We start from the raw sequence: 144,179 nt of genomic DNA, 5'->3' as shown, positions 1-144,179 counted from the left end.
AATAATAATGAGTAACATGGAAACATACACATTGCCATATGTAAGATAGATAGCCAATGGGAATTTGCCTTATGACTCAGGGAAAGCAAACCGGGGTCTGTAACAACCTAGAGGGACGGGATGGGGTGGGAGGTGGGAGGGAGGTTCAGGAGGGAAAGAACATGCTGATTCCTGTTGATCTATGGCAGAAACCAATATTGTACATGTTGTACAATATTTACAATATTGTAAAACAATTATCCTTCTGTTAAAAAGAAATAAATTTCACAAAAGCAAAAACAAAATAATAAGTCCAGATTTCTTTTTTATGTTCTCAGCAAGAGGATGGACCTTAAACAAGCCAGTCTATGTTTTCCAGAAGGAGAAACCCCATCTAAGTCCCTGAAGTCAATTATTTGAATACTTCTTCACCAAAAAATCAACCAAATGACCAGTTTCCTAATTTATCTTTTACCAAATGCCTGTGTTTCTTTAAAATATTTATAAAGCTTTATATTAGATAAGATAATATTAATACTTTAAATTATCATTAGAAGCTCTGGACAATGTTAGATGTTGATGAGTTTTCATTCTTTTTTTCATAACAGTTTTTAAAGGAATGTTGAGTTTGTCTCCCCCTGAACTCCATGATGAAAAGAGCCAAGGCAGAGGTAAGGATCCTCTACTAGAAAAAAGAAGGAGAGTCAGTCTGAGCTCTATTTCAGCTGTCTATTCTTGAGAGTGAGGAGACTAAGGAGCAGAGGGCCAGGGAGGGGACGGGGACAGGGAGAGTTTGGAGGTCTAAGGAGGTTAGAGTCTGGCTTCCCACAGTCTCTCATTGGAGGACTGTATACTTCTGACAACTTTATAAAAAATTTAAAAGAAAAAGTTCTTGGTTAATAGATGTATTTGGTTAATAGATGCATTTGGTTAATTTGACAAATTAGCATTTAGCAGATTGATCCTCAGGCGGAGTAGCCATTTGCAATTATTGGTATCAATTAGGGTGCAGGATACTATAAACAGACTCCAAGATACAGGAGATTAATAAGATTGAAATGGATATTTCTTTCATTTAACACTCTGAGCCCAATGTTGATAGAATAGCTCCTTGATATTTAGAAGCCAGGCTTTGCCATCCCAAGGTTTTGGCCTAGTGTAAATGGTCATAGAAGGGCCAAATTATAATCACGGTATTCATATCACAGTGGGGAGGACAAAGCTGGGATAAAGGAGAGCACATTTATCTATTATAGGGACATGGAGTAATAGTTGCATGTATCACTTCTGCTCTAACATCCCCCTGACCAGTACTTGGTCATATGGCCACAGCTAGGTCCATGGGAAGCTGAGAAATGTAGTTTCCTTTCTCAGTGGCCATGGTCCAGTTAAATGCAAAGATGTTTTGAGTAGAGAAGAGGGGAAATTGTTATTGGAGACACTATGCAGTCTTTGTTACTTTTTACCAAGAGCAATATTTGTACAACTTGGTTCATATTAATGTTTATTCATTATTTTGGTAAGACTTTATTGACAGCCTGCGCTGAGGGACACAAATACATAGAGCCCATGCCTTAAAGTACTTACGGTTGGTATGTGAAAATAGCTGTAAAAAAGTCAGTGTAAAACAGTGTCTTAAGTTAGGGCTCCTGGGAAATACACTCCTAGGTGGAGTTAGCTGGGGAGTGAGTGCACTGGTCGGTCTCTGTGGGGAAGTGGGGGAAGAGAATCGAGCAGTGAAAGGAGTTGAACTGTTATGTCCTCCCAGGAGCTGAGGAGCAGGAATGGACTTCAGAATCATTTCATGTTGAAGCAAGAGGTGCTTTGTATCCTATTTTTATTGACTCATCCTGGATTTGAGCTGGCCTAGGCAAATTTCACTGGGGCATTCAGCTGAGACTCAGCATCTCAGTTCTAAAGTGGGGATCCGGACACCACACATTACAGCGGGGTACACAGTATTATGACTCAGTGATGGAACTGAGTTAGGGTACCATGAAGAATGAAAAGGCACATGTGTGCATGTGTGTGTATGTACATGTGTCTGTCAGTGAAAGTTTTCATAGAAGAGATGATGCGGGGAATGCCTTCCAAGATCGAGGTTTATCAGGTGGAATAGAAGCAATGGCATTCTAGGCAGATAGAGACACATAAACAAAGACAGGCACTTTTAAGGAAGTGTCTGTCACTCATGTGGCTGGGAGTATAGGTTTTAAGAGGAAGAGAGGAGGAGAAGGATGGTGAGGTGATGACAGAGGATGAAGCTGCAGAAGTAGTGGCAACTAGATTAGGGTTGGCTGTGGTATGCTCAGCAGTTTGCATTTTATTCTAACAGCAATGCAGGCTTTTAAACAGAGAAGTAGTTGTGTCTCATGAAGTTGTGTTAGTCACAGTCATGTCTGACTCTTTGTGACCCCATGGGCTGTAGCCCACCAGGCTCCTCTGTTCATGGAATTCTCCAGGCAAGAATACTGGAGTGCGTTGCCATGCCCTTCTCCAGGGGATCTTCCCAACCCAGGAATCAAACCCAGGTCTCCTGCATTGCAGGTGGATTCTTTACTGTCTGATCCACTAGGGATGCCATTTAAGCAGGGGAGTCTCAATCAAATTGATTTTAGAAAGATTACCCAGGCTCCTGGATGAATTGGAAGGCAGCAAGAACAGAGGCAAAGAGTTAAGTTAGACACATTTACAGTAGCCTGAGTCCTTTTCTCTAAATTTTGGGCATCTTGAAAGCAGGGACTATGATTTTATATATATATATACATATATATATATATACACACACACACACACACACACATCATACATGCATATTTCAAGATATATGTCCTTCCTGCTTTCAAGATATATATCCTTCCTTGTGTGTGTGTGAAATAGCTTCATTATTTTATATGCTTAAAAGTAGTAAAACTGCAATGGAAAATTCTTTAATTCAGATGTTCATTGTTTGGACTGATTTCCCCATAACACATTACCAGCTTTTTAATTTGCAGATTTTTATTCTAGATGAGGTCAGAGGAGGAGCAAATATAGAGAAGAGAACTCACACTTGCTGTTTTTCTTTGGAGGAAGGATAGGGCCTTCTCTCTAACAATTCTTCTGAACAGCCTAATTCCTGTTGCAGGGTATTCTACTTGCCTTCTCCCCACCGTTTCTGTGTTAACTTAGGGAACTGGTGTGCTTTGTTAGGAGGCTAAAATAGATGGTAAATTCAATTTGCCTAACCATTCAGGGCATTTAATAAATAGAGGTTGGTCAATGCAGTGGTTAACTAAATTTTTTAGTTTTTATTATTTTTATGGGAATTATAAACATTCCTACTTCCCTTTTCTGAGTTCACATTACACTGTGATTACCTGTTATTTCTCTCTCTGTTGCCAGTTATAAGCCCTTCTTGGACACGATTCTTGTCAATATTGTTTGCCCAATGTTTTCTCAGTGACACCTCAGGCAGTGTATCATCTACTTGCTGGACTCTATAAATATAAGAGAAATAAAAGTATGAATTCTCCAGAAAACCTAGTAATAATAGAAAATGTTTGTGTGGATCTTACCTATGTGCCAGGAGCTGAGCTAAGTATTTTAAGTAGATCACTTACTTTCAGCTTCAAAATAAGTCTTTAACACAGCCTATTCAGGTCAGTTCGGTTGCTCAGTTGTGTGCGACTCTTTGCAACCATGGACTACAGCACGCCAGGCTTCCCTGTCCATCACCAACTCCCAGAGCTTGTTCAAACTAAGGTCTATTGAGTTGGTGATGCCATCCAACCATCTCGTCCTCTGTCGCCCCCTGCTCCTGCCTTCAGTTTTTCCCAGCATCAGGCGCTTTTCCAATGAGTCAGTTCTTCGCATCAGGCGTACAGTTTTAATGTACAACCAGGGAAGATAAGGTATTGAGAGGTCTGATAACTTGCTCCAAAGTCACACAACGTAATAAACAGTGGGGCTCAGAATTAAAACCTGCAATCTCTGTCTGGGGCCCCATGGGTCTCATGCTGTTCAGCCCTATTTCATGAGTTGCTTTTCTGGTGTTTATATTTCTGATGTTTAGACCCTCTTTGTTCAGTGCTATTTCTAGGTTGCTGAACTTTCTTCTAAAAGGGAGGATATTTTCTCGTATACTCAGCATTGTTTTCTTTTCTTTTTTTTTTTGTCAGCATTGTTTTCTTAAGGATAAGTCAAATTTCTCAACTCTGACATGGTGCAATTTTCTTTATATTCATCGCTTTTTATTACCTTTTAGAATTTTGACCTTCTTGAAATTTTTTCAATTGCTGGTGGTGAACCCTTTCTTCACCATCATCAATTTACTAGTGTTTTAAAGTTCCCTGGTCCTTTGTAAGCTCCTTTCTAGGGGTTGAAGTTAAAAAAAAACACATCCTCATAGTACATACACATTCCATCATTGTATATATAACATTCTGAGTTCATAACTGTGTTAGACCGTGAGTGCCTTGAGGGAGTGGATGTCATGCTGATGTCTCTCCAGGGATGAGTGTCTAATAAATAGTGGGTGACAACCAGTGTTTGGTTATCGAACGGAAGAACGAGTGCTGCTTTTGGAGGTGTAAGTTCTTTGGGTCCCCATCTAGATTGCAGATCTTCTATCCCAGAACTTACTTGATATCTGATATGACAATGAATTGGAAGAATTGCTAAGGTAGACTATGAATAGTTTTATTCTGTGACTACTCATAGGTGATACTCTTGATTTCCTCAAAACAGTAATTCATTCTCCTGATGCTTGGAATATATGACATTAAATGTTTGTTTGGACACATTATTGGTTAAGTATTGTTATATAGGCTCAGCTTCAAAATCAATGAATTTTCTGTAACTCAGGGAGAGACACAGATCTCAAACTACACAACCACATTATCGTCTTCAAAGAGGCTGATCACTATCATGAGCAGTCTGATCATGATAATGAAATTTTTTTTTAAGACTTGAGTTCATTTGACATGGAAGACAAGAATTAACGGTTATTTCATTGATTTTATGTGACTGTTGTTCAGCCTGTATGTTCTCTAGGCCAGCAATTTGATTTCAACATTTCATCTGGCTCAGTTGGCTCTAGCATTGGGACTGATTTTCAGATAAGAAGCCCAGAGAATCTCCCTACAATTTTTTGCATTTCTCAAAACAACAGAAAATTCAAGGAATGAACTTCTTTCTATGGATAATGAAGAAATAATGGTTGGATAGTTACTCTTTGGCTTTTGACAAAGAAGTGCAACTGGAGTAAAGTTTATGTGTGAAAGCCGATTAGGAAAAGGAGCCTCTGGCCTGCCTGTGTCACCCTGGCTGGAGGCAGCCAGGTTCAGTGTGGGTCCTGTAGGCCTCTACAACTCCTGGCTGTCTTGTCTGAGCCTTTCAAATTTAGGACTGAAGAGCTGACCCATTGTTATGAAATAATCTGTTGCTGTCACCATGCTGCATTGTTATTTTAAAAAACTCTCAAACTTTAATAAAAGACTCCTTTCTTCGATTTCTTCAAAGGACTGGGGGAAGCCTCTGACTCGAATCTCTTCTTGGGTTATTTCATTCATGCCCATGGCTTTAAAATCATCTATACTATGACTCATCACTCTTCCTTGATCTCCAAACTTGTATATCCACTACCTACCCTCCTAATGACCCACTTGGATGTTTGTTGGAGTGAATGGGTAGTTGGAGATGAAGATCAATTACATTTTGAACATGAGAAATATAATATTTCTATTAGATGTCAAATAAAGGTTGCAGAGGTAGCAAAGTGAAAAAAAGTCCAAGATGTCCAACGTTTGATGGTCAATAGTGGAAGGGCCAACAAAGGAGACTGCAGAGACATCCAGAGAGATAGGAAGAACACCAGGAATTGGAGCATCACAAAACCAAGTGAAGACTGTGCTTTAAGAAAGTAGTCACCTTTCATACTCTGCCAGGAGCCAGGGCAAGGTGAAAACTAGAGAAGTGATCCTTGTACTTGACAGCATGGAAGTATTTACATTGTTGTACTTGACAGGGGGGGTGGTGGTGGTGGTTTGGTTGCCAAGTTGTGTCTGAGTCTTTGCAATCCCACGGACTGTAGCCTGCTAGGTTCCTCTGTCCATGGGATTTTCCAGGCAAGAATACTGGAGTGGGTTGCTATTTCCTTCTCCAGGGGATCATCCCAACCCAGGGATCGAATGTGGGTCTCCTGCTTGGCAGGCAAATTCTTTACCACTGAGCCACCTGAGAGGCCTCAGCACAGGGGTAATACAGTGAGACTGACAAACAATTTCAGGGTTGTGGGAGGACAGAAGCAGGACTGAAGTGGATTCTATCATGAATTCTCAAATCAGTAAAGCAAATAGCAAATACTTTATGCTGTGCAGTTTCAGTTTGTTAAATGATAACAAAGTTTCTTCATAAAAGCATATATGTTTGCATAGATGGAAGGGGATGTGGATCAACATAAACCATGTTATTAACATTTGTGACCTTACATAAGACATCCTTAGACCATTGCATTTCTTTACGAGAAACAGTGAATAAACATATTTATTTAATTAAAAATTAATAAAAATGTTGAAAAGAAAAGGGGATGGGGGATAACAAAGTGGTGACCGGGTACTCAGACTTTTTGCTAAGCATTGTTGTGAAGCAGAGCAAGGATGTGGGACTGTAGCTGGGGATGGGTGAGGTCCCGGAAGGAAGACCTTAGAGCATGTCCAAATGCTTCAGGATGATTGAATAGAGATGGTGAGATTGAAAACGCAGAATGGGGATAACTGCAGAATAAGGTTTGGGGAAGATGCCTGTGTCTTAATCTCCTAGTTGAAAAATTATCACAGGAAACTGAAGACAATTCCAGACCTTGCTTGGTGGGGTCATCGTCCCTATGTGCCACAGTATTTCAGTGACGGAGAGGCGAGGGCTTTGAGGTGAGCTGAGAGAGGACAGCTATGCTTTCCTCCTTCCTCCTCCAATGGCTCTCACGCATCCCTCAGTCCAGACATGTGACTGTGGTAACGCCTTTAGTCTTTCACATACTTGAATGTTACCACATTTCCCTCAACCCCATATTTCAATTCCATACTTCTGTTTTCTCCTGTCTACTTTCTTTATACTGTAAATCTGTTTGTATGACTAAGTAGGTTTTACAAGCTTGCATGGGTGATTTGTATACTTTTGTTTGCTTTTATTGGAACTTTTCTGTTAAGATATTCTGTTATGAGGAATCTTTATAAATCCTTGGGGGCTAGGAAATTTCTCATTAATAATGTGTATCATTCTTTTTGTCTCTCATCTCTTATATAGAAATGGGTGGGAGAGTTCTTTCTGGTGACTCTTTACCCAAGAGAAGGAACCATTATGAGAGTTCTTGAGCAAGAGAACAGAATGAGAAAGGTCTTATTCACTACTTGAACAACTTTCAGGCTGTGACATACCCTAACCCCCACTTACATACTTGATAAGCAGGCATTGATTCTTTAAAAAATAGATTAATAATTTGAACAACATGTTTTAAAAAAACATTTGCTGCTTTAAATTAGCAAAGGCAGTATAGCAAGAATGCTACATCATTAAGTGACATTTCAGCTATTATTTTTATGATGCCTATTCTGGTTAGGGATACTGGCCAAGGCTATGTTAACTTCTTTCACACTCTATATATGTTAAAAGATCTTTCCACACATTGATAGAAATATTACAAATCTATGCCACTAAGAGGAAAATTGTAAAAAATTGGGAGCTATTTTATCTGGAAAAAGAAGAATAAATGCGACATGCTTGATATCTTAAAAACATTGGAAAAACTCTTGCTTATAATAGGAATAAACTTATTTTGCACGGCCACTGTGTGGAAGTTACAGAGAATCAGATTACAGCTCAATCCAAGAACAAATTCTCTCACAGTTGAGAAGTGTTCAAAATCTTCCTGGAAGTCTTTAGGTCATGTCATTGGAGACCTTTGAATATGGAATGGTAGAAGGTGCTGGGAGGAGTATAATTCAAGAGGACTAAGAACAGGCTTTGTGGTTAACCTAGAAAATTAAAAATGCTATTTGTTAACTTTTTTTGGTTACAAAGAATTGTGTAGACTTTGCAGATATGGGAACCCAAAGACGAAAATACAAATCATCTTAATATAATCTGAGTACATGAAGATAAGAATCAGTAATGTTTTGATCTGTAGGGCATCCCTATGTGGCTGTTCAGGTTACTTCCTGCTTAAAAGGGGCCTAAAAAATGAGAACTAGTGAGGCCCAAGGGTGTGAATTTGCAAAGTTGCGGTAATGACTGTGTACTGTTTTGTAGGTTACTTTTCTCTTGTGCCACTTTGCAAACATTTCTCACATGGTCATGGGATTTTTAAGGTCAGTGTAGTAAACACAGTTTCGGTACACAGTGTGAATATACTGTAATTTCTTTAAGAAAATAGCCTTTTGCATGCACTGAAGTTTGTGATGTTGCACTCTTAAAATGTGATCTCGGCATTGTGCATATTTTGGACTTCTTTCTAATGATAAATTCTCTGAAGTGGCTCTGATATATCAAGGTAAATATTTATAAGGCTTTTGATCCATATTAGGTGATCTGTAACATTCTTCTAAATCCTGAGATTCTGTTAGGAAAGTTAACTTGTCAAAAGTTTACATAGCTAATTATAAGCAGATTTACTTTTAATTGTATTATCCACTATCATGTGGCTTGTTTTAATTTTCCTTGAATACAAAATTCAAAACAAAGGAAGTGTGTTTAATCTTGTTGCTACTCTTGAGATAAAATGGGGAAATTATTAACTGATGTATTTTATGTTCAGTGATTTTTTCTCCCCGTTCTTCTCCTTATTTTCACCCCTCTCTGACTGCATATAAATTCTGCCTTGTGAGTTTATTGAGTGTGGAGGCCAGTTTCTACACATACTTATTTTGTATCTAAAAATATGTCTAAGTTATTGCCATTTTAAGACAATAATTTGATAGGCTATTTTGCTCTTGAATTTTCTATGTAGGCCATCATATCATTTACAGATATTGTTTTTTCTTCCTTCCCAATATCTATATCTATTTATCTCCTCTTATGCATTGGCTAGGTTATTGGAGTAATGGCAAATAGTAGGCATCAGAGTGAGAATCCTTATTTTATTAGTAATTTTAGTGCCAATACCTTTAGCACTATCAGGCTTCAGAGCCGTGTTTTCTAAACTGTGTAGGTGTGTACCCTAGTTCCCAGTGGGGAGAACAAAGGGTTCAGTAGTCTAAGAAGCTTGGGAAACATCACAGCAAATTCCATTCCAGAGGAGTCACGGAACAAACATGTTAACATATTAAAGCCCTGAGAAATGCCCCAGTATAAAAGAAACCCGTTTAATTTGCTTAATAGCTAAACAAACCAACTTATTTGTTCTGCAAAAGATGTTTTTCTAAACATACCTGGGCACATCTCCTCCCTTAATAACAGTTTAAGCATCTCTGCTCTCTTGTTTCACTTTTGAGTCTTGTGTCTGCTGGTGGTTTCTGAGAAATATTTTTTATCCGGTAAAGGATGTTGAATGTTTCTATTTAAACTCAGGAATAGCTTTACATTTTATCAAAACCTTTTCTACTTTTATTGAAATGATCAATGTTTTTTCTGTATCTCTTAAAAATAATACCTTGTTTTCACGTGAAATCACTCTTGCACATAATTTAGAGGTCAAGATGTTAGGTTTGTGGTCACTACATACCATGCAGTGTATATGTTTATGTCTGTGTTCCAGTCCCCCTAATAGCTGTGTGAAGCTGACAAATTACTTTGCCTGTCTCTGCTTCTTTGATTATAGAAAGAAGTAAGATTGTAGTCAGTCACCTAACAAGGTGCTCAAAACAATGCCTGGAAAGTGCTAACTGCTAACAATTCCTCTTGCTTATGTTGAATATTAATAATGGTAGCTGTTGAAGGCCTGGTGACTTTTAGGATAGTACAAATTTGACAGATTTTTGTTTTATTTTTTAGAATTAGCTCTCGTAGGTCATCTGCCTCCTCAGGATGATTTTGATAATTTATTATTATTTTTTTAAGAGTGTCACCTATTTTATCTAGATTTTCAAATTTCACCTGTATCTGTGACTATATTGGCTTTCTTTTGCTAATTTTGCATATCTTTTGTTCTTTCCCTTTTTTATTTTTATTCAGACTTGCTAAATCTTTGTCTTATTTGTGCTAGAAAAGGTTTTTAATGCCATTTCACAATTTCTGGAACTATTACATTTCTAGTTTATTAATTCCTGCTTCTATCTCAACAGAGTCCTTCTTTTGACTGCCTTTTGGCTTACTTACTTATTCTTTCACTAGCTCCTTTAGAAGAATACTGAAATAACCTGTTTGATATTTCCTATTTTCTAATGTTTGTATTTAGAGTTATATTATTTTTATTCCGTACTCCTTGATTTCATCTTAAAGTTTCAATGTGTTATCATTGCCTTTCCCTTTAAAAATTCTATAATTTCAGAATCAATTTCTATTTAGCCCAAGTTATTTGGAGGAAGATTTTTAAAGTCACAGATGATTAGCTGGATGGTGGGAGGATGGAGGATACCTGCTAGTAATAACTGCTTTTATAGCAGTGTGGTTAGTGAGGCACACTGTAATATTCTTACTTTTTGGAATTTATTATGATTTCTTTTATGGTTTACTGTATTATTAATTTTAAAGATAATTCCACAATATCTGAAAAGAATGAGTATTTTATTGGGTACAACATTCTACATGTTAATAAATCAAGCTTGTCAAGTTATTCTAATTTTCTGTTATTTTATTTAGTTTTTCTCTCCTCGATCTAATAAATATTTCCAAGGTCACAGTTTTTTTGTTCAGAATTCTATTTTTTTCTAGTAATGGCTAAGAGATTTACTTTTTAAATTCTATACTCAATATTATAAGCTAGAAATCTAAAACCTTTTGATTCTCTTTCTTTTGGGGATAATTTTGTAAAAATTATTTTTTAAGCATGTAGCACTTTCTTTATATCTGTGGAATTAAAAAATCTCACCAGAAAATGTCTAGGTATACTCCCTGACATTAAAGAATCAAGCCCTTGTTGGGGAAGGATTTTTCTCTTATGTTTTCAAACTGGCAGTTGAAAGAGTGTGTGTGCAAATCTTGAAGACTTTTGTGTGTTTGGGAAACTGCAACTGGGCTTGTGTGCTTGGAAATGTGTGCGCTTGGGGAAGAATGATGGAAGATGCCAGTTGGGAAGTAGACAGGGCTTGGATTATGCAGAGTTTTTAGAGGAGAGAGGTTGGCTTTCGTTTAAGCATATTTGAAAGTTGTTGGTGCCCGTTAGGCAAGTTGGTGGCATTAATTAGGTTTATATTAAAAAAAAAACTATTCTGGAAGTGGTATTATGGAACATTAGAGGTAGACAAAGTGGAATCAGGAGCCTAGGAAGAAGGCTGTTGTAGTGTTTCAGGTGAGGTTTAGAGTGTGGCTTGGGCTAGGTTGTGGAGAGAAGGAGAGGGAATGAATAGATGGAGTCAGGATTTATAGTGGAAGTAGGACCAATTAAATTTACCAACAGATTAGGTAAAAGGGATTGGGGAATTAGAGGAATTAGGGAAACAGACTTTCAGATTATTCAGTTGGTGGACAGGAGGTACAGAGTTACAGTGGAGTTTTAGAGACACTTAAATTAACCCACCCTTCTTTTTCTTCATCCTTCTTTCATTCTGCAAACATTTGCAGAAAACCTTGTGTACCAAGGACTGGGGTTCCAAAGATGACTGAGATCCCTTGCCAGTTCTCAGCTGAGTCCCAGAATTACCCTTGATCTGGTGAGCATAATCTCATGGGCATGCTGTTCATGAAATGATGTGAGCATGACAATAGAGCTGTGCTAGAGCTTTTGTTGTGAGTGGCTCTCCAGCATCAGGAGACGCTCAATTGCTCTTCAACTGACTGATAAAGTCTGGCAGCATCTCCCAGTCAAGGAAGATGACAAGTTTTGGCTGTTCAACAACATTCTTTTCATATATAGGAACCATATTCTCTGACCTATTTGGGAATTACAAATATTCTTGGAAAATAATCCAACATATTGAATTGATAAGAGTCTGAAATCTAAATCAAGGTAGAACAATACAGTTGCTGTAGTCCACTAACAATATTTACATAAATATATAATTATATAGTAAATTAGTATATATTCAGGTAATTTAAATTAATGAATATAATTTAACTAATTTTAAAATAAATAAATATAATTATATATAACAGGAGCATAGCATATTCCATTTATATATTTTATATATATATATATATATATGTGGATTGCTCTACTTTGATTTAGAGTTTAGATTCTTATCAATTTTATATTGAATTCTTTTCTGAAAATATTTGTTATTTTCAAATATGTGTCAGAGAACATGTGCTATTCATAATGATAATAATATTCTTATTAACATAAATACTGATGTATATGTAAATATATGTATATATATATATAATTCCTAACTGTTAAGTGGAATTGAATACACATGTACTGTATATTACAGATACTATTTGTAAGTACACATAGAGAATTTTCTAGTTTGTCAGTCCTGTCGTAAATCACTTGTAGAGAATTTGGGAAGCAATGCAGTATAAAAACCAAGCATGAATCTTAAGAATTTGGCTGAAGTTTACCCATGGAAAATCTTATGATAAAATTAAATCATCTGGAAGAACACTAGAGCAATGCAAGGAAAAGTATAAAAATTTACAGGTTTATTTAATAAAAGAACTTTATGATTTTGATTGGTGTAGAAGAAAGGACACATTATAGTGTGATAATTCCTGGAACAACTTAGTCCTGAAGGAAATTCTACTCAAGAACATAGGAATGGATATAAAACACTCAGTTTTACACCGCTTAAAATCCACGTTGGAAAGTGAAGACATAAGAATCATTTACTCTTAACAATGTGTTACTACATATTTTATAACTGTTTGACCTGTAAAGTCATATGCCAGACCTTCCAGACATATATACCTAATATATGTGATTTTCAAGTAATCAGATGATAAAAGAGAAAAATGGATAAAGAGTATTGAAACCTTAACCTTTCACAGTTTTAAAAGTGCCTGGAAAATAAACTAGACTTGAGTATTTCAAAATGAGTTTATAATAGCCTTGCAAATATCTCTTTCCACTGTCCCACATACTAATATCAGCAGATCCTATCTAGATCACACACAGTGCTGACGGTTTGGTCCATCACTTTATCAAGGTAGCAGCCAAGTGGGCTCAGCTAGTTGAGAACAGACAAGTCTCATACTTGGTGTTACCTCACCATTATCTTAAGTACATAAGAAGTGATGAGCGAATATTTGAGGAGTTTATTAGCATTTCATTCCTCTATTATAAATACCAGATTTTGAACACAAAATCTAGTTTTTCACCTATTCAAAAATTGCTTCTGGGTTAGGTAAACATCTAAGAATTTTTTGTGTGATTTAACTCTTATACATTAAATGAATGAATCAGTGAATATCAAAATCTGTACTTTATCTTGTGCTATGTATGTACCTTGCCATATTGAATAGCAGTTAAGAGCACAGGCTTAAGAATTACAGTGACCTGGGTTCAAATCCCAACTCGAGCACTTAGTAGCTGTGTGACCTTGGACAAATTACTTCATGTGTAAAATGAGAATAACAAGAGTACCTATTCCATAAGGCTGTTGAGCGAATAAAATGAGTTAATGCATGTAAAACAACACTCTTTGAAAGACATCTTTACACATGTTGTTCTTCCTTCTCACTACATTCACTCTTACACCAACTCTAATCTGGCTTCTATAAACCCCATCACCCCACTGAAACTTCTTTTGTTAAATTCATTAATGATCTCCATGTTGTATTTATTGCTTTTTCTTTGTTTCTCTTATGCTGAACATCCTAGTAGCCTTCCTCTTTTATTTATTTTTATTTCTCCCAAGATTATTTCACTCTTACCTAAGTTTTAAACATTGTCTACATGCCAACAATGTCCAAGTGTGACCACAGGAGAAATGCTTGCAATGTGGTACAAGAGAAAAGTAACATAGAACAGTACACAGTGTGTTCCCAGCTTTGCAGATTCACACACTTTGGGCCCCACTCTCTCCCTTTGCTAGACACCTTTGAGCAAAAAGTAACCCAAGAGTCATATAGGGATTCCCTGCAGATCACAGTATTACTGAGATTTATCTCTACATACTAAGATTTATAAATTATATAAACATAAAGGTGAGATCTGATGACCTTTTTTGGAGACCTGACTTTATAACTCACTTTCCAAACATTCTTATAATACAGTACAAATCCAAATTATAGAATTTGGTATTTGATATATGTTTATTAAATATATAGTATATTTGTTGTTTAATTTCTAAGTCATGTTTGACTCTTTTGCAATACCATGGACTGTGGCCCACCAGGCTCCTCTGTCCATGGGATTTCCCAGGTAAGAATACTGGAGTGGGTTGCCATTTCCTTCTCCAGGGGATCCTCCCAACCCAGGGACTGGACCTGCATATCTTGTATTGGCAGGCAGATTTTTTACCACTGAGCCTTAAGCTATGTACTCTAAACTGTATACTGTATACTATATTGAGCTTCTCTGATAGCTTAGTTGGTAAAGAATCTGCCTACAATGCAGGAGATCCCGGTTCAATTCCTGGGTCAGAAAGATCCACTGGAGAAGGGATAGGTTACCCACTCTAGTATTCTTGGGCTTCCCTCATGGCTCAGCTGGTAAAGAATCTGCCTGCAATGCAGGAGACCTGGGTTTGATCCCTGGGTTGGGAAGATCCCCTGGAAAAGGGAAAGGCTACCCACTCCAGTATTCTTGCCTGGAGAATTCCATGGACTGTATAGTCCAAGGGGTCGCAAAGAGTTGAACATGACTGAGCGACTTTTACTTTCTTTCATTTTCACATATACTATATATTGGGCTTCCCAGGGATTTCTTGGTAAGGAATCTGCACCTGCAAGAGATGTGGGTTTGATCCCTCAGTTGGAAGATCTCTTGGAGAAGGAAATGGCAACCCATTCCACTACTCTTGCCTGGGAAATCCCATGGACAGAGAAGTCAGGTGGGCTACAGTCCATAGGATTGCAGAGTTGGACACGACTGAAGCGACTTATCTTGCATGCATGTGTAGTATTTAATATAGCATTTAGTTGGTTTTGTTGTCAAAGTCACCATGTATTTCCACTTTCTTAAGCATCACTTCTTAGGAATTTATTTGGCCTCCTGGTAGCATTTGTCATAGTTGATTACTTTTCTGTCCTTTACCTTTACTTGTTTTCTTTACTTTTGCCCCACAGAATATCACACCTATCTGATTTGCCTTCCACCTACCTGCTACTTCTTAGTCTTTTTTTGCTGTTCCTTTGTCATCAGCCTGAACTCAACTAAGAGTCCTCCTCTTCTTTCTTCTATCTACAGTTGCTCCTTTAGTGATCTCATTCAGTCTCCTATTTTAAAAAATCATCTATAGGTAAATATTGATAATTCCCAAATTTACATCTTCCGCTTGATCTCCAAGCTTATGTGCACAATTGCCTGCTCAACATATCTACTTGTAGTTCTAACAGGCACCTAAAACTTACCACATCTGCAGCTGAATTCCTATCTACCTCATCAAACCATCTCTACACCTGTTCTTACTCTTCTCAGCTATTAGGAACCTCATCCTTTTTGTTGCTTTGGCCAAGATCTGGGAGGCATCTTGACTCTTCTTTACACTCCATGTCCAATCCATCAGTGAATCTTATTGACTTTACCCTCAAAATATGTTCACCCTCTTCTCACATTTTCACAACCTGGTCCAAGCCACCATCATATCCTTTGTGGGTTAGTCTGGTTACCTCCAAACTGGGGGCCTGAAGTATGAGAGGAACTTGACGGAATCACAGTAAGAACAGCCATGCCAGTGGGAACAGCTAGTGCCAGGACCCAGGTCTCTTCCCATTAGAATGAAAGGTTTCCAAGGGAAGGGATTTTGGTGTTTTGTTCACTGCTATGTCCTCAGAGGACTTCCCCGGTGGCTCAGCAGTAAAGAATCTGCCTGTCGTACAGGAGATGCAGGAGACATGGGTTCTATCCCTGGATCAGGAATATCCCCTGGAGGAGGGCCTGGTACCTGACTCCACTGTTCTTGTCTGGAGAATCCCATGGACAGAGGAGCCTGGCAGCCTACAGTCCATGGGGTCGCAAAGAGTCAGGCACGACTGACTGACTAACACACACACATGCATGCACGCACACATACACACATCCTCAAAGTGTCATGAAATGCCTTCAAAATTATTTGTGAAGTTAATAAATTTTTACTGTTAATGATGTCTCATAACAGGGAGCCTATGGATTTCTGTTGTACAACTTCTCATATAAAAATTGTGAAATTTTTTTATTATTACTTGCAAAATTATGAAAATTTTGCAAGTAATAATTGTTTTTGTCCACCGTTACTCCTCTCTGCCTTGACAATCTTATTCTTTTTTATTCTACCTTCTAGTTGTGCTTTATATTTTTAAGATCTTTCCACAACTATGTTTATTCACTTCAAAAAGGGAAGGAGAGGGAAGTAGCAGGGTGATATTTTGTGATTCAATTATTTTTGCAATTTGATATTTTATTAAGTGTGCATATTAACATTTGTAATATTCATTAAAACATAATAGAAAAAATTATAGAAATTTATTTCTACGAACACCCTTTTTCTTCATGAACATTAATCTTGCTATTTCTTGAGAAATATTATCTAATCCTGAATATGCATTCTTATTTTGAAATTTTTTGAACTTCTACTTAAAAAATAATAAGAGAAATATACTGCAATTAGCTGAAAGTCTAAGACTACATTGAGAGTGTGCATGCTAAGTTACTTCAGTCATGTCTGACTCTTTGGGACCCACTGGACTGCAGCCCACCAGGCTCCTCTATCCATGTGGTTCTCCAGGCAAGAATACTGGATTGGGTTGTCGTGCCCTCCTCCAGGCGATCTTCCCAACACAGGGAACGAATCTGCATCTCTTATGTCTCCAGCACTTGCCCGAGGGAAGTGCCAAATTTTGGGAAGCCCAAAATTCCATTAGCCATTGATAAACTGTGTTTTTTAAACAGCAAAAATGAAAATCTAATTTCAGTAGTACATATTTTCAGATTTTCCTCTGATAAACAATGAAAAATGTCTATTTTTCAAATGGAAAATTTTGACTCTTCCCTTCTTTAATGAAGGAAGTGATACTAAGACCCAAGCATTTATTTGGAAGTTTCTTTGCAGTCCGTTCAGAGAAGCTTAACACTCACTTCTCCCTTAAAGGACTTCCCAGGTGGCACTAGAGGTAAAGAACTTGGCTGCCAATGCTGGAGACATAAGATGAGGGTCTGATCCCTGTGTTGGGAAGATCCCCTGGAGAAGGGCATGACAACCCATTCCCGTATTGCCTGGAGAACCACATGGACAGAGGAGACTGGCAGGCTGCAGTCCAGTGGGTTACAAAAAGTCAGACCTGACTATTCGACTAACATTTTCACTTTCTCCTCTAAAGGCACTGCAAGTGGGGAGAACAGGATCATTCAGTGCCAGACTTTTGCCCTGCCAGGCCTCAGCTGCTGTTGTTCAGTTGCTCAGTAGTGTCTGACTCTTTGCGACCCCATGGATTGTAGCACTCCAGGCTTTCCTGTCCTTCACCATCTCCTGGAGCTTGCTCAAACTCATGTCCATTGAGTCTGTGATGCCATCCAACCATCTCATCCTCTGTCATCCCCTTCTCCTCCTGCCCTCAATCTTTCCCAGTATCAGGGTCTTTTCAAATGAGTCAGCTCTTCACATCAGGTGGCCAAAGTATTGGAGTTTCAGCCTCAGCATCAGTCCTTCCAATGAGTGTTCAGGACTGGTTTCCTTCTGGATTGACTGGTATTTGTACTCCTTGTACTCTCCTTGCAGTCCAAGGGACTCTGAAGAGTCTTCTCCAACACCACAATTCAAAAACATCAATTCTTCGGTGCTCAGTCCTCTTTATGGTTCAATTTTCACATCCATCCATGATTACTGGAAAAACTAAAGCTTTGACTAGACAGACCATTGTTGGGAAAATGATATCTCTGCTTTTTAATATGCTGTCTAGGTTGGTCATAGCTTTTCCTCCAAGGAGCAAGTGTCTTTTAATTTCATTGTTGTAATCACCATCTTGTAGTGATTTTGGAAATAAAATCTGTCACTGTTTCCATTGTTTCCCCATCTATTGGACATGGAGTGATGGGACCAGATGCCATGATCTTAGTTTTTTGAATATTGAGTTTTAAGCCAGCTGTTTCACTCTCCTCTTTCACTTTCAAGAGGTGCTTTAGTTCTTCTTCACTTGTGGTGTCATCTGCATATATGAGATTATTGATATTTCTGGCAATCTTCATTCCAGCTTGCGCTTCATCCAACCCTGCATTTCACATGATGTACGCTACATATAAGTTTAATAAATAGGGTGACAATATACAACCTTGACACACTCCTTTCCCAATTTTGAACCTGTCTGTTTTTCCATGTTTAGTTCTAACTCTTGATTCTTAATCTGCATACAAGTTTCTCAGACACCAGGTAAGGTGGTCTAAAATTCCCATCTCTTGAAGAATTTTCCGCAGTTTATTGTGATCCACAAAGTCAAAGGCTTTAGCATAGTCAGTGATGCAAAAGTAGATTTTTTCTGGAATTCTCTAGCTTTTTCTATGATCTAACAGATGTTGGCAATTTGACCTCTAGTTCCTCTGCATTTTCTAAATCCAACTTGAACATCTGGAAATTCTTGGTTAATGTACTACTGAAGGAGGAGGATTTTGAACATGACCTTGCTAGAATGTGAAATGAGTGCAATTGTGCTGTAGTTTGAATGTTCTTTGGAATTGCCTTTCTTGGGATTTGAATGGAAACTGATCTTTTCCAGTCCTGTGGCCACTGCTGAGTTTTCCAAATTTGCTGGCATATTGAGTACAGCGCTTTCACAGCATCATCTTTTAGGACTTGAAATAGCTCAGCTGGAATTCTATCTTGTTCATAGTGATGCTTCCTAAGGCCCATTTGACTTCACATTCCAGGATGTCTGGCTCTAGGTGAGTGATCACAACAACATCATGGTTATCCAGGTCATTAAGATTTTTTAATATCATTCTTCTGTATATTCTTGCCACCTTTTCTTAATATCTTCTGCTTCTGTTAGGTTCAAACCATTTCTGTCCTTTATTGTGCCCATCTTTGCATAAAATGTACCCTTGGTATCTCTAATTTTCTTGAAGATTTCTCTAGTCTTTCCCGTTCTATTGTTTTCCTCTATTTCTTTGCATTGATCTCTGAGGAAGGCTTTCTTATCTCTCAATGCTATCCTTTGGAACGCTGCATTCAGTTGGGTATATCTTTCCTTTTCTGCTTTGCCTTTTGCTTCTTTTCTCTTCTCAGCTATTTGTAAGGCCTCCTCAGACAACCATTTTGCCTTATTTCATTCCTTTTTCTTGGGGATGGTTTTGATCACTGCCTCCTGTACAATGTTACAAACCTCTGCCCATCATTCTTCAGGCATCCTATCTATCAGATCTAATCCCTTGAATCTATTTGTCACTTCCACTGTATAATTGTAAGGGATTTGACTTAGGTCATACCTAAGGCCTAGTGGTTTTCCCTACTTTCTTCAATTTGAGTCTGAATTTGGCAATAAGGAGTTCATGATCTGAGCCACAGCCAGCTCCTAGTCTTGTTTTTACTGACTGTGTAGAGTTTCTCCATCTTTAGCTGCAAAGAATATAATCAGTTTGATTTTGGTATTGAAATCTGGTGATGTTCATGTGTAGAGTGATCTCTTGTGTTGCTGGAAAATGCTATTTGCTATGACCAGTGCATTCTTTTGGCAAAACTCTGTTAGCCTTTGCCCTGCTTCATTTTTTATTCCAAGGCCAAACTTGCCTGTTACTCCAGATAGCTCTTAACTTCCTAATTTTGCATTCCAGTTCCTTTTGCTGAAAAGGACATCTTTTTTTTGGTGTTAGTTCTAGAAGATCTTGTAGGTCTTCATAGAGCCGTTCAACTTCAGCTTCTTTAGCATCACTGTTTGGGGCATAGACTTGGATTACTGTGGTATTGAATAGTTTGCCTTGGAAATGAACAGAGATAGTTCTGTCATCTTTGAGTTTGCAGCCAAGTACTGCATTTCGGACTCTCTTGTTGACTATGAGGGCTACTCCATTTCTTCTAAGAGATTCTTGGCCACCGTAGTAGATGTAATGGTCATCTGAATTAAATTCTCCCATTCCAGTCCATTTTAGTTCACTGATTCCTAAAATGTTGATGTTCACTCTTGCCATCTCCTGTTTGACTACTTCCAATTTGCCTTGATTCATTGACCTAACATTTCAGGTTCCAGTATTGCTTTTTACAGCATCAGACTTTTCTTTCACCACAACTGGGCATTGTGTCTGCTTTGGCTTAGCCTTTTTGTTCCTTTTGGAACTGTTTGTTTGCTCTTCTCCAGTAGCATTTTTGGCCCCTACTGACCTGGGGAGTTGGTCTTTCTGTGTCATATCTTTGTGCCTTTTCATACTGTTCATGGGGTTCTCAAGGCAAGAATGCTGAAGTGGTTTGCTTTTCCCTCCTCCAGTGGACCACATTTTGTCAGACCTCTCCACTGTGACCCGCCCATCTTGGGTGGCCCTGCATGGCATGGCTCATAGTTTACAGCAAGTGCTGTAAACAGCCTGAAATAGGAGGATCTTCCCAAATAGTCTTTGGACCTCTACTTTCTGCCCCCTTGAATCACTCCATCTACTTTCCTGAGTTTTCTAGAAATGCTGGTGAAATGGTAGACATTATTTTTCATAGTAACGCTAAACCTTTCTTTTCTGGAAAATGTTCAGAGAATCTAGGTCTTAGTTTTTATAAAATCATCTTGGACCTCATAAAAATACCAAGGATGAATTTTTAGAGCTAAGAATCACAAAATCTGTCTTCAGTGCTTATCGAGAGAAAATACTATTGGGCACAGTAGTAGTTTCACAGTTAAGGTTGTTATTGCTCCAGTAATTATAAGTCTGTTCCTAAATTGTTATTTAGTTTTAAAAAAGTGCATTCATTTAGGCAGTTGGTTCTTACTTCTTATTTGTAGCTGGTTATTTTAGCTTGTACCAGCTTCAGCCTACCTCTACCCTGCTACATACATATACATATGCAAATTCTATTTTTGCATTTAAATACCGGGAACCATTAGGAGAGAGAAAATGGTGTCAAGTTATAAATACAGCTTTTTGTGTAATTTTATAATGACATGATTTTAAGAATTGATCTATACAATTTAACTTTTATTTTTAGCTCAAATATTCATTCTAATACTTAAAAAATCCTCTCTGAACTATTTTAAAACTTTATTTTTACCTTCTAATGGTGTTTAAGAGTTCTTACTTTTTAATTAAGTTTTTATTAGACTCTAAAGGAAAGACACTTTAAATAAGCATTCATTAAATTAGAAAAGATCATATTATGTTAGAAAGATAGCAGCATCACTTGTTATTGGATATCCTCTTAACCCCTTCATATATGTATTTTTAAGAAAAGTTATTTGTTTTGTATTATTAATATTGATAAGCACATGCATTTACAACTGAGCTTTTCTCAGAGGGATTCTTCTCACTGCTTGATTTTCATGAGTCTGAGAAGCCCTTGCTTTGTCTTTGAAATAGCCTTAAGAATTGAGGCTATGTGATAAGGAAATACTACCGGTAACATTTTTCAAGTGGTTCATATAGTTGTCACTACATATTATTCATCAATAGTTTCGATCAGAGTAATAATAAAGTTTTCTTGAGCGTTTCCTATAATGTGTGAAATTTATTTGCTCCTTGTAACAACCCTATAAGGTAGTTATAAGTGATATAAAGCATTTAGCAACCTATAAGGCTTGGTTTCTGGCCCACTGGAATGAATTTGGGGTACACAGCTGGATCAGGGTTGTCAGATTCCTGCTATTCAGAGCATTAGATTTTCAATGTTTAAATTTAATGTTTACAATATAGAGGTCACACAGAGGGTGAGGCCTGGGTGGAGGCTGTGTGAGTGGGCACTGTGATGCTTGAGATGGCAGCAGGTTATCTACTGGCATGGAAGCATTTCAGTGTTTTAAGGAGCCAGATCTCCCATCCTGGTGCATGGTGAAGAATATTAGTACTAACGGTGGCACTGTTATTACCCCCGCTTTGCAGGAAATCAAGGCACAGAGGGATCAAGTACCTCACTGAAGGTGCTAACTAATGCATGATGCAGATGGAGGTGAAACAGGGATGTTGGCGCCAGGACCTGTGCTCTTGGTGTGTGATACCGCTTCAGAGAGATGTGTGCTGCTTGTCCTTTTTTTAAGTTTAAAATTTCGTTTTATTTATTTATTTTTAAAATTGAAGTATGGTTGATTTACAGAGTTGTATTAGTTTCAAGTGTACAGCAGAGTGATTCAGTTACACACACACACACACACGCACACACACACACATATGCATGTACACACACACACACATGCATGTATATGTTTTCTTTTTCAGTTTTTTTTCCATTATGGGCTATTCTATGTGTATAGAATGTAGATCCCTGTGCTATAGAGTAGGACCTTGTTTATTTTATATATACCAGTTTGTATCTGCTCATTCCAGACTCCTAATTTGTCCCTTCCCCACCTCCTTCCCTAATTGGTAACCATAAGTTTTCTAAGTCTGTGAGTCTGTTTCTGTTTGGTAAGTAAGTTCAATTGTATCATTTTTTAGATTCTACATATAAGTGATATCATATGATATTTATCTTCCTCTGTCTTACTTAATATGATAATCTCTAAATCCATCCATTTTGCTGCAGATGGCATTATTTCATTCTTTGTTATGGTTGAGTAATATTTGATTGTACGTATATACCACATCTTTATCTGCTCAACATTTGATGAACATTTAGGTTGCTTCCGTGTCTTGGCTAATATAAATAGTGCTTGCTATGAATATGTATCTTTTTGAATTAGACATTTACTCTTTTCCAGATGTTTGCCCAGGAGTGGAATTGCTAGGTCATATGGTAACTCTATTTTCAATTTTTTAAGGAACTTCCATACTATTTTCCATAGTGGCTGCACCAATTTATATTACCACCAACAGTGTAAGAGGGTTCCCTTTTTTCCGCACACTCGCCAGCATTTATTATTTGTAGACTTTTTGTTGATGGTCATTCTGATTGGTATGAGGTGATACCTCACTGTAGTTTTGGTTTGCATTTCTCTAATATTTAGTGTTCTGCTTATCTTAAACTTCAATGAATGGTATAGGGGTTGAGTGGAAGGGAGACAAATGCACTCTAAAATGAATATCAAGCTGCTTGATCCTCTATCACAAATGATATCTATAAGAAATTTGGTTGTGAAATGAACTTCAGAAACCATGAAGGAGAAAACTGCAATAGAATGTGTCTGGTATATATTTTTTTTAGTTTTCAAAAGTATGGAAAACAATGTAAGTCCATTTTAACTTGGAAATAGGTTGATTTAAAAAGAAATGAAAAGAATCTATTAAAGTGTTCAATTAAATTGTGAAGTGAGAAATGTTGCAAATATATAAAGTATATGAAGTATAAATATATTATAAATATACATTTTATATACTAAATCATGAAAATTGTAATGTGAGAAAATATTATGAACTCATAAGGTACTGCATATCTTAAAATGGATAAAAACATGCAGTAATTGTGCTCTAAGTTTCGCTAGATCCTTTAATTCTTACTCTTCCTGACCGTATGTTATTTTAGCCTGGATCCCTTGTTGGTTTTATTAAGGAGGATGAGAGCATGGCTGCGTGTGTAGGGTTAAAATCTGAGTGAGCATGAAGCAGTGTTTTAGCTTGTGGACTCATCAGTTATAAGAGGACAAGATCGTGTCCCATGTCTAGTACAGCATTTAGTTGGTGGGTGCTCTGGGCAGATGAGTCTACCTTTCAGGGCACAGGCAATGTACAAATTCTTCAGTGAGAAAGCTCCATTCTTACATATTGCCTTTTCCTCTTTTTTTTTTTTTTGGCTTTTCCTCTTTTGATCACTTCAGTTTCTGTAGAACAAAATGACTGTAATAATATATTCCAGTTTCATTTTAGCATCTTTGCTGTGGGGTTAGTCAGCAAGGTTTGATTCAGAGTGTGGACTCTGGATCATTACTGCCTGAGTTTGTCCCTCAGTCTACCACCTACTAACTTTGAAACCCTGGGCACATTCCTTATCCTTATTCTGGACACATTCTTTATCCTCTTTGTATGTTACCTCATCTCCAAAATTGGGATAATAAGAGTACCTGCCTCATAGTACTGTCCTGAGAATAAAATGTGTTAGTGAGGTTAATACAAATAAAGTACTTAAGCAAATTCTTGGAAGCGTAGAAAATGCTCAAAAATGTTGATTACTTCCGAAAGTCAAAGCATTCTGGTGACCACCTAAAGTTTACTTATGAAAACCAGCATGAAAACAGACAATAGTAAGAATCTGCAAAGAGTGTGATACTTTGTGAGAACTGTTACTAGATGTCTGGTGAGAGACTGAGGGAAATAAAAGAGAGGGCTCCCATTGATTGAGATCTAGTCATCTTGTTAACTGCGGAGCAGAAGGTCAGAACGGAGGAGCAAAATGGGGGCCTGGTTTACTGTGCTCTTGATGATCAGCACTGTGCTTCATTACTCATTTCGTGGGGAGAATAAGACAGTGGTCCTGCCTAATGAGGAGATCAAATGAGCCACTGGAACACAGTCATCAGACTTAGTCAAACATTAGTTAATTTTAATGAGTTTTTTTCACTGATTTTTTTTTTTTGAATGTCAAGTGTATGTTGCAACAGAGCAGTATTGGAGCCATTCTCATCATCATACATTTGAATGCACTCACCAACCACACCTCTCCCTGACAGAGTTATCCATTACACCTTTCCCGCTCTCCCCCACAGAGTGAAAAGCTTCTTATGTTAGTTTTGCCATAATTACCTGAGAATTTTGGACAAGTCTGCAGTGTCTTGTGGGACTTGTTTCTCCATCTTTAAAATGAGGAGTTACATTCAAGCTTCTCTAATTGAACTTTCCAGTCTACTGTTATTATAAGATGGGTATAGTTATTCAATCAAATTTGGAGAGAACTAGAGTTATCAGTTACTTCCTTGCTGGGCAGTTAGGCAAGCTACCTAGACTCCTGGAACTTTAGTTTCTTTATCTGTGCAGTGAGGAACAGGATAGTATTTGTAGCGAGGATTCAGTGATATAGTCTGTGTGAATTACTGGGAACAATGTCTGGCTGAATGGCAGGTGCTCAATAGTATCAGATATTGCCATTATTTACAGCAAAGTTCAGACTCTTTTATTGACTATGAGGGGGCAGGTCAAGAAGCAACAGTTAGAACTCGACATGGAATAACAGACTGGTTCCAAATTGGGAAAGGAGTACGTAAAGCCTGTATATTGTCACCCTGCTTATTTAACTTCTATGCAGAGTACATCATGTGAAAATGCTGGACTGTATGGAGCACAAGCTGGAATCAAGATCGCCAGAAGAAATATCAATAACCCCAGATACCCGTATGACACCACCCTTATGGCAGAAAGCGAAGATGATGAAAGTGAAAGAGGAGAGTGAAAAAGTTGGCTTAAAACTCAACATTCAAAAAACTAAGATCATGGCATCCAGTCCCATCAGTTCATGGAAAATAGATGGGGAATCAATGGAAACAGTAAGACACTATTTTTTTTTTTTGGCTCCAAAATCACTGCAGATGGTACTGCAACCATGAAATTAAAAGATGCTTGCTCCTTGAAAGAAAAGCTATGACTAACCTAGACAGCATAGTAAAAAAGCAGAGACATTACTTTGCCAACAAAGGTCCATCTAGTCAAAGCTATAGTTTTTCCCGTAGTCATGTATGAATGTGAGAGTTGGACTATATAGAAAGCTGAGCACCAAAGAATTGATGCTTTTGAACTGTAGTGTTGGAGAAGACTCTTGAGAGTCCCTTGGACTGCAAGGAGATCCAAACAGTCCATCCTAAAGGAAATCAGTCCTGAATATTCATTGAAAGGACTGATGCTGAGGCTGAAACTCCAATACTTGGCCACTTAGTGTGAAGGACTGACTCATTGGAAAAGACCCTGATGCTGGGAAAGATTGAAGGTAGGAGGAGAAGGGGATGACAGAGGATGAGATGGCTGGATAGCATCACAGACTCAATGGACATGAGTTTGAGCAAGCTGCAGGAATTGGTGATGGACAGGGAAGCTTGGCATGTTGCAGTCCATCGCGTTGCAAAGAGTCGGACACAACTGAGTGGCTGAACTGAGCTGAAGAGCAAAGTTGGCAGTACATTTAGAAATCATCAAATTAATTCCATGCCACTGTTATTTATATAAAACAGTACACTTCAGTTCAGTTCAGTTCAGACGTCCAAACTCAGTATCCATAGGCTTCTGTCAAGGTATCAGCAGGGAGGCTCTGATGGAAGGATCCATCTCTTTCTCTTTTTCAACTTTTAGAAGCCACCCTCATTTCTTGACTTGTGGGCAGGAAAAATAGCCAAGGTGATTAAGGTGAGAGGCAGAGGACGATTAGAGAAGTAGTTTTCAGGCTATTTATGTAAGCCTTTGTAGAGTCTACTGTTAGGAAGAGGAAACCATTAACATCTGGTCTGTTAAGTTAAATAGGGGATAACTGTAGACATACAGACATTGTCTAAATTAGTTTCAAAATACCAGTTTGGGAGAGTGAAATCAATCAACCAATGATGTATGTGAGAAAAAAGTTTTCCATTGCTTTTGAGTGTAAATATATAATGACTGTACTTGAAATCAACTGAGTTTAGCAGATACCACTGCCTCTTTTAATTTTATAAATATTTGCTTATTTTAAGGTCAAGCTTTTAATTCTGATGAAGTAATTTCTTCTAAAATTTTTTCTTCTTCTGGCATATAGTCTTACACTTTTGCAATATATTATGCACATATACTATATTATGTGTAAAACATATATATAAACATATATATAAAACATATATTATGCACTTTTGGTATAGTCTCTGTCTGGATTTATATTGTCAAGGCTGTATATTGTCACCCTGCTTATTTAACTTATTTGCAGAGCACATCATGAGAAATACTGGACTGAATGAAGCACAGGCTAGAATCAAGATTGCCAGGAGAAATGTCAATAACCTCAGATTTGCAGATGACACCACACTCATGGCAGAAAGCGAACAAGAACTAAAGAGCCTCTTGATGCAAGTGAAGGAGGAGAGTGAAAAAGTTGACTTAAAGCTCAACATTCAGAAAACTAAGATCATGGCATCTGTTCCTATCACTTCATGAAAAATAGATGGGGAAACAATGAAAACAGTGAGAGACTTTATTTTTTTGGGCTCCAAAATCACTGCAGATGGTGACTGCAGCCATGAAATTAAAAGACGCTTGCTCCTTGGAAGAAAAGTTATGACCAACCTAGATAGCATATTTTTTTTTCCATTAATACAGCACACAGTATTACTTTATTTCATTTGTTAAGTTATTTTGTTATTGTTATAAAGTACAAAGTACAATAGACAGCATATTTAAAAGCAGAGACATTACTTTGCCAACAAATGTCCATCTAGTCAAAGCTATGGTTTTTCCAGTATGGATGTGAGAGTTGGACTATAAAGAAAACTGAGTGCTGAAGAATTGATGCTTTTGAACTGTAGTGTTGGAGAAGACTCTTGAGAGTCCCTTGGACAGCAAGATCCAAACAGTCCATCCTAAAGGAAATCAGTCCTGAATATTCTTTGGAAGGACTGATGTTGAAGCCAAAACTCCAATACTTTGGCCACCTGATGTGAAGAACAGACTCATTTGAAAAGTGCTGGGAAAGACTGAAGGTGGGAGGAGAAGGGGATGACAGAGGATGAGATGGTTGGATGGCATCACCAACTCAATGGACATGAGTTTGAGTAAGCTCTGGGAGTTGGTGGGGGACAGGGAAGCCTGGCGTGCTGCAGTTCATAGGGTTGCAAAGAGTCGGACATGATTGAGTGACTGTACTGAACTGAACTGAACTGATGTCTGAATTTAATGTATCTGAAACTGGTAGAATCTATATATGAGGCAGAGGTAATTAAATTTCAGTTAGATGTGTCAGCCTCAGGCCTTCCTGACCAAACAGCCTAGACTGACCACTTGAGGAGCTTTCTTGGCAAGTTGAAGGCACAATGACACAGTGATGGCCAGTCTAGTCCTGGACCAGTGGTTCGTTTCATATTCCAAGCTCCTTCAGGCTTTCAGTGGCAGCATGGCTTACCCAGTGTGTTTTCTATACCACACCCTGATGTAGTTAAATTCTGAGATAACATGCAGATGTGATGTGGATTATGAACTCAACTTCTCTTTCTTCTTCAAGTTATAGTTGGGTGGTGACTATCATGCCAGTTTTATCAAAGGTCTTTTGCCCACTTAAGTTTTAGCTTTAACTGGGTGGCAAACTCACTCCAGAAAGCCTAAAATCATTGCATCCAGAACTTTGTTCAAGCTAAAGAAATAAACGTTTGTTGAATAAATGTGTAAGCCAGTGGTAGAATTAGCAGGGTGTGTCTGTCCTTGCTAGAATCTTCTCTAGCAGATTCCTGGGCCTGTTCTGATGGAGCTATCAGTGGACTCAGATCACAAGCCAAGGGGAACTGGAGTAGATTTTCCCATGGAGTATGTGGGATGAGTCCTAGGCACTTGCATGTCCAGTGAGCTGATTTCCACTAATCCCACTACATTCACCTAGTCTTTACAAATGGCTTTCCCCTTAGTATTTTAATTCTGTCCTCTAGTTCCCTGTGTGACTCATATTCTGTATGGAGTGCTATCCAGATGCTGGTGCCCTGACCTCCCACCTGGTATATGGAATGGTTGTTCTCATGTAGAGGTCAAAGAGTAGGATTAGGATTTTGTATTAGGTTCTGCAGAGAAAGAGAGCCACTAGGCTCTATGTGTGTGTGTGTATACATTGAACACCTGAATAGAACAAAAAGGCAGGCCTCCCCAAGTGAGAGGGGATTCCCCAGCTGTCTACCTTTGGACTCGAACTGGAGCATGGTTCTGTTGAGTCTCTGCCTGTGGGCTGAATACTCATGTAGTATATTAAGTATACATATGTCATACATATTTTATATATGATGTATATTTGAATATGAGTGTCATATATATTTGTAATGTATATGTGCACATACACATATGCACACAAGCACACACGTACCTTATTTATTCTGTTTTTCTGGAGAACTAATCCAGAATCCTAGGGCTTCCCAGGTGGCTAAGTGGTGAATAATCCACCTGTAATACAGGAGATGCGGGTTTGATCCCTGGGTCAGGAAAATCCCCTTGAGGAGGAAATGGCAACTCACTCCAGGATTTTTGCCTGGGAAATCCCATGGACAGAGGAGCCTGGCAGTCTACAGTCCATGGGGTTGCAAAAGAGTTGAACATGACTGAGAGACTAAACATCAACATAGAATCCTAAAGACTATTCTAGCCCTGCCATTTCTCTTTTTCTGTCTCCCTTGCCTCTTGTTCTCCAGTGTGTAGATGAAGCATCTGAAGATTAGAAGGGTCCAGTGACTTGTCTAAGATAATCAGCAAATTGATGACTAAGTTGGCATGTTGAGCCATTGTTGGAGTAGGGAGAGAGGGGGCATCACAAATGGCTAATATGTTGACCCACTGGATACTTGGGATTGTTAAAAAGAACAGAAATATCAGGAGAATGTTCACATTTTGAGACAAAGTTCCAGCCTCATTCAGTTGTGCTTAGACCATCAGCTGTGATGGAGATGCAGAAGGTGTTCACTGTGTAGGAGAAATGTTCTGGAAAGGGAGACATTTCTGTCTGATGATTGTCCTGTTGAGAATAAAGATTTATTCTCAATTATGATGATGTGCAAAGACAAACTCCCAACATGTGTGGAGAAACTAAGTTTCTGTTTGTCAAGGACACCGCGTTCTGACAGCAGTGTTTTCCCTCTGGTTAGTGATAACTGGTTCTGGCAGACACTTTCACAAAATGAGAGCCTCTTACTGTTGGAGAAGTCACATCTGAGAGCCAAGATTTTTTTGAACTAAAAAAAATTTATGACCATGTGGAGCTTTCAACTTTCAGTTTGATTTAAAAAAATTTTATAATAGGAGGGGAAACAACATCAACCATATTACCCTAAGTTCTAACTGGCTTTTAGAAAAATGAGACTTGATGCCTCAGCTTTGCCTGGGTAGGAAGCAAGTTGTGGAGAAGATGGCTAATGAGTTGCACAATTCCATCTGAGAACGATTTTTTCCTCTCAATTTTTTTCTGTTTTGTGTGTTGGATAATTTGAGAGTATTTTTCGTTTTTATTTATTCAGCCTATAATTTTGATCTCCACTTCACAATGTCTAGATGAGACACAGTCTAAATGTCTAGAGAGATACAGTTACTGAGACAAGGGAAAATAAAAGTGTATGTGGTGGTTCAATACACTATAATGATCATCAACAAAGGAATTATGCTGAGTTTTAGGGAAATACAAAAATACAGAGGACACAGCCTCGCTGTCAGTTTAGCAGGTAGAGAGTTTTTAGTACCATAAGGGAAAATTGTTATAGAAATTTATTCATTCACTTACCAAATGTTTATTGATTGTATGTTGTAACCTAGAGGAACCCAGAAAACTGGGATCCAGTGTTTGATGTGTGGAAACTGAGAAAGAAATGTAAAAAGTAGGGGCAAAGTACACTTAAAAATACTGCAACATAAATTTTTTCCCTTTGGTCTCTCTCTGGACTTGTCATGGTGTTGTTTATTTGCTACTTGATGTTCTAAAGAAATAGAAATTAAAATGTTAGACTACTAGGATGAATTTTCTTGTTCCTTTCTATATTGTGCAATGCCAATTCAAATGCAAATATCACATTTCACTTGGGTGTGGAGTCACCAAAATTACACAATTTCTATTTTGTGGCTTGTCCTTCAAGGCTGCCTTGAGCTGGTCAGAGACAAACTCAAGACAGAATGAGAAAGACTTGGAAGGAAGAAGAGAAAATTCCCCAGACTGGAGCTTTTTGAGGGGCCCTTGGGGCACAGGGGCCAATACAAAACCCTCACAGATACTCAAGTGTCTCTGAGGTGTGTGTGAATTTGCTTGAGCCTGATGGCTACTGGGTTCCTTCTCCCATCAAACTAGGGACCCATGTGCAGTGTCCGTAGGGGGCTTGGGCCAGGGGGGTTGAACCAGGTGGCTCCCTATTTCCATGGGCCTACGGCTTTAGTTCATAGTAGATGGGAGACCCCTAAGGAAATGGCAACCCACTCCAGTATTCTTGCCTGGAAAATCTCATGGACAGAGGAGCCTGATGGGCTGCAGTCCATGGGGTCACAAGGGTTGGACACGATTGAGCCATTGAGCATGTGAAGATCTTAAACCTCTGTGCCCAGATGTGCTCAGTAGCTGGATGAGGGGGTGAGAAGCCTGCCCTGCCCGGGCCCAGATAAGCTCACCTGGAGTGGGAGTGTAGCAGCCACGCTTGGCCCCGAGATGCCTTATCTCCACCCTACCCAAGTTCATGGCCAGGCCCCTTCCTTGGTGAAGAGTGACCCTTGTGCCCACCCTACTCAATCTCATGGCCAGGCCCCTTCCTCGGTGAAGAATGGCAGCAGTTACCATGTGAGGGTGTCGATGGAGGCTGGCTGAGGTCTGGGGCAGGGGACTGGGTGGCCAAGAACCCATCCCAGGGAAGCCCATCCCGGGGATGTGGGTGTGTACCGGATTTGGAGGTCTCAACTGGGGGTGCAGGCTCCATTGTCTCATTGGACTTCACTTAAATACACAATTCAAAGCTAAAGTGATTGAGAAATTTCAAGATGGCACTGGCTGCATGGTGAAGCAGGCAGTCCTACTTGAGTTCAGCTTTTGGATATTTTTTTTACACCCCTGAGACGGCTCCATCTTTCAGAGAAAGCAATTTCTCCTTTGTGCCAAGTTGGGGGAAAAGTGAATCTATCAATATTTTCTTCTTCCAGCAAGGGACTCATTTTTAATGTTTCTTTTTAAGGGGGATTTTCTTTACTTTGGCAAGGATGGTCTCATGATCTTTTGATGTGGTTTCAGATTTGCTCTGGGTTTGGATGTGGGTGTTTTGAAATTTCACTGAAGTAAAATCCATGAGAAAATTGTAGACAAGTATTGAATACAGATAAAGAATCAAGATGACCCCTGATAACCACTTAGCCACAAAAGGACATTCTGTGACAGCTGCCAATACTGGGAAACCTTGCATGTTAGACCACAGCGTGCAAGGGTGTCTTAGCTGCCAGTGAGGCAGCTGGGCTAGGAGTTAGGATCAAGAAGTTGGGCAGACCAGGTACTGAATTCACTCTGTGTTAAGCAGTTTAACTCCTTAATCTTTCTGTGCCTCAATTACCTCTCTGCAAAGTGAAGGTCATAGTTTTGCCTTTTCTAAATAGAGTTCTTGGAAAAATTAATTTAATATATATGTAAAACATTTATCATTGAGACACAGTCAGACCTCCATATATGTAAATCCTATATCTTTTCATATGCAAGCATGCAGAAAAAAGTGAAGGTGGCAGTTTCTTTGCAAAACAGTCTTCCTTTGTGGCCCCTGTCTGTGGTCCCCAGTGCCTTCAGGAGTTTCTGTGATGCTGTGTCTGGTCCATTCTCTTCCCTGGTGCAAACTTGTCCTTGTCACTTCACTTTTGTCAAACACTGTATGTCTTGTGTCTCACCTGCTCAGGGGTCACTTAAAGATAATAGGGTACTGGGTGGATTAAATTTGCTTCTTAGTTGGATCCTAGATATCTATATGAAATATTGAAGTCAGATAAGACAGGAAGAAAAATATGAAGAGGGCTAGTTGAATCCTGGAAAAGGATGAAGATGAAATGGAATGAAGAGGGAAAAAAACAGGGGGTCATGAACAAGAACTAGCACGCCAGTCTAGATTTTTAAGCTCCTTGAGGGCAGAAACAGCGGCTACCTGATCCCTGCATTTCAAAATTTGTTAGCGTAACACGTTGCTCACTTTGAGTCTAGTACATGTGTAGAATAAATAGTGAATGGTGATAGGCACCCAGAGCTCCATGGGAGTAGCCAATAGCAGGGTCCAGGCTAATGGGGAGATGTGGGGATGGATAGGAGATTTAAGAGGATCTGCACTGGCCCCCACCCCTGAATGAAGCAGAAATTGCTGAGTATTTTATGGTTTGATCTGCACCTCCCTTTCAGCATAGGTGTGTAATCTTGGGCAAAGAATTTATTTTTTTTCTGGGCTTCAGCTTCCTCATCTCTCCTCTGTGCAATGAGGATAGAATAACCACCTGGTGGCATTGATGTGTACACTTAAAGAACCCATCACAGTGCTTGGCAAAGGGCAGAAAATCAATACATTTCTCTTCTGCTTCCTTCCAAGTTTTCCCTTCTTTTCACCACATAGATTTTCCATTTTGCCTGTCTTGAAGAGTTAACAAAAGCATAAGTGCTGGAACAGTGGCATTGTGGGTCTTGGATCTTGTGAAAGAATGTAGATGGATTATTGCAAAACTTCTTGTACCAAAAGGAAAACAATACAGGCATCTGCCCTTCTGGTGGTAGGCTTAGCAGCAACAAACTGTGCATAAAGGACGGCACTTTATGTCCTAGTAAACCCAGAAGCCATATGAAGAGTTGGTGAGAGTATGGGTTTTTGGTCAGATAGATGTGGTTTTGTCACATGTATTTGCCACTCTAATCAGGCAAGTTACTTCTTTGTGCTCAGATTTCCACTTCTGAAGTATGTCCCCTTCATTCATTCATTCTTTCCTGAGCACCTCCACAGCATGTGCAAAGTGCTGGATATACAATGGCAATGACAGACGTGCAGTTAGCATGATGTACAGAAAGCACACTAATTTTTGAACATTGGAGTCTGAATAGGGATCAGGCAATGTGTGAGGGATTGAAGGAAGATTACTAAAGATAGTGGTGGCAGAAGGCCAAGGGACAGGTTGTAGGAACTGAGGATGTCAGTGTGACTGGGCAAAGAGTTTTAGGGCTGAGGAAGGAGAGTTAAGCCTCATGGCAGAAGTAGGAACATAGATTAAGAAGAGTCTTGAAAACCACCTTAAAAAATTCAGTTTGTCCTAAGGGTAACAATAGCACTCCCCAAATAGTACTTTCCAGGGGAACCAGAGTCCAGTGGAACCCAATGAGTATAGTAGTTCTGTCAAGGAATAATTATTTTCCCATGCATATATGAAAACTTGGTCTATGAGAGATTCATGAGGAAGGGAGGATGTACAAATCTGTAAAGGCTGCCATTACAAAGTATCACAAATGGGGTGACTTAAACAACTGAAATGGCTCACAGCTCTGGAGGCTGGAAGTCCAAGATGAAGCTGTTGGCAGCATTGATTTGTTCTGAGGGCTGTGAGGGAAGCCCCTGTTCTAGGCCTCTTTCCATGGCAGGTATTGTAACTGGGCCATCTTCACGTTCACGTGGTGTTCTCTTTGTACGTGTCTCTGTCTCTGAATCTCCCTCTTTTATAAGGATACCACTCGGATTGAATGGGACTCATCCTGATGGCCTCATTTTAACCTGGTTACCTCTGTAAAGGCCTTATCCCCAAATAAGGTCACTTTCTGAGGTGCTGGGGGTTAGGGCTTCAATATATGAATTTTAAAGGTCACAATGCAACCCATAATAGTGAGATTATTTACCAATGGCACCACAAATATTGGTTATCTGTATAGAGGAACTCCCTGGATTCCTACTTCACAAATACTCAAAAATAATTATCTGTAGGATTAAAGACTTAAATGTGGATGGCACAAATGTTAAAATGTTTAGAAAATATATAGTAGAATATCTTATAATCCAGGTTCTGGAAAGGCTTTTAAAATGTGACAGAAAAGATGCTAAAGTACAGCATAAAAGATGAGATTTAAGATCTTGAAATTTGATCACATTAAGTTAAGCACTGTGTAAAACAATGCTAGCAAAGAAAGGAGAGTAGGGAAAATGAAGAGGCAAGCTGTGATTTAGAAAAAGATGTTGTCTCTACAACTGATAGAGAATTAGTATCTAGAACACATAAAGAATTAATAAAAAGACAACAAATCCAATAAAAATTTGGACAAAAGAGACAAACAGATATTTCACAGAAAAAGAGACAGGAATGCAAAGAGAAATATAATTTAGGTCCCATTGTGATATTATTTTACAACCATCTGGTTGGTAATAATTAAAGAGATAGACAATTCCAAGTGTTGTCACAAATACGAAAGAAAACTCCTAGGCACAGCCTTATCTTGGAAAGTTGGACATTCTCAAACTCTGTGACCCAGTGATTTCATTCTAGGTATATGTCCTAGAGAAACTCCTACACAAAGTGATAAATACAAGATTATTCATAGTAGATTATTTTCTAAGAACAGAAAACTGGAAATAATCCTAATAACCATTAACAGGATGATATTTTAAAAATTTGGATACCCAAATTTTTATGACTGTAGAATTTTGTAAATGAATAACTCCTATTGCATACAACAATATCTGTGAATCTTATAAATCTTGTGTTAAAAAAACAAGTTATAGGAGGTTAAGTTACAAAACAAGGAAAATTAAATAATACATTGGTTCATATGCATATTTATGTAATAAAACAATACAATGCAAGAGAATGATGACAAACATACAATTCAGGATAGTGGTTATCTCCATTATCTCTGGGGGAGGGATACAGAAGAATGAAATGGAGACAGAAACATGAAGATAGATGTAACAATGTTAGTAATGTTTTTGTATAGCCTTTGCAATGGATTGAATGACTCTTTCCCCCTACATTCCCCAAAATAAATTTGAAATCCAAACCCCCAGTGTCTTAGAATGTGACTGTATTAGGAAATAGTGTTGTTGCAGATGTAATTGATTATGATCAGGTCGTACAGGAGTAGGGTGGGTCCCAAATCCAATATGACTGGTCTCCTTATAAAAAGATGACCATGTGAGGACAAAGAGAGAGAATGGCATGTGAAGATGAAAGTGGGGATTGGAGTGATGCATCTAAAATCCAGGAATGATAAAGACTGCCAGCAAATCATCAGAAGCCATGCCAGGGATATGAAACAGATTCTCCCTCACAGCCCCTAGGAGGAACTAACCCTGCCAACACCTTGATTTTGGATTTCTAAACTCCAGACTGCAAGATACGTTTCTGTTTTTTAAGCCACCCAGTCTGTAGTACTTTGTAACAGCAGCCCTAGGAAATCCACATAGTCCTTAAATTAGATAGTAGGTACATGGGTGTTTATTTTATATAATAATTCACAACTTACAAATGCATTACATATGTTACTTTTGGTGCTTCAAAGAGTTACATAATAATTTTTTTTAAAAAAGAAGTTGTTATTTTAATTACTGCCAAACTGGGACATAGTTTCTAGCATGAATGTCAATGGTAAATTCCAGAAAAGTTTTCCTAGACAGTTTTATTAAAACTATAAAAATCAACTTCCAACACGCCTTTTAATTTTTATGGAGTTTTTACTCTGTCCTCAGTGTCATTGAGTCCCGGTTTCTCTGACTTTAATTAGAATGTGCACACTTCTCTGAGCATAGTGTTCTGCATCTAATCCTGAATGAACGTGACTGCCAAGCCCACACCTGTCATGTTATCTCCTGTCGACAGGCTGACATCAGCTTTGGCTCCATTAAAGGGAAGCCACCAAATCACATGAAGGTTTTAGACATAGGCGCCACAAAAGTAAGTGCCCTCCCTCACTTCAATGCCACACCAGAGCAGGGGCTTGGATGCTTTGTCCACACAGCTGTATTTCTGCCTCTTAGAAACAGTGTGTGATGCAAAATAGACACTCAAGAAATTTGTTGAATGAATGTGTAAGTTGAGTTTTACGTGCGTCTGCTTCTCAGCAGTAATGATACCAACTACTGTTTTTCAGAAGAATTTTGTCAACCACCCCCCTTCCCACCTGCCCCCTCACCATCTCTCACCCCCTTCACCCACCAACTAATTTTTGATCTGTTTGTTTCTCTCATCTGCTGATTTGCCAGCACTTCTTCCTCACACTGGGGCTTCCCTGGTGGCTCAGCAGTAAAGAATCCGCCTGCCATGCAGGCGCCGCAGGAGACGTGGGTTCCATCCCTTGGTCTGGAAGATGCCCTGGAAAAGGGTATGGCAACCCACTCCAGTATTCTTGCCTGGAGAATCCCACGGACAGAGGAGCCTGGTGGGCTATTAGACAGAGTCACAAAGAGTCGAACACGACTAAAGTGACTTAGCAATTCCTTATGTAAGCAGTCAGAGGCTGCCACTGGGAACTTTGAATAGGGATCAGATTTGGGTGCAATAAGGCCAGATATGTATTTTTTTCTTTTAAGAGTCGTCAGTTAATTATTTACTCTTCCATATTAGTTAGTACCTTCTCTACTGATACTAATATACTCTATCTTGAGAAGAGATGTAGGTTCTTTAGAATCTTTTATTAAGATTCAGGTGAAATGTTTCTTGATTAAGGAATGGATTCTAAAAATAGAACTCCAAGAATACATGCAAAGTAGACACTTTTTTTTCAAAGTAGGTACTTTAAAAAAATAGGATTTATCTAGCACTTTGAAAAATAAATTAATAATGTTTTAAATATACGTAATAAACATTATGACTTGAAATGGCATTCATGAGAATTTTCTGTTTTTCACTCAGCAAATTAAGTAGCTGTTGTTAGTGAGCTGTGCCAGTGAAAGATGGGGACTTTTCAAGATCTTGAAGTGTGATCCTAGAATGTTGGTTGTACCACCGATGAATTCAAACAATGTTAGTAAGTGACCAGGAGGATAGTCCTAGGTGAGGATGGAGAGATGAATAAGACCTTTGCAGAAATGCAGTTCAGTGGGAGAGGCGTAAGTAAATAGATAATTGTATCCAATGTGATCAAGTGATATTAATCACTAAAGGATAGAATAGTGCTCTGTGTGATTCACATTTTCCATGTGGTTTATTACATAGTTGTTTTTTGGACACTGGTCATTCAGACATACTATTCTCTACTAACTAGAATATTTGATTAACCAGATTTTTCAAGTGACTCTACCTGAGTAATACTTTATTTTACAAGCTATGATCATATCATTAAAAAAAAACCTCAGTGTCTACCATAGTGAAAAACTGCAATAAAAAAAAACTGCAATCATTCTTCTCTATAGTTAATGGCTAATTTATTTATCTCACTGTAGCATTTTATGGTCCTTTTTAATTTCCAGGAGTTTAGAGGCCCCTTCTGATTTTAGAACAGAGAAAAGAGGGTTTATTTCCATGTGGCATTGGTTTTTCACATAAGTTGTGGCAATATTTTACTGACAAAAAGAGCAAAGATCAGTAATACGTTTCCATAAACTATGAAGATGACATAAAGTTAATAGGTACAGATCAAAACAATATAAGCAAAAAACGGTTACAACATTAAAATGACTCGAATTACAATTCCTAATGGAATAGTGGATATTTCTTTACTTGATTATGAAACGATTTCAGCAAAATTTATTAGTTTCTTTGAGTAAACACACCACTAGAAATTCTCTCACCATTGGGCTTTTAAAATCACTAAAATGTTACTGCTTTATCTGCATGTGTCCTGCGAGAATACGCCTCACCCTTCCCCTCTCACCTTCTTTAGAAAGCTAGAAACAGTCCAGTCCTCTAAGGGACAGCGAAGCCTAAGGCAGCGACTTCCCACTGACGACACGTGGCCCGAATGTTTTTCACTTCTTGGGGATATCGGCCCCTAAGCCCACCATCTCAAATGCACCATCTCTTTCTTTGTACCTGGCTTATTCTTTTTAAGCTGGATTTGGGATGAACAGTCGGCAAACTACAATCTGACAGTTTCAATACGCTCTCACGACTGCTGTCTGCACGCTTTCCTCGGCTCTCCTGATTCCTATTTTACAGCCATAGAGATGGCGCCTTTAGCTGGAGAAGGAGTTTAAAACAAAACTTTGCCCTAAGTGGTCGGGCAGCTAAGAGGGCCGTAGTGATGCTGAGGAGGGGGGCTGTAGCATCTGAGCACGGTGCTGAAGTTTCTCCGCGTCCGGCTCAAGGCGAAAGGGGCGGGGAGGAAGGGGCGGAGGTCAACCGCGCCCTCCTCCCCGCCCAGGCGGCGAGCGCCGCTAGGTGCTAAAGGACCCAGCGAGCCGCGCGCAGCGGGCAGGTTCCGCGCTGGCTGAGCGCGTGGGCGGACGCGCGGCGAGAGCGAGTCCGGGCCGGAGCCGTGGCGCGGGCGCGGCGCTGCGCTCAGGCGGCATCGGCGAAGCAGAGAGGGGCGCGGGATGGCCCACGGGCCGGCGCGCCCTTCTGCTCCGCCTAGAGCCCTGCCCGCAGCCGGGGATGCCAAGGTCACCACCCCTCTAGCGGCTAGATTCCCACGCGTTGGTCTCCGGATGCTCAGGCCGGCTGAGGTTTAGCCACCGCACTCTCGGACGCCCGGGGCGGCGACAGGCAGCCGCACCCGAGGGTACCTGAGCCTGCGCTGGCCAACACGTTTGGAACAGATGCCCCCAGCTGGGGATACAGTCGCAGAGAAAAGACCGACCCGTCCGGATTCTGAGGTGCGCGACTGGGACCTGGGAGAAAGGGTCTAAGAGGAGGGAAACGGGTGAAGGAAAATATCCCCTTTCACCCCTCGCTTCCCTGCCCGCGACACTTCGACCCCCACATCCGGATCACCGCAGGTCTTTGGCGCCCCGGGGGTGGGAGGGAGACCGGCCCTCTGGCGTTTGAGCAATCGCAGAAAGTTTCAGCCAGTTAAGAGGTTTGGGAAGGATGTTGCAAGCAGAGGCCTGGGGGCGTTGGGGTAGCAGCGGGCGAAAGTAGCGCTGTGAGTAAGACTCGGAGGAGGCGGCCGCCCTGCGGGCAGACCGGGGCGGCCCCGCTTGGGCCGGTCCCAGGAAAGGCTGGCTTCGGAATTCCTAACCTCCGGGAAAGCTGTTGGGGAAACGCCGGCTGAAAGAGCTCGGGGCGGGGTGGCGGCGGGGGTGGGCAGAGAGGGTCTGTGACTCAGGTCTCAGCTTACTAGTGAAAGAGCTGTGTATTAGCCGCTCAGTCGTGTCCGACTCTGCGACCTTACGGGGTGTTGCCCGCCAGGCTCCTCCGTCCACGTGATTTTCCAGGCAAGAATACTGGAGTGGGTTGCCATGTCCTTCTCCAGGGCATCTTCCTGACCCAGGGTTCAAACCCAGATCTCCTGCATTGCAGGCAGACTCTTTACCGTCTGAGCTACCAAGGAAGCCTTAGGGAAAGAGCTACAAATGAATAACTCGCCTTGGATATTGCTGCCCTGAAGCTGTAACTTAAGATCAGCAGCATCTAGAAAGAAGTGCCCACAGTGAGGGTGGTCGTCTCCCTTGCTGTCACCCACCTGCATTTCTGCACAGGTGGTAGCCTTCCATGGGTCACTGAGGTGTGTGGTTTGCTGTTATTTGAGCTAAATCACATCGTTTTAGCTCGAATTCAGAACTTATTCAGAGAAGCCCATGCAGCGTCAGTGCGCTTGCGGCTCCACCCTGCACCCTTCCAAAATTTGGGGATGATGATTTTTGTCTGCCTGACAAACAGACATAGTTCCCAAAGGAATAATCTACACTTTTGGGGCAAAGCTCATCAGAGGAAAAAGCAAAAAGTATAAACCGTCACTTAGTTATTAGAATAGACTATCATACTTTTAAAAACTCAGTTGGTTTTAAATCTAGTCTTGTTAAGTGAGTTGGTAAATCTGAAGTTTTAGGGTGTCAGTGAAGTGTCAGGAGGAGATTTTGGAGGTGCTCATTGGCAGAGTAGACACAGAAGTTAACCAAGAGGTCTCAGTTCTGGTAGCTTCTTTACCTTGAAAATGAGATGTGGAACCCCAGGCAGATGTGTGTTGTTTTCAGCATGATGCAACCTGGCTCCTGATAGGCTGGATAAATCTGATTCCCACCATAGGGTGCTGGGATGCCAGATGAGCAGTTTTCCAGGGCTCATGATTTCTCTGTCTTTATGCTACAGATCTCTGGACTGCAAGCCTAAACTCTTGAGAGGGAGATGACTTGAGTGGCCGGCTCTTATCTCCACAACAATGTCCACAAACAGTTCTATAGAGTCAGTGTCTCCTGCATCTGAGCTCCTTTCAAATACAACTTGCCAACTGGAAGAAGACCTTTCAATATCTTTTTCAATAATCTTCATGACAGTGGGAATCTTATCGAACAGCCTTGCCATTGCTATTCTCATGAAGGCATACCAGAGATTTAGACAGAAGTACAAGTCATCGTTTTTGCTTTTGGCTAGTGCTCTAGTGATCACAGATTTCTTTGGGCACCTCATCAATGGAACTATAGCGGTCTTTGTGTATGCTTCTGATAAAGACTGGATCTACTTTGACAAGTCAAATATCCTTTGCAGTATTTTTGGTATCTGCATGGTGTTCTCTGGTCTGTGCCCACTTTTTTTAGGCAGTCTGATGGCCATTGAGCGATGTATTGGAGTCACCAAACCAATATTTCACTCTACAAAAATTACAACCAAACATGTTAAAATGATGTTGAGTGGGGTGTGCTTTTTTGCTATTTTTGTAGCTTTGCTGCCCATCCTTGGGCATCGTGACTATAAAATTCAAGCTTCGAGGACCTGGTGTTTCTACAAAACAGATCAAATCAAAGACTGGGAAGATAGGTTTTATCTTTTACTTTTTGCTTTTCTGGGGCTCCTAGCCCTGGGTGTTTCATTTGTTTGCAATGCCATCACGGGAATTTCACTTTTGAAAGTTAAATTTAGAAGTCAGCAGCACAGACAAGGCAGGTCTCATCACTTTGAAATGGTCATCCAGCTTCTGGGTATAATGTGTGTTTCCTGCATTTGTTGGAGTCCGTTTCTGGTAAGGATCTATGGTTTTGACAATTTTTTGCTTTTTCAGTTAATCCATATTCAATACAAGGTTTGTTGTCTTTTTCAAAGATGTTAGTCTTGATGGGCAATGCTGTTTCATCTTTTGAGTGCTGGAATTTACTCCTATTCAGAACTTATTTTAGTTCTCATCTCTGGCTTAGAATTAAGCTAACTATGACACATGGTTATTTTCCCACAAGCCTGGAAATAAAAGAAATATTCTCACTAAACAATTCTAACCATAGTGTTACCTATTGCAGTGTGGTATAAAGTAATTTTTGCAGAAATGACAGTTTTAATATACTGAATATGATTAGTTTCTAAAATGTGAAAAAATGACTATAAAACAATATTGGAATGGACTCCAGTACATCTTGATAGAAAGTCACATGGGCTTGTGATTTATAGATTGGCTTCTTCCAACACACAATGACCAGGTCTCAGTTTGCAAAGGGAAGTGATGAGTTGAGATAGTTGGATAGTACAGGTGACCTCAATGGGTAGATCAGGTAAAGAAACCTCTAGTTTATTAACCGAGGATGATAGTAATGCAGGGAGGGATATGAGAGCCAAGGAATCTTCTCTTATCATTTCATTGCCTCTTTTTCCAGCAGCTATATTTAACATCTTGGTATTTTTATTTGGAAATGAAGGCTAAGGTTAAAGAATTAGCAACAAACATAAATCATTTATATGACTTTCTAAATAGAAGACAAAAAATACTTGTGATTGATAAGTATGGCCATAACTCTCTGCAACTGTTTATAATGGAAAAGGTGATAACACACAATGAAAGAGAAAACATCCTTGTGTATGTAGCTACTGATGGCAGTAAAGATTATTTCCATTCCTTTTTCTGTTTACCAAGGGGGAAACAGATTGGTATTTAAAGCTAGTAATACAGCTGATACTCAGGTAGAGGTAAGGCAAAAGTGTTAAGACAAAGGTAGCCATAACACAAAGGTCATGGTTGGTTGTACCTTGCATAGTGATATGCAAGTGCTTGTTCTTGCTTGTTTTAATGCAGTTTTTCTAGGCCCCTGTGGGTTCATTGTCTAAGAATTGTGGCCAGTAGAGCTTTAATAAACAATCCTGATGGTCCTGGTGAACAGAAGTCTTGAGAGTTACTGCTGCAGATAGATCCTATGGTAGTCAATTTTATTCTGCAAAAGGATTTCTTGCTTTTAAAATATTTCTTAATTTCTATACCTCTTATTTCCTTACAATTTGAATTTAGCTACTGGAATTGTATCATTTAAGTATTTTTTACACAGTATTCTGGAATTGGTCTGGGGTGCCCAATCTAGCGGAGGATAGGCTACATCTGTCAATGGCAAATCAACATGTCGAAGCTTGCTTCTTGTTAATTTAGGAGGCCTTAGGTGAACCCAACTTGGGGTCTCATCTGAGCTCATAGTTTAGTTGTTTGAATGTGAATAGCTGAGAAAAGTTCTGTCAACACTTGGAATCCCTTCAGTGTTCATTCTTGGAGAGTTTAATTTATGCTACTTGACAAGGGGAATTCCCTTAGAATAATTCTCCTTTTCTTTTAAACTTGAAATAAAGTAGCTTTTTAAAATAAAAAGTGAGTCTGAGTAAAAAATGACTGATTTGAGGGTTGGAAAGGGAATGCTAAGAAAGGGAGAAAAGAGGTAGCTGAAAATATTTAAAGAAAATGTAAAAATGAAGCTCTGGAGAAAGCCTGAAAACCATGAAGTAGTGAACTTAATGAGACACAGGTAACCCTGGGCTAATCACTGGTGTTTTGGTTTTGGCTTTTTTTTTTCAAGTCACCCTTAAAATTCTACTTAGTTTCGGCTTTTGACTTTGAGAAATAGGAGTTTTAGGTTAACTACTGTCAGGCAATAGAAGGTAAGAAAGTTTCATCCTCACCAGGAATATTTTGAATTTATGTTTTTCTCTAATTTCTTTTCCTGAAGTTTTGCTTTTCTTTACTGCTAAAATAGATATTACAATTTAGTTAATATCTTGAATATATATCCTAGTGGAAATATAATTTTATATTTATAAAACATTTTCTGAGGTCTGTGTTCTATTTAACTGTGAATTATTGCTACACTTATGACCCCAATGCATCAATACTTCTAAAGTGCTTTTTAGTGTGAAAAATTGTTTCTGCATCAGATGGGTAGTAGGTCTACCACAGATAGCCCATGCTGAATTGATGTTTTAAGTTGTTTCAAGCATTCTTTGCATTCCTAGTTTCTTTCTCTTGTGAAGTCTTGGGTCTTCATGGCAAGTTCTGGTTAAAGGATTTATAAATTGTGACTTATAACAAGTGCCTTACTTGTTTTGTTAAGGCCCTCAGACAGTTCTAAATGGAACCTGAATGAAAAACCCTAGCTTGGGAATGCCGAAATAACACCCAACACTGATTTCCCTATAGAACCATTTTCCCTTTATCCTCTGAATGCCCAGGAGGAACTGCACAGGTGTTAATGACTGAGCCATCATTCTGCACCCTACATTTTAGAAGCTTCTAAATGTTTAAAACATCTCTCTGAAACTGAGCTTCTAAATTCCTGCAGATGCACTATAACTGTGACATCTTCCAGGTCAATGCCCTACTCTACACTGTGCCTTCTCTCATCCTGATAAGAATGAAATGTTGAATTTGAACGAACATCTGCAGACGGTCTTTGACCTGTGTTCACTGTCATTTTTCAAGCCTCAAACTGGAATAAGGGTACCGGTGCATGCATAAACTGAAAGGAGGAAGTGAGTAATTCAGATGCTGGTGTCTGGGATTGGCAGGATTTACTGCATCAGAACTTATCAATAGCTTTGGCATAATGTCTAAAACTTTTAAAACTTGTGGCTGATGAAAAAGGGGATACTGTATTAATTCTGATGATTGAGTTTAATACAAAGGTAAGATGATCATGATGTTTGTTAGAAATCTCTTTTAGTAGATTTTATTTTTCTTGAGTAGTTGTAGGTTTACAGAAAAATGAGTAGAAAGCATAGAATTCACATACCTCCTCATGTCTCCATCCATTCACACCCATTAATCCTTACTATAAACATCTTGCATTGATGTAGTTCATTTGTTACAATGGATGAGCCAATATGAGTACATTATAAAGTCTGCAGTTTATATTAGGGTTCTCCTTGTGCTGTACGGCATGTGGGTTTTAACAAATGTATGTTGATATGTGTCCACCATCACAGTATCATACAGAATAGTTTCACTGCCCTAAAAATTCCCTATTTTTTTCCCCACAAAAGGAGGAATATATGTGTATGTGTGTGTCTGTATATGCTTATTTTCAGGAATTGATACTTAGAAACATAATCATAATGTTAGCTTAAAGTATAACTTGTTAATGTCTGTAAAAATTTTCAATATCTGAATTTTATAGTTTTAAACACTGTTAATTCATATAAATTCATTTAATTACAATCCCAACTGAAAAACACAGGGAAATGCAATAGGTACTGACTAACTTACAATTCCACTTAGCAACAAGTTAATACAAAAATCTTTGAGAGTCAAATGGCCGTTATAAAATTGTCTTGCATGCATCTTAGGTGAACCACTTTTTCCTAATAAATAAACCTTGAAGATATTTTTCTGATGTTTCTAGAGTGATGTGGAAAAAGAAGACACTTACCAGCACTTCTAAGTAACATTTCCTTAATATTCTTTACTTTTGCCTTTCTTCAGGTAGTGAGTCTTTTTAACATTCCATTTCTAGACTATGTAATCCTAAAAAGAACTTATTATTATTCCTATACTTATTTCACTAGTTTGGCAGAGCAATAAATACTTGTTGACTGGTTGACTGTAACTTAAGTAGTATGAATGTCAAGAGATGGGAAATGATTTACCAGAATGTGGGTTCTGAGTTCTGTAGGTAAGTTAATTAAGCAGATATTGAAACCAAATGGTAATTTTTAATCTGTTCCGTAAGTGAGCAACTGTCGAGTTATGATACAGTTCAACTTTAGCAGTCTTTTACTGGAAGGATCAGTTTGAATTGGAAAGTATATGAAGAGCAAAATGATAACTTATATAGGTGAATTTACCCAAGAAGTGTGTTTTGTTTCATACATAGAGTTTGATTTTAATTTTTCTAAGGTTTTTACTCCTCTGCTAGTATTTCTAGTCATGTAGTTAAACATTTGGTCACTAAGATGTTTGTCAGATAGAAATCAAATAACTGAATGGTTAATTGAATTCTACTGAATTGCTAAAGGTATTGGCGTCATAAAGACCAGATCTTACAGGGCTAGTGGCAAATGGTGGAATAACACAACAGAATAGAACATTTTGACTACTAGTAAGATTGCTTTCTTTGAGAGGCTGGCCCTCATTATCATGTGTAAAAACTGTATAATGACAATCTGTGTATGTGTCCTCTCCACCTGGCTCTACAGCAAAAAGATGGTGAATGGATGTACATTTACATATTTCAAATGAAAATGTGGAAATGTATAAATATTTGCAGACATAATGTGTACCTGTTTGAATTACTTCCCAAACTAAAAAAGTTAATTAACCAATCCATCATTGGATCTCACTGTACCAAATAAAGGACTTTGAATGAGCTTCATTTTAAAATTAAAAACAAACTGGATTGTTTTATAACTTTATGTCAGATCTTTTTGGCTATTCTTGCATTGCTACTAATTTAGAGGTGATATTGTTGATAATTGTTTTAGCTGGTTTCCCTTGTGAAGTGGGAGTGCTCCCTGGTTTAGATTGTGGAAGCTGCAATGATGATGTTTGGAGAAAGGACTGATAATACTTGGGTTCTACTTTTATGAAATTCTTTTAAAAATTATTTATTTATTATTTTTGACTGCACTAGATCTTTGTTGCTACATGCAAGCTTTCTCTAGTGGTGGTGAGCAGGAGCTACTCTCTAGTTGCGGTGTGTGGGCTTCTCATGTGGTGGCTTCTCTTGTTGCAGAGCTTGGGCTCCAGAGCGCAGGCTCAGTACTTATGGCTCACAGGCTTAGTTGCCTCTCAGCATGTGGAATCTTCCAGGACTGGGGATCTAACCCACATACCCTGCACTGGCAGGTGGATTCTTGACCGCTGGACCACCAGGGAAACCCCACTTTTATGAAATTCTTAAACAACTCAGACACAACTCAAAATTCATATCCAGAAGATAAGGCACATTTTAGAGATAGTTAAATGTAGTTTCTATGATGGGTCTTCAGGCTGCTCTTGTGTTTGGGTGGACATGAAGTATGTGGTGTGAAGTCAGTGACAGGAGCTGGCAGAGGAACAGTTCCACTGGACAGGACATCTGGGAACACATCCCGAGCCTGAAGCCTTGGTGTTCTCTTGCCAGGAGTACTCTCCTCCTGACTTCCATGTGGCTCTTCCCTGACTCCTCTCTTAAATACCATATTGTCTAACCAGGCTGTCTTAGAAAGTAACCCTTCTCTTCTCTATTCCATGCCTCTGCTTTATTTACTCTCATAGCATTTAGCAGTATCAGATAATATGGGATACACTTATCTGCTTACTTGGTGGTTGTTGGCTTCTGACTCTAGCATGTAAGCTCCTTGAAGGAAGGAACCTTGTTTATTGCTGTGTCCTCAATTCTAAGACCAATGGCTGGCACAGAGTTGGGCCCAATAAGTATTTTCTAAATGAATCTAATGTAAATAAGCGCTCAGTGGGTAGTGGTTCTCATTTCCACTTTGGACTCAGTCTGCTGATGGGGTCAGGACTTGATTGGTTGGCCTTGGGTATACTTCAAAACTGTGGATTGGGATTTGGATTGGAGAGATCTAAGAGGTGAAAGTGTGTTCAGAGGTTTCCCAGGAGTATTAGAATTGCATCCTGGAGAATCCTGAACATTCTATAATTTGAGTCTGGTGCTAGAATTTAGGAATTTCATCAGCAATCTGAAAGAAGTTCGTAGATAAGCTGGGATTGATATTATTTTGTTATGTTGTTTACATGTCAGTTTCCTCTGTTAGTCTCAATGGTTCTTGGCGTTTAAGAGCTATTTGCTGGCTTATGTTTTAGTTTCTACAAGTAGGTCATAACCAATGTTTATTGAATGAATGAATGAAAAGGAACCAGGTATCAAATGTGAATTATCAATGGCAAAGAGAAAAAGCTAGGTGATACAACTTCTTCAAAGTTACTTTTGCCCCATTATTATCTTTAGCACTGCCTTCTTCTCTACGTGCAGAACTTTTTTCTCCAAGATGTGTTTTTTATTGGTGTTTTATCTTTGAGGGGATTATTTCAGGACACAGGAGGAGAAAATTTCTTTGAGTAAGACCTACAGACACTGGTCGTACATTGTCATAAATTAAAGCTCCATAGTAAATGTTGAAATTTCCCTATAAAATGAGTTTGCTTACCTCAAGCCTTTGCTAGCTGATTGAGTGAATATATGGCTCAATTTGTATTGCTAATCAGACTAAAAGACTGAGTAGGTCTTATATTCACAGAGGATTAATTCTCAGAAAATCCCAACAGCCTTGTCTAGTAGACACTGGTATTCCACTTGGATCCCCTATGGGGTGAGTTTTCCCCTCAGGGAAATTACCCTCAGCCAAAGGGCGCTGCCTTGTCTGTGGTTGTGCCCCTTCTCTTTGGTCGTTCTGTGGACAGTGATGGGTGGGTGTGGGGACCTAAAGCACACCCTTGCCTCCTGTGGGACATTTCTGAAGGGTCCTGTGCCCTTCAGAACTTGTAACTGCATTCCAGCTCTGTGCCTCCTTCTGCCAAATCCTGCTTTCCTCATCGCCTCACACCCTTCAGAAAAATTTCTGCATGTAGATCACTGTCTCAAAGTCTGTTTCCCACAGAATCTGGCTTAGGACCCTCTTCTAGAAGTCCATTTATTCACACATTATCTCAATATAAAGTATATTACACATAGCTTTACAGTGTGATTTGGTAAATCTATTGAGCTGTCTATAGGCCTTTGGAATTGAACTCATATTTGAGTATAACATCTCCCTTCATGGAAATGAATGGTGTAAAATTGGACCAGCAAAAGTCAATCTAATTAAAAAAAAGACACTGCTGGATTGAGAATTTACACAAAAGTCTGTTGATTTAGTTGTGCTTGGTGGTCTGTAATACTTTGGTATTTTAAGTTTATTTACTCTTGCCAAAGCATGATTTCCTGTTTTTTAAGGAGAAAGACATAAAAATGCCCAGAGATGTCATAGACATTGAGACGGCACTTACAAAACATTACTTGAATGCTTCAAGTGTAAATGAATCAGACACATGTGGATTAAATTTATACCATCATGGATCTGAAAGTCTTCTGCCTTAATGTGCTTTGGAGTTTTAAGTTAAGCCCCAAAACATTTGAAGCACAATTCAAGATGTTGATGTGCCCCGAATCTCTTTGGGTTGCCAGTTTTAATTTTATTTGCTTAGTCTTATTCTTACAGGAGGTGTATAAAAGGCATTTCATTTATATTTGCTTTGGAAGGCAGTCATAGCCGCACCAGATTTTACCAGGTCTATCAATGTCATTTAACTGTGTTCAGAGAGAATTTCATTCAATAGGAGAAATTTGCCTTTTGATATTTTCAAATATTACCTTTCAAAGTTTGGGTAAATTTGTCAGTGCTGGGTGTCAGGATGGTGATGCCACAGAGGAGTTGGTACAATTGTGGTTTTATCCAGAGGTGGGGAGGTGGTGGTTTTTCTCACTCCTGCTAAGCTATTGAACCCCCAAATTAAATTCAGACAGTGAAATGCCAAAGTGAAGTGTGGCTAGGTGTGATGGCAGAGGAGACAGAGACAATTGGATTATGTAAAAGGTATCATTTTAGATTTTAGTCAGTCAGTTCAGTTCAGTTGCTCAGTTGTGTCTGACTCTTTGTGACCCCATGGACTGCAGCATGCCAGGCTTCCCTGTCCATCCCCATCTCCCAGAGCTTGCGCAAACTCATGTCCATCAAGTCGGTGATGCCATCCAACCATCTCATCTTCTGTCATCCCCTTCTCCTCTTGCCCTCAATCTTTCCCAACATCAGGGTCTTTTCCAATGCATCAGTTCTTCCCATCAGGTGGCCAAAGTATTGGAATTTCAGCTTCAGCATCAGTCCTTCCAATGATTATTCAGGACTGATTTCCTTTAGAATTGAATGGTTGGATCTCTCTGCAGTCCAAGGGACTCTCAAGAGTCTTCTCCATCACTACAGTTCAAAAGCATCAATTCTTCAGCACTCAGCTTTCTTTATAGTCCAACTCTCACATCCATACATGACTATTGGAAATACCATAGCTTTGACCAGACGGACCTTTGTTGGCAAAGTAATTGTCTCTGCTTTTTAATATGCTATCTAGGTTGGTCGTAGCTTTTCTTCTAAGGAACATGCATCTTTTAATTTCATGGCTGCAGTCACCATCTGCAGTGATTTTGGAGCCCCCAAAATAAAGTCATAAAGTCTCTCATTGTTTCCATTATTTCCCCATCTATTTTCCATGAAGTGGTGGGACCAGATGCCATGATCTTAGTTTTCTGAATGTTGAGTTTTAAGCCAACTTTTTCACTCTCCTCTTTCACTTTCATCAAGAGGCTTTTTAGTTCCTCTTCACTTTCTGCTATAAGGGTGGTGTCATCTGCATATCTGAGGTTATTGATATTTCTCCCGGCAATCTTGATTCCAGCTTGTGCTTTGTCCAGCCTGGCATTTCACATGATGTACTCTGCATATAAGTTAAATGATCAAGGTGACAATATACAGCCTTGACATACTTCTTTCCCAGTTGGGAACCAGTCTATTGTTCCATGATTTTAGACTTTGGTGCATAATCCCCAGTCAAATCTTCCTTTTAGAATACTCTAGTTACTTAAGCATAGGCCAGGTCCCAACCCCACCACCTCTTAGCTGTGACCTGTAGTTACTCTAAGCCAATGTTGTACATCTGTGAACTGATTATGATAATAGTAGTTACTGACAAGTACTGTCAGTAGGTATGATCTGCCCTGCTTTCAATCGCATAACATGGTGATTGGCACATAGTATGCTCAACACAATCTCCAAATCCTCAAAAATCTTTTGCTGTCATTACCACACACCATCTCAATTAGAAATAATCGTCTGTGTTTAGTTCAGATGTTTTCCATGTTTCCTCTGTTGAGAAGGTTTGGTTACATTAGAAAGGAACAGAGGGAGCTCATAGCTACAGATAATGTTCCTGGACAATTTCACCCAACAGTTCAGATTATTGTGCCTCATTTCACTGCCTTACCAGAAGTAAAGATGTTTCATGCTAATCTTTCCCATCTTATATGAATTCAAATTTTTATTATTATAGTATAATTTATTAGATATTGACTTATGCATTATTGGTCAGTGCTAAAATTAGCAAAAAATTATTGAGCCTGTTACATATAAGGCACTAATCTTGGGGCTGTGACTGATTCCAGGAGGTAAAAGATTAAGCTCTTTCCTTGAAGAGCTTATAACTTAGTTGGAGTAAAAGATACACCCTAAGAATTAAAATACTAGGTCTTGGAGAGTCATTATCATGTAGTGGTTAAGAGTCTGGGTTCAAGTCCTATTTCTTCCACTTTCTATGTGTCCTTAACCACTCTGCCTCAGTTTCTTCATATGTAAAATAGAATAATAGTATCACTTCATTGAGTTGTTTTTGAGGACTAAGTAAATTAATAGATGTGAGTTAAAATAATTGGGCTTCTCTGGTGACTCCACGGTAAAATAATCCTCCTGCAAAGCAAGTTACATGGGTCAATTAATGTGCATTAAATGTGCAATTAAATGTGCATTAATTTTTTAAAACACCATCCTTGTAGAGAAGGGGGACAAAAGGAAGCAAATGTAGAAAAATATGGGAAACCTATTGAAAATGTGTCCATTTCCCCAGTACCCCTCGACTCCCGCATCCTGCAACACAAAATTAGTGCAGCTCACGTTTTCATCAAAATTCCACTGTAACTCAAAAAGCAATATGGCTGGAAGTCTCCTGGTCCCTTAATGGGAGTGTAGTTTCTATAGATATTAAATAAAATCTCTAAATTAAATTTGCCTTTATATATTCTTTTAAAATATAGAAGCCACGGGCCCCAGGCAGCCGCCCTCCAAGGCCTCCAGTGTCGGTAATGTGACAGTCTACTTTTGGTTCAAGTAGAACCTGGGTCGGGAAGATCCTCTGGAGAAGGAAATGGCAACCCACTCCACTATGCTTCCCTGGCAAATACCATGGACAGAAGAGCCTGTTGGGCTACAGTCCATGGGGTCGCAAGAGTTGGACACGACTTATCAACTAAACCACCACCGAGTTAATATAGTGCCTGACAGAATAAATACCATGTGCTTCAGTTACTATGGTGTTATCATTTTTGTTGCTGTTACTGTTAAATATTAATGCTGCCGACCAGTGAAAGCCAACAAAAGATCATTTGTCAACAAGATGATCAAAGGCACTTTTTAATTAGTTGCTAAATGAATATGAGTGCTACAGCAGGAAGCTGTTACCCCCAAATTGGTGGTCCACAAGGAATTATTTGTTTATTTATTTGACAAATGTTTATTGAGCACTACCAGGTGCCAGGCAGTATTCTAAATGCAGAATAACAATCTCTGTGATCTAATTGGTAGTGATATCTATGGCCTTAATTAATAGTACTTATAGAAAAGGAAAATGGAGGACATATATAGAAAATTGAGATAAGATATTTGATTATACTTTATGTTAGAATAAAATAGCAGATACAATAGCAGGTGCAGTCAAGTTTGGACTCCCTCACTATCCCTCTGCTGTATTTAAAATGGATAACCAAATAAATGCTTTTGCATGGGGAAAAAAAAAAAAAAAACTGGCAAAAAAGAATAGCAGGTATTCTGGTATGAATGTAGTGGATGAGACTGTTTTGGTAACTTATAAATATCTATAGCACATCATTTACAAAGAAAAATTACTGGAAAAACTGTGATCCAAAGTCAAGTGATGTAAATTGTAATGTAAAACCAGGAGAAAAGAGATAATAATGTATATAATTACTAGAGATATAAAAGTGTACAAATAAACTCTCTAATATTTGGAACAGGCTTGAACAAGATTAGAGAACAGCGGTTTGTAATAAATTAATATTAAAAGCTAGATGATTTTTCAAGTAAAATATGACTAGCAGAAAAATTGAATCAGATAATAAAAATTTAATGATTCAAATTAGTATTTTTAGATTATCTTTTGAGAAGGAAAGTGACTCAGGATATAGAAGAGAAATAAATGTTGGTGAAAGCATTACAAAAGCAATTAACTCTTTCCAAGAAGTTAGGTTAGGAAAATGTTAGCAAGGACTTAAAAGCAAGTTGCTGTGAACATTAATAAATATAAATGAAGGAAATTAAATCATTTATGCTTCAATCTACTTGTTAACTTATTCGCTGATTTATTCTTTCAGCAGCTTTTTGTTGAGCAAGAGGCTGGGTATCTCTCTAGGTGAAGAGTAAAGCGTGGAGATAAAGACATGACCTGGGAAAATATTCCTGAGCCAAATTCTAGAAATCATGCTTTCTCGCTCCTTCAGTTTACCTGTGAGCTTTGTACTTGCTCCTCCAATCTCTCTTATGTACATCCTACTTTTCCTTCTCTTTCTTTGTTTGATATAACATAAATATAACTATATGTATTTTTCTGGCCCTGCCTGGGAGCACAGCAGAGAGTTAATTGCTTTAGCAATAGTGGAGGACCCTCTGGGACCAAAGGTGCATTAGTATTAAATAGCAGCAGCTGGTAAAGAATCCTCCTGCAATGCGGGAGACCTGGGTTTGATCCCTGGGTTGGGAAGATCCTCTGGAGAAGGGAAAGGTTACCCACTCGAATATTCTGGCCTGGAGAATTCCATGGACTGTATAGTCCATGGGGTCACAAAGAGTCAGACATGACTGAGTGACTTTCACTTCCAGCAGCAGCAACAGTAATTGTTATTGTTATTACTATGGTTGCATCTTTCCTTATTTTGCTTCGTGCATTTATGTTCATGACGGAGGACCAGAAAACAAGGAAAATAAAAACCATATGAATGACAGAGAGACAGAATATGGGATGGGGAGAGGAGCAGGGACGAGGCAGTGAAGGCAGCAGAAAACTGGCTTATTGGGTGTGAGGGTGGACAGATGCTCTCCTGTCATAGAAACTCCACTGGAAAGAAAAGACCTCCCTTTATTTCCATGGGCATCTTCTCCTTATTGAGGAATATTGACTTTCATGTGTTATATTCTCTCAAGCTACTCTGAAAAGGGCAAGGTTTTCCTCAACCATAAAATTTTATTGTAAGAAAGTAAAGTACAAATTAAAATTTAAAAACGTCGTTTAAATCTCATTACCCAGAGATAAACACTGTTAGTATACTGGGTGCATCCCTTTACTCATCAGAAACAGACTACATCCTAGTTAAGTGCCTTGATTAACAGAGTGAGCTTTTTTCTTATGTTGTTGGGCATTATCTCCTTTCTTTTGTGAAGGTATGGTTATCTGTAAATGATTTTCAGGAAGTCTTTGGATGACAAAGATTAGATAATGCTAATATGTAAAAATAATTATAAAATCAGTTACAAAAGTAGTTGTTTTTTTCATGTAAATCGTTAGCTTTTTAATTTAGTATTTTCATTATAAGTAGTGAATGAGTCAATAATTTTTTTGTAGTTACTGCTTTCTGTTTCATGTTAAGAAATACTTTCTCTGGCTAAGATGATGTTGGTATTCATTTCTCCTATCACTTTTGCCTTTTAATTTTTTTGTCTTTTTTTTAAAATACATTTAAAACTTATGTTTATTTAATTTACAAGTTAATAGCATGACATTTTTTTCATTTTGAATGGTTAGCTTGTTATCCCAAATCATTTATTAAATCATCTTTCTGCAACTGTTTTAAATTTTTACCTTTATTATATATGAAATTCTTAAATGTGTTTGAATCTTTCTATACCCTTTATTTCATCTTATTGACCTAACTTTAACTTTTCTTCACATTTTATTTACACTTGTGTTCAGTTTATCAATTACAGTATAAGAGTATTTCCTTTCATGATCATAGTCATGTTTTGAATAATAATTTTGTAGTTTCTTCGTAACAGTGCTTCACATCATTTTTATCCTAAGATTTTAAAATGTTTCCCTATCATCATAATAAAATCTTTTTATTTTATTATTTTATTTTTCATATCATTATATAAGAAAGCATTGATACATTTATTTTTTATTTTTACTGTGACAGTATTCATATAGTATAAAATTCACTATTTTGACTTTAAAAGATGCAATTCAGTGACATTTAGTACATTCACAGTATTCTGCAACCATTATCCCTGTCTTGTCCAGAGAATTTTAATTTCCCTCTAAAAAACACCCCAGTGCCCACTAAGCAATCATTTTCCCATTCCCCACTTTTTGTGATCCCTGGCAACCACTACTCTCTCTTCCGTCTTTATGAACCTGCCTATTCTTGCTACTTTACGTAATTGGAAGCTTATACCTTTAGTATCTGGCTTCTTTCACTTACCATAACTTTTTCACAGTTCTTCCATGTAACGGTATGTATCAATACATTATTCCATTTTTTGGTTGAATAATATTCATTCAGATAAATGGACCACATTTTGTTTATCAGTTCATTAGCTTATGGACATTTGGATTGTTTCCGTCTTATGGTTGTTGGGAATAGAGCTGCTATGAACATTTGTGTACAAATTTTTGTTTAAACGTTTATTTTCAGTTCATTAGAGTTTATACTTAGGAGTGGAATTGCTAGGTCATGTGGTAATTCTATGTTTTAAGTTTTTGAGGAACCACTAAACTCTTTTCCACATGGTGGACCATTTTACTTTCCTGTCAACAATGTATGAGGGTTCTAGTACCTCCACATTTTTGCCAACACTTATTTTATTAAAACATTTTGTATTATATATTATGTCTAGTTGATGTGGTAAGTCGTTTCTAGTTTTGATTTGCATTTCCTTAAAGGCTAATGAAGGGCTTCCTGGGTAGCATAATGCGGGAGGCCTGGGTTCAGTCCCTGGGTTGGGAAGATCCCCTGGAGAAGGGAATGGCTACCCACCTCAGCATTCTTGCTGGAGAATTCCATGGACAGAGGAGTCTGGTGGGCGACAGTCCATGGGGTCACAAAGAGTTGGACACATCAGAGTGACTAACACACACAAAGACTAATGATGTTGAGCACTTTTTTCATGTGCATGTTGGTATTTGCATATATTTTTGTTGGAGAGGTCTTTCATGCATGTTTTTATGTTTATAAAAGTCTTATTGGTCCATAATTTTTATTTGTTTTATTCTTTTGCTTTTAATACTAGAATTATGTTAGTTTTGAACAAGAGTAGGAAAATTTTTTTCTGTGTTCTGGAATAATTGAAATAACTTGGATATCAGCTGTTTTGTGATGATATGGAATCATTTCAATATTATTTTCTTAAAGTTTTAGTTTTTTTCTGTCTATTGGTTTGAGGTTCATACTTTTTTTGATCCAATATTGGTACATTTTAGTATAATTTAATCAATTTTTGAGAGTATATAAATTTTAGTAACAAATTTTTGTTTTGAGAATTTGCTTATTAAGATTCTTCTCTACTAATATATATATTATATATATATACAAATATGGATATATACATTTATAAATGTGTTTATTTAATGAATATTTTGTATTAAATTTGAAATTTTTCTTTTTAAGTTAGTCTTCACAGAGGATTGTTTAATAGTTTAAAAATGTCTTATATCAACTTATAAATCTTATTGTTTTCAAGTTAGTTAAGCTCTTATTATCAGATTTTATAAATATCCATGGGCATTTGAAAAGAATATATACTGTTTTTTAAGTTACAAAGTTCAATATACAGCTATTCAATCAAATTATTATAGAATCTTATTTTCTTAAGTCTCTTTCTAATTGCTCTGTCAAATAATATGTATGAGAACTTAGATTTCATTATATTTGTGTTTTGTTTGTATTTCTAATGGTTTTCACTGGATTTCAAAGATTTAGATTTCAATGTAATGTCATCAGGGGTTAATTCATGTCTGTTATATATTTGTTTAAATTATTCCTTTTATAAATATAAAGCAATCTTCCCTCTCCCTTTAAAAACATTTTGCTTTAAATTCTTTATCTTATATTGAAGGTGAGCTTTATTAGTGCAATGACAGCAATAGACTTTTTGACTATTTTGGATTTTGTTTGTGCATTTACTATTATTGGAATAGTCTAAGAATCTTTTCATGCCATTCTTATTAATGGAATATAGCATCATCATAACATTCAAGCAGAATAAGAAGACGTTTTCTTTCTCTTTCTGTCATGCCTCCAATAACTCTTGGTTGGGTGCTAGGATTCTGATATTGAAAAAGATACAACATGGGGAGTAAATTTTCGTGTTTTCTGTGGTCCTTAGTCTGGTGGATACTTTAGTTCTGCTAATTTGGGGAGTATGAAGTTAAATCAGAAGGGGAGCAGGTCAGTGAAGGGAAGAGCATGGCTAATTTCCAGTGTAGAAAGTAGGTCAGTTCTGCCTGATCCCACGAATTTGCTGCAGGCCACAGTGGACCTTGGGTCTTTCCTGGAGGCTCAGATGGTAAAGAATCAACCTGTCAAGTGGGACACCCAGATTCGATCCCTGGGTTGGGAAGGTCTGCTGGAGAACGGAATAGCTACCCACTCCGGTATTCCCGCCTGGAGAATTCCATGGACAGAGGAGCCTAGCGAGCTACAGTCCATGGGGTTGCAAAGAGCCGGACATGACTTAGCAACTGAACAACGTAAAGAATTGCAGTTTTCAGTCAAAAACAAACAAACCAAAAAACTAGGCAGTTTAAAATGCATGACATTTAGAGGAGATCTTTGCCTTTTTAGTACATCTCTCTCAGCTCGTAGCAGGCTGATGTGTGATTATGGATGCCAGAACTACTTGCTAAAATCTCTCCTGAGTGGTAGAGAAGACAGTAGTCTGTCTGTCGAGGTGTAATTTCCATTGTGTGCTACTGACCTTCTCCTGATTGCCCGCTTTAGGTCTGTCTAAGATAAATGGCAGGAATGCAAAAGCTACTCTGCTTATTTCTATGGTTTTATATTGATGTGGATTTCATGGTTGATTTAGCAAGCCATTTTATGTTTGGCTGTTAAGATGAATGAATAACCTGGTTTACCTGTATCGGTGTCCTTGTCTTGAATATCTGCTTTGAGTATGAATTGATTTAAGCTTAACCATGGCATTGGTGTCACCTTTCTCTTGGACTTCTTGCTTTGTTTTACCTAGCTGCTGAAAACTCAAATACACATCAGTTCAAATCGCCCAGAGATTATTTATATGCTAAACAGGATAATGTGACAAGCAAACAAGCAATTGAAATTCATGCATCAAAGTGATTTCTGAAGGATGCCCTGTATATTCATGTCCTCAGCAAAGTAATAGAACCTAATGAGTCCTGAGGGGTTTCTTGGTCCAATGCCCCATCACCCCTCCCCCACAGCCAAAATAGAAATGTTTCAGTTTGAAGGATGAAGGTCTGTATTTTGGAATTAGCCTCATTTTTCCTGTCCACGAAGGCCATTGAGATCTGTGGGAAACAAGAGCCTTCTTTGAGGTGGGTAGAGGGAGAGTTCGGTCTTAGGCCTCCCTGTTCAGAGACAGACCTATCCCCCAGCTTGAGGAGGGGAGGGAGAAATTAATGTGCTAGCATGACTTTAAGAATAGGTGAGTATGCTTTTATAATTAAAATCAACTTTCTCCAGGGGATCTTCCCTACCCAGGGATTAAACCTAGGTCTCCCACATTGTAGGCAGATTCTTTACCAGCTGAGCCACAAGGGAAGCCCAGCAATACTGGAGTGGGTAGCCTATCCCTTCTTTAGCGGATCTTCCTGACCCAGGAATCGAACCCGGTCTCCTGCATTGCAAGCGGGTTGTATATCAACTGAGCTATCAGGGAAGCCCAAAATCAGAATGCTCATATACAAATGTTGATTAAGTAATGTAATTTTCCTTCCAAAATTTATTAAAGAAAATCTGAATTTCATAACTAAAACGTCCAAATTGCATGGTTTAGCATGAAGTATAATCAAATGTATATGTGGCTGTTGGCTAAAGATCATCTCTCTAGGAGAATATGTTGTTATAACATGTTACACTGATGCAAATCTGATTTTCTTTTTATTAGAGAATTACAGTTCTGGAAGTCTTGGTTTGTTTTTTATATCTGTAATAATTTTCTTCATGACCTATTCTGATTATTATAGCCCATATTTATCTCTCTTCCTATGGGGAAAGTATAGCATCAAATTTCTATATAGTTGTAAATTTGCACTACTTGTCTTATAACTGTCTAATCTCGCAAACAAACAAGGAGCCCCTGATGACATAGTCAAGGCCATATTTTTCTACTTTATTTATCCTGCTGTGCATGGTACACTACTTACAGAGGTTCAAGGAAGATGCAGCTCATCTCTTAGAATCTTTTCATCACAAATGAAATTAGTGAATGAAACAGCATCCTTATAATGGTGGTTATTAAATTCATATGATGTCACATCAGGATTTTGTTTTTAAATGTTAGTTTTGAAGTGAAAGTGTTAGTCGCTCAGTCGTGTCTGACTCTTTGTGACCCTATGGACTATAGCCAGCCAGGCTCTCCTGTCTGTGATTTTCTAGGCAAGACTACTGGAGTGGGTTGCCATTTCCTTCTCCATGAAATATAACTAGAAACTGTAATTGTTGTGATCATTTTAAATGTAAAGCTTTTGCCTAGAAATTTTGTTTTGTAATATAAAAATTAATTAATTAAAACTCTTCACGTATAGCTCCTGACATATGCCAGACAACACTCTTAGCACTTTACAAATGTTTGTTGCTGTTGTTGAGCCAGTAAGTCGTGTCTGACTCTTTGCAACCCCGTGGACTGCAGCACGCCAGGCTCCTCTGTCCTCCACTATCTCCTAGAGTTTGCTCAGATTTGTGATCATTGAGTTGGTGATACTTTCTAACCATCCCATCCTCTGCCACCCCCTTCTCCTTTTGCTTTCAATGTTTCCCAGAATTAGGGTCTTTTCCAGTAGTCGGTTCTTCGCATCAGGTGGCCAAAGTATTGGAGCTTCAGCTTCAGTCCTTCCAATGAATATTCAGGGTTAATTTCTTTTAGGATTGACTAGTTTGATCTTCCTGTAGGCCAAAGGACTCTCAAGAGTCTTCTCCAGCATCACAATTCGAAAGCATCAATTCTTCAGCGCTCAGCCTTCTTTATGGTCCAACTCTCACATCCATACATGACCATTGAGAAAAAACCATAGCTTTGACTATATGGACCTTTGTTGGCAAAGTGGTGTCTTTACTTTTTAATATGCTATCTAGTTTTGTCATCACTTTCCTTCCAAGGAGCAAGTGTCTTTTAATTTCATGGCAGTAGCCATTACAGATGTTAGTGCGCTGAATCCCTATTACCTTTTCAGTTATATATTTCTTCATACAAGGAGACTATAATTCTCTATGTTCAGAAGGTTTCCCCAAAGAATCCAGTCATATAAGACTGGATGTTATTTGCATGTAGCATCATGAGCAGTTGTAACATCACTGGCCATATGTTACAATGCAAATTTTAGTTAAAATATCTTCAGAAAGTCAAGATTCACAGATAAGAGCTCTGACATGAAGACAGCTGAAAGACACTGAGCAGGTTGTGATTTGTAGAAAAAGGTGAACAGGACTAAAAGGAGGATTATTTTTGTACTCCACTCTTATCCTGACATGGTCCTGACTGGGAGTAAGTCTTTGAACAAGTATGCTAACAAGTCTGCCTTCAATAATTGGAAAAAAGAATTTGCTTCTCTTCTCCCTTCCAGAGCACTGACTATGTCCTTAGTCTTCTAGCTTTTTCTGCTGTCCTTAACCTAAATGTGTCCTCATTTATCTGGGTAAATTTAAAATAATAATGACAGCTCTGTTAGTTGGTATTAAATATCAAAAGTAGCCTAGATAATGTACAGATTTTTTTTTTTTTCACCCATTGAGAAGTGTTTTTCTCTGTTCTTCCAGCATTGAAAGTTGAAATCAGAGGAGACTGTCCTTGTTGAATGTTTGGAGGGACCAGTGAGGCTTGATTAAAACCAGAGGGTGCCATGAGGAGCCAGTTTCAGAATTTTGATTACTACAAAACAAACTTTTATGTTGAAAATGTGTTCATCTCTCACTGAACAGCCTGTTTATTCCAAATGTCTTGCAGTCAGTCATAGTCAGGCATATTTGCAGTTGGAGGAAGCCATCGTCCTTGATTTTTAGGCAGTTGAAGATAGGGCCTTAGTGAAAATTCACTATTAAAAACAACTAAAATGCATCCATAAATATAATATGTTTAGAAATGTTCATTTATTCAATAAATATTTTTCTTAGGGCCTTCCATGTGTCAGGCGTTGTTCTGTATTCTAGGACTATGGTGCTAGATGGTGAGTGTCCTACTCTTTATGACTCCATGAACTATACATACAGTCCATGGAATTCTCCAGGCTAGGATACTGGAGTGAATAGACTTTCCCTTCTCCAGGGGACCTTCTCAACCCAGGGACTGAACCCAGATCTCCCACATTGGAGGAGGATTCTTTACCAGCTGAGCTACCAGGGAAGTCCATGATGCTGGACAAGACAGCAATATTCCCTCTTTCATGGAGGTTCCATTTGTCTAACGGTGGTGGTTGCCAGGGGTAGGGACTGTTTGGAGAGAGAGAGACAAAGACAGAGAGATAGAGACAGAGAGAGAGAGAAGTAACCAAGGAAATTAACAGAATAACTTCATATAGATGGAAGTGCTGTTACTCAGGGTGGGTCTGGGGCCCTTTTATGTTGGGTGGTCAGGGAAGGCCTCATGATGAGGCTAACCCTGGATGACAGAAAGGAGCCCACCACAGGAAGATATACTGGCAGGGTGGTCGGGTAGTGGGAACGAATGGCACAAAAAGTAGCAGTGAGGATGAGCTCCTTGTAATGAGAAACAGGGCAAAGACCATTAACTGAAACAAGGGGTGCACAGGTGAGGGTGGTAGGATTTGAGGATGGAGAGGAAGGCGAGGGTCAGATTGTCGGGGACCTTTGATTGTCGAGGATGTTTTCGGTCACTGAGTTTGGATTAAATTTGGTTGAAATGCTTTCTTAACAAGATAAAGATATGATCTGATGTATGATTTTAAAAGATAACTTTGGCTACAACATAAAGGATGGATTACAACAGAGCAGGATGGATTACAACAGAGCAGAAAGTTGTTTGAAAAATTTCACTTGAAATATGTGTAATGAATACAATGCTTTTCCAGAACTTATGTTGGGAGATAAGGCAAATAATAAATCACGATTTAGCTTGTGAGTAACAAAGGAAATACTTTGAAAACAATTCTTCTTAAGGCTTAATGTGCAATTATATTGTGTGGCAAAAATCTTAAAGAAAAACAGTTAGTTATATCTTATCTGTTCTACTTGGTCAATAATCTCAGTATGTCTTCTCTACCGACTTACCAAAGGGCATTTTGATGATCATTTGTTTGGTTGAAAATATGCAATTATCCATCTTGTGTTACTTTTGAGATGAGGTTGTTTGACTCTTTTTTGATTCCCTTTATTATGAGTTGTTTTTTTTTTTTGGTTTGACACAGCTACACACATACACACAAATTACATAACTCCATGCTTTAGTTACAAGTGATTTTCTGTTTCTTGACTCTAGAGACATCAGTTTTGAAATGCCCTACTAATTATTTGACTACAAAAGAGAAACATTCAACCATTACTGTGTCTGTGACTACAGTGTGAAGAATGAGTATGTACATTTATTTCTAGGAGAGTGTATATTCCATGTCAGATAGACCATGAGCCAAGCATTTACAGATCCCTTGTTTGGGGTTTTCAGGCTTTGATTCTGGAATAAGAAACACTTTTTAAAAAATGTAACTATTTATTTTATTACTATAGTTCCCACTGTTTAAATTGTGTGAAGCATCACAGGGCATTTTATTTTATAGACTTTTTCTACAGGGGCTTAAAGTATTTAAGGGCAGAGGAAAAGAACAAGCCCCCCGTAAAAAGCCTCAGCAAATTCTGACTTGTATAGAGACTATGCCTTCTAAGTCAAAGTGCTTAACTATTCTTCAGCTTCAGTTGCTGGGAAGAAAGGATCAGCATTGATTCCCAACCTATGACTAGCCACATCTCCTTTGGCAAATTATTGAGGATCTTTGTGGGCTTCAATTTTAGTTTCTGTAAAATATGGATGACATTACTGACTATATCACTGATTAAGTATCCTGTGAATCTTCACATGATACCTGGTAAGCATCCAGTGAGAGGTGCTGTGTGATTGTTTTGATTATTATTATGACCATTATTCCATATGGTACTCTAGTAAAGCTAAGTAGTAATTTGAAGAACTGTCACTAAGTGTATACCATGGGCATTTGCACATGTGCTTTGTGGGTATATAAACATGAATAAAATGGGATCCTAACTTCAAAGGAATTTGTGGTTTATTTGGGGAGGCATGAGCAGAACTGACTATATTACAGAAGTACCCTGTGAACAAGTGCCCATGACCTTCCAAGGAGCAGCTTTGCTGACACCTTCATCCGTATTTAGTCTACACTTAGCAGTGGAGGGTAGAGAGTTCTTGACTAAAGCTCCCTTGAGTTCAGGCTTATGTGATCTCTGGTGGTCTTTAGGTTTAGTGAAGCAGGCTCTTAACTACCAACCATGAGATTGAGTTCTCGTCTAGAATTGCAAATCTTGTTTTATGATTCAATCACTGATTTATAAATGTTTTGTTTTCTTTTCTTCCTTGGGTTAAATGATCTCATCTTTTCCCCACACGGATTTCTTTTCCATAAACTTGTTGTAAATGTCATTTTCAGTTTCTACTGCATCCGTCCTTTTCATGATGTGCTTCTTAATATGAATGCATTTAATAAGGTCAGTTCTTCTCGAAGGTGCCAACCTGACACCGTTTTACCTTTTGGGATTTTGGACCTGTGCAAGTCAGGGTTTTGGATCTTGTATCTTTCACTGGTTAACCCAAGCAGAGGAATCTGAAGGCTAGTTCAGTCCTTTATCAAAACACTTACCTGAATGCAAAGCCTGATTTCTTGTTGATTCCATATGTTTATCTCCTCTTGTTTATTTCTGGGAAATATTTTCTTTTAAGCAAGACAATTTTTGTGGTACTATTTGCAAAACCTCTTAGGAATACAATATCTTCTATATAACCACAGAGGAAGGTCTTGGCTTTCTGATTTCACAAATAATACCAGAAAACTTGGTAGCTTGATGGAAAAAATAACAGGGAATTTATATACTGGAAAGAAGGGAGTGGCATGGAACCACAATTTTATGGTAGTGCAAGGACGAAATTTCCGGAGCATTTGTTGACAGTCTCCTAAGGGAAGAACAGTCTTGATACATTTGGTGGTCATTTTCAGACTTACTAGACCTTTCTGAGTGATATGAATTAGTGCAATTTGACAGCAAACTGCCTTCAGTTTGGGATCAATTGTGGTTAAAGTAAACAGAGGGTGTTTCTCTCTGATGCTCCTTGAATGTTTTTGTAAAATGAAAACAATTTGACCTCATTGGTTATCTGTTTTAAATATAGCAGTGTGTACATGTTAACCCCAAACTCCCAATCTATCCCTTCCCCTCTGGTAACCATAAATTCATTCTCTAAGTCTGTGAGTCTGTTTCTGTTTTGTAAAGTGGATATGTGCATTTTCTCAGTTTTAAATATTTTATGGCTTTGTGCAAGGCCAAATATTGTTAGGCACCATTGATGTTTAATAGTGAACTAGTTGCACGAATAATATTTTGAAAACTCTCCAAAGATGGAAAGGAGTAAGTGCAAAATTCTGAGATGGCATGTTTTTAGAAGTCATGTGTTGACATTCTAAAACAATTCTGAATTAAGAGAAACAAGCTATCTGTTGGGGATACCAGCATTGTGATAAAAAGAAAAAAACCAATTTGACCTCTTAGGTTACTTTTTGTTACACTTACCACTCTGGTGGATTTTATAAAAGTACTTACTTAATATGCTCACATGCTTTAATTACTGTCTTTTTGCTTTCTCCGGGGTCTGAAAATCAAGCTCCAAGGATTTTTAATCTGGTCATTTCATAATTTGAAGGCAAGTAATGGCAAGGCCCTCCTGTTTGCATTTCTGAATGACTGAGTTCATGTGGGACATGTAATCTGAGCCATACGTTTTCTACTTTGTTCCCTCAGGCAGGATAAAATGCTCAGACTGCTGATCATGTGCAGGCCACATGGGCTGATTTTACTTTTTTTTTTTTAGTTGAGCCATGAAACCTGTGGGATCTTAATTCCCTGACCAGGGGTTGAACCCAGGCCACTACGGTGGAAGCACCGAGTTCTGAAAGTATCGAGTTCTGATCCCTGGACCGCCAGGGAATTCCCTGGTTTTGCTTTATTACTCTTTCATTCTCCATCCCATGTGAAACCATGCGAACATAGCCTTTTCCCTTCTATGCCACTTATGTTTTTTTTGTTTGTTTCATGTGTTTTTAAAGTAAGCCAGCTTGCCTTATTGATTTAATTGTCCTCTCTTTCTTTGTGAGCACAGGAAAAAATAATTAATTGAGAGAAAATTTTCAAATAAAGTGTAAGGCTGAAGTTTGTTCTTCCCAGCCAATTCAGGGAGAGAAATACAATAATTAACAATTAGAGGTTGTGAGGCTCTTCTTCACCTGTCAAATACCTGAATGGCTGAGCGACTTCTTTATTGCCCATGCCATTCTGCTTGGTACCAATGTTCTAAATATTTTGAGTATCGCCATTGATATGGTATATTTTTATTAGCAAAGCCATATGTGTTCATTAAATAAATTTTGGAAAATATGGAAAAGGAGAGGTAAAAAATGTAAGGGGCTTTATTGGGCTTGTTTATTTCTTGTTTAAGTATATTCCTAGATAGTTTATAATTTCTATGCTCTTTTGAATGAGTTTTCTCTTATATTTTGTGGTTGGTAATGTCAGTGTAGAGAAAAGTTTTCTATCTTTCTGACTTGATCCTGTATTCAGCAACTTTGATAAACTTATTGCTTCCAATCACTTATTGATTCTAATCATTTCAAGACGACAAAATTTGATCTCTTCTTTTCTAATTCTTATATTCCTCATTTAAAAAATAGCATTGGACAGGAATTACAATACTCAGGGAATGGTAGTAATAACAGATGTCCTTACCTTGTTCCAGATCTTAAAAAGTGTCTGTACTTGATTTTCTCCTTCAAGTATAATGCTGTTGTAGGTTTTTAATATATAAATTTTATTGTTTCCTAATTCTAAGTCCCTTGTGAGTACTCTAGTTTTCTATCGCTAGATAACAAATTCACACAAACTTAGCCGAGTGGCTTAAAAAGAACTGACTCATTTGCTGCAGTCCATGGACTGAATCAGATATGACTGAGTCTGTGTCCGACTGAGTCCATGGACTGAATCAGATACGACTGAGTCGTGTCCGACTCTTTGCAACCCCATGGACAAGAGCGTGCCAGGCCTCCCTGTCCATCACCAACTCCTGGAGTTTACCCAAACTCGTGTCCATCGAGTCGGTGACGCCATCCAACCATCTCATCCTCTGTCGTCCCCTTCTCCTCCTGCCTTCAGCCTTTCCCAGCATCAGGGTCTTTTCAAATGAGTCATGTCTTTGCATCAGGTGGCCAAAGTATTGGAGTTTCAGCTTTAACATCAGTCCTTCCTAGCAGTGTGAAATTGCCAACATTATTACCTCGCAGTTCTGGAGATCAGAAGTCTGGGTGAATTCACCTGGGTTCTCTGCCCTGAGAATGACATCAAATTAAGAGTGAGGTTGGGCTCCAGCCTAGAGGCCTGGGGAAAAAATCCTCTGCCAAACTGATTCCGGTTGTTGTCAGAGTCCAGTTCTTTACAGCCATAGATTTGAAGTTCCTATTTCCTGGCTGTCAGCTGGGGGCTGCTCTCTGGTCTTAGAGGCAGCTGACCTCTCTTCTCATGTGGCCCCCTCCATCAATAGAGCAGAAATTGTACACTGAATCCTTGGGATCTCGCTGACTCCTTCCTACCTGCTGAAGAAAGTTCTATGCTTTTAGCAGAGCTCTTGTGATTAGATTAGGTCCACCTGGACAATCTCACTGTGTTAAGGTCCATGTACCTTATTATAATATAGCATAATCATGGAAGGCACATCTCATTACACTGGATTGGGTTGGAATATCTTTAGGGGTCAGTCTAGAAATTCTGCTTATGGCAGATACATACCCAACCTCTGTTAAGTACTGTTATCTTTCTGTTAAATTCTTCCATGCTTTTCTCAAAGCTTATACACATGTATTAAAGAGGCTGTATTATATGTGTAATTTTGGGAGTCAGATTGTCTTTGCTAACCATTTGACCTTGGGCAAGTTGATTAATTTTATTTTGTCTCTTTTTCCTTGTAATTAAAACGGGATTATTAGTAGTACCTATTTCAGAAGGCATGTAGTAATTATGCAGTAAATTTCAGCTATTGTCATTACTATTATAATCAAACTAAAATGCTACTATTTTGTAATTTTATTTTCTTAACTACAATGTAAATATTTTGTCTTTTCTGTAAGCATTCTTAGGCAACATCATTTTAATGGCTGCATGCTGTCCCATTTTGTAGCTATTCTATAACCTATTTTACAAATTACTGCTTATTAGAGGTTGCTTCTGTTTTTCTAGAGGCTGCTTTCTGTTTACGAACAACACTGAGATGAGATTCCTGTGGATTTTTGCACACTCTTCCTATTTACTCCCTTAGAATAAATTTGTAGACATAAAATTGATAGTTTCAAGGGAAAATATCTTATAAAGACATATGATGTATTTTGCCAAATTGTCCTACAGACAGATTAAACTAGTTTGTAGACTTCCCTCTCCTTTCTACCAGAAGTCTCACTTACATCTTTAAAAAGTTGTAAAATTAGGGAGTAATATCTTTAGAGACTGAGTCCAAGGTGGCCAGTACCCTGAAGCAGTCAAAGGAGGAGAAACAGTTCAATTCAGAGCTCATGGGGAGGTGGTGGTCAGGAATAAAAATTCTGCATTGGAGAATAGCATCTGGGGAAAAGGAGAATGTGAAGGACAAGTATAAGTGTCTTTGGATTAACTAGAATATCGGGACTCTAAGGGTCAGAACCCAGGGATGGAACCCAGGTCTCCCACATTGCAGGTGGAATCTCTACCAGCTGAACCACAAGGGAAGCCCGAGAATACAGGAGTGTGTAGTCTGTCCCTTCTCCAGCGGATCTTCCCGACCCAGGAATTGAACCGGGGTCTCTTGCATTGTAGGTGGATTCTTTACTAACTGAGCAATCAGGGAAGCCCTCAGTTATGATATAAAGTTCAATTTACAAAATAACTTTGTGTGTGTGTAAGGATTACTAACATTGCAACAGAATTTTATTTTAGTTAATATTTTGTGTCAGTGCAAAATATTTTAAATTTGATTCTGCATTGTTATGTGAGCTGTATTCTGTACTCTAAAAAGTAACTGATAAATGAGTGATATTTCAAAAGTTTGTATATCAGGTACTGTTTATGTTTCATTGTTTAAAGAATGGGTCCAGAAGGTTTTTAAAGTACTCAGTCACTCATTTGTTCAAATGCTATCCTTATACACTCTTAACTCTTGGGAACTGTACTCCTAGTATGTCTAAAACTGGCCTCCAATTCAGCAAAAATATCAATACCAGATTTCTGAAGACAAAGTCTCATCAGCTCTTTGGAACACAAAGATCTGGTTGTAACTGACAGTTTACAACAATTCATGGATTTCTTAATCTTGATGGTACCTTTCAGGCAGCTGGTATAGTAGCTTATTGAGGATAATCATCTGTTCATTGAAAGAGAATTATATAAATTGATGAGGGCATTTGTTATAGGCTGGTGAAGCCGCCTCCATCCATGTACTTGTCCACTTCAGCCTCCACCCCTCTCACACCACACTCAGCAACGTTACATAGCCTAGGCTTGATTAATTTACCCCAGAAGATACTGGAGCCCGTTTACTCCTTCTGACTCCCACAGAATGAGCAAGAGAGTAAATGTACGCTATCTATAATACCACTGCTCATTTATTAGTTCTTGAAGTGACACCAGAACCAGAAAATCCTAATAATAACAACAATAATAATGGTAAATTTAATAATTATGGTAATGTTCATTAGCAAATACTAGATATAGCTTTGTAGGAATTTATGTACCTGACACAATACTGTGTTTAAATATCTTATTTAACCTTATTCACTTACAAATATGTTTTTATTATTCCCATTTTCAAATGTCAGATTGCATTCTTGGTTATATCTGACCCTTTGTAACCCTATGTATTGTAGCCCACCAGGTTCCTCTGTCCATGGGATTTCCCAGGCAAGAATACTGGAGTGGGTTGCCATTTTCTTCCCCAGCAGATCTTCCCAACCCAACCATGAAACTCACCTCTCCTGGTCTCTTGCATAACAGTCAGATTCTTTACCTTCTGAACCATTGGGAAAGCTCATTCTCATTTTACTGATAATGAAAGTAAAGTGCAGAGATTAAAGGAGATTAAGGATGTTGCCCAAGGCTACATTGCTAGTAAGAAATAGAACTAAGTTTTAAACCCAAGACTTTGACTCTAAAACCTATATTCCTTTTTTTTTTCCCATTTATTTATATTAGTTGGAGGCTAATTACTTTACAGTATTGTAGTGGTTTTTTCCATAAACGTATATTCCTTTAAAAACTAAACAACAACAACAACAAGAAGCTAAAACCTCCCCAAACAGAACAACCGCAAAAACCCCCCCCCAAAAACCCAAAAAACCATACAAGCTTATTGTTTTAAAAAATATATATATAGATTTACTAATAGTTGCAAAGAAATCCTTCACCTTGCTTCCCCTAATGTTAACATCTTGCTTTACCATAGAACAATTATCAAAACTAAGAAAATCACATTGGTATGATACAATTAACTTAAATATAGACTCTATTTGGAGTCTACTTAAGACCATTTTCTGTTCCAGTTCCAATCTGAGATCCAGTATTACACTGATGTGACTCCTTGGTCATGTCTCCTTAGTCTCTGTGACAATTTCATGGTCTTTCCTTGTCTTTTATGGCTTTGACACTTTTGAAGAGTTTTTGTCATTAGTTTGTAGGAAGTTCCTCAGTTTGGCTTTACCTCTGGATCATAAACTGATAGTCTTAACTGCTAGGCCTCTAAACCAAGACTGAATTAACTTTTTGTGTAAATAATTTATACTTGTGTGTTTGTTTTGATGGACTGTATTATTCTTCGTCCCTGGAATCCTGAGGAGCTACACAAGGGTTCTGCAAATAGCAGCACGTCTCCCACGTTCCTTATGGAACGGAGAGCTATGTGTTGGAAGGTTTTCTGCGACCAGAAATCTCTGACTTGGTTTCTCCCTGGACAGTGCCTTGGAGACGCAGTGGGCCACAGGCGTGTAGGGGCTCTAGAAGGTGCTTACACACTCAGGTGGGTACCTGATTCCTTTACTGTCTGCCTGGTTTAGATTCCATCATGATTCTCACTTGAGCCAGGAATTGCAAAACTGAGTTTTAACTGTTCAGACAAGGAACTGGTTCTACCTTCTTTATTATAAGACTTCTATGATAGAGATTCGGAGAAGGCGATGGCACCCCACCCCAGTACTCTTGCCTGGAAAATCCCATGGACGGAGGAGCCTGGTGGGCTGCAGCCCATGGGGTCGCAAAGAGTCGGACACAACTGAGCGACTTCACTTTCACTTTTCACTTTCATGCATTGGAGAAGGAAATGGCAACCCACTCCAGTGTTCTTGCCTGGAGAATCCCAGGGACGGGGGAGCCTGGTGGGCTGCTGTCTATGGGGTCGCACAGAGTCGGACACGACTGAAGCGATTTAGCAGCAACAGCAGCAGCATGATAGAGATTGAACAAACACTAAGTTAGAGTATACCTGGCTTTCTTCATAGTTTTAGCAAAACCACTGAGGTTGTTGAGCTATGTGGAAAGAAAAGCAGCAAGATCAAAACCACAATGAGGTACCATTACACGGCAGTCAGGATGGCTGCTATCCAAAAGTCTACAAGCAATAAATGCTGGAGAGGCTGTGGAGAAAAGGGAACCCTCTTACACTGTTGGTGGGAATGCAAACTAGTACAGCCGCTATGGAAAACAGTGTGGAGATTTCTTAAAAACTGGAAATAGAACTGCCATATGACCCAGCAATCCCACTTCTGGGCATACACACTGAGGAAACCAGATCTGAAAGAGACACGTGCACCCCAATGTTCATCGCAGCACTGTTTATAATAGCCAGGACATGGAAGCAACCTAGATGCCCATCAGCAGATGAATGGATAAGGAAGCTGTGGTACATATACACCATGGAATATTACTCAGCCATTAAAAAGAATTCATTTGAATCAGTCCTAATGAGATGGATGAAACTGGAGCCCATTATACAGAGTGAAGTAAGCCAGAAAGATAAAGAACATTACAGCATACTAACACATATATATGGAATTTAGAAAGGTGATAACGATAACCCTATATGCAAAACAGAAAAAGAGACACAGAAATACAGAACAGACTTTTGAACTTTGTGGGAGAATGTGAGGGTGGGATATTTCAAAAGAACAGCATGTATACTATCTATGGTGAAACAGATCACCAGCCCAGGTGGGATGCATGAGACAAGTGCTCGGGCCTGGTGCACTGGGAAGACCCAGAGGAATCGGGTGGAGAGGGAGGTGGGAGGGGGGATCGGGATGGGGAATACATGTAAATCCATGGCTGATTCATATCAATGTATGACAAACCCACTGGAAAAAAAAAAAAAGAAAACATTTCTATTGAGAGAGTCAAGCAAGTTGGCAGTCATATCCCATGTACGCATTAGGGAAATATGCAATAGGGAAGGTTTTGTTTTTTTCCTCTGTTTTGTTGTTGTTTGTGTTTTGTTTGTTTTGCTTAAAACCCTTTAATGGCTTGTCAGGCTTACAGAATAATGGCCAAATTCCTTAGTTGGCCAGAGAAGACCCACCGGTGATATCCCCAGCCTTCTTCTCTGTGCTTCCTCATGGCTGTCACCACAGGACTTATACAACTGTGTTTATTTTTTAATGAAGGATCAAGTTCTCCTCACTAGAAAAGAGGGGCTTAATAATTAATCTTGACATCTCTAAGTACCTAGTACAGATTTATAATATATGATTTATAATAGATGCTTTATAAGTGCTTATAAAATGAGTGGTTTTCTGCATTGGCTACCTCTTTTGTTAGGTAAGTCAGCAGAAATGTAAAGAAAATATGAAAAATGCTACTTTAATGATCAACAGAAGAAAGACAAAGCATATGATTGTATCCCACATAGCTATTTTTTGCTCTCTCTCACTGGCAGAACAACTAGACTACAATTTATCTGCCTTGGTAACTGAACATGTTTCACCACAAGGAGTTTGGACGTCACAGTGTGATTTGAGATGTTACAGATCTAGTCCCAGCTCCGATGTTAAATAGCTATTGGGCAAATCACTTAATGTCCTTTTCCTCAGTTATTTTATTCCCTGTGAAACAAATAGCCAAGGTATATGATTTTTAAGTTTTTTTTCTGACTCCATCCTTTATACTTTTCTAATAAAGTATTTGTCTTATGCCAATCAGAAAGGAATCATAATAACTTTATCGGAAACTCTATACTTTGAACAAATGCAAGAATTTTTTTGCTAGTGATTATGCCTAGGGTGGGCTTCCCAGGTGGTCAGTGCTAAAGAATCCACCTGCTGATGCAGGAGATGCAGGAGACGCTGGTTCGATCCCAGGACAGGAAGGTCCCCTGGAGTAGGAAATGGCAACCCGCTCCAGTATTCTTGCCTGAAAAATCCCATGGATAGAGGAGTCTGGCAGGCTACAGTCCATGGGGCCACAGAGTTGGACATGACTGAGCACCTCAACCCGAATAAGCACAATGCCTATGGTATCCACCATGACTTAGTTCACATATATCCTCTGATTGCCTTTTAAAGGTATGAAAATGGTATCTTGATCACAAATTCCATCATGTGTAAGATCAATATCAGGATGCCAAAACTAAAGCAGTTCAGGACTTTTATAATATTTCCAGTCTTAACCTTTATCACACGTACATGTGCAAAGATCTAACAAGGGACCTGTAATACAATTCTGATGCTAACTGGTCACAGGTATTTCAGATTTTACGGATTAAGGGCACAGTCTCCTATAGGACTGCCCTCACTTTAAACACTCACTGCAAGCTTGGAGATTCTCAGGCCACTTGCATTTCTGACCAACTGGAAATAAATTCAGACATTCCTCCTACCTCCTCAGGTTTGATAATTCTCTAGAGTGACTCATAGAACTCTGGAAAGCATTATCTTTAGTGTTTTGCTGTAGAGTAGGTATACAAATGAGTCTAGCCAAAGGAAGAGACCCATTGGGCAAGATCTGGGAGGGTGCCACAATATCAAGTTTACATGTCTTCAAGATGTTTCGCCCTCCCAAAACATCAATGTGCAGCATCAACCAGGAAAGCTCACCCAAGCTTTCAGTGTCCAGAGTTTTTAATTAGGTTTCATTGCCTAGTCATGATTGATTGAATTACTGACCATGTCAGCCTCCAGGAGGTCAGGGTGATTTCACGTGGTTCAAAGCTCCAACCCACTAATTACGTGAATGGTCTTTCCAGCATGGCCTGTCCCCATCCTGAAATTATTTAAGGGACCACCATGAGTCACCTCATTAGCATAAACTCAGGCCTGATTCCAGGGGCCCACCATGAATAATAGACACATTTATCATTTGGGAAATTTCAAGGGCTTAGAGGCTACTGCCCAGGAACCAGGGGACAATGGCCACCCAAATTCTTTATTATACTACAGGACCAAGGGTGGTATCACAATATTTTGTTTGCTGCTTAGAAATCTTTGAAGCTGTTTCAATTCACTAGTTATAAATTATAAGCAATCTTCTAAAATTAGTGATCAGTTCAGTTAAGTCACTCAGTCATGTCCGACTGTCTGCAACCCCTTGAATTGCAGCACACCAGGCCTCCCTGTCCATCACCAACTCCTGGAGTTTACTCAAACTCATGCCCATCGAGTCAGTGATGCCATCCAGCCATCTCATCTTCTGTCATCCCCCTCTCTTCCTGCCCCCAATCCCTCCCAGCATTAGGGTCTTTTCAAATGAGTCAACTCTTCGCCTGAGGTGGCAAAAGTACTGGAGTTTCAACTTCAACATCAGTCCTTCCAATGAACACCCAGGACTGATCTCCTTTAGGATGGACTGGTTGGATCTCCTTGCAGTCCAATGGACTCTCAAGCGACTTCTCCAATACCACAGTTCAGAAGCATCAGTTTTTCGGTGCTCAGCTTTCTTCACAGTCCAACTCTCACATCCATACATGACCACTGGAAAAACCATAGCCTTGACTAGACAGACCTTTGTTGGCAAAGTAATGTCTCTGCTTTTGAATATGCTGTCTAGGTTGGTCATAACTTTCCTTCCAAGGAGTAAGCGTCTTTTAATTTCATGGTTGCAATCACCATCTGCAGTGATTTTGGAGCCCCCCAAAATAAAATCTGACACTGTTTCCACTGTTTCCCCATCTATTTGCCATGAAGTGATGGGATCGGATGCCATGATCTTCGTTTTCTGAATGTTGAGCTTTAAGCCAACTTTTTCACTCTCCTCTTTCGCTTTCATCAAGAGGCTTTTTAGGTCTTCTTCTCTTTCTGCCATAAGGGTGGTGTCATCTGCATATCTGAGGTTATTGATATTTCTCCCGGCAACTCTCTTGGTTTTTCAGTGATCCAGCGGATGTTGGCAATTTGATCTCTGGTTCCTCTGCCTTTTCTAAAACCAGAAAATTAGTGATAGGCTTGTATAATATCAATAACTGTTTATATAATGCTTGCACCAAAGAGTACTCTAGTTGATTTAAATCTATTACTGATACTTATTTTTATTAGATTGGCAATATGCCTTTACGAGCAAAAAACAAACAAAAACTCCAGGTCCTGCCCAATACTGCAAGAACTATACAGAATATGTTATTCCCTGAAACTAAAAATTTACTGCTAGATCTTTATTTCAAAGTGGTGTCCTATGTGGTGATAAAAAATTGAAGACAACCAATACATTTCTCTGAGAGGCTGCTGAAGTGCAGGGTTGATGTAGCATCAAGTGTAACTCCACACCGAGAGTAGATAAGGCAGGAACATTCCTGCACCTCCATTATAGGCATGACACAGTCCCACACATCTTAAATGAGAGGACTGAATCCTGCTAGATGTGTCCTAGTGCTCTTGCCTTTTGCTTTGTTTGGCATCATTTGTCAGTGAGGAATGATCGAAATGTGTGTTGTTAGTGAATCGCGCTAATACCCAGTTTGCCACAGACATCCATGGTCCCCAACAGTTTCACCTGTAGGTCCTTCTGAACATAGAGGGGCAGGACAAGAACACCAGTAATTTTATCAGAATGAAGTTGGGTCACTGGCATTTCTGCATATTCTTTAAAGCATAGATTCTCATTTGGGACAAGTGAAAAGAATGAGATCACCACCTATGTCACTGTGTAGCAAGAAATAGCCATAACAGACACAGTGATTTGTGATAGCAATAGGAGTGAAGTGTCTGGTAGAGCGAAAGTATGGTCAGTAGTGAGTCAAGGAGGTTTTTAATGGGTGGGTTTCAGTCACTCATTAAAAGGAATAGAATGCGTTTGTGTGACTTGTAGAGACAACCATAACTTATCTATAAAATAGGTAGAGGATTCAATCTGCTTCATAAAAGGCAAATTTCACAAGGCTGTGTAACCCTTGTTAAGGATGAACAAAAGTTCATCAAATAGCAAATAGCATGACTGATGTTTCCTTTCTAGTAGACTGCTTTGGCAAATTCTCAAAGTCGTCTTCTTATACTTTCCCACAAGCCATACAATTCGTATCAGCTATGAATCTTTAGGTAAGATAAAATGCTGTATAAAAGACAGAGATCTTGCAGTCAGTACTTTATTTACTTTATTTCAGAAAGATTATCAACTCAACCTAAAAACTATATATACAGCACAAAAAAATAAATATTTTTATTTGAAAGTTAGATTTTTTATGACTTTTGAGAAAGCTGTGGGATAAAAGGTTAAATCTTTTTACCAGTGAATAGCAATAATTTTTCATATTGTAGTAAAATGGTTTAATTTTTAGACAATTATTGCTGGCCTCTGGGTCTTAACTGTATTTTAAACTAACAAAAGTTTTATTGTAAAATTTTGATGATGATGATGCTAATACACCAGTAAATGACAGCCTTTCTGAAGTCTTAGGGAAATATGATTAATAGAATGCAAAATGTCGTTGTAATTGCATTTCCTAAAATCATGCCAAAGAGACACATCAGTGACATATTTATGCTAGACTTTCAAGGTCCAAGTTTACCACTTCACTTAGTCTCTTGACAAAAATAAATAAAATAAAATAAATTTTAAAAGATCCTCTCTTCCCAAATGCTATAACTCATTAACTTTGCTTTCTATTGGATGTTGAACATAACTGTATCATAAAGTTGATGAATGTTGGCTACTCATTTATTTATGACGCTGATGCAACCATTGAAGCCAACTGGGATAGTTTTCGGCATTACTGCGAAGGTTGTATGCCAGTTAACAACTAGGCAGTACTATGTGCCCAGTGCAGTGTAAAGGAAGAGTCGTGGTTTGTGTGGCTTCCATGGACCATGAAATTTCTTCTCATTCATTCCTCCATTTAGTATTTATTGGGCTTCCCTTGTGGCTCAGCTGGTAAAGCATCTGCCTGCAATGTGGGAGACCTGGGTTTGATCCCTGGATTGGGAAGATCCCCTGGAGAAGGGAAAGGCTACCCACTCCAGTATTCTGGCCTGGAGAATTCCATGGACTGTATAGCCTATGAGGTCGCAAAGAGTCGGACACGACTGAGCGACTTTCACTATTATGTATTGCACACTGAGGGGGGCACTAAGGATGAAGATTTACAAGTCAGACAGTCTTTTTCTTTGCAGAGTTTATGGTTTAGTGGGGCCATGGTATATGCTTGTGAAATGGTTGATGATTGGGTAATACAGAACAAAGTATCAAGGGAAAGAACCATGTGGGGTATAATGATTGCACTAGATTGTTTCATAGAGGAAATGGATTTGGAACAGAGCTTTGTGGCTAAGTGTTGAAAATCACATGGAAGAGACTGAATTTTATTGGATTTAGGCCAGTAGCCTGTTGTCAAAAGAATGCTAGTGTATACACTGACTTACAACTAAGGAAGACAAATTTCAGTTTGCTACTTAGATATCCTGAAGAAAAATGAAAAGTGTGATTATGTAACTCTAGATAATTAAGATCAGAAAGTAAAAAATAATCTCAATGATTAATATTATTCTTAATCATTTATCAGTAAATGATTGATAATTCATTTTTAACTTATCTTTGTGACTAAACAACCAGACTCAAGACAGACACGTGACTCAAGTGCTGTCATGAAATGGGATTATTTTTAACTAAATTGACTGGATAATCTGCAAGGTCTGTTTTCTTTCCCTTGAGCAGAAGCATATGTTGATTTCATTTTGAATTATACTTATATTATGCTTTCTAGTTTAATAGACATTTGTTATAATCCTGACCCAGACTACCCAGTTATGTGTTATGTGTCTCAATTTGTTCATCTATAAAGAGTATGTGACCAACATACCCATAAAGTTGTTGAGAGCCTTTGCAGTTGGTTTGTGGGTTTTTCAATGACCAGTTTTCTCTTAAAAATGGTGGATATCTTTTCTCTTTGAAGGTACCTTCATTTCATTAAAAATTCCTATTACATAATAAATTATTGTGCTGGAGCCTAAAAGAGGCTTTAGAAAATCTTTCCAAACTTCTGCGGTAACAAACCAACTTTGCTTTGTTGTAAATTTCCCTTTGGAAAAACATTGTGTTTCAGGGTGGATGTTTTACTGAAACACCCTAACATCCAGTCTGAAACACCTTACTGCTACAGTCTGCTTTTGCTATTAAAACAATGTTGCCAGCAGTCAAACAAAGTAGTCTTTTGTTCCTCCAATACTACAATTGATTTTGAACTAGTTGTTTTCCCTTTAAGTCATAGGTGACTTGCTAATAATTACTTTAGTCATGACATTTAAGATAAACATTTCTTAGGATGAAAATACCTTATGTATCTATCACTGCTAATGTTTAGAGCATAACCATTTTTTTTTAAAGTCTAATTATGGGTTTGAGATAGATAATCATAGCTAGAAAAAGCCAGAGTTTACAGTATTGCTATAGCATAGTTCAAAGTAAAATACTTCATATCACTTTTATAACAGGTAGGACATATAAAGAAACATGTATTTTCATACAGGTGTTTTCTTTTTCTAAGGCCTGAAATTTTTGCCTACTATTTTTTAATTTTCATTATTGCCGAAGAACGGAAATAATCGACTAAGGATAACAATTTAGAAGTGTGGATTTTAAAAAAGTAAATTGAAAAAAAAAAAAAAGATCCAAAAGGGTATTTGAAGACCAGTCAAAAGGATGAGAGGAAAGAGACTAATAAAGTAATAATCATGCCATTCATCATGGGGTAGATATGAAAAAGGAAAATAAAAAGATTCTGAGCTTTGATTCCTGCATTGGGAAGATCCCCTGGAGGAGGGCATGGCAACCCGCCCCAGTACTGTTGTCTGGAGAATCCCCATGGACAGAGGAGCCTGGTGGGCTACAGTCCATGGGGTCGCAAGGAGTCAGACACGACTGAGCGACCAAGCACAGCACACAGCAGAGCTTTGTCTATTGTATCACTTTACATCTCTCAGTTAATGCTAAAAAATACCTTTCCTTTCTGAGTGGATAGCTCTCCTCTGCTCTTGCATCTTTTTGACAACCATCCTTCTGAAGAGCACCTCAATTGTGTGGTACTCAGCTCATATGACTTACCTGTTGGTTGCGTGTGTTATTTCGGGTACAAGAGATTTGGAGCAATGCATTTATAAGCATATGTTCCTGATTTAAATAAATGATACTAGTAAAAGTATATTAATAGGAATACTGGGTGAGAGAGTGCTAGAATCTGCTAGAAAGACAACTAGACATAGGCAGACAGAAATAGAAACCTAGAGATTTAAAAATGAGACATACCAATGCCAGGGAGACTAGTACATGAGTCGTTCCTCATCATCTCCAGTTTCTCAAATCCTGACTCAACCATGTTTTAGTTGCATGACCTGAGGCAAGTTACCTAACTTCTCAGTGCCTCAGTCTCTTTATCTTGATATAGGAATAATACTTCTTTCCTCAAAGGATTGTTAACAGGCTTAAAGATGATAATAAAGTATTAAAACAATGCCTGGGACATAATAAGTATTCACTAAATGTTATTTATTTTCTTTTTATCATCTTGTTTGTGAACATAATATACCACTACTGGTCTCATTACTGGGAATGGTACAGTGAAAGGTCATGGGCTTTGAAGCCAGGTAGACTTGGATTTAAATCCTGCCTCTGCTATTTACCGGCAGAGTAAATTTAGGCAAATTAATGTTTTTGTGATTTGGTTTTCTTATCTGTAGTATCAGAAAAATAGTCCCTATTGACTATTTGAGACTATTGACTATTTGAGACTATAAAAATAGTCTCAAAACTCCTTGGGAGTTTTGTCAATATATATCAAGTGCCAATATGAATTTTCCTTTCCCTTTCTGCCCTTCATTGAAGACAGAGTGGAGTAAAAGAATTCCATTATTCCTACTATGCCCAAGCCACCCCAGCAGATCTCGTCTTCCTGCTCTGCTCCTGTGACTAGAAGTGTCAGACAGTGAAAGAAGGGAATATCCCATGGCTTAGTACCAATCCAGTGGTGCTACGTGGCTTCTCTAAAATTAAATCAACCTAAGTGATTACCAGTGAGTTTGATTTAACAGTGGTTGAATCTGACAATGTATTATGTAGAAGGTGCATAGCACAAGCTCTTTTTTTTTTTTTAATGATAGCAAACACTACAGTCTTATTCAAGGAATGATACAATTTTTAGACAATTTAAAAATCTTTTCAAAGTTGTTGACGTTCAATATTATATGTTACAGGTGTACAGTATAGTGATTCCCAATTTTTAAAGATTATGCAATTTTTTTATCTTAATGAAGTAAGATAATTATTTCATCAGGGTTTTAGAAAAGTTTTTTTGGGGGGAGTTTTAGTTTTATTTGTCTCCATTTGAATTACTGTTTGCATTATGTTTTGATTTGGTTCAAGATTCAAAAGCTTTAAAAAGGTAAGTCTGTTTCACTGTTGTCCTATCCCTGACAGGCAACCACTGATACTGGTTTATTTGTTCTTCCAAAGACATTTTATGAATATGCATGCAAACATAAATTTATATGTATAAACTTGTATCTCCTTCATACAAAATGTAATGCTTTTCTGCAACCTTGATTCTTAATTTTTTTTAAACTGGAGTGTAATTGCTTTACAATGTCGTGTTAATTTCTGCTGTACATAGTGTGAAACAGTTCTATGTATACATATATCCCCTTCCTCTTGAGCCTCCCTCCCACCACCCCATCCCACCCCTCTAGGTCATCACAGAGCACCAAGCTGAACTCCTTGGCCTGCACCTTGCTTTTCTTATTCTTAACTACGTACCATGGAGACTGCCCCATTAGGATACGTTGAGTGTCCTACACCTTTTTTTTTTTACAGTACTTTTATAGATATGCAGTGTTTCTTTTTTGTTGCTTGGTTTTTGGCTTTTATTTATTTAAATTGACGTTTAGTGATTTACAGTATTTTAAGGGTACAGAAAGTATATGTGTGTATATATATGTGTGTGTATAACATATATATCACATGTATAACATATATATCATTATATATGTATGTATATATATGTATATATATATATGTTCTACTTCAAATTCTTTTCCATTAAACGTTATTATGAGATTTTGAATTTAGTTTTCTGTGCTATACAGTAGGTCCTCGTTGTTTATCTATTTTATGTATAGTGGTATGTATCTGTTAATCCCAAATTCCCAATTTAACTCTCCCCCTTTCTCCTTTAGTAACTAAGTTTGTTTTCTATGTCTGATTCTATTTCTGTTTTGTAAATAAGTTCATTTGTATCATTATTTTAGACTCCACATGTGACATCATATGAGATTTATCTTTCTCTGTCTGACTTATTTCACTTACTATGATAATCAACACAAGCTTTTTAACCTGTAAGACAGAGAGGTCTGTGTTCTAGCACCTTGATGCGCCCATTTCCCCTCCTCCCAAGCTCCTTAGTCCTTCTGGAATCTGGCCAGTCGGAAATCTCTGATCTATATTGCTCCTCTTCACCCTCCCAAATCATTCTCAGTTTTGACCTGAGATTATGACCCTTCCCTAAGGACAGGAAAGGTTTCTGAGAAGATGTTTGATTTCTTTTTTTTTTTTTTTTTGATTTCTAACCTTAAAAATTTTAAGTATTTAGAACTCGCTTTAACCAAGTCTCTTTAAGTAAATAGACACTTTTGGGCAGACTAGAAATTAATGGTCTCAAAGATCTGCTGCTGCTGCTAAGTCGCTTCAGTCGTGTCTGACTCTGTGCGACCCCATAGATGGCAGCCCACCAGGCTCCCCCGTCCCTGGGATTCTCCAGGCAAGAACACTGGAGTGGGTTGCCATTTCCTTCTCCAATGCATGAAAGTGAAAAGTGAAAGTGAAGTCGCTCAGTTGTGTCCGACTCTTTGCGACCCCATGGGCTGCAGCCCACCAGGCCCCTGCGTCCATGGGATTTTCCAGACAAGAGTACTGGAGTGGGCTGCCATTGCCTTCTCCTCAAAGATCTGAGGTAATCCTTGAAACACACATCCACATAAGCTTTCTTTTACATCTGTTGATTTTCACCTTGTATCCTTGACTTGGATCTGGGGTTTCCAGGCCTGCTTTCTGCTTAAATCTCTGAACTTCTGTTCTTGAAATTGCCTGTTTCTTCTTGTCTTTCTTACCTAAGCTATGGGAGTCTTTTCCCTGTTCTCCTGTGTATCATAGAGAGAAGGAGTTGAGAAAGTATAATTCCTACTCAAGGCTTTTACAATATAGGGAAGGACTAGTATACATATACTGTCATTATCTCTTTGTAATATATTTTTTTCATATTATACTGATACTGTGTCTGTTAGTGCTTATGAAGTGGTGCCAAGCTTGACGGGAATCTAGAACGAGAGATTACCAAGCTATAGACAGCGTAGGTAAGGCTTCCTAGTGAGGATGGTGTAGGAAGTGTGGAAGGACAGGTCATTCCCAGGGAGGAATTAAATTTCCTGTGATATACTAGGAGTTAGAATCAATTCACCGGCTGCATGCAAAGGAGAAACTAGCTGACGTAATACTGGAGGCACAGGTAGGCAGTTTATTCAGATCCCAGGAAATAATTGTTCCACTGAACTTTGTACTTACTAGACCATACATAGAGCATTAATTTTATTTCTGACTAGTGAGTTTTTTAAAAGGAAGATTCAGACTAGGGTATAAAAGGAAGACAGCCTGGAGTTTGCAAAGCATGTTGTATGAGGAGTAGTTGAAGAACTAGTAGTTGAAGAAAATGTAAGACCAATCAGTGTTATTTTTCTTTTTTTCAGATTTCATATTTTTTATTTCTTTTTTATATTAGGGTAGACCAGTATTGTTTTTAAAGTAAAGTATGTGAAAGGCTGACATTTAGTAAGTGGACTTAATCCATGATGCTTTGGAGAGCAAAAAAAAATAAGATACATAGAGTAAATTTTAACTTGTGATAATAGGGAATGTTCAACAACCCACGCAGTTAAAGTGGAGGAGGTTCTTTTATGAGTAACGCTGTCTTTCTCACAGTTAATTAAGGAATTTCTGCTCTGTGGAGAAGACTGGACTAGATAAAGGAGACTTTCCTGTGTTGTCTAAGATTTTGTGATTTTTTTCTTTTCAGGTGAAGTGATGAAGACAGTTCCATGTGTATATAATAAATGGAACACATTTTGTTTTTTCCTACTCTCAGAATCAATTAAATTCTATCTTTGAAACATGAACATGGATCTTAGCTGTAGTGATCGCAGAAACACATAATCATTTACTCATGACTGGATTTGGGTCACAAAAACATTAACATAGTTCTTCAGACCCCTCTGACTCAGAGACATCAATCCTAAACCTTGTTTTGTAGCTTCTGCCTTATTCTTGAGGACTTTCCTGGTGGCTTAGATGGTAAAGCGTCTGCCTACAATGCTGGAGACCCGGGTTCGATCGCTGGGTCGGGAAGATCCTCTGGAGAAGGAAATGGCAACCCACTCCAGTACAATTGCCTGGAAAATCCCATGGACGGAGGAGCTCATTCTTGACCTCTTTCAGTGGCAAGTTGGATATATCTGTGTTACTCTGAAAGGAAAAAGAGAAGGGCTTTTTCAGGTATGTTTACAGCTGGAGCAGGACTTCAATCCTGAACCCGTTTCTCCTTCCATCCCCACCACTTCCTCAAGGTGGATGGAAACGTTGGCTGGAGCAACAGATTCCAGGGGCCTCCTTCCCTAGGCCCGGGTGTGGTGAGAGCTCTGTTCCCTCAGGTAAGAGCCTCTCCCAGTGTCTCCCTCTCCCTAAGAAGCTTTCTCTACTCTCCTGAAGTTTGGCAAGAATATTGAGCAAGTAAATTGCAGGGCCCCTAGGCAGTCTAGTGTAGTAATTAGGACAGGTCCTGAGAATGTTTTCGTTCAAGCCCAGCACTTCACATGGACTAGTCCCATATCTTACTGAACCACAGTTCTCTTATCTGCAAAGTGTAGATGACATTAGTACATAGTCATACGGTCATTATGAAGATTATTTGACCTACTATATAAAAGAGCTTTCCTAGTCCAGGGCAATACTCAGTTCTGATTTTCGTTGTTATTATTCATGGCCGTATCTCTTGCTTTAGGTTCTATAGCATGTTGCTCTAGTTTACAGCAGGCTGTCTGTCTTTGCTGAGAATTAGTATCCCATAACTACCAGTATGACAGTTCCTATGACTGGGTCCTGGCATGTGTTTTGATGCTGGTCCAGTTCTATGGTAGATTCTGCAGTTGGTAATACATTTTATTTTAACTGTAGAGTTTGTTATTCAGTTGTGAGTAAGTTGCTCTCATTGTAACTCAGTACAATCTCTGTTTGATTCATGGAACATATCTTTTGATTTATTTTGTTTCACATTTCTTATGTTTTTTTTTTCCCTGGATGGCTCAGTGGGTGAAGAATCTGCTTGCAGTGCAGGAGACACTGGTTTGATTCCTGCGTTGGGAAGATCCCCTGGAGAAGGAAAGGGCAGCCCACTCCAGTATTCTTGCCTGAAAAACCCCATGGACAGAGGAACCTGGAAGGCTACAGTCTATGGGGTCGCAGAGTTGGACACAACTGAGCAACTAAGCATAGTACATATCCATAGCCTTCCTTCTCCTAAGAGGTACTGTGCTTAGTCGCTCAGTCACGTCAGACTCTTTTGGGACCCCACGGGCTGTAGCCCGCCAGGCTTCTCTGTCCATGAGGATTCTCCAGGCAAGAATACTGGAGTGGATCGCTATGCCCTCCTCCAGGGGTTCTTTCTGACCCAGGAATTGAACTGGGGTCTCCTGCATTGCAGGCGGATTCTTTACCAGCTGAACTGCCAGGGAAGCTCATCACTTCATGGCATAAAGATGGGGAAACAATGGAAACAGTGACAGACTCTAGTTTTTTTGGGGCTCCAAAATCACTGCAGATGGTGACTGCAGCAATGAAATTAAAATATTCTCGCTCCTTGGAAGAAAAGCTATAACAAGCCTAGACAGTGTATTAAAAAGCAGAGACATTACTTTGTGAAAAATGTCCATGTGACTCTTGAGAGTCCCTTGGACTGCAAGGAGATCCAACCAGTTCATCCTAAAGGAAATCAGCCCTGAACAGTCATTGAAAGGACTGATGCTGAAGCTTCATTACTTTGGGCATCTGATGTGAAGAGTCAATTCATTAGAAAAGACCCTGATGCTGGGAAAGAATGAAGGCAGGAGGAGAAGGGGATGACAGAAGTTGGTTGGATGATGAGATGGTTGGATGGCATCACCGACTCAATAGACGTGAATTTGAGCGAGCTCCAGGAGAGGGTGATGGACAGGGAAGCCTGGTGTGCTGCAGTCCATGGGGTCGCATAGTCAGACGTGACTGAGCAACTGAACAACAATAGCCTTCCTTAGAGAAATGATCACATGTGATATATATCTATGTATATATATATGGGCTTCCCAGGTGGCACTAGTGGTAAAGAACCCACCTGCCAATGCAGGAGGTGCCGGAGACACAGGTTTGATCCCTAGGTTGGGAAGATCCCCTGGAGGAGGGCTTGGCAACCCACTCCAGTAGTCTTGCCTGGAAAATCCCATGGAAGAGGAGCCTGGCAAGCTATGGGTCCATGGGGTTGCAAAGAATTGGACATGACTAAAGCAATTTAGCATGCACGTATATGTATATATATAAAAAAGTAAACATTTTATTGAGAAATTTTTTTATGTTTGGTATTCTTGGATGACTATATTTTATTCCTTTGAAAAGTGTCAGAAAATTACAACTTTTGCAGGGGTAAAGACTAGCAGCAGGGGCCTATGTGGACAATTATTCCTAGAAATTCTGGCATAAATTTGCCTTCTAAGCAGACTCAAAAAAAAAGTACAGGTCTGGCAGAAGATACTGGAATACAAAATGATAATACATGTATTCTACAAATTACCCTTGTCTGGAAAGATTAATAGTTTTGTTTTTCAAGTGTTACACTTTTTTTCTTCTCTACATACTGTTCAGTTGAAAATTTTTCCTGCTCTTTGCTTGGTACCTCATTTCCTCAGCTGTCAGGAAGGAGCAAAGATGCATGTAAAATAGTATAATTTAGGACAGTCCCATTCTAGAGGGGAGCTGTCATAATGCAGTATACACATTTTTCTCATTTCTTTGTAACTGTCAGAGACTGTAGACAGAGACAAAAATGCACTGTTGATTGGACCATTGATTAATCTATCAACAAATCAAACAGAAAAAAATTTGTACAAGTGTTTGTATCATGCAGCATAAATGTATACTTTGGAGGTAGGCAGCATTTCACAGATGTTGTAGAGTTGTGTTATAAGAAATAATATATGTTTTTGTCTGTTTCTCCCAACACTGTAATATTTCTCTTTTACTTATCTCTGCATCATTCACCAGGTACAAATATTGTCTTAATTTTAATGAGTACTCAATAAATAGGAAATTATTGAAATATTACCTTCTATATTCAACAATGTAGAATTTATAAAATTTAGATATGGAAAAAGTTCATAGTTGAAAGATACATCCTGCTAGAGCTTCTACATTTCAATTTGTTACTTTTTAAAAATATTATGTAGGAGTTGAGTTTTTTTTAAATAGAGTTAAGTTTTTTTTCTCAAGGTTCTTGTAGTCACTGTTGTAGAGATAAAATATTCTATTTTAAGCATAAATGCTATAGTTAAATCACCATAAGTATATTTAACTTTAAAAGTTACCTGTTCTAGTGAGACAGATTCAGTGATTATACTCAGTGATTATGTACCTTTTAAAAATTGCCATTATGGCAATATAAATGAAATTAAATGAAAATTAAATTTTGAATTTTTGAATTTTTGTAGGTACTATGACATTTAAAAATCCCTCATCTATGCATCATTCTTTATCACTAGTTATCTAAATTTATACAATGATTGAACTTCTTAAACATGGAGGTATAAGGAAGTGGTTCTTTGGTAAAACTTCCAAATGGACCTTTGTCATCATATAGTAAGACTGGATTGTAATTGCATAATCAGAATTAGCCCTCATCTCTGTGGTTATTTAAGTGCCAAACCTAAAGATCAGTCTTTGGATAACAATGTTATAAGGGACAATAACTTGAAAATCAGTGGACTGTACGTCTGTGCATGCTTTTATTCCCCCCAAAAAGTGTCCCCGAACTAAATCTTCTCTGATGATGGAAGGGAGGAAGGAATGGTCTGCTTCTTGGAGTGAGATAACTATGTATGAAACTATCTGTTTTAGTGACTAGATGAGACCCGTGTATAGTTGTCATAGACATTGTTCATTTGAAAATAGATGTTGATAAAATTCTTAAAAATGGCTTGGTATCTAAAGAAGCTGAACATTCTATCAGAAATGGGTTTTTAATTATATATGCATTTAAATTTCCTTAAAAAAATGGCGCTAAGGAGAAGTACAGACAAACTGCTGCAGAATCACCATAAATGCAAAGTTATTCAAGTCTGACTAAATGAAGTTTTTATGTCCTAGAAAAATTACAAAAACTCACCACTTTAATGACTGCATCTGTGATCATGTACTAGCAAGTAACTCTGCCTGTGGCACCTTTTATATGTCTCTATTATATTACTTACAATAATCTAACTGTTTGCTTTCTTATCAGTCTCTACTCATAGGGATTTCATTCATTTAATTCATTCAACTAATATTGACCTGTCCTATGTACGCCAGGTGCTGGGTATACAACAGACAACCAGATAAAAGTACGTGCCTCGAAGGTGATATTTTAGTTGCAGAGACAAAATCTAAATAAAGAAGCAAAATATATCATATGTTGAGATTTCTCTAACTATTGTTCTTTGCATCACTGGCATCTACTGGAAGGACTGGATGGAATATACACTAAGAAACTGTTCACTAATGGATTGATTTACTTTCATGATTACTCAGAGGAACAAAAGCATAATTCTTAATTTAACATTGCTTATAATTGTTAATAGACACTGGAGTACTGATTCCAGTCAACAGAAGACAGGGTAGGGGACGATGGAGTAACTTCCAGAATAAAACTTTAATGAATGTGAGCTCTGCGAGTATGAGTAGAGTGGCCTGGAAGATTGATTAATTTGGTGACCTTAATGTTTGATACAGAATTGCTGTTTAGTTTCTGTCATGTCCAACTCATTTGCAATCCCATGGACTGTAGCCTGCCAGGCTCCTTTGTCCATGGGATTTTCCAGGCAAGAATGCTGGAGTGGGTTGCCATTTCCTTCTCCAAGGGATCTTCCCAAGCTAGGGATTGAACCCACATCTCCTGCATTGGCAGGTGGATTCTTTAGCACAGAGCCACCAGGGAAGCCGGGATAGGCAGTTGTCATCTTTCAGTCACTAAGTTGTGTCTGAATCTTTGTGATTCCAGGGACCACAGAACACCATTGAGTCGGTGATGCCATCCAACCATCTTAGCCTCCATTGCCCCTTTCTCCTCCTGCCTTCAATCTTGCTCAGCATCAGGGTCTTTTCCAAGTGAGTTGGCTCTTCACAACAGGAGGCCAAAGTATTGGAGTTTCAGCTTTAGCATTAGTCCTTGCAATGGATATTCAGGGTTGATTTTCTTTAGGATTGATTGCTTTGATCTCCTTGCAGTCCAAGGGACTCTCAAGAGTCTTCCTCTAGCACCATACTTCAAAAGCATCAATTCTTCAGTGCTCAGCCTTCTTTATGGTCCAACTCTCACATCTATACATGACTACTGGAAAAACCATAACTTTGACTGTGCAGACCTTTGTCCGCAAAGTGATGTCTCTGCTTTTTAATATGCTGTCTAGATTTGTCATAGCTTTTCTTCTAAGGGGCAAGTGTCTTTTAATTTCATGACTGCTGTCACTGTCCACAGTGATTTTGGGGGCCAAGAAAGTAAGATCTGACACTGTTTTCATTTTTTCCCCATCTATTTGCCGTGAAGTGATGGGACTGGATGCCATGATCTTAGTTTTTTGAATGCTGAGTTTCAAGCCAGCTTTTTCACTCTCCTCTTTCATCTTCATCAAAAGACTTTTTATTTCCTCTTTGTACCCTGCCATTAGGGTAGTATCATCTGCATATCTGATGTTGTTGATATTTCTCCGAGCAATCTTGATTCCAGCTTGTGATTCATCCAGTCTGGCATTTTGCATGATGTACTGTGCTTATAAGTTAAATAGACATGGTGATAATATACAGCCTTGACATACTCCTCTCCCAGTTTTTAACCAGTCCATTGTTCCTGTCTTATTTTAATTGTTGCTTCTTGACCTGCATACAGGTTTCTCAGGAGGCAGGTCAGGTGGTCTGGTATTCTCATCTCCTTAAGAATTTTCCACAGTTTGTTGTGATCCGTACAGTCAAAGGCTTTAGTGTAGTCAATGAAGCAGAAGTAGATGTTTTTCTGGAAATCTCTTTCTTTTTCTATGATCCAACGGATGTTGGCAACTTGATCTCTGTTCCTCTGCCTTTTCTAAATCCAGCTTGAACATCTGAAAGTTCTCAGTTCATGTATTTCAAGCCTAACTTGAAGGATATTGAGCATTACCTTGCTAGCATGTGAAATGCGTGCAATAGTATGGTAGTTTGAACATTCTGTGGCATTGCCCTTCTTTGGGATTATAATGAAAATTGACCTTTTCCAGTCCTGTGGCCATTGCTGAGTTTTCCAAATCTGTTGGCCTATTGAGTACAAGACTTTAACAGCATGCTCTTTTAAGATTTGAAATAGCTCAGCTGGAATTCCATCACCTCCACTAGCTTTGTTCGTAGTGATGCTTCCTAAGACCCACTTGACTTCACACTCCAGGATGTATGGCTCTAGGTGAGTGACCACACCATGATGGTTATCTGGGTCATTAAGACCTTTTTTTTTGTACACTTCTGCTGTGTATTCTTGTCACCTCTTCTTTATCTCTTCTGCTTCTGTTAGATCCCTGCCATTTCTGTCCTTTGTTGTGCCCATCTGTGCATGAAATGTCCCCTTGTTATCTCTAATTTTCTTGAAGTATCTTTAGTTTTTCCCATTGTATTGCTTTCCTGTTTCTTTGCATTGTTCTCTTAAGATGGCTTTCTTATCTTTCCTTGCTGTTCTTTAGAACTCTGCATCCAGATGGGTGTATCTTTCCATTTCTGCATTGCCTTTTGCTGCTATTCTTTTCTTAGCTATTTGTAAGGCCTCCTCAGACAACCATTTTGCCTTTTTGCATTTCTTTTTCTTGGGAATGGTTTTGGTCACCACCTCCTGTACAATGTTATGAATAATTATCCATAGTTCTTCAGGCACTCTATTTGATCTAATCCCTTTAATCTATTTGTCACTACTGTATAATCATAAGAGATTTGATTTAGGTCATACCTGAATGGTCTAGGGTTTTTACTACTTTCTTCAATTTGAGTCTGAATTTTGCAATAAAGAGCTGATGATCTAAGCCACAGTTAGGTCCTGGTCTTGTTTTTGCTGACTGTATAGAGCTTTTCCATCTTTGACTGCAAAGAATATAATCAGTCTGATTTTGGTATTGACCATTTGGTGATGTCCATATCTAGATTCATCTCTTGAGTTGTTGGAAGAGGGAGTTTGCTATGACCAGTGTGTTCTCTTGGCAAAGCTCTGTTAACCTTTGCCCTGCTTGCTTTTGTATTCAAAGTTGGAACTTGCCTGTTACTCCAGGTGTCTCTTGATGTCCTACCTTTGCATTCCCATCCCCTAAGATGAAAAGGTCATCTTTTTAGACGTTAATTCTAGGAAATATGAAGTCACTTAACAGTTAATTGTATTATGTGGCCCAAATAAGTGGAGATCTTATTGTATCATCTGTCTGTTTTGCTCTTTGCAACTAGCAATGAACACAAACATTCTGGCCCACATGCTTCTTTGATTTCATTATTTCTCTATTGTCTTAATGTTGAGTGTCTTGAGAAGTATCAAGTTAATTCATTTGTTTTTCCATAGAGTATCTAAACACTTGGCCTTTTCAGTTCTCAGTTAGAGTTATAATCATTAACAAAGATGACTGACTAACCTGCCAAGCTCTAAAGGAATATATTTTAGAAAATAACACAGCATAGTTACGTGTCAAGTAGCTCTTAGAAACTAGATGAAAGACTGCGTGAGTGATGAGAATCTATGCACAACGCTCTGGAATCCAAGTTCCAGTGAGCCAGCCAGAGAAGAATGCTTTTAAGTTTTGTGAGGTGACTGTTGATGGAGCCTGGGGAAAATGGTAGACATTCCTTCCTGCTCTTACCCCAACTCCCAACCTTCTATCAGGCTTATCAGGGCTGAAATTCCCCAGCAATTCTCTAGTACCCCACTCACATAAACATAGACATTTGTAAATGATCAACATTAGTTCTGAGACTTTAGTGCAATAGTACAGGCCTACTTTGGGGATCAAGGGCTTCCCTGATGGCTCAGTGGTATAGAATCTGCCTGCCAGTGCAAAAGATGCAGATTCAGTCCTTGGGTTGGGAAGATCCCCTGGAGAAGGAAATGGCAACCTACTCTAGTATTCTTGCCTGAAATCTCATGGACTTAGTACCTTGGTGGTCTACAGTCCATGGGTTGCCAAGAGTTGGACATGACTTCTCGACTAAAACCACAACAACAACAACCTTGGAGATATCATGAGTTTGGTTTTAGACCACCACAGTAAAGTGACTGTCACAATAGAGTAAGTCATGAAATTTTAGATTCCCAGGGCAAACACAATTATGTTTTACACTATACTGTAAGCTCTTAACTTTGCAATAGCATTATGTTTAAAAAAACAATATATATACATACCTTAATTAAAAATACTTTATTGCTAAAAGATGCTGACCATCATCTGACAACACGAGGTTCCATAAACCTTCAATTTGTAGGAAAAAAAAAAAGAAAATACAGTATCTGCAAAGCACAATAAAGGTATGCACAATACAACAAGGTATGCTTGTATATTTCAACAGATTACTTGAGGAAAAAATTACAGATTATGAAGTGATTCATAATCGAACAAAGTAGTGAATTAGAGACAAAGCATAGGAGAAAATCAAAGTCCTCTGCAATTCTACTATCTAGAGTTAACCGAGATAACCCATTGAAATACACTAGCTTTTTTTCTATGTGAGCACAAAATTACATAAAGTTTTTCAAAATCGGGATCAGACAGTCAATATAGTTTGGTAACTTGCCTTAAAAAATTAAAATTGAGAACTTACCTGATGGCTCAGTGACTAAGACTCTGAGCTCCTAATACAGGGGTCCTGGGTTCGATCCTTGATTGGGAAACTAGATCCTACATGCCACAGCTGAGAGTTAGCAGCTAAAAGGATCCTGCATGGCACAACTAAAAAGAAAAGGTCCTGTATGCTGCAACTAAGACGCAGTCCAGCCAAATAAATAAATAAAAATAAATATTAAAATAAGACTGAATCACAAACATAAATGCTTACATATCTTCCACTACATGAAATTACCATAATTTATGATTTGTTGCATACGTGGGTTGTCCTGAATTTTCAATAATATACTATTGTCAACAATATACTAATGATCTTTCTTTTACATAAATACTCCACCCACATCTTTATTGGTGGGTAACTGGTTGGTGCTTCTCCCAAGCTAGGTTCTAGAGCAACCATGTTTCCAGGCTGGGGCTGGGGTCATGGGAAGGGGAGAGTGGGGAGTGTCTGGCCACTACCCTGGTATTCTGGAAAAAACCCTGGGTACTGGTTGCCCTCAGCAGAAGACTCAATGTTTTTTCATGGCTGGTGACCACATTGGTGTTTGAAAGGGACAGAGGAGAGTCAGAGAAGTGCATGTCATGTAACTGAAACATTTTAAGCTTGCATGTTTCTAAACTAGGCCCAGCTGTTTCATCCAAGTGCACCAAGCATCTTTGTTCCCAGCTACTTTGAGAGCAGTGTCTTTGCTGGGCTTTGAGATCTCTAGGAACACATGCAGTCATTAACAGGAAATGCATTCACTTAATATTTATCAGGCATGAGAACTATTGCTTCTTTCATTCTTGAACCCACTCCTCCCCAACCCCCATCCAGGAAAAAAAAAAGGCGAAGCAAATAGATTGTAAGTTCCGTAAGGACAGGCAATACCTGCTTCGTTTGCCACTGTGTCCTCAGAGCCTAGCACAATGCCTGGCACATAGCAAATCAACAAATATTTGATAAGTAAAGAAAAAACATAAAATGAGAGCATCTCAAGTCAATTGCCAATTGGGCCGTGGCCCTTCTTTCTTTTAAGAGAAACAGGGCTCATATAGGCTTATTTCTTCAATCCTGTTAGCTAACTTGGGGAGAAGTGATAGAAGAGTCTGGACCTAACCCAGGCACTGTTGTCTGAGGATTAATTATCTGTGCAGTGAAACTTGGTTGATTTTATTAGCTAGAGAATCTTTAGACCTGCTCTTTGACCATTTTTTCCCCTACAAGAGGAACCATAAAGGAAGGAATCATTTCCCAAAGGATCTGCATGGACTGCAAGATCTTGTTCCTTTTAGTGGCAACAAACTGCCTTGGAATCCTTTACTTTTAGAAACATTCTAGGCCTCAAAATATCAGACCATTGTGATGGATGAGCAGATGTTTCTCTGATGACTAGATGCTGTTCTTCTAGAAACAGCCTCAGTGAATAAAAACTAATATAATTTTGCTCATTTTACCATTGACTGAGAACATCTTAGGTGCCAGCTTTGTATCAGATATTAGAAATAAGAAGAAGAGATGATCATAGGTTTGCAAGTAAATAATGCATTGTTATCATGCAGTGTGGCATGTGACACAGCTGGGTAGGGACAGGGTGCTGGGACAGCACAACTTGCTAATTCATCTCAGTGAAGTTGGGAAAAGTTTCATGGAGGTGAGCCCATTATGACATGGGGTTTGAAGGATGGATAGGAGTTTGTCAGGTAGAGAAATGGTGAGTAGAGGTTCAAAATGAGAGTCATACAAGCCAAAGCTCAGAAGGGCATGGTGGATCTGGGACAGTTGAGGCCTTTACTGTGGCTGGAGCATAGCGTGTTGGCAGGAGAGATGAGGTTATAGAGGTGGATTTCAGATGCGTCATCAAGAAGGCAATTAAGGAGTTTGTATTTTGTTGTGTAGACAATGAGGGTTTTGGTAAGGGACATTTCTCCTTCAACCATGAGTATCACCAGCCAAATTGAAACATTTTATTCTTGATAATGACCCATCAAGAAGACCAAGAAGACTTGATTTTTTTTTTTTCATTTGGGTTTTAGGCTTTTACATTGTCTCTTAATCCTGCTGACATTATTGTGTAATCCCCCTTAAGTTTTCAGTTTTACCTTTTGTTCATTTATTTGTTATTTGTTTTTATATCCAAGGTGTTTTCAAAGACATCTTGTTTGTTCTGCAAATGTTCATTGAGAAGTTAAAGCGAGGCTCAGTGCTTAGACCAGTTCCAGTCTATAGCTAGGGCTTCCCTGGTATATATAGGCCTCAGTGGTAAAGAATTCTCCTGCCAATGCAAGAGACATGGATAGGATCTCTGGGTTGGGAAGATCCGCTGGAGAAGGAAATGGCAACCCACTTCAGTTTTCTTGCCTGGGACATCTCATGGATAGAGAAGCCTTGAGGGCTACAGTTCATGGGGTCACAAAGAGTCAGACATGACTTAGTGACAATGTATAGCTGTTCTGAATAAAAATTTAAAAACTCTTATCTATAGTTTATATAAACTTTAGCTTATCTATACTTTAATCTATTTGCATAAATAAACTTTAGTTTTTCATCAAAATCTGCAAATATGTTGGCTTTGAATTTTCTATTTCCAGAGGTAAGAAAAGGTCTGTTACCAGGATCAGTGTCTGCCCTTTGGTCATTCTGTTTGTGCACATTTGACTTGCCATATAAGTTGTCGTTTTCGTAGTTCTGGTGTCAGTTTGAATTCAAAGGATTTAGATGTCTGTGTCAATGTTTCTGCTATTCTGCTATCATTTCTTTTTCTCAGTGTTTTGCAAAATAACATCACTTTGTGGAAAGTGAAATAAATACCATGTAGCAGTTTGTTAAGTTAAAAAACTGTAGGACTGAGGAAATGTCTTATCAACTGATTTCTCTATTTTGTTTGTTTTGCAGGTGACAATGGCCAGCATTGGAATGAATATACAAGATTTTAAGGATTCCTGTGAAAGAACCCTTTTTACTCTTCGAATGGCAACGTGGAATCAAATCTTAGATCCTTGGGTGTATATTCTTCTCCGGAAGGCTGTCCTTAGGAATCTCTATGTGTGTACCAGACGCTGTTGTGGAGTACATGTCATCAGCTTGCATGTTTGGGAGCTTAGCTCCATTAAAAATTCCTTAAAGGTTGCTGCTATTTCTGATTTACCAGTTACAGAGAAAGTAACTCAGCAAACAAGCACCTAGTTGAATAGGATGGTAAATCAGTGTAGGTCTAGGACCAAATTTAAAAAAGTGTTGGCAATATTTCAGTTAATTGTATAAATAGAGAAAGTCTAACTGGAAAAATCAGCCCTTACCCAGATAGTATGGGGGCACTTTTGTCAGACTTGGCTTTTAAATTTGTTAAATTAGCTGTATAATTACATATTTTAACATGCTTTTGTCAACTGGAGGTAAATGTGATAAAATAATGCCATAGGAGTCAAACTGAAAGCAGTTTGGGCCTTATCTGTGCTTATTGTTGCCTTTGAAATGAGTGACTCTCTTGATGCCTGAAGCATGTATTTGGTCTACTATCTGCACAGTGAAATGGCTAATTAGGGGGTCACTGCTTTATGTAGACCAGGCACAGTGAAATGGGGCACCCTCTTTTGATCTGGTCTGTTTTACTCCTCATTACATAGCCTCAGTTAATACATGCGTTGTCATGTCACAGGGGATTGATTGTGGCTTCTTATAATGACTTCCACATATGTGGTTGGCTGTCAGGTTGCCTGATCTTGTGAGCCTGTTTAGAATGAACTTTTCTTTGTCATATTTGACAGATATGACTGCTTGCATTTGTTGATATGAAGGTCAGTTTTTGTTTGAAGATATTCTTGTGAAGTCGTAGATTTGCACAGTTTTTAAGTAATCACCATTTCCTCTGAAAATGCTCATGTATAGTCAGTAATTTGTAGAGAAACAAAGTCTGTGTGAGCAGGTGTAGAGGTGACTTTTACTATAGCAGTTCCTAAGGAGCTCAGCCATGGATGATGCAAACAAGCAGAAGTTAAACCCCAAGTGATGGGTTCATAGAACATTGGTAAAGGTGCTTTACCTGAGCGCCATTGACACAGTGTCATTTCTGTGTCAGGGAACAAAAGAAACACAACCTCTAGAGGAAAATATTCAAGACCATCTGCAGCTAGTGTTTCTTCTCACTTGTACACACACACATCCTCTCACACACACCAAGGACATCAGAAATTTCAGTTGAGAAGAATTCCTTAAATCTGTAAGATGGCATCTTCCAAAGCCTGTACTACCAGTGTCAAGGGGAAGTTTGGCAATTAGCCAGGCATTTTGAGACCCTTATAATGATTACCCAAAAGATAAAAATCTCTCTCCAAATTTCCTAATAATACTTTAAATTTTTTCTTTGCTTGTTTGTGTAATTGAACTTGAAGAATTTTAGTAATCATTCAAAATGTCCCGAGTCTGTCAGAGCATAGGGTCGCTAGTTCTGCTTTATAGTCGGGAAATGCATTTCTATAAAAAACTAGTTTTTTCATTAGTTGGGGTCTGTTTTAACATTAATCTTCTTTGTGAAACTGACTAGATTCTCTAGGAAATCTGTACAGATCAATTAGACTTAAATTACTAGTTTTACAAATTTTTGCTTTTGACTGGTAGTTTAAAAGTTCTTGTTCTTGTTTACTTTGGTGAATGTTGGTAAATTCTAATGAATACATTAAAAGAATGTATGCTTAATGTAATGAATACACTAGAAGAATGTTTGTTCAAGCAAACAGCCTGAGTGAAGCTTTAAAGACAGCTGTTTTTCTTCCCAATGAATTTAAAGTAGGGCAACATGCATATACACACTGGTATATGATATTCTTAGTTTATGACCAGTAAATGATGAATCACACCAAGTTAGGTCATTCACATATATAGAGCACATAGTAGATGCTTGATACTTGCCAAATTGAACTACTGGAAAGGATATGTTGGTGCCAATGAGCATGGAAGTGCAAAGGTTTTGTGTACTTTTAGTTTAAGCTGACAACTACATGTTAGCTATTTTAAGATATATGTATCTATCTATCTCCAGTGTATATACTTTTTAAAAAGCTGTTGCAATTTGTGATTGCTGTTATATTACATAAATGTTCTCACATGTTTTAGGAGCACTTAAAGACTAAAAGAATTTATAGATGGTTTAGAGGAGATATGTATTTCCTGCAGTTCCTTGAGAGAGTGTTGGTGTTCTGTGAGCTGAGGTAGAAGGAATCAGAGTTCCATCCTTTCTCCTCAGGCTGGTTGGGATGCTGCAGTGAACAGCTCCATAGAGCCTAATCTAGGAGATATATGGAGGAGAAAACCTCAGTTTTAGGCCTCTTCTCCTTAAGAAGACAAATGACAGAATTGCTTCTCTCTTGCTATGATGTCGCTCTGGCCATGTGTGTCTGTGTTGAGGAGATATTGTGACATGGCCGTGTATGGGAGTGCATGAGCTTAGCATGCAAGATTTTGGGGAGTGACAGGGCAGTCATTCTCTGCATATCCTGGAAGGGTTATCTCTATTATCTGAGCTTAGGTTTAGAACAACTAGATTGGTTTCATGATGCTGTTAAACTCAAGAAATAAACACCAAAAATCGGGAAAAAAAATAGTCAAAGAATGTGTGTGCTTACATTGTGTTCGGCTTTTTTGTCCACAGAAAATGAAATGAAATGAGTACAACAATATGCATATCTGACTTCGCAATTTTATTTCTGTTATTATATGTATTTCCATGTGGTTTGACAATTTATTATATAATGAATAATAAAGTGGAGCATCTACCAATAACTTTCATATATTTGTTCAAAGGGGAAGGATATTTGTTCAAATGACTGGAAATAGTGTTCAGCAAGCTTAGCACTTTTAAAGCTTTACAGTCTACTTTAAAATTTATCATTAGACCATCAGAGTAACTGAATTTCCCTTCTCATTGGATAAAATAGTATCTAAGCAACTTCATATATAATTTGATTACATTATTTCTGGGGGATTATGTTTTTCTAGGCAGATTACTTGAAAAAAGCAGGCTTTTTCTAATGTTAGTGCACTTTAAGAAAACAAGACTAAAAACCCCCAGCAGACGTGTTTAGGTGTACAGAAAGAGAGTGCTGTTTCATAATTAGCTTTAAGTATATCCCAAAATATCAGACTTTTTACTGATGGGTTTAACTAGATGATAGAAATATGTTCTTTAAACATTTTTTTTTATAAAAGCAGAAAGTTGCTTCTAATTATCTGTTGTTGCTAAAGTGAAAAATACTAAGTTAACACATACACATGTATACATAGATATATCTGTCTTGTAAAACAAATGATCTTGTTTGATCATTTTCAGTATGAAAATGATAAACCTGCTTTAGTTTTGTGCCCACCCTGAGTTCAGAGTCCAAGTAAAATCATTTAGTAAGTGAAGTGAACTTTTTGTGAAACTTAGTGCAAGCTTCACATATATATTATCATTGTTGTTCAAAACTAATTTTCTAAGGTGAGACTATAAAGGATGGGAGTGTACATTTTCCTGCTTCACTGGGGGTCAGAATATTCTACTGCCTGGTAAATAATATTGTTGGACTTCAACTTGTCATTGACATATTTTAACAGTTGATGAAATGTGTTATGTGAATAAATATATTTTTTGCTCTTCATACTTGTTGGATTGTATAAGAGAGTAAATAGTGATATGTATATTTTGTGTCTTCCATCAGTATGCAACTCATGTCATTTTAGTGCTTTGACTTGTTTAAAACCTCAAACAAATGATTTCTAAAAAATAAACTTTTGGTGTTTATCAAGACTGGTTATTTTTAGGAAGATCATATACAGTTTGGAACTCTGGAACCTGAACTTTCAGGTTTAGGTTCCTGAAACCTAAACTAAGGATTTCAGCTTATTTTCCTTTTGCTATCCCTTTCCTGTCCGCTCTTCTGTGACATCTGCCTTCTTTCTTTTTCCAGTGCCTCATCTTACGTAGGTAGGTTATAATTCCGATGGGAATTTGATCATTTCCAAAACACAGTGGCACAAGTATACGTGTAATAACAAACAACCCCCAAATCTCAGTGCCATAAATCCAGGAAGCTTTGGATCTCACCCGTGGATACTGTCCACTCAGAAGGGGAGCCCTCAGAGACCTTGGGACGAAGCAGCAGTAATATTGGATGTTGCTGTTTGTGGTGCTAAAGGGAAAAACAGCCTGATGAATCAGGCACTGGCTCTAAGAGCGTCCACCTTTAGGTGACACATATTACTTTTGCTCACACATCTCTGGCCAAAGCAAGTAAAATGGCCCCACTAACTTCAAGCAGGGCAGGTAAGTGTAATACTATGAAATATCACAAAGGAGGGATGAGGAAAATCGGTGGATAGCAGTAGTGATTTCCATATTAGGTAATTGGGTTTTTGTTTTTTTGTTTTTTTTCCATTATTGACTTCCTAGGAGCATTCAAACTGGAACCAGGTTTAAAATTTTTTTTTAATGTCTTTAGAAACATCCCTAATATTTAGGTCTCATTTATTTAAGAATCTTGTAATCTACAAAGATAAAGCAGAATGAATGCCATATATATTTCACAAGCCTTTTGCAATTAATAGAAATTTTAGATGACACCACAGAATAAAAAGTGAAAAGCTTGGTTTTTAAAAATGCAGGGAGTAAAACATTCTGTACAATGCCCAAGAATAGCCTAGTTGCGACATTGTCTGAAATAGTTGTTTTTCTAATAAATGAAGATGTTTGAAATTTGCTTTTACCTTTGCATTTTCAGTCTCTTTAGAAATGACAACCCACTCCAGTATTTTTGCCTGGAAAATCCCATGGACAGAGGAGCCTATTAGGCTACAGTCCATGGGGTTGCAAAGAGTCAGACACGACTTAGCGACTTCACTTTCACTTTTAGAATATCTTGATACCTTAATATACTCTTTGCTGTTGAATTTTATCAAACTGTTAGAAAATCCAAAGTAGGATAATAGCACTAGAATAAGATTAAACTATATTTCTTTTCTTTTTCACCAAGTCGCTTCATTTTGAACCCAAACATGACAGTATATGAAATGAATCAGAAACCTGGCAAAATTGAAATATTAGGAATCTTGAGATATAAGTTTATGTATAGTGAATGTTTTGTTCAAAGATTCTGTAGGAAGTTATTGTAAAGAATTTCTGGCAGAGTTGTCTTTCTACCCTGCAAAAATATCAACTGAAAGTAATATGATAAAGATATGATATGCAATTATGAAAAAGTATTAATAGTTGGAAGATTTTTATATGACCAAAAATTTAATATTTGCTAAAGTATAATTTTTAGTTACTCATCTAGATTGTGGGAAAAATAGTGAAATTATGCATTTTTTTTTAATTTAGAAGGAATAGCATTTCTTTTTTACTCTTGGTTCCACATTTCAAAAATTACATTGTCTGCATTTTGAATTAAGTGAAAGAGTTGAGAAAGGTCACTTTTTCTCTTTTATATCTCAAAAATAAACCAACTTATAGTAAGTTTCAGAAGCAAAACAAGAGGTCCACCACAGACATTTATTTCAACACACTTAAAGTGCTCCAGGAATCAGATGGGCAACTATGGGCTTACATCACCTTTATCAAGTATTGGCAAAGGTTATGCCTGGGAAAGCCTTTGCTTGTTGAGTGGAAGAGATGTCACAGAACTGAGTAACTGATAATACTTTGATTGTGAATTAGGTTAGGTCTTAATCTGCTTCTAGCCAGTTGATCTCTTGAAATATGTGGGCTGTGGTTTTTGGTTTTTGGTTGCTCTATGATTTTCTTCTTGCTTCTAGATGTAATGTATTCTTAATTTGTTTTACAGATCAATCTTTTTTCCTTGTAATAAACCAGTGTGGATGAGGGAGCCCAAAAGGGAACTAATCAGTTTTGGTGCATATTTTGAAGACGTCTACACAGAACAATTTGCTCTGAAGTTAGGGTTAAAGTGAAACTTTCCATTAGGATAGTGCAGAGGACAACCTTCTCTCAGGGGAAGGAAAACATTCTAAGCTTTTCTCTCCTGGGCATCTTCCCTCAGGCACTGAGACTGCAGCCCTCCAATACATGGGGACAGGCAAAAGAGACTTCAAAAGTCAAATATATTTCAACAGCTAATTTTTAAGCGAGTCTGGCAGTGAGATCTGTCCATTCTTCTGTATTCTTTGTGATGTATGTAGGAGTGATTTAGCTGCAATAGTGATTCTGGCTGTTGTCTAAAGGAGTTCTGACACAAGGCCTCAGTGTTACATATCATGTACATCCCACAGTCACAGCTGTTTTTGTTGAGCAGGGGCTTTCTCTTCCACAAAGGCCAGTTTGTTTCCTTTTCTGCCTGAGAAAGCCTCTAGTTTTTCTGCTACCTGCTTTGTATGGAATGAGTTGCTACCATAAGAATCATAATGAAAAAAGCCATTTTTACCTTGCAGATAAACCAACGAGCTCCAGTGAGTTCCCCCAACTGTGTGGTTGGAATTATCATTGATGGCTAAAAATACAACTCTCTTGTTGGGGAGATCCAAGGGTTCAAGGAACACGGTGATCTCTGCTGGGTTGACAGCCACTTGATGAACTGAGTAACTTCAGGGCTGATGAAGCAGACATGGTCAGAGCAGTCATGAAATTGACTGTTGGCAAGGTGCTCAAAGGAAAACCCAATAATGTGGTCATTGAGCCAGTTTGGAGGATCCAGTAGTGAGATGACTGCTGCAGGAGACTGTCCATGTAACTCAAGACTACTGGGTCCATTTTGTACTGACCAGGGCTGCTCAGAAAAACAGAAGCTGCTTCGGGCCTCACCACCCCTACCAGCCTCCAAGTAGCTCTGTACTGGCTGGAAAAGGAAAATTATGCATCGGTTTTATAGGCATCTTAGTCATAAAAAGGAGACGTAGAATTACTGAAATCTGAAGGAACTGTATTTTGGATTTGAAGTGCCCTTTACTTTTCTACTTAGGACATAAATTCAATCTTAGAGTTTCATATTTAATTTCATCTGAGTTATTTTTAATGTCTGATTGGTAAAACTACAAATTAGCAAATTGCACCTGTTGTTATGTTGCTACCTTTCCCATGTTAAAGGAGACAATTTTACACTAATACACACCTACATCATATTAGTTTTAACGAATGAGATCATATAAGACATGCTGTTGTGTTCTGCACTTTTTAATTTCAATTTGTCATTCAGTTGTTCAGTCATGTCCAACTCTTTGCAACCCCACGGACTGCAGGATGCCAGGCTTCCCTGTCCTTCACTGTCTTCTGGAGCTTGCTCAAACTCATGTCCTTTGAGTCCGTGATGCCATCCAACCATCTCATTCTCTGTCATCCTCTTCTCCTGCCTTAATCTTTGCCAGCATCAGGTTCATTTTGAATGAGTCAGCTCTTTGCATTAAGTGGCCAAAGTATTGGAGCTTCAGCTTCAGGATCAGTCCTTCCAGTGAATATTCAGCATTGATTTCCTTTAGGATTGACTGGTTGGATCTCCTGTAGTCCATGTCAATATATTCAGAATACTGCTAACAGTTAAATAGCATTACATCATATAAATAATATAAATAAATGTGTATACACATTTATAAATGTGTTACATAATATAAATGTACTATAATTTAAATTAAAAATTTTCCTATTTGAGGGAAAGTTTTTGTTTTCAGTTATTTCCCTTTTAAAAATGATGTTATTTTGATATGCACACCTTTATGTTTTTGTGTATGTGTGTTTCGTGGAATTGCTAACTTAAGACCTGCTCGTTTTCAATGTTCATATGCATTGCTAAATTGTGCAATGTGTACCCCCATCCTCTTTTAAGAGAAGATGCCCTATTCGTGACATCAGGTATTGTGTATTCCAGCAATCTTTGTATTGTCACCAATCTGATTGGCAAAAAATAAATTATATTTAAGTCATCCTTGAGGTTACTTGCATTTTCCATCGCTAATGAAGATGAGCAACTTTTTATACGTTTATGAGTCATTTGCGCTTCCTCTGTAAATTTCCTGTCCCTGACCTTTATCCATTTTTAATATGCTCATTTTTTCTTCTTGACTTGCAGGAAGACTGTGTATATTAAGGATATTATCTTTGTCAGCTTGGGCTTCTCTAACAAAGTACCATAGACTAGATGGCTTAAACAATTGAAATTTATTTCTCCCTGTTCTGGAGGCAGGAAAACCAAGATTAAGGTGTTAGACAATTAACTGGCAAGGGCTCTCCTTCTAAGCATCTTCTTGCTATATCCTATATGCTATGTCCTCACTTGGCAGAGAGAGGAAGCAAATTGTCTGGTCTCTTTTTCTAAGGGCACTAATTCCCTTATGAAGACCTTGCCCTCAGGACCTCATCAAATGATAACCTATTGTCATAGTACAGGAAACTCAGTGCTCTGTGTGACCTAAATGGGAAGGAAATTAAAAAAAGAGGGGATATATGTATATTATAGGTGATTCACTTTGCTGTACGGTAGAAACTAACACAACATTTTAAAGTAACTGTACTCCAGTGAAAGTTAATTAAAAAATAAAGACTAAATTACCTCCCAAATGCCCCATCTCTAAATACCATTACATTGGGAGACAGGGCTTACACGTAGGAATTTGGTGTGAGGGAGACATGATTGTGTCCACAGCAGGTATTGATACTTTTCTATGTTTGCTACAAATACTTTTCTATCAGGCTGCCACTTTCTTCTGCATTGAAGGTGTCTTTCAGCACATAAGAATTTTACATTTTCACTCAGGCAGAACTAACCTTTAATGGATTCCTTCTTTTGTTTCTTGTTTAGAAAGACTTTCTGTCCTCAAAGATTGTAAATACATCCCCTTATGTCATTTTCTACAATTTGAGTTTTGTTTTTAATCTTTAAACTGTGTAGTTTTCATGGAATGTATGTTTGTATGTCATGTGAAATGGGCCTCTAACTTTTCTTTTTAAATTCCAGATATATAACCAATAGATCCCGCATCATGAGAGTAATTTCAGAATGTTTTTTCTAAGTTATATTTTTGAAGTCTTATCTTGGATAGATTTCCACTAGGCTTTTTGAAATATTGCACTTAGCTCACCGGGCCTCTATTATTAACTCAGAATGGGAAACAGTGGTCTAGACCACACAATAATAAAAGTAATAGTACCCTTAGTATTAAACAATGCCACTATCACTAGTAGGACTCAGCATTTGAATTGTTTTTTGAGTAAAGAATATTTATGTAATACCATTTTTCCTGTTGGCCATATGTCTTCCATGACCGTGAGTAGTTTCCAGGTGGTTAGGTGGGTTAATTAGGAGGTATATTATTTTGCTGGGGCTGTAATAAAGCACCACAGACTAGGTGGCTTAAACAACAGAAATGTATTTCCTTACATTTCTGGAGGCTAGAAGTTTGAGACCAAGGTTTCAGTAAAGTTGATTTCTAATGAAGCCTGTCTCCCTGTCCGTTTCCTTTATCTTCACATGGTCTTTTGTCTGTGTCTAATATCCTCTTCTGATGAGGATAATATTGTAATATTGGATTAGGGTCCATCCTGGGGATCTCATTTAACCTTGCTGTTGTTTAATTGATATGTTATGTCTGACTCTTTTGAGACCCCATAACCCGCCAGGCTCCTCTGCCCATGGGATTTCTCAGGCAAGAATACTACTGTGGGCTGCCATTTCCTTTTCCAGGGGATCTTTCTGACCCAGAGATGGAGGCTGCATTCAGGCCTCCTGCATTGCAGGTGGATTCTTTACCACTGTGTCACCTGGAAAACCCTTTTAACCTGAACGTCTTGCTGAATCAGATTGCTGGACTCTATTCCACTGACTTATTCAGTAGGTCTTGGGAGGAACCACCAAATTTACATTTCTAACAAGATGTGGCAAGATGGCCGAGCGGAAGGATGTGCACTCATCTTCTCCTGTGAGAACTCCAAAACTACAACTGGCTACTGAACAGCCATAGACAGGAGAATGTTGGATCCCACCAAGGAAAGATAGCCCACATCCAAGGGCAAAGGGGAAGTCCCAGCAAGATGGTAGGAGGGGTGAAATCACATTTAGAATCAAAACCCACACTCGCCAGAGATGCTAAGAGGGCTCAAGCAAATCTTGTGCACACCAGGACCCAGAGACCCCACAGAGTCTGGGCCAGAACTGTGTTTGAGTGTCTCCTGTTGATGTGCAGGTCAGCAGTGGCCTGTTGCAGGGGCAGGGGCTCTGGGTGCAGCAGGCCTGGCTATGGCATAAGCCCTCTTGGAGGAGGTCGCCATTAACCCCACCAGAGAGCTGCCAGAACTTACACAGGACTGGGGAAACAGACTCTTGGGGGGCACAAACAAATCTAGTGTGTACCAGGACCCAAGAGAAAAGAGCAGTGACCCCAGAAGAGACTGATGCAAGAGAGGACCCAAGAGAAAAGAGCAGTGACCCCAGAAGAGACTGACCCAGACTTGCCCGTGAGTGTCCAGGAGTGTCCAGTGGAGGTGTGGGTTGGTGGTGGCCTGCTGCAGGCTGGAGGCACTGAGTGCAGCAGTGCGTGCATGGGACCTTTTGAAGGAGGTCACCATTATCTTCATTACCTCCACCACAGCTTGGCCTCAGGTCAAACAACAGGGAGGGAACACAGCCATCAACAGAAAATTGGATTAAAGATTTACTGAGCATGGCCCCGCCCATCAGAACAAGACCCAGTTTCCCCCTCAGTCAGTCTCTCCCATCAGGAAGCTTCCATAATAAGCCTCTTATCCTTCTCTGTCAGAGGGAAGAAAAAATGAAAACCACAATCACAGAAAACTAGCCAATCTGATCACATGGACCACAGCCTTGTTTAACTCAATGAAGCTATGAGCCATGCTGTGTAGGGCCATCCAAGGGATGGGTCTTGGTGGAGAGTTCTGACAAAACGTGGTCCACTGGAAAAGGGAATGGAAAACCACTTCAGTATTCTTGCCTTGAGAACCCCATGAACAGTGTGAAAAGGCAAAAGGATAGGACACTGAAAGATGAATTCCCCAGGTGAGTAGGTGCCCAATATGCTACTGGAGATTAGTGGAGAAATAACTCCAGAAGGAATGAAGGGATGGAGCCAAAGCAAAAACAACACCAAGTTATGGATGTGACTGGTGATGGAAGTAAAGTCCAATGCTGTAAAGAGCAATATTGCATAGGAACCTGGAATGATAGGTCTATGAATCAAGGCAAATTGGAAGAGGTCAAACAGGATATGGCAAGAGTGAACATTGATATTTTAGGAATCGGTGAACTGGAATGGGTGAATTTAACTCAGATGACCATTATATCTACTACTGTGGGCAAGACTTCCTTAGAAGAAATGGAGTAGCCATCATAGTCAACAAGAGTCTGAAATGCAGTACTTGGATGAAACCTCAAAAATGACAGAATGATCTCTGTTCATTTCCAAGGCCAACCATTCAATATCACAGTAATCCAAATCTATGCCCCAACAAGTAATGCTGAAGAAGCTGAAGTTGAATGGTTCTATGAAAACCTATAAAACCTTCTAGAACTATCACCCCCAAAAGGTGTCCTTTTCATTATAGGGGACTGGAATGCAAAAGTAGGAATTCAAGAGATACCTGGAGTAACAGGCAAATTTGGCCTTGGAGTACAAAATGAAGCACGTCAAAGGCTAACAGAGTTTTGCCAAAAGAACGCACTGGTCATAGCAAACACCCTCTTCCAAGAACACAAGAGAAGACTCTACACAAGGACATCACTAGATGGTCAATACCAAAATCAGATTGATTATATTCTTTGCAGCCAAAGATGGAGAACCTCTATACAGTTAGCAAAAACAAGACTGGGAGCTGACAGTGGCTCAGATCATGAACTCTTTATTGCCAAATACAGACTTAAATTGAAGAAAGTAGGGAAAACCACTAGGCCATACAGGTATGACCTAAATCAAATCCCTTATGATTATACAGTGGACGTGACACATAGATTCAAGAGATTAGATCTGATAGACAGAGTGCCTGGAGAACTATGGATGGAGGTTCATAACATTAGACAAGAGGCAGGGATCAAGACTATCCCTAAGAAAAAGGAATGCAAAAAGGCAAAAGTGTTGTCTGAGGAAGACTTACAAAGAGCTGAGAAAAGAAGATAAGCTAAAGGCAAAGGAGAAAAGGAAAGATACCCACGTGAATGCAGAGTTCCAAAGAATAGCAAGGAGAGATGAGAAAGCCTTCTTCAGTGATCAATGCAATGAAATAGAGGAAAACAATAGAATGGGAAAGATTAGAGATCTTTTCAAGAAAATTAGAGATACCAAGGGAACATTTCATGCAAAGATGGGCACAATGAAGGACAGAAATGGTATGGATCTAACAGAAGCAGAAGATATTAAGAAGAGGTGGCAAGAATACACAGAAGAACTATACAAAAAAATCTTCATGACCCAGATAACCACAATGATCTGATCACTGGACTAGAGTCAGACATTCTAGAATGCAAAGTCAAGTGGGCCTTAGGAAGCATCACTATAAGCAAAGCTAGTGGAGGTGATGGAATTCCAGTTGAACTATTTCAAATCCTGAAAGATGATGCTGTGAAACTGCTGCACTCAATATGCCAGCAAATTTGGAAAACTCAGCAGTGGCCACAAGACTGGAAAAGGTCAGTTTTCATTCCAATGCCAAAGAAAGGCAATGCCAAAGAATGTTCAAACTACTGCACAATTGCACTCATCTCACTTGCTGGCAAAGTAATACTCAAAATTCTCCAAGTCAGGCTTCAACAGTATGTGAACTGTGAAATTCCAGATGTTCAAGAAGGATTTAGAAAAGCCATAGGAACAGAGATCAAATTGCCAACATCTGTTTGATCATCAAGAAAGCAAGAGAATATCAGAAAAACATCTACTTCTGCTTTATTGACTACGCCAAAGCCTTTGACTGTGTGGATCACAACAAACTGTGGAAAATTCTTCAAGAGATGGCAATACCAGACCACCTGACCTGCCTCCTGAGAAATCTGTATGCAGGTCAAGAAGCAACAGTTAGATCTGGAACAACAGTATGATTCCAAATCAGGAAAGGAATAAGTCAAGACTTTATATTGTCACCCTGCTTATTTAACTTCTATGCAGAGTACATCATGAGAAATGCTGGGCTGGATGAAGCATAAGCTGGAATCAAGATTGCTGGGAGAAATATCAACAACCTCAGATACACAGATGACACCACCTTTATGGAGAAAGTGAGCCTCTTGATGAAAGTGAAAGAAGAGAGTGAAAAAGGGCTTAAAACTCAACATTCAGAAAACTAAGATCATGGCATCTGGTCCCATAACTTCATGGCAAATAGATGGGGAAACAATGGAAACAGTGAGAGACTATTTTTGGGGGGCTCTAAAATCATTGCAGATGGTGACTGCAGCCATGAAATAAAAAGACACTTGCTCCTTGGAAGAAAAGCTATGACCAGACTAGACAGCATATTAAAAAGCAGAGACATTACTTTGCCAGCAAAGGTCCATTTAGTCAAAGCTATGGTTTTTCCAGTAGTCATGTATGGATGTGAGTGTTGGACTATAAAGAAAGCTGAATGCCAAAGAATTGGTGCTTTTGAACTGTGATGTTGGAGAAGACTCTTGAGAGTCCCTTGGACTGCAAGGAGATCCAACCTAAAGGAAACAGTCCTGAATATTCATTGGAAGGACTGATGCTGAACCTGAAACTCCAAAACTTTGGCCACCTGATGTGAAGAACTGACTCATTTGGAAAAGACCCTGATGCTGGGAAAGATTGAAGGCAGGAGGAGAAGGGGATGACTGAGGATGAGAGGCTGGATGGCATCACAGACTCAATGGACATGAGTTTGAGTAAGCTCCGGGAGTTGGTGATGGACAGGGAAGCCTGGTGTTCTGCAGTTCATGGGGTCACAAAGAGTCGAACATTCACAAAGAGTTGCTCAAAAGAGTTGAGAACAGTCAGAAAGAGTTGCTCAGTTTGACTGAGCAACTGAACTGAACTGAACTGAACAAGAACCTGCCTACCAATGCAGGAGATGTAAGAGATGAGGGTTGATGCCTGCTTTGCGAAGGTCCTCTGGAAAAGTAAATGCCTACCCACTCCAGTACTCTTGCCTGGAGGGTCTCATGGACAGAGGAGGCTGTTGGACTATAGTCTATGGGGCCGCAAAGAGTCAGACACGACTGAAGTCACTTAGCAGCAGTAGCAACAAAATCCAGGGGAATGTCCCTAGGCAATGCTGGTCTGAGGACCACACTCTGAGAGCCACTGGTCTATCAGCTACTCACAATGAACCAAGAAACAACTTTTTGACAGGGCAAAATGGTATCACTGTTTTAGTACTGGTAATTTAATTCCTTTCATAAACACTCTTTTTGCTCCAATCCCAAAAAATTTGCTTGAAAAATTTAAGAGCTATCTAGAAAGAGGCTAGGAGAATATGGGATGATATAGATTGACAGTAAAAATCATATTCAAAAAGACAAAGGAGACATAAGTGAGGCCACAGTTTAGCTGGTTATAAATTTCTTACGGGTGTCAAAGGAAGTTTTGTGTTGTACACTTGCAAAATTCCCGTAGTAGCCCAAAAATATTGCTTACCTTTTATAACCCTAACCAAAAACCTTTTACAAGGCTATTTGGATAAATTTTGTATTTTCCTGCCTACACTTTCAATGTTTACAATCTTCTTTGATCTTCACATTTTCCACTCTTGCTTGAGTTCAGTTAATCTTAAAATAATTTGCTGCTTTGGTAAAATAAATCTTTAGTCAGTTTTTGGCTTCCCAGAGGGGTACTGAAATGTTTCAGTTTCCAAATAAAATATAATACTAGTGCTTTTGGGTCAAGTTAATTAAATTAGACTAACTGTAGACAGTAAACAGACCAAAACTAAATAAAAATACTTGAACCCAAAATCTCATTCTAAAGGTGTTAGAATACAAGGTCTGTTATGCAAGACCAAATAAATGGTATTTCTAAGGTAAAGGGAAAAAACTACAGAAGCAAAGGCCCAGGCTTTGCTTTTTCAAGACAAGGTTCTACCAGGGAAGCTCCTCTCCCTCTCAAGAATAGTGTATCATTGGTTACTGGGAGACTTACAAAGTAACATAAACACAGATAAACATGTTTTAAGTAGCCACTTCTTTAAATAAATATATCATTCTGAAATCTCAGTGCCAAATACACTAATCTGTAAAACATGGCACTATTAAAAGAGTGGAAAATAGCAACTGGATGCAGTTTCCTGAAGATTGTGACATTTGTCATCACGCTATGATTTTATTTTATAAGATTAGTGATTTCCTCACAGCAATGCTCCAAAGAAAATGCTACACAGAGCAAAAAGGTCCTGAGAATTAAAGAAGCTAAAATTAGAAGCACTACGTAGCTGTTTGCTTTCCAAACTGCGGTTAAGCAGATATTAAAATTGTCACTGAGTGATGCTTTCAGTGATGCCTTAAGAAACAGTGGCATTTCCCATGAGGGAGCATGCGCCAGATGATCTCACTGTGGCTCCTGTGGGTCTTACCCTCTTTCTGGTATGTGGCACTCGTCTCCCAGCCCATATTAATTGTACTAATCAGAAACTTGTGGTGATCGGGATGGGTGTTCCAGGAACTCCACGTGCCAAAGCCTTGAGAAGAGCAGCTTGGATCTGTGCATTGGTTGTGGTTTTGTGCTATCGCAAAGAGGTATCAATTGGCTTTTTTTCTAAACATGCTAGTCCATCCTTCACACCTTTGATGATAAATTGTTGGCCCTCTACTGATTTAAACCCATTACAGTTTATGTCTGACTAAAATAGAAATACATTTTGGACCAGCTTGCCTTTACCTCTCAAGAGAACCTACCATGGATTGTGATTCGGTTCAGAAGTGAGACAGCAATTCATTCTGACCTAATGAAGCAGCATCAATTGCTTAGCTTATGTGCTGGCATTGCAGTCAATCACCGTAGGTATTTAGAAAGTTTTCTGAATTTTAATTTGTGAGAAGTAAGCATCAGGGGAAAAGAATTATTGTCTTTAGCCTCAGAAGAAAAACTTCTGCAGATCTGAAGAATAACAAAGCAGAAATAGAGACACAGACATAAAGAACAAATGTATGGATACCAAGGAGGAAAGTGGGGTGGTGGGAGGAATAGGGAGATTGGGATTGACATATATATATGTATACTACTGGGCTTTCCAGAAGGTGCTAATGGTAAAGAAACTGCCTGCCAATGCAGGAGACATAAGAGACACGGGTCAAATCCTTGAGTTAGGAAGATCCCCTGGAGAAGGGAATGGCAGCCTGCTCCAGTATCATTGCCTAGAAAATTCCACAGAGAAGCCTGGCAGGTTACTGGGAATTCTACTTTTAATGCACTGTGGTGAATTGAATATATAGTAGAGACTATAGTGGAATATATACTATATATAGTTGAGACTGTATAGTAGAAACTAAACATTGTACAGCAGCTATATTCCAAAAAAATTAATTTAAAAAGGAGAAATGGATGATGATACACCATCATATTACAACACTGCCCTTGGAAATAATTCAACTCTCATAAGCAATGCCAGTAACTCTTTACAAGATGATGACCCCCTGAAATTCAGCATTTCAATTGTAATTCTGAAAAGTTTTGCAAGTCAGTGAGAGTCTCATTATTAAATTTGTAACTATTAATACCATCTGAGCCTGTGTGGTTCGACCTTCACTTGCCCAGTGACACATTTCTTTATGGATACAAGTCATTCTTTGCTCTGATGATTAAGAGAGGGCTGTTGAGTCCCAACCTGTAAGTTTTTAAATTTTTCTCTTCATTATAATTCCCACTGCAATCAAGAATTACGTTTCACCTGATCTATGTCTGCCTAACTATTTTTTATAACCACTTTGTGCACAAAGAATAACCACTTTGACCATTTACATTGAATGTGGAATTTTCCTCCTAAAAATATTTCTATTTTAGTTACCTGTTTTTTTGATGTGGACCATTTTTAAGGTCTTTATTTGTTGAAGTTTTTACAACAATGTTTCTGTTTTATGTTTTGTTTCTTCTGGCTTCTAGGCATGTAGGATCTTATCTCTTGACCAGTGATGTAACCTACACTCCCTGTGTTGGAAGGCAAAATCTTAACCACTGGACTTCTAGGGAAAGTCTTTACCAGGTAAAGCTCAAAACCCTTCAAGCTATAGGCTTCAACAGTATGTGAACCAAGAACATCCAGATGTACAAACTGGATTTAGAAAAGGCAGAGGAACCGGAGACCAAGTTGGCAACATCCACTGGATCATGCAAAAAGCAAGAGAATTCCAGAAAAACACATACTTCTGCTTCATTAACAATGCTAAAGCCTTTGACAGTGTGGATCACAAAAAAACTGTGGAAAATTCTTAAAGAGATGGGAATAGCAGGCCACCTTAATTGCCTCCTGAGAAACCTGTATGTAGGTCAAGAGGCAACAGTTAGAACTGGACATGGAAAAACAGACTGGTTCCAAATTGGGAAAGAAGTATGTCAAGGCTGTATATCGTCACCTTGCTTATTTAACTTATATGAAGAGTACATCATGCAAAATGCCGGACTGGATGAAGCACAAGCTGGAATCAAGATTGCAGGGAGAAATATCAATAACCTCAGATATGCAGATGACACCACCCTTATGGCAGAAAGCGAAGAACTAAAGAGCCTTTTGATCAAAGTGAAAGAGGAGAGTGAAAAAGCTGGGTTAAAACTCAACATTCAAAAAACAAAGATCACACACACACACAAAAAAACCAAAGATCATGGCATCTGCTTCCATCACTTCATGGCAAATAGATGGGAAAAAATGGAAACAGTGACAGACTATTTTCTAGGGCTCCAAAATCACTGCAAATGGTGACTACAACCATAAAATTTAAAGATGCTTTCACCTTGGAACAAAAGCCATGACAAACCTAGGCAGTGTATTAAAAAGCAGAGATATCACCCTGCCAACAAAGGTCTGTCTAGACAAAGTTATGGTTTTTCCAGTGATCATGTATGGATGTGAGAGTTGGACCATGAAGAAGGCTGAGCACCAAAGAATTGATGCCTTTGGACTGTGGTGCTAGAGAAGACTTGAGAGTCCGTTAGATAGCAAGGGGATCAAACCAGCTAATCCTAAAGGGAACCAACCCTGAATATTCACTGAGAGGACTGATGCCAAAACTGAAGCTCTAATACTTTGGCCATGTGATATGAAGGGCTGACTCATTAGAATAGACCCTAATGTTGGGAAACACTTTGAGCAGGAGGGAAAGGGGACATCAAGGGTGAGATGGTTGGATGACATCACTAACTCAATGGACATGAGTTTGAGCAAATTCCAGGAGATAGTGAAGGACAGGGAAACCTGGCGTGCTGCAGGCCACGGGGTTGCAAAGAGTTGTACACAACTGAGTGACTGAACAACAGTTACAAACTGATTTTAAATTATTTCCAGTCTTCATTACTATCAAATTTGTCCAAATTACTTAGCATGACAAACAAAGTTCTTCATTATCTTGTCTTTAGTGGGTCCTTTCTGGAGAGTCTGGGTAATCCAACAAACCATTTTCCCTTCTCTGAGATTTCTGAGTCCCCTTCTACTTTTCAGATGTGTTTACCAATAACTACGCTTGTGAATGCCTGCATACTCAGTCGTGTCCAACTCTTTGCGACCCCATGGATTATAGCCCTACAGGCTCCTCTGTTCATAGGATTTTTCAGGCAAGAATACTGGAGTGTATTGCCAGTTCCTTCTCCAGGGGATCTTCCCAACCCATGGATTGAACCCACGTCTCCTGCAGGCAGATTCTTTACCTCTGAGCCACCAGGGAAGCCCCTAATTATGCTTGTGCTCTGAGACTAACTGAATTTGACCACAAGTAGGCCTCTTTATCAAGTTCTGAAAATCAAATTCTCTTGCCTGAAATTTTAGATTTATAAGCTTATCAGTGATCTAATTTGATCTGTACTTGGTAGTATTATTCCATTATACTATTACCTCATTTTAAATAGACAAAATCTATAACTTGGTGAAAATATTTGCTTAAAAGCACAGAGAGAGGATTAAAACACCAGTCTCTTAAGATTGAGGCTACACTGATGCTATGAAAAGTAATTTTTAATGTGATGGTATAATTAAAGAGCTGTGTAAATCACATAGTTTATAGGACTGGACATCGATACCATGATTGACAATTCCATAGCGCAGTCACTCAAGTCGTGTCTGACTCTTTGTGGCCCCATGAATTGTAGCCTACCAGGTTTCTCTGTCCATGGAATTCTCTAGGTAAGAATACTGAATGGTTGCTGCTTCCTACTCCAAGGTATCTTCCCAACTCAGGGACTGAAACATGCATCTCCTTCATTGTCAGGTGGATTCTTCACCTCTAGCACCACCATTACCCTGGTGTTTGTTTGTTTTTTTTTTTTTAATGATTAAAGGATTCTATTATGTAGTGTATATACTCCAAATACTACTCATTATTTTACCACTTTCTTTGTTTTCTTCTAGAAATATACTCAACCATCTTTTTTTTTTTGCTATGCCTATATTTTAAATGTTTTTTTAATTGCAGTAGTCACATAATATGAAGCATACTATTAATATTTTAATCCTATTTAACCATACACTCCAATGGCACTAGTACATTCACATTGTTGTAAAACTCTCACCAGCATCCATCTCCCAAATTCTTCACCTTCCTAAATTGAAACTCTGCATTGTAAGTACATTTAATCAACAAGTTTTATTTACGGTTTCTAGAAAAAAAGAATAAATACTTTTTATTTATGTACAGGATGAATATACCTTTTAAAAAAGAAATATTCATTTCTAGTTGATAATTGGCTCTTAGAAATTTAGGGCTAATAACATCCTTTGACATTACTAATGTTCATATACCTCTACACCAATTGCAAGTGGGCAGTTGGGTAAAGGGGGCTATTTGTGTGTGTGTGCAGAGGGGTGGGAAACACATTTTTGGAGTATTCTTCATTCCAATAGTTGAACTTGGACATTTTTTAACCCTCAAAAAAACCCCTTGAGGACTTCCCTGGTTGTAGAGTGGTTAAGAATTTGCCTGCCAATGCAGGGGACACAGGTTCAATCCCTGGTCCAGGAAGATCCCACATGCCATGGAGCAACTAAGCCCCTGCTCCACAACTACTGAGCCGGCAATCTAGAGCCCATGCTCTATAACAAAGAGTAACCCCAACTCGTAACTAGGGAAAGTTTGTGTGCAGTAGTGAAGACCCAGTGCAAACAAAAGTAAATAAATAAGAAAACCCTATGAGACATATATTACTGTCACTATTTTACAATGAAACTGAAGTAAACAAAAAGTGCTTTGTAAATCTCCAAGAGGCTTTGTGCATTTATCATACCATAACATTACTATTAAATATTAATATAGTGGGGAATTATGTTAGTACCCCTCCCTCCAAAACCCCCCAAAACTATTAGGAGAATTGCACTAACAAAGTCGTAGTTGGCAGGTAAGAGAAATCTAAAGATAGTCAATCTCCCTGTGAGATCTAAGTTAATTTTTGTCATGGGAACTTTGTTCAGTTGCTCCATCATGTCTGACTCTGCAACCCCATGGACTGCAGCATGCCAGAGTTCCCTGTCCTTCACCATCTCCTGGAGCTTGCTCAAACTCATGTCCATTGAGTCAGTGATGCCATCCAACCATCTCATCCTCTGTTGTCCCCTTTTCCTCCTCATCTCATTGTTTCCCTGTATCAGGGTCTTTTCTATTGAGTTGGCTCTTCACATCAGGTGGCCAGAGTATTGGAGCTTCAGCTCATCAGTCCTTCCAGTGAATATTCAGGGTTGATTTCCTTTAGGATGGATTGGTTTGATCTCCTTGCAGTCCAAGGGACTCTCAAGAGTCTTCTCCAACACCACAGTTCAAAAGCATCACTTCTTTGGCATTCAACCTTCTTTATGGTCCAACTCTCACATCTGTACAAGACTACTGGAAAAACCATAACTTTGACTCTACAGACCTTTGTTGGCAAAGTAATGGGAATGTTAAATGACTTTATTCTGAGAATTACCAAACTGTGGCAAACAGTGAGATGCTAGAAGCTTGTAAATCCCCAGTTTTAAAAATTATTTTACCACTTTCTTTCATTGGGGCAGATGATGGTTATCTAAAGAAAAATCACAGAGAATTGACCATGTCAGCACCTGGGACAGGAGAGCAAGACGCTGTTATAGGAATCACTCAGTCCTAGAGATCTGGAAACTGCCTTGTACACTGGAAAAGCCTGTGGTACAATATCCACATTTTCTTTTTCACTTTGGTATTCTGTGCCTTCAGGATTTCTAAGTGAATATGCTAGCTTCTTCTTTCCTCCTTTCTCTGCTTCATTTTCCTAGAATGCCTTTCTTTGGTACTGGTTCAATTTTCAGATAATGCATGTTGCTGGAAAGAAAAAAAGTGAATTGTGTGGCTGAATATGTTATTTTCTCCTATTCTATGGTTTGTTTATCCTACAAGTAATATTCCAAGAAGATCTGCTTTGTTCTTACTGTTTTTCTCATTAGTTTGTAAAGCAATTGGTTTTATTAGATGCTTTTGGCAAATAAAGGGTTACCAGCCCCTCTCCCCCAGCCCTTGCCCATCCCATCCGGGAACTGGCAAAATAAAATCCATGATGGGAACTCCTTTGCTAAAGGTTTTTGATCACTGAGCATTCATCTCTTGAATGCTTCAGTAATGTATTTCTGGAATCAAAGTGTTTGATATTTTCAAGATATTGAATAGGCATATGATATTTTAAAGATGTTTTAAAAATACCAGAATCCCAAAAGGCCTATCCTTTATAGGGTAATAGAATACATTAATCATTAATAGAATCAACCTAATCTTGTTGGTATGTACCTTTTCAATGTCAGTTAATCATCACTATGCATGACAGAACTCACTAGGTGAAGAATATTGTACTGAGCACTTTAGAAATCAGTGTGGAAACCTTAAAAGTGGAAATGAAGGCAGCAAATCTACTTATGTGTGTGTGTGTGTGTGTGTGTGTGTGTGTGTGTGTATGTTTTAATACATTTGGAATCTTGTGCCATGATAAGATGAGTGAGAACTTAGGAGTAATAATTATTTAACAGATTAGGTCAGGGGTGCTATTGCACTTGGGATAACTCAAGGTGTTTTGATGAGCCTAAATGCTTATTAAATCCTAAGTTTTGGCTTAGAATCCTGAGTTCACAAAGTTAGGAGCAAAGCCATGTTTGATCTGAGGAAATCAGTGTGGAAACCGATCAAGTTCAAGTACATGGAAGAATCCATAAATCAAACAGCATAGTGCCTGGCACATATTACATACTCGATTCATGTTACTGACAGCTACTAATTATTTTTTCATACATGGTCTTATTTTATCATCATAACTGTTCTGTGGAAAGTATTGCTATTATTACATTTCTGCTAATGGAGCCCCAAGAAGGCTGCCTCATTTGTAGAATCCTTAATGTACTTGTATCACTGGAGATCAATTTGTCTATTCTTACAAGGAACATGAAGGGAATTATATATGTATATTCTTCTGTCTGCCTTCTTTCACTCAGCAAAATGTTTTTGAGATTAACTCATGGATTAGTAATTTGTTTGCATCACCTTCTATTTTTTAACTGAGTGGTATTTCTTTGTTTGAACTTACCACAATTTGTTCATCTATTTTCCTGTTGATGGATATTTGGTCTGTTCCATGTTTGGGGCTTATTAAAGCTGCTGTGTGTATTCAGAGCTAAGCTTTTCTGTTGATAGACATCTATGTTTTAGTTTCTTTTAAGTAAAAAGGAGTTGAAGTAAAACATTAAGCATCTTTTTATGTGCTTGTTGACCAATTATATATCTTCTTTTGTAAAATGTCTGTTCAAGTGTTTTGACTGTTTTCTAATTGGGTCATTCATCTTTTTTATTTGTATCTTTGGATTGATCTTTAGCAGTATCTTTGGATTGAAAAAACTTTAGTAGTATCTTTGGATTGAAAAAACTTTAAAATTTTGATGAAGTCCAATTTATTATTTTTTCTTTTTTGTAGTATCTTTGGATTGAAAAAACTTTAAAATTTTGATGAAGTCCAATTTATTATTTTTTTCTTTTTTGTGTGTTATCCAAAAAATTCTTGCCTAATAAAAGGAAAAGAAGATATTTCTTTATGTTTTATTCTGAGAACTTTTGGTTGTGGGTTTTGTGTGTGGTACATGGACTTTATTAAATTAATTTTTGTATATGTGGTACCTTAGGTTTATTTCCATATGAATATTCAGTTGTTCCAATGTCATTTATTAGAAACACTGATGCTATTGAATTGTCTTGGCACCTTAGTTGAAAATCAATTGAATGTGTATATGTGGGTCTATCCCTAGATTATATTATTTTTTCTATCAGTCTATCCTCATATTTTTGAACTGTGGTATTGGAGAAGACTCTTGAGAGTCCCTTGGACTGCAAGGAGATCCAACCAGTCCATCCTAAAGGAAATCAGTCCTGAATATTCATTGGAAGGACTGATGCTGAAGCTGAAACTCCAATACTTTGGCCACTTGATGCAAAGAACTGACTCAAAGGAAAAGACCCTGATGCTGGGAAGGATTGAAGGCAGGAGGAGAAGGGGATGACAGAGGATGAGATGGTTGGATGGCATCACTCTATGGTCATGAGTTTGAGTAAGCTCCGGGAGTTGGTGATAGAGAGGGAAGCCTGGCGTGCTGCAGTTCATGAAGTCGCAAAGAGTTGGACACGACTGAGCGACTGAACAGAGCAGAACAGATCCTCATATCAATAGCACATTTTTTTTGTACTGAAGTAACTTCACAATGAGTCTCACAGTAAATCTGAGATTAGTACTTCAACTTTCTCTTTTTTCAAGATTACGTTGGTAATCTGGATCCTTTATGTTTCCAAATAAGTTTTAGAATTAGTTAACCAATATCTCACCACCAAATCAAATTTGGTAATGATTATGTTGACTCTGTGATCAGTTTGGAAGAATAGACATTTTTAACAACATTGAGTCTTTTAACCGATGAGCACAGCATGTTTATAATATAGGTCTTTGTTAATTTTTCTCAACAGTGTTGTGTATATTGGCCATTTTTGACCTATTGGGCAAGTGGCAATATGTTCTAACTTTAGTAGATCAATCAGTAATTTGGATCTTTACAGAAAATGGATCAATTTAGGAAAATGAATTCTATCATAGGTAAGGAGTGGGGAGACAAGCTCAGTAGTCTCAAATAGCTAAAATACAAAGGACACTTTTTTTTTCAATTGTTGCTTCCTAGGGGAAAACCAGGAGAAAGATTGTACTCTGTTTCATAGACACCATAAGAACCAACTCAAGGCTGACTTAATTGTATTAGTCAGTTAACAAATAATCAGAAATCTCAAAAGTGCACTCTCTATAATAAGAGTCTAGATTCTAAGAATATAATAAATAAGACACACTCATTTCTTTGAGGGATCTCGCAGTAGAAGAGAAACAGGTATTTAAACAAATCATGATGATATATTATGATAAACATTATGTTAGAATAAGCCATAAGAAGGCAAATTTTTTAAAAAAACTGCTGAATGATTCTAAAATTTATATGGAAATGTAAAGGATCTATAGAATTGCCAACACAATCTTGAAAAAGAAAAATTAAGTTGAAGGATTTAAACTCAGTTCAGTTCAGTTCAGTCGCTCAATCGTGTCTGACTCTTTGTGACCCCATGTACCGCAGCACACCAGGCTTCCCTCTCTATCACCAACTCCTGGAGCTTTCTCAAACTCATATCCATTGAGTCGGTGAGGCCATCCAACCATCTCATCCTGTGTTGTCCCCTTCTCCTGCCTTCCATCTTTCCCATCATCAGGGTCTTTTCTAATAAGTCAGTTCTTTGGATCAGGCGGCCAAAGTATTGCAGTTTCAACTTCAGTATGTACTTCCAGTGAATATTCAGGACTGATTTACTTTAGGATTGACTGGTTTGATCTCCTTATAGACCAAGGGACTCTCAAGAATCTTCTCCAGCACAGTAGTTCAAAAGCATCAAATCTTCAGTGCTCAGGTTTCTTTATAGTCCAACTCTCACATTCATACATGACTACTGGAAAAGGCATAGCTTTGATTAGACAGACATTTGTCGGCAAAGTAACGTCTCTTCTTTTTAATATACTGATTAGGTTGGTCATAGCTTTCTTCCAAGGAGCAAGTGTCTTTTAATTTCATGTCTGTAGTCACCATCTGCAGTGATTTTGGAGCCCAAGAAAATAAAGTCTCTCACTGTTTCCATTGTTTCCCCATCTATACTGTATAACTACTGTAATGCAAAATGTGCATATTAACACAGGAGAGGGGCTTCCCAGGTAACTCAGCTGGTAAAGAAGCTGACTACAGTGTAGGGGACCCCAGTTCAATTCCTGGGTAGGGAAGTTCCCCTGGAGAAGGGATAGGTTACCCACTCCAGTATTCTTGGGTTTCTCTGGTGGCTCAGACAGTAAAGAATCTGCCTGCAATGTGGGAGACCTGGTTATTGGATTGGGAAGATCCCCTGAATGAGGGCATGGCAACCAAGTCCAGTATTCTTGCCTGGAGAATCCCCATGGACAGAGGAGTCTGGCTGGCTACGGTACGTGGGGTCGCAGAGCTGGACACGAATGAGCGACTAATCACAGCATCTGCTGCTGCTGCTGCTAAGTCGCTTCAGTCGTGTCCGACTCTGTGTGACACCATAGACGGCAGCCCACCAGGCTCGCCCATCTCTGGGATTCTCCAGTCAAGAACACTGGAGTGGGTTGCCATTTCCTTCTCCAATGCATGAAAGTGAAAAGTGAAAGTGAAGTCGCTCTTTTTGTAGAGTTCTTTAAACACTGAAAATGAGATAACACATGAAAAGAATTCAGCATAGTGCCTGGCATATATAACACACTCAGTTCATGTCTGACTGCCACTAATTATTTTTCATACATGGTCTCCTTTAATCATCATAATAGTTCTGTGGTAGGTTATTACTGTTGCTGATTTCTGCAAATGGAGGCCAAATGATACTAAGTTTATTGAGAGAATTAGAACTTAAATACTGATTATAATACATTATTAATTCTTATGCAATTTTTGCCACAAAATGTAAAGAAATAGAAAGCAACATTTGTCAGCTCCTCTGCCCCTGTCACCTCATTATCAATATCCTTGTTGTCTGTCACATTGTTATTTGGAATAAATACTTAATGAGATAAAAATGGTAGGAAGACTTCAAAGGCAAGAGCAAAATCAGTTTAAATAACTATGCTGTTTTAATATATCTGTTCTAAAAGCTTAAAATATGAAAAATGTCAGTTATTTCAGATATTATGTGTCATTTTCTTTACAAGGTAAAATGAAATAAATTCCTCTTTAAAATTCCTATCCTGGCTTGTTGCTACATATAAATTTCTCACAGGAAGAATCATGCTGATAGGGGAGATCTATATCGTGGTGATGCTGTAAACATTTTATAGCATTTGTTTATTTCATAAATACTATATGAGTACTTATTAGACCTGTATCTATGCTATCAATTAAATTGTCTGAAAAATATTTGTAATTTGGTAGATTTTTTCCAGATTTGGAATAAGTTTCAATTTTATCCTTTGCTACTTGCATATTCTTGTTCTCTGATTTTTTTTCTAGTGCCAGCTTTCCAGGCTAAAATTTCAGTAACTTCAGAAACTGAAGATAGAATCACAAAGCATCCCTCAGTGGCTGGAAGCAGTAATGTTTGTTGCACTGGTATTTTGTTAACAGAAGATGTTTTCCTAAGAGCAGTGATGAAATTTACTTCTGTGAATATCTTTAAAAACATAACTGATATCTTCTGATCGGGGATGGTTTTGGTGAAGTCTTACCCTGAGACAGAGAAGAGGCTTCTCCAAATCGAAAGAGCTTTATTTAGCATTTTGCTGTCATCAGAAGTTGTTTTTCTTAACAGGCTGCTTGCTTGATGGCCAAAGAGATTTTATTTTCTTTGACTTTGAAATTTAAGGAAACTTTAAAGGGGAGAAAAAACCAACAAAAAGCTAATTTGCTTTATTGTTTGATGAAAAGACCAATTACTGTCTTGTCTCCCTCAGTTTTGATTTTAGAGAACATCCAGCCACTTATAAAATGGTAATAGGCTACACACAGTCTTGTAAACCTTTGTAAACCTCAGGAAAGGCCTGCTGTACATCAAGTTTTAATGAAATAATTCACTTTCTTTGAAGAATCTTAATAAGCATTCCCAATCTGGGGAAGAGGAGGAGCTGAGAGATTTCAGTACTACGTTTTTGTAGTATCCCCCCCTCACCCCATATATTAGTTAAACAAACAAATCATTCAGCTAGTGAAATGTTAAAAAAACTCTAGCATAGTGGTTGTCATACCAAGAATAATAGATTTACCACATATACCATATATATTGTAAAGAATAGAAGGAATCCTGAGTTTCATCCATTGGAGCCATTTCTCCATTCCCTTGTTGGTTACTTAAGAATAAAAAAAATTCTCAGAACAAAACAAACAAAATCAAAACAAACTAAATACAATTTGCCAGATTTTTAGAGCTTGTTATAAAAAAAATGTAGAAACACATGTATGTTGATCATTTTATTAAATTACACATCAAAGAAAATTTCACATGTGAAACAGCTTTTAAAGTGTTTATTTTGCCAAAATAAAATTTTAGGCTCTTAAAGGCAAATATTAAGCAGTAAATATAAATGTATTTTATTTATTTAATTAATTAATTTTTTTTTAGTAAATATAAATGTATTTTAAACTAAGGTTTGTACTTTGAAATAATTCCACGTGATTTAGAAAAACATTGTTTGAAGGCCAATGTGAATTATTTTAAAAAATGTAATTTTAGGAGTGACCTGGTGGCTCAGATGGTATAGAATCTGACTGCAATGTGGGAGACCAGGGTTCAGTCCCTGGGTTGGGAAGATCCCCTGGAGAAGGGAATGGCTACCCACCTCAGTATTCTTGCTGGAGAATGCCATGGACAGAGGAGTCATGTGGGCTACAGTCCATGGGGTCACAAAGAATTGGATGTGACTGAGCAACTAACACTTTCTACTTTATGTGTTATTGGTTCTATCTGATTTATAGGAGAAACTATCCCAGACTAATTCTGTGTGAGTGGACTTTTGCTTCAATTAAGATTGTATTAAATACTACTAAAAGAGCTAGCTTAAAATTTAACAATGAATAAGCAACACTAAATTCATCTGGTTCAAAATGCTTTTTAGACAGTAAATACAGATAGCCTTTTATTATTTACTGTAATGTAGACATTAGTGTCTATTGTCTATGAATGGAGACAAGAATAGCATGGAACAGGAATCGTGTTTTTCAATGACTTTTTACTCTGCTTGGTTTTAACCTAAAATATCCTCCAAATGTGATCTGGGCTTAATGGCTTACTTCTGAAGGATGGAATAGGAGAAAATAATGACTTTGCAAGTATTGCCTTAACCAAGTGATCCTGATAAACATTACCAGTGGTGAGTGTTGATAGCATGTATTCATTAATATGTTGTGATAGGAAGGGCACTTCAGTTTTACCTCTGTGGCACTTTTTCCTGACATCATAGCCCTAGCCTAATCATAAGCAAACCATCAGATGAATTCAATTTGCAGGACTTTCTATAAAATCACTGATCAATGCTCCTTAAAACTATCAAGGTTATGAAAAACAAGGAGAGACTGAGAAATTGTCACAGGCCAGAAGAAACTACACGAAATGTGAAGTCCTGGACTGTATTCTGGAATAATGATAAAAAAACAAGACTAGTGGACAAACCAGTGAAACCCTAATACAGTCTGGCATTTAGTAACAGTAATGTACCAATACTGGTTTCATAGTTTCGACAAATTTACCAAGGTTATATTAGATATTAGGGGAAACAGGGTGATGAAATATGGGAACTCTGTACTAAGTTGAAATTAAAAAAAATCTAAAATTATTCCAAAATAAAATGATTATTAAAAATAATATGCTGACCATTTGTTTCCAACTCAAACTCTACCTACCAGTTCAGTTCAGTTCAGCCGCTCAGTTATGTCTGATTCTTTGCAACCTCATGGACTGCAGCTTGCCAAGCTTCCCTGTCCATCACCAACTCCTGGAGCTTACTCAAACTCACATCCATTGAGTCGGTGATGCCATCCAACCATCTCATCCTCTGTCCTCCCCTTCCCCTCCTGCCTTCAATCTTTCCTAGCATCACGGTCTTTTCAAATGAGTCAGTTTTTCGCATCAGGTGGCCAAAGTATTGGAGTTTCAGGTTCAGCATCAGTCCTTCCAGTGAATATTCAGAACTGATTTCCTTTAGGATGGACTGGTTGGATCATCTTGCAGTCCAAGGGACTCTCAGGAGTCTTCTCCAACACCACAGTTCAAAAGCATCAATTCTTTGGCATTCAGCTTTCTTTATAGTCCAACACTCACATCCATACATGACTACTGGAAAAACCATAGCTTTGACTAGATGGACCTTTGCTGGAAAAGTAATGTCTCTGCTTTTTAATATGCTGTCTAGTCTGGTCATAGCTTTCCTTCCAAGGAGCAAGTGTCTTTTTTTTTTTTTTTTTGCAAGTGTCTTTTTATTTCATGTCTGCAGTCACTATCTGCTGTGATTTTGGAGCCCCCAAAAATAGTTTGTCACTGTTTCCATTGTTTTCCCATCTATTTTCCATGAAGTGATAGGACCAGATGCCACGATATTAGTTTTCTGAATGTTGAGTTTTAAGCCAACTTTTTCACTCTCCTCTTTCACTTTCATCAAGAGGCTCTTTAGTTCTTCTTTGCTTTCTGCCATAAGCGTGGTGTCATCTGCATATCTGAGGTTATTGATATTTTTCCCGGCAATCTTGAATCCAGCACTGGCTCCTAAAGCCTTCTGCCTGATCCTATTTGTGTTTCTTCTTCCAGTGCTGGGGATATCACCACCTATAGCAACCTTAGGAACTTTGTGTTGAAGATGGTGGAGTCTTCCTCAGCTTGGGTTCCTGACCTACTGCATGCAGCAGAGGGACACCCTCCATCCACTCCCCTACCACCTTGTATTGGACTATTTCATGAGTGAAGAATAAACTTCCCCTGAGTTAACCATTGAAATTTGGGAGGAATTTTTGGTAGAAGTTATTTATCAGAACTAACAATTCAGATTTAATGAAGCTTTTAATGAACAAATTGCCAACAAATGAAGCATTTTAATTTTATCGGCAAAGGAAGAGATTACTTCAAGTCTCTAAAACATTTAGATGATTTTGTGAACTGTTTTAATCCAAATTTAAGAACAGAAAGGGTTATGTAAATTGAGATAGTGAAGGACAGGGAAGCCTGGTGTGCTGCAGTCCATGGGGTGGCAGAGTCAGACATGAGTTAGGGGCTGAACAACAGCAATAAGATAATGGCAATCCTAAACTTTAGAGAAAGAGGAAACTGAGGCACAGAGAGACTCAAACAAGCTTATATGGCTAGTAAGGAGATAGGGTGGCTGTAGAATGGTACCTGTATCCCCCACATTGAACAACTCCTTTCTGCTAAAGGGCACTGATCAGCAGTTGGGAAAGTTACAGATATTGATAAATCAACTACTGCACTCTTGTGACTGTGACAACTCTCTGGCATATAGCAGCAATGGGAATAAATAGCAGCTGAACAATGAAACACAGCAGGAGGAAAGTAAAGAGGAACTTTGTGTTTAGATCACATACACCCTTTGGGTTGTCTGAAAATCCAGAGACGATTCTGAAGGAAAGGGTGGGATGATAGCGTATAAGGCATAACTCACAAAAGCTACTGAGCTACTTATCCACTGTGGAACTTAATGGTTTTATTAATTCTTATTTTTTATCTATTCTAGTTTGGGTAGCCTCTCCTAAAGAGTCACTGTCTGCATGCACATATGATTAGGTACACACATATGCTAGGGTATAGGGTTGTTGCTGTTCAGTCGTTCAGTCATGTCCAGCTCTTTGCGACCCCATGGACTGCAGCATGCCAGGCTTGCCTGTCTTTCATCATCTCCCAGAGGATGCTCAAACTCATGTCCATTGAGTCAGTGAGGCCATTCAACCATATCATCTGTCATCTTGTTCTCCTCCTGCCTTCAATCTTTCCCAGCATCGGGGTCTTTTCCAGTGAGTAAGCTCTTCACCTCAGGTGGCCAAAGTATTGGAGCTTCAGCTTCAGCATCAGTTCTTCCAGTAAACAGTCAGGGTTGATTTCCTTTAGGATTGACTGGTTTGATCTCCATGCTGTCCAAGGGACTCTCAAGAGTATGGAGTAGAATGAGAGAAAAATAAAATATGCCATAATCAGTTAAAGTACATGGGAACTGACTTTCAGTTTGTATGTTAGAAGTACTGGATGGATATGTGGGATTATTATTGGCTAGAAGTCTTGCAGTGACTTTTTCTACTGACTCATATTGTAAATCTATGCAAATTAGGACACTTAGTTATTGGAAAGCAGTAAATATTTGGGAAGATATGTTTTATTTTGTAAGGTTCATAACTAATGTTCCAATAAATGTAATTCAAATTTTTATATTCCAATAGAACAAATGCTATCTAATTTATTCTTATCCTAAAAGCTTTTTTTTCTAAAAACTTTTACAAATAATATGTATACCCATGCTAACGTGATATATAAAAATGTCTTTTTAAGATGGCCTAGATGTACATTTAAAAGTGTGCATAAAAAGCTGCTGATGCCCATGAAATATTAGTGTTGTACCTAAATACTTTTGAGATATCAAGTGTATTTCAAATACATGAGAAGGAAATGATGTTTCAAAGTCTACCTCTGGATACATATTTGGCTCTGTTGAAAACTTTGGAGAAGCAGTATAATAACTCAGTTATAAGAGCTATTGTTAATAGCTACATGGTACACGTTAAGGTACTCTAGGAAGCAACTTGCACTCATTTTTTAATCTTTTATCAGTGAGAATCTTGGTGGAAAATAGAATTCCACATAGTGAATCTACTGAAAAGACTTTAGCACAGGTGAGGACAGAATTAAGAAAGCCAACAAATGATACTGAAGTGCCTGGAGCCCAGCAACAGTGGCAAAAGGTTATGACTCATGGAGGCTTGAAGCAACAAGGGGAATGAATGTCACCTGAGTTCAAGAGGGCTGGAGCCGTGCAGAAGAGGGTACTTGGCAGGAGCTATTGGTCAGAGACACTCAGCCACTGCCTACGCTTCATAGAACTAAGGCAGAGCAGCTGGGGAAAATGGGGAAGAAATAGGAAAAGAAGAAGAAATCTAGTTTTGAAAGTTAATTTAGTCTCAGTCAACAACAGTAGTGCTAATTACTAAGTTGAAGATCTCTAACTGAGTAGTATTAATAATTAAGACGTGGAGAGGTCAGTGCAGTACACTTGAAGGACTTCAAGGGGCCAGCTTTACCTAACTGAAAATATTTTCTTCCCTTGCCATGGGGATCAAGCCCTTCACATTGGGATGGGGGCAAGGGGAGGCAGAGATTTTGGTTCTAGACAAAATTCTCAGTACTTTCTGCACAAGAGCAGGAGAGCGGCAAGCGCCAAGCCACACTTTCTTTTAAATTCACTTAATTTTAAAAAAATTACTTATTTTTGGTTGCGTGGGTATTTGTTGCTGCATGGGCTTTTCTCTGGTTGTGGAGAGTAGGGGCTACTCTCTAGTAATGGTACAAGAGCTTCCCATTGTGGTGGCTCCTCTTGTGGGATACAGGCTTTAGGCACAGAGGCTTCAGTAGTTGCAGCACGCAGGTTCCGTAGTTGTAGCCTGCTGGTTCTAGGGTGCATGGGCTTCAGTAACTGCGGCCCAGGGGCTCATTGGTTGTGGCCCCAGAGTGTGCAGGCTTCAGTAGTTATGGTTCAAAGGCTTTAGAGCGTGGGATCAGTAGTTGTAGTGCACTCCTTGAAGCCATGCTTTGTAACTGGACATTATTCTTCTACCTTCTTCCCTATCCCTCCAACTGTCTTAACCAGCAGCACCCCCGTAGCCCCCCATCAGGAAGTGAGGGACAGCTGGGAGTCCTGGGCTAAGATTTCACCTCGCTTGACTAGGAGTTAGTTACAGACAGTGGGGATTAAATAAATAAGTAAGTAGGCCATGGATCATGGGAGTCAGGTTTTTCACTGTCAGAGAAGGGATTTATAAATATGAAAAGGGACAAGGTAAAATAATCCCTAAGTTAATGGGTTGGAATTGGAGGTATCTGTGTGAACTTCTTATTTTAAATATAGATGGTTAGATATAGAAGCTGATATAAGGATGTCTGTGTTTCTTAGCCCTTTCTCTTATAAAGTCCATAGCTTTTTAGGGCCTATAATAACATCCTGTTATGCCGCCTTCACCCACTCCTGGAATCAATGTAGATCTTCTGGTGGAAACATTATTATCACAGAGTGGAAACATTACCACCTTGACCAAGATATTTTCCATGGTTTAATCAACATCTTGGTCTCTCAGATATTGCTCTCCATCTCTTTAATGGTCTTTTCCACCATTGTACTTCACTGTCCAATACTGTATTTAACTCTGAGATATAAATCATGAGAAAACAGAATCACTTCTGAAATCTTAGGAATTCTGGTCATAACCTTGCTAGTTGCATGCTTTATCATTTGTTCAGGTTCTCCCAATCCCTTACTCCTTTTTTTTATTTAACTCATCTGGTTGGCAAAATTGAAAACCAGATTGCATACTGTCTTTGTATCTGTACTTAAGCAGTGGAACGTTGCTGGAGGAACACCACATTTGCAGAGCTTACTGGGGCCACAGACTGCTGATCAACAACATCAATCAAGTATTCAACACCATGAACTCACAGTTTCTTTGACATTGAGTCCTAACCCATTCTCTCCAATGACTATCTCGCAAATTTTCCTCTCTCACATAAATGTTTTCTCTCATTCTCTTATTTTTCCCAAATACTCATATTCAACTAGGCTAAATTTTTTTTGTAATCAAAGGAACATAATAAAGAAAAGATATTTTAAAACATGTAAGAATTAGAGTTAACACACATTGAATGCTTATTACATTCCAAGCATTGTTTTACTTGTGTTCATTTATTATTCCAAACAACTATCTGAGGAAGATGTCATTTTCCTCAATTTACTAATTAATAAGTGTAAAAGTTAAGAAAATTGTTCCAAGTAACTTAAATTGTAGAATTTGAGTCCAATCTAGCCATTTTTTTTTTCCTACAGAGGGCATGACACTGACCACCAATGTATTTGTGTTAATTTATTCTGCAAGTTTTACTGAGCACCTCCCATGTGTCTAGACCTGCATTAGATAGTGAGGATACAAAAGTGAAGACATAGTGTTGTTCATGTTGTCCAAAGTCTGACAGAAGCAACAGTCATTCTAAAAGACTATGCTGACCACAGTTAGTGAGAAGCTGTCGTAAGATCTTCTGAGTAAAGGTAATCTTCAGACTCTGTACACTCAACCTGAGCTCTATTACACGATGACAGTTGCTTGTAAATTCTGCTTACTGTTCTTTCAATCAGAGGGGGATTATTTCAATGTGATGTAATGACTCTTACCTTGTCTAAGAGACAATCTTTTATTTACCTTGTCTCTTCTGGAACTCACCTCCAACCCTCCTTTTCTTTTCATCATTCTATATAATTTATCCACTATGGTCCATGTTGACTGCATGCTTGTCTAGACCTATTCTTTCTCATCCTGTGTTAATTAATCCTAATGCTAGCATGACATGAAGTGAAGTAGCTCAGTCATGTCCAACTTTTTGTGACCCCATGGGCTGTAGCCCACCAGGCTCCTTGGTCCAAGGAGGAGTGGGTTGCCATTTCCTTCTCCAGGCATGAATACTGGAGTGGGTTGCCATTTCCTTCTCCATAGAAAGGATTAAAGTATGAGTTTAAGGCCAGACCTTATCATTTATAATCTTTGTAATTTGGGAGGCTCCTTAACTTCTCTGAAGTCACTGTTTCACATCTGTAACATAGTTTTACACCTTGGAAGGATGGGTACTTTTCTCTCTTTCTCTACCCTAATCTATGCTTTCATAGGCTGACATCAATGGACTGCATTCATGGATTTCTCTACTACTGTAGCTTATCATGTGGCAACAGCAGAAGATTGGAGGGCATGAAAAGAAAGAAGGAACTATGAAATCCAGAGGTTAGTATGGCAGTCACAGAGCTTCATTAGGCAGCCAAACTGATTCTGTGTTCCACCATGGAAGGGTGTGGTTTCCTTCTTCAGGTCACCACACAATCCAAAATGGCAGGAGGAGCTTCAGTCATCTTGTTTGAGTTGCAGAAGGAAGAATCAGTTCAGTTCAGTTCAGTGGCTCAGTCATGTCTGACTCTTTGTGACCCCATGAACTGCAGCACGCCAGGCCTCTCTGTCCATCACCAACTCCCAGAGTTTACTCAAACTCATGTCCATCAAGTCGGTGATGCCATCCAGCCATCTCATCCTCTGTCATCCCCTTCTCCTCCTGCCCCCAATCCCTCCCAGCATCAGGGTCTTTTCCAATGAGTCAACTCTTCTCATGAGGTGGCCAAAGTATTGGAGTTTCAACTTTAGCATCAGTCCTTCCAATGAACACCCAGGACTTAGCTCCTTCAGGATGGACTGGTTGGATCTCCTTGCAGTCCAAGGGACTCTCAAGAGTCTTCTCCAACACCACAGTTCTAAAACATCAATTTTTTGGCACTCAGCTTTCTTCACAGTCCAACTCTCACATCCATACATGACCACTGGAAAAACCATAGCCTTGACCAGATGGACCTTTGTTGGCAAAGTAATGTCTCTGCTTTTGAATATGCTGTCTAGGTTGGTCATAACTTTCCTTCCAAGGAGTAAGCGTCTTTTGATTTCATGGCTACAGTCACCATCTGTAGTGATTTTGGAGCCCCCCAAAATAAAATCTGACACTGTTTCCACTGTCTCCTCATCTATTTCCCATGAGGTGATGGGACCAGATGCCATGATCTTAGTTTTCTGAATGTTGAGCTTTAAGCCAACTTATTCACTGTTCTCTTTCACTTTCATCAAGAGGCTTTTTAGTTCCTCTTCACTTTCTGCCATAAGGGTGGTGTCATCTGCATATCTGAGGTTATTGATATTTCTCCCGGCAATCTTGATTCCAGCTTGTGCTTCCTCCAGCCCAGCATTTCTCATGATGTACTCTGCATAGAAGTTAAATAAGCAGGGTGACAATATACAGCCTTGACGAACTCCTTTTCCTATTTGGAACCAGTCTATTGTTCCATGTCCAGTTCTAACTGTTGCTTCTTAACCTGGGTACAGGTTTCTCAAGAGGCAGGTCAGGTGGCCTGGTATTCCCATCTCCTTCAGAATTTTCCGCAGTTTATTGTAATCCACACAGTCAAAGGCTTTGGCATAGTCAATAAAGCAGCAATAGATGTTTTTCTGGAGCTCTCTTGCTTTTTTGATGACCCAGAGGATATTGGCAATTTGATCTCTGGTTCCTCTGCCTTTTCTAAAACCAGCTTGAACATCTGGAAGTTCTCGGTTCACATATTGCTGAAGCCTGGTTTGGAGAATTTTGAGCATTACCTTACTAGCATGTGAGATGAGTGCAATTTTGCAGTAGTTTGAACATTCTTTGGGATTGCCTTTCTTAGGGATTGGGATGAAAACTGACCTTTTCCAGTCCTGTGGCCACTGCTGAGTTTTCCAAATTTGCTGGCACATTGAGTGCAGCACTGTCACAACATCATCTTTCAGGATTTGAAATAGCTCAACTGGAATTCCATCACCTCCACTAGCTTTTTTCATAGTGATGCTTTCTAAGGCCCACCTGACTTCGCATTCCAGGATGTCTGGCTCTAGGTGAGTGATCACACCATCATGATTATCTGGGTCATGAAGATCTTTTTTGTACAGTTCTTCTGTGTATTCTTGCCACCTCTTCTTAATATCTTCTGCTTCTGTTAGGTCCATACCATTTCTGTCCTTTATTGAGCCCATTTTTGCATGAAATATTCCCTTGGTATTTCTGATTTTCTTGAAGAGATCTCTAGTCTTTCCCATTCTGTTGTTTTCCTCTATTTCTTTGCATTGATCACTGAGGATGGCTTTCTTATCTCTCCTGGCTATTCTTTGGAACTCTGTATTCAAATGGGAATATCTTCCCTTTTTTCCTTTGCTTTTCGCTTCTCTTCATTTCACAGCTATTTGTAAGACTTCCTCAGGCAACCATTTTGCCTTTTTTGCATTTCTTTTCTATGGGGATGGTCTTGATCCCTGTCTCCTGTACAATGTCATGAACCTCCATCCATAGTTCATCAGGCACTCTGTCTATCAGATCTAGTCCCTTAAATCTATTTCTCACTTCCACTGTATAGTCATAAGGGATTTGATTTAGGTCATACCTGAATTGTCTAGCAGTTATCTCTACTTTCTTCAGTTTAAGTCTGAATTTGGCAATAAGGAGTTTATGATCTGAGCCACAGTCAGCTCCCAGTCTTGTTTTTGCTGACTGTATAGAGCTTCTCCATCTTTGCTTGCAAAGAATATAATCAGTCTGATTTCAGTGTTGACCATCTGGTGATGTCCATGTGTAAAGTGTTCTCTTGTGTTGTTGGAAGAGGGTGTTTGCTATGACCAGTGCGTTCTCTTGGCAGAACTCTATTAGCATTTGCTCTGCTTCATTCCGTACTCCAAGGCCAAATTTGCCTGTTACTCCAGGTGTTTCTTGACTTCCTACTTTTGCATTCCAGTCCCCTATAATGAAAAGGACGTCTTTTTTGGGTGTTAGTTCTATAAGGTCTTGTAGGTCTTCACAGAACCATTCAACTTCAGCTTCTTCAGTGTTACTGGTTGGGGCATAGGCTTGGATTACCATGATATTGAATGGTTTGCCTTGGAAACGAACAGAGATCATTCTGTTGTTTTTGAGATTGCATCCAAGTCCTGCATTTCGGACTCTTTTGTTGACTATGATGGCTACTCCATTTCTTCTAAGGGATTCCTGCCCACAGTAGCAGATATAATGGTCCTCTGAGTTAAATTCACCCATTCCAGTCCATTTTAGTTCACTGATGCCTAGAATATTGACATTCACTCTTGCCATCTCCTGTTTGACCACTTCCAATTTGCCTTGATTCTTGGACTTAACATTCCAGGTTCCTATGCAATATTGCTCTTTACAACATCAGACCTTGCTTCTATCACCAGTCCCATCCACAACTGGGTATTATTTTTGCTTTGGCTCCATCCCTTCATTCTTTCTGGAGTTATTTCTCCACTGATCTCCAGTAGCATATTGGGCATCTAACGACCTGGGGAGTTCCTCTTTCAGTATCCTATCATTTTGCCTTCTCAGAAGGAAGAATAGTGTAAGGGAAAATAATGAACTCCAACTAACTTTAGTAATACCTTTCAGCCAATTGTTCTCAAGTCCTACAAAACACTTCTGCTGATATTTAGGACCAGAATTTAGTTATAGGTCTCTCACCAGCCGAAAGGAACTTGGGGCAGTATACTCTTTGAGTAAGCACTGCCCACCGATTTTGAAGCAATTGACTAAGAAGTGAAGTGAAGTGAAAGTTGTTCAGTCGTGTCTGACTGTTTGCCACCCCATGGACTATACAGTCTATGGAATTCTCCAGGCCAGAATACTGGAGTGTGTAGTTTTCCCTTCTCCAGGAGATCTTCCCAACCTAGGGATTGAACCCAGGTCTCCCGCATTGCAGGCAGATTCTTTACCAGATGAGCCACAAGGGAAGCCCTTTCATTCCCTCACTGAATCTAATAGCATATTATTCTATTTTATTTATACCCTTTAGGATACAGCTAATGACAGGTTTTAAATTCCATTGAACATTGAGCTTCAACAGCAGAAACATGAGAGAGAATGAAGTAATTATAGATCTGAAGAAGGAGACATATTTGAAATGTTTTAATATAATGCATATAAGGCATTTGGCAGTGAGCACTCTTAAGTGAAAAAGTTGGCTTAAAACTCAGCATGCAAAAACCTGAGATCATGGCATCCAGTCCCATCACTTCATGGCCTATAGACTGAGAAAAATTGGAAACAGTGACAGGTTTTATTTTTTGGGTCTCCAAAATCACTGTAGACAGTGACTGCAGCCATGGAATTAAAATATTCTTGCTCCTTGGAAGAAAAACTCCTTGGAAAAAAGTGTAAAAACTAGACCGTGCATTAGAAAGCAAAGACATCACTTTGCTGACAAAGGCCCATCTAGTCAAAGGTATGGTTTTTCCAGTAGTCATTTACAGATGTGAGAGTAAGACCGTAAAGAAGGCTGAACGCTGAAGTGATCCTTTCAAACTGCGGTGCTGGAGAAGACTCTTGAGAGTTCCTTGGACTGCAAGGAGATCAAACCAGTCAGTCCTAAAGGAAATTAACCCTGAATATTCATTTTAAAGACTGATGCTAAAGCTGAAGCTCTAATTCTTTGGTCACCTGCTTAGAAGAGCTGACTCACTGGAAAAGATCCTGATGCTGGGGAAGTTTGAGGGCAAGAGGAGAAGAGGAGAGCAGAGGATGAGATGGTTAGATAGCATCACTGACTCAATGGATATGAATTTGAGCAAACTCAGGGAGCTAATGAAGGACAGGGAAGTCTGGTGTCCTGAAGTCCATGGAATGGCAAAGAGCCAGACAGGACTTAGTGACTGAACAATAACAACTCTTAAAGGTCTAATGTGCTGGCCATGTCTCTCACTAAAAGTTGAATAAGATATATACTATAATGAGAATATTCCTTTAGATGCTCTGTCCACTCTGTTCCCATTACTATTCCAAGTGCCTCTCAGTTGAATTGTAGTGTGTGTGTTAGTCACTCAGTCGCGTCTGACTCTTTGAGACCCCATGGACTGTAGCCCACCATCCTCCTCTGTCCATGGAATTCTCCAAGGAAGAATAGTGGAGTGGGTTGCCATTTCCGTCTCCTGAATTGTAGAGAGAATTACAATTGGTTGAGGAAACAGTTTATGGATGTAAAAAGTAAAGGTAGTTATTTTTCATTTCTGTCTCTGATTCTAGTCATCAGCCATTAGCATAATATAATAATGACATTAAAGTAACAACAAAGGTATTATATATATATATGATTAATATCTACAATCAGTTGAGTTAAAGGATATTACTCTTAATAAGGTGGTTGAATCACATCTAATCATTTAAAGAGCAAAAGACTGAAGTTTCCTTGGGAAAGAAAGAATTCTACCTCAAGACTAATGTAAAAATCTTGCCTGAGTTTCCAGCCTGAGGACCTGCCCTACAGATTTCAAACTCAAAACTGCAGAAGCAACTCTTGCCTGAGGTTCTAGTCTGCCAGCCTACTGTATGTATTTCAGAGTTGTCAGCCTCCACAATTGTTTGAGACAGTTTCCTAAAATAAATCCTATGTGTTGTGTTCTTCTGGAGAACCCTCACTGACATACTGTGTAACCTTGGGCAAGCTATTTAATTTCCCTTTTCCTCATTTTCCTCATCTATAAAAATTGGTGTAGTAATGGTACTTACCCCCATAAGGTTTTATACATTAAAAGTTATAAATTGAATAAATATATGTATGCACACACATAGCTCATTACAGTGTCTAGCACTGCCTAGTAGATAACTGTTATCTATTTTATATTCTAAGAAGCCTAATGTTAACCTCAATTATTAAAGGAATTTCACTTTTAATTATGTATATTACTTTGGCTCAGCAGGTAAAAAAATCTGCCTGCCTTGCAGGAGACGTGAGTTTGATTGCTGGGTTGGGAAGATCCCCTGGAGGAGGAAATGGCAACTCACTCCGGTATTCTTGCCTGAAAAATCCTGTGGACAGAGGAGCCTGGCGGGCTACAGTCCATGGGGTCGCAGAGAGTAGAACACAGCTGAGCGACTAAGTACATAGCACACATATTACTTCTGAGCAGATTATACTGAAGCATTCAGAATTTTCTCAACACAAGTATAAGCCTTCTTTGTGTATTATATCTGTCTTGAGCAGTATGCCCTAGATACCCTCAGTCTCCCCAAAACACACATTGACACTGCAAATAACTATAGATCCCCATCCCCAGGTATTTTGATGTGTAACTAAGTACTCATTAACTGTGTTGGAAGACACAAATGATTTACTAACTCTTTAAAAGCATGAAATGAAAGATGTTTTGTGATTTATCCACCTTACTTTTAACAATCTGATCTCATGTTTCCATTGGGACTAAATTTGTGAATTCATATCTTCATTCAGGATATTCAATTTCTTCTGTAATTCATGGCCACTCTTTTATAAATTTGCTATCTGTAAAGAGATTCTGATGCCTGGGCAACTTTTCACTTACTTCATCATTTTTTTTTTTATATATATATAGCAATGTCATGTATTTTATTTGCATTAAAAAAAGCTCAGTGGAAATTTGCCTTTTTTCTTATACACTAACTTTTGTAATGTGCGTATTTTTGTACCACAGCTGTAGTTGTCACTATGGTTTATTTCACAGTGGAGTCTTAAGTTTTATCTTTTTGGACACTGGGATACCTTATTTAGACATGTATTCATTTGGTTTTATCTTGATTTTCCCACTTTTGACAGGAAAATGGTTTTGTGGATACTATTGGGTTTCCCCAGCCACATCTTCTTCAAGCTTTGATTTTGGATGTGACTGTGATGGATACTTTCCTGCTTTGTGCCTCAAGCACCAGCAGTATTGCTCAATTTTTCTGCCTCAGGGCTTTCCCCAAAGCCAAGGGAGCTGATTCTGCCCTGATTTGGGGGTGGGATGAAGTGTCCCTGCTGCAGCTCTCAACTAATGTAGGTTGGAGGGAGCAGCGGATGAGTACAACAGCCTCTCATTATTTGAAGGAATGATTCAGATGGTAAAGAATCTGCCTGCAATGTGGGATACAGGGGTTCAATCCCTGAGTTGGAAAGATCTCCTGGAGAAGAAAATGGCAACACATTCCAGCATTCTTGCCTGGAGAGTCCCCTGGACAGAGAAGATGGCTGGGCTACAGTCCATGGGGTCGCAAAGAGTCAGACACGACTGAGAGACTAACATTTTCACTTTCTTTTTTTTCTGAGGTGACACCTACACAGTTCTCAGAGGTCCTTGGAGGGCTTGTGCCTCCAGTGTTTACTGCACTAACCAGTTCACTAAAGTATATTCCCTTGTTTTTCTCTCTCTCCCTTTCTCAATCTTCCTACTCCCTCATTCTGGCTTCCCTCATTCCTTCCCAGGTAAACTCTCCACCTTCAAAGTCCTTGTCACAGGCTATGCTTTCTGAGAAACTCAACCAAGATGCATTTATAGGAAATGTTCTATTTTGCTAGCTCTGTTATTGGAAAAACTATATCAACAACAGCTTAAGAACACATGTTTATCCCTTCTTACTCAGCCTTAGTTTTGGAATAAAGCAAGGAGTAGTGGAGGTGAAAGTGAACTGGAAAAAGCATTTCCCATGTAAGGGGAACAGTGCACCTAAACTCCAGCCAACTGGTAGCTTCTGGGAAGAGGCTAGACCTTTTAATTTGTCAAAAGTACCTGGAATAGTTAAAGTTTTTGAAACAAATTCAAAATAAAATATCTTGCTTTTAGTCTGGATTCAGACTTTGGATTATCAGTTAACAAAATAAAATGACAATACCTGTAATAGCTTTTCTGTCTGGTAGCCAAACCAGTGGGTGTCATATTTCTAGGGATAAGCATAATAAAAATGTTCAGGATCTAAATGAAAAATACAAAATCTTATTAAGAGACACAAAAGAATCTTCAAAAATTGTAAGTATATAAAACTTCCCTAAATTAATCACTGAAAGTAGCACAGTGAAAATTACAATTGTTTTCTACCTGCAAATATTAATATAAAGGTCATTTAAAAATAAATAAATTAGTTTGATTGCTTCAAAAAATAGGAAGAGATACTTGCTAAAGCAGAAATCATTAAATTTATTATGTTAGGGTAATTAAAACATTGTGAAGCCACAATAAGACGTCATTTCACACTCACTAAGGTGAATTACAAGCTGGAATCAAGATTGCAGGGAGAAATATCAGCAACCTCAGATATGCAGATGATACCATTCTAATGACAGGGAGTGAAGAACTAAAGAGCCTCTTGATGAGGCTGAAAAAGAGTAAAAAAGCTGGCTTAAAACTCAACATTAAAATAACTAAGATCATGGTCTTTGGTTACATCATTTCATGGCAAATAGATGGGGAAAAAGTGGAAACTGGCAGATTTTATTTTCTTGGGCTCCAAAGTCACTGTGAATGGTGAATACAGCCACGAAAGTAAAAGATGCACTTGCTCCTTGGAGGAAAAGCTATGGTCAACCTAGACAGTGTATTAAAAAGCAGAGACATCACTTGGCTGACAAAGGTCCATCTAGTCAAAGTTATGATTTTTCCAGTAATTATGTAGGGGTGTGAGAGCTGGACCATAAAGAAGGCTGCACACTGAAGAACTGACGCTTCAGAACTGTGGTGTTGGAGGAGACTCTTGAGAGTCCCTTGGACAGCAAGGAGATCCAACCAGTCAATCCTAAAGGAAATCAACCCTGAGTATTCATTGGAAGGACTGATGCTGAAGCCCCAATACTTTGGTCATGCGAAGAACTGACTAATTGTAAAAGACCCTGATGCTGGGAAGGATTGAAGGCAAAAGGAGAAGAGGGTGGCAGAGGATGAGATGGTTAGATAGCATCACTGACTCAATGGACAAGAATTGGAACAAACTCCAAGAGAAGGTGAAGGACAGGAAACCAGGCATGCTGTAGTCCATGGGGCGGCAAAGAGTCAGAAATGACTTACCTACAAAACAACAACAACAATTCAAGACAAATCATTAAGCAAGATAATTTTATATGAATAAGCATGGTACACAAGAACAATATTATGGTTATAAGCCATTTCCTCACAGTATTTCATGTAAAAATGTGTTTGAAATACATAGATAACTTGATAGAAACAATAATTTTAGACTACCCATTAACTAAACAAATTTTACCCAAAGGCCAGATATTTCAATAACACATTGAAAATAAATTATTGTGCACAATCATGTAAATTACTATTGGATTTAAAATAAAATTCAAGCTCAATTTCATACTATTTAGAGAAAGTGAAGATGTAATTTTCATACTAAAATATGAAATACGTCCAAAAGTCCATTCAAGAGAAAATTCAAAACTTTAAATATTTTATTATTGAAGTAGATGAAATTTATAACAATTGAATTAAACATTTATCCAATGCATTTGAAGATGAACAACAGCAACAAAAATGTTGAAAGCACCATGAACTAAAGGAAAATGTGTAGGAAATGCAAAATTAATGTCATTCCCCAAACTCAGAGGATGAGCACAGCACCAAAAATGATAAAGAGCAAATAAGAGAATAATGACTCAGGAAATGAAAATGGCAACTGATAAAAATCTAAAAATTGGTTACTTGTCTAAGAGTCGGGAACTCAATAATCTAATATTCTTGAAAAGCCTAGCAAGCAAAACTGAAATAAAGAAGAAACTACTAAAACCAATAGTAAGAAATTAGAGTAACACATTTTTAAAAATTAAAAAGTGCTGCACACAGTTCCAGGCTTATGATATTAAAAAATCTGGATAAAGTTGGTTGTTTCTATTCATCCTAGTTTCTCTTGTCTCAACATACAATGTACAAATGAATAGTATTTTGCAGTGATCAATACTGGTTTGTTAACCACAGATACTGTGTTGTATAGCAGATCTCTACAACTTATTAATCTTGGAAAACAGAAAATATGCATATATCCAAACTCAAGAGTTGCATACGTGAAGTGTGTACAGTATTTTTGTGCATAAATTATACCTCAGTAAAGCTAAAAAGTGCTGCACTCAATATGCCAGCAAATTTGGAAAACTCAACAGTGGCCACAGGACTGGAAAAGGTCAGTTCTCATTCCAATCCCTAAGAAAGGCAATCCCAAAGAATGCTCAAACTACCGCATAATTGCAATCATCTCACACGCCAGTAAAGTAATGTTCAAAATTCTCCAAGCCAGGCTTCAGCAATATGTGAACCGTGAACATCCAGATGTTCAAGTTGGTTTTAGAAAAGGCAGAGGAACCAGAGATCAAATTGCCAACATCCACTGGATCATCAAAAAAGCAAGAGAGCTCCAGAAAAACATCTATTGCTGCTTTATTGACTATGCCAAAGCCTTTGACTGTGTGGATCACAATAAACTGTGGAAAATTCTGAAAGAGATGGGAATACCAGACCACCTGACCTGCCTCTTGAGAAACCTATATGCAAGTCAGGAAGCAACATTTAGAACTGGACATGGAACAACAGGAAAATAGGAAAAGGAGTTCGTCAAGGCTGTATATTGTCACCCTGCTTATTTAACTTCTATGCAGAGTACATCATGAGAAATGCTGGGCTGGAAGAAGCACAAGCTGGAATCAAGATTGCCGGGAGAAGTATCAATAACCTCGGATATGCAGATGACACCACCCTTATGGCAGAAAGTGAAAAGAAACTAAAAAGCCTCTTGGTGAAAGTGAAAGAGAACAGTGAAAAAGTTGGCTTAAAGCTTAACATTCAGAAAACTAAGATCATGGCATCTGGTCCCACCACTTCATGGCAAATAGATGGGGAAACAGTGGAAACAGTGTCAGACTTTATTTTTCTGGGCTCCAAAATCACTACAGATGGTGATTGCAGCCATGAAATTAAAAGACACTTACTCCTTGGAAAGAAAGTTGTGACCAACCTAGACAGCATATTCAAAAGCAGAGACATTACTTTGCCAACAAAGGTCCGTCTAGTCAAGGCTATGGTTTTTCCAGGAGTCATGTATGGATGTGAGAGTTGGACTGTGAAGAAAGCTGAGTGCCAAAAAATTGATGCTTTTGAACTATGATGTTGGAGAAGACTCTTGAGAGTCCCTTGGACTGCAAGGAGATCCAACCAGTCCATCATAAAGGAGATCAGTCCTGGGTGTTCATTGGAAGGACTGATGCTGAAGCTGAAACTCCATTACTTTGGCCACCTCATGCGAAGAGTTGACTCATTGGAAAAGACCCTGATGCTGGGAGGGATTGGGGGCAGGAGGAGAAGGGGATGACAGAGGATGAGATGGTTGGATGGCATCACCGGCTTGATGGACATGAGTTTGAGTAAACTCCAGGAGTTGGTGATGGACAGGGAGGCCTGGTGTGCTGCGATTCAGGGGTCACAAAGAGTTGGACACGACTGAGCGACTGAACTGAACTAAAATCTAAAAATGAACAGTATTCAACTAATTTCTTATAATAGCACGGGCTGAATTAACTTCAGAATATAGACCCTATTATTGTTTTACTTTTTTTGAAACATTGTTCGATTTGTTTTGTCTCTGGTCCCTTTGTCTAATAATATTTTTATATACTACATCTCTATCTCTCCAACTGTCTGTTAGATAATTTATCTTTTAGCCATCTTTTAAAAAATGTTTTATTGGAGAATAATTGCTTTGTGTGTGCTAGTTTCTGCCATATATCAACATGAATCAGCCACAGGTATACATATGTCCCCTCCCTGTAAACCTCCCTCCCACCTCCCACCCCATCCCACCATTCTAGGTTGTCACAGAGCACTGGGTTGAGTTCCCTGTGTCACACTGAAAATTCTCACTGTTTTACATGTGGTAATGTATATGTTTCCATGCTAGTCTGTCAATTCATCCCACCCTCTCTTTAATCTCTTCTTTCAGAGTGTTATACATAAAAGCCTTCCAATATTTGCAAAACTCTTTCAAAGTTTCTGAAAGCAGGTTGCTAGCTCCTAAGGTGAAGATAAATTGGAGTCTCATTGTAAACACCACAATATAATCTTATCCTGTGGGTACCAAAGCATCAGCATAAATTTGTGTGGCCTCACATCTTCCTCCAAATGCATTATGTTTTAGTGGTCTCAGCTGGATATCTGGATCGAAATAAAGAATCTTGGTGAGACGCTCATGGTTCACTATAACTCAACTTTCCCAAGGTCATAAATAATGAAAGACAAATTGTGCCTTCCTAGCATATCCAAAGAAGTCATCAGGCCAAAAGGCATGGCAGTGGAACAGGGCATTAGGAAATAATCAAGCAATTTGTGCATTAACAGAAGCAACATCTGTTGGATCCTATTCTCTGCACTTTGTGTTTTTCAAAACAGGTGCTTAATTTTCTTGTGCTAATAACTGTGTAAATTGTAACATTATATCATCTTCATGAGAAATACTAATCCTTCCTTCCCTCTTGATAAATATTTGTTAAACTCCTTTCAATATCTCCTACATTTAAAAGCCATATATTAAAACTATGTATTAATCATTAAACTCATGGTAACTGAGTGGTCAATGTTCATTTCATAAGAATAGAAAACACAATAGGAATTTGAAGTCTATACTGGGTTTTATCAATTTAAGAACACCTGGTAGCTTTAAGCATAAAATAATCTGTCCTTAGTTTCTTTAAAAAAATACTTTATTAAAATATAGTTGATTTACAATGATGTGTTAGTTTCTGGTATATAGCAAAGTGATTCAGTTACAATGAATCACTGGACTTCCCAGGTAAGTGGTAAAGAATCTGCCTGCCAATGCAGGAGACCTGGCTTCAGTCCCTGGGTTGAGAAGATCTCCTGGAGAAGGCAATGGCTACTTACTCCAGTATTTTTGCCTGGGAAATCCTATGGACAGAGGAGCTTGGCGGGATACAGTCTATGGGGTCACAAAGAATCAGACATTACTGAGTGACTGAACAGCAGCAATATATACATATAAAATAGTTTACATGTGCTAATCCCAAACTCCCAATCCATCGCTCCCCCACCTCTCCTCTCCTCTGTTAACCACACGTCTGTTCTCTATGTCTGTGAGTCTGTTTCTGTTTCATAGGTAAGTTCATTTGTGTCATATTTTAGATTCCATATATAAGTGAAATTATATGGCATTTGTCTTTCTCTTTCTGACTTGCTTCATTTAATATTATAATCTCTAGGTCCATCTAAGTTGCTGCAAATGATATTATTTCATTCTTTTTTTCTTTACAGCTGAGTAGTATCAGGGTCCATGGAGGAGGACATAGCTACCCACCTCCAGTATTCTTGCCAGAGAGTCCCCATGGACAGAGGAGCCTGGTGGGCTACAGTCCACGGGGTCAAAAAGTGTTGGGCGTGACTGAGTGACTAGGCACCACACAGCACAGTACCAGGGTGCCCATGTTCCATGCCAAGTAACCTTATCAGCCATGTATGACTATATCAGGATTAACATTTTTAAGATGGCCTGGAAAGGCTTAATGGTAATTAGCAGGTCCCACTAGATTCACTCATTATCAAGAATTTGAATATGGAAATATGGAGAAAATTAGTTAATTGGTAGCTAGAGGGGAAATAGACATAGTAACTGAGCTGTGTTGGTAGCAGAAAACGAGAGTGATGTGAGGACTGTCACGTGGGGGGGATTAAAAGTTGACCAGATTTTTAGAGCTGTCCTGGTGACTGAAAGATGGTTTGGTGCCTTGAGGACCAAGAGTGCTGTGGACTGGGAGCTTGACTTTTTGTGAATTTCTTTGATGATTAATCATGTGCCTAGAATTCTTACTTTCTTCATTTGCCTGTACATACTATCAATTAGATTCTTATTAATTAAAATAAACATTCTATATTTTGGACAGAGAATGATGCGCACACACAACCACACACGCATGTACTTTATTTACTATTTTTGAACATTTTTGCTATATTCTAACCAAGATTTTAAGGAAATAGCCAGTAAAGTGAAATCAAGCACTCATGAAATCATGAGAGCAACATCTCTAAATTAAGACGAGTAAGGAAGGGCTTCTCAGGTAGCTCAGTGGAAAAGAATCTGCTTACCAGTGCAGAAGCCTCAGGACATGTAGGTTAGAGCCCTGGGTTGGGAAGATCCTCTGGAGAAGGAAATGGTAACCCACTCCAGTATTCTTGCCTAGAAAATTCCATGCACAGAGGAGCCTGGCTGGCTAATCCATGGGGTCACAAAGAATTGGACAGGACTGAGTGTGCATGTGAAAGTTAGTGAATTCTCATCAATGTTAATTACTTTATATAGAATGGAAAAAATATAATAGTTATATTTTTAAAGATAATAGAACTATGGAATGTACAT

The 144,179-nt window shown here is 38.6% G+C and overlaps 1 protein-coding gene and 1 pseudogene across 2 annotated transcripts; one reads left to right on the top strand and one right to left on the bottom strand.

The window, feature by feature from the left end:
• Positions 1 to 39,207: 39,207 nt before the first annotated feature.
• Positions 39,208 to 98,833, top strand: PTGFR (prostaglandin F receptor). 2 transcript variants are annotated; one of them, XM_043460883.1, is made up of 3 exons: positions 39,208 to 39,639; positions 41,075 to 41,942; positions 94,945 to 98,833. In XM_043460883.1, exons 2-3 carry the CDS (start codon positions 41,145 to 41,147, stop codon positions 95,233 to 95,235), a joined length of 1,089 nt encoding a protein of 362 aa, XP_043316818.1. In that variant the 5' UTR covers positions 39,208 to 39,639; positions 41,075 to 41,144; the 3' UTR covers positions 95,236 to 98,833. The 2 variants fall into 2 exon arrangements, with proteins under 2 accessions (XP_043316818.1, XP_043316819.1); XM_043460884.1 differs by lacking the exon at positions 39,208 to 39,639 and adding an exon at positions 39,644 to 39,762.
• Positions 98,834 to 101,161: 2,328 nt separating this feature from the next.
• Positions 101,162 to 101,791, bottom strand: LOC122427719 (annotated as a pseudogene).
• Between the last annotated feature and the right edge of the window lie 42,388 nt (positions 101,792 to 144,179).

This window comes from Cervus canadensis, chromosome 2 (assembly GCF_019320065.1).
Source record: "Cervus canadensis isolate Bull #8, Minnesota chromosome 2, ASM1932006v1, whole genome shotgun sequence".
Taxonomy (NCBI): Eukaryota; Metazoa; Chordata; class Mammalia; order Artiodactyla; family Cervidae; genus Cervus; species Cervus canadensis.
The sequence above is the reverse complement of the archived record's forward strand: the minus strand, read 5'-3'. Positions and strand labels throughout refer to the sequence as shown.

What these genes read in the sequence shown, in the direction of transcription:
- PTGFR (XM_043460883.1), top strand. Translation starts at nt 41,145, where the DNA reads ATGTCCACAAACAGTTCTATAGAGTCAGTGTCTCCTGCATCTGAGCTC. An exon ending in TTTGTTGGAGTCCGTTTCTG is followed by an intron (nt 41,943 to 94,944) that starts GTAAGGATCTAT and finishes TTTGTTTTGCAG; the next exon opens with GTGACAATGGCCAGCATTGG.